This window comes from Arachis hypogaea, chromosome 15 (assembly GCF_003086295.3).
Source record: "Arachis hypogaea cultivar Tifrunner chromosome 15, arahy.Tifrunner.gnm2.J5K5, whole genome shotgun sequence".
Lineage (NCBI taxonomy): Eukaryota > Viridiplantae > Streptophyta > Magnoliopsida > Fabales > Fabaceae > Arachis > Arachis hypogaea.
In genome coordinates this window covers 6,106,394-6,220,944 of record NC_092050.1, presented here as the reverse complement: position 1 = coordinate 6,220,944, position 114,551 = coordinate 6,106,394, and the positions used below count along the sequence as shown (strand labels likewise).

Sequence of the window (114,551 nt, the reverse complement as noted above, 5' to 3'; positions counted from 1 at the left end):
ATAATGCTACAGAGTCCATTTCCTTTTATAATTAATATCAATTAACCTTTTAAAAATTAAATTATTTATGTTATATTAGAAATTCTAAATAAAAAACATTTAACTCTAAATTCTAAATTATAAATCTATAATAAAATCTAACTAAAAATTAATTCCTATACTTCCTCTAAATAAAGGAATAAAAATAATGAGTATACCTTTATCAACTACTAAATATATATAAAACGTCAAATAACTCAAAATTTATAATCCATCTAATTTTCCGGTGAAATGATGTTACTTAATTACCACCCATTAATTGTTTCTACCCCTCAGGCCATTATAATACAACAAGAGTAAGGATATTTATTATTTTATGTGGAATTTGCATAAACTTTTTCTTTTTGTTTCATGTTAAAAGAAATTGTTTTGAAATTAGCAAAAATTGAACTATATTTTTTTTTGTTATAAAAATTTTAATATTTAGTTGTAAAATTACTTTTTTTAAAAACTTGAACTAACAGAAAAAGAATATAGATTTCAAAAGAGAAAGTGAATATAAGTCATGAAAAGAGTGAGAATCAAGGACAACAATTGACAACTATAAATGAATAAAATGAGAGAAATGAGTATATTGGCTTTTTATGCAGGATAGATGATGAAAGAGTACAACCAAAAAAAAAAAAAAAAAATCGAACTAACGTATTATATTTGATGATTGATTTGATTATATGTATATTGTATAGTTACTTTTTGTTTTCATTTTTGTGGCTTGTTTCTTTATTTGTGGTTGAATTTGGTCCTCGACTGCAATCTTGAAGGAAATTAAATTTAATCATTTGATATGTACTTCTTAAAAGCGTCGAACTTTTCACTACTGATGTAATCAGTAAAAAAATTAGAAAACGACACATAAATTGTTTATCTCTAATAATTGTTGTAGGACTTTTTAGACTTTAACATAATATGAACGCGAGCTGGCTAGATCGTTGATTATTAGTCTGTCCTCTAGCCTCCCCATTAATTAGAAGAACTTCAACATTTTAGTACTAGTGAAATGAAATTTTTAATTTACCAGCCCTCGGGCTCAATTTGATTTAATAAATGTGACCATTCAAATGTTTGCTGAAAGCTACTATACAAGAGGAGTAAAGTAATACTAGTACATATTCATAATTACATCTACTTTCATTTGCATCTTTAAACTTTATGTCACATGTATTTTTGGATAAACTTTTATATATTTTTCAACTATATTTAATACATGATTTAAAAACGTTTATAAGTATTTAGTCTTGGACCACTATTATACATTTTTCTAATATTATATAAAATAAAATAGTTATGATTATTGGCTAACAAACTATAATTCAAATAGTATAATCTCCCTATTTTCACTTTAGAGGGTTTGGATTCGAATTTTTTAATTTATTGACAAATTTATAGTTTTTTATTAGTTTTTTTGAGTGGACTTATTTTATGAAACGTATTAAATGTATTAGAAAACACGTATAATTTTTTGCCATGTTTTTTTTAGTTCTTTAAGCGGTTAGAATTTTAGATCATATTAATATGAATTCCATTAATTTGTTGACTTTTTTCTTTCATATATACCTAGATTCCAACCAAAACTTCTGATTAATGGCCAAGTTACTATGTAGTAGAGTATTAGCACTTTTAAAACATATAAATCAACACTAAACTTTTTTTGTAAATATGGAAATTGATAATATTGAATAATAATGCATATTAACCTTTGATGGGAAAAAAGTGGATGACTTTAAGTAGTGGTGGGGGCATACATGTTGAACACCCCTACTCTACCACACTGGAACATCATAATACAGTACAGTTGGTAATGTGTATAGGCATGAAATTGAAATGCACGGGACGATGCTTTATGGAACTAAAATCATCAATTATCATCTCTGAAGTGAATTTTGAAGCAATTTCCTTTTCAATATATACAATCATACAATCTGCTAAAAATTCATCTTCCATCTTGTTTCGAAGCCTTGTTTTAATAATCTTCATAGCTGAAAAGGCCCGTTCAGTTGTTGCTGTTGTCACAGGAAGAGTCAAAACAAGACGAATTAATCTATCAATTAAAGGATATATATTTGATTTTCCTATCTCTGTCAATTTTTGACACAATTCAGCAAGAGTAGACAAATTCTGAAAATCTGGAGCTTTAACCACATCAAGTTCATAATGTTGTAACTCATAATCCAATTGAATCTTTTCTTGCTCAGAAAAATCTAAAGAATAGAAATTCTTTACAAGATTGCATATGTTGCAAACACTGAATAACTTGAAAGCATCTTTAGGATCTAGAGATGTACTCAGTATGAGGAGCTCGGTTGCTTGCTCACTAAATCTACTATTTAGCTCTTTCAATTGAAAATCTATCACGCTAGTAAAAATGTCAACACGATAGTGGTGTTCAACAGTGACAACATCCTTTTTACGACGAGACCGAATTATGTCACTAAAAGAAGCACCCATATCAGGTATCTGAATAGCATGATCATTGCAGAAAGAACTAACTTTCTCCAAAAGTGCTCCCCAACAACTATCTCTTAACTGTTGAATCAATGACTTTGTACTAGAAACCAGATGCATAGCATTCAAAATGTCTTGAGATTTTTGTTGCAATGCTTGACAAAGTTTATCAGTGATTCCCATGATTTCTTTCATCATATGCAAAATGAAAACAAAATCAAATGATAATAAAGATTTAAGAGCATAAGTAGCATCACCACGTTGAGAATATGTAGATCCATTAGTAGCCAAATCTTCCAGAACTGAAGTTGTTGCTCCAAACATACGTAAAAGGCTACAAATTGAGTTGAAGTGAGAGCTCCACCTGGTATCTCCTGATCTTTTTAATGTGCCAATTTGATTTGCTCCTCTTCCTGTTTCAATTTGATTAGTTGCAACTAAATGGGAAATTTCAGTTGCATAAGCAGATCGTAATTCATCATTGCGTTTGCAAGAAGAGCACACAACATTGATAATATTACTCAAACTTTGGAAAAAAGCATGAACATCAACAACTTCTTTAGCCGCAGCAACAAGAGCTAGCTGTAATTGATGAGCAAAGCAATGAACATAATATGCATAAGGACATTCTTGAATAATTAAAGCTTGTAACCCTTTCCACTCTCCACGCATATTACTAGCTCCGTCATACCCTTGACCTCGAACATTTTGAATGTTGAGATTGTGATGAGATAATGCAGAACAAATCTCTTGTTTTAGAGTAGCAGAAGTAGTATCTTTGACATGAACAACATCTATTAGCCTTTCTTTGACAAATCCATGCTTATCAACAAATCTAACAACAAGTGCCATTTGTTCTCTTCTAGATTCATCTCTAGCTTCATCAACAATCAAACAAAACTTTGCATTACCAATCTCATTGCGAATTTCATTTTGTACCTTTCTAGCAAAAACATGTAGAATTTCCTTTTGAATAGAAGGTGATGTGTATATTGCATTTTGAGGAGCATTATCCAAAACAACTGCATCCACTTCTTTATTGTAAGAAGCTAATAATTTTAACATTTCAAGAAAATTTCCTCGATTCTGAGACTCATGACTCTCGTCATGTCCCCTAAAAGCACAAGCTTGAAACGTTAACCATTTGACAGTATCAATAGAGGCTTTAAGACGCAATCTATTGCTTAAAACTTGTTGTGAGCTTTGCTTAGCCAATACTTTGTCAATGTGACATAATTGATTAAGCAAATCTTTACAAGACTTAACAGCAATATTATGAGGAGAATTAAGAGATTTACCCACATGAGATAAAAATGCACAATCATTTCCATTATTCACTTTTTTCCAATTGCGAAATCCTCCTGATGTGAATGGACTTGATTTTCTAGAAAATAAATAGCATGGAAGACAAAATGCAGCATCCACTTCTGGCGAATATTCTAGCCAATAAAAACTCTTAAACCAATGAGCTTTGAAACGACGATGATGACTTTCTAGACCAGAAAGAGGGTACTCATCCATAATAAATTGATATGGTCCAAACTTTATGTATGCTCTACGGAATTCATCTTGTTGATTGATAGGATAATTCCAAATTTGCGGACGCTTTCCGGGATCACGCATCAATGTATCAATATTAACTTGATTTATTTCAGTCCTTGCTATTTTGGAAGCAGGGGGTTGAATATCTTGCTCAACAAGTTGTGTCACAGGTTGTTCAATAATATTTTGAACATTACTCAAAGAATCTGAAGCTGAATTTTGTTCATCATATATTCTCTCTTTTCTCTTGAAAAATGAGTGAATTGTTTTCATCTTTGACATTTTTAACTTAACTTGAACTATCTAACAAAAAAAAAACAAAAATAATTGCATATATATTATTTTCTTAAAAAAAAATATTAAACCTATTGAGCAATAACAAATAATTTTAGAAACACAAATATATAATAACCAAAAATAAAGTTATTGATTTACCTGATTATTTTTTGTTCCAAGTCTCACAAAAAAATAATTCTATTGAGTTTTGTCCTCACTTCAATCTTTGAACACTGTCCATTATAAAAAAAAATAAATTAATTATTTTAAATAAATAATGTAAATAATACTTGACATTGTCATTAACTTAAAAAAAATTGAAATATACCTCTTTGAATCTTTGTTGTGCATTCAATGGTTAATATTTTGTTGTTCACTTCTCTTCAATGGTTTTTCTTCATATGTCTTGTTTTGGTATGGAAAGAAAATTAGAATGAGAAGAGTAGAAGACCAAAAGTTTGGGAATCACTAAAAGAGAGAGAAAAGTGGCGCTATGCCTATGATAGTTTGAAACAAATATTTGAAAAATGTACTAGGGTTACTTTAATTAATAGTATGGGCTTGGGCTAGTATAATAGAACCATTTTTATTAATTATTAGAATGGGCTATTTGTTAACAAGAGCAACAATAATTCAAATATCTAATACATAATGCAGTTTTTAGTTTTTTTAATTTATAAAATTTTGTAAGTTATATTTTTTTTAATATTATATATAAAAAAATTTAATATTATTAATTATTACTATTTACTATTTTTTTTAAAAAAATTTGGGGGGACCATGGCCACCTTAGGTCCCCCGTGGATCCGCCACTGCCTAGATTCCAACCAAAACTTCTGATTAATGGCCAAGTTACTATGTAGTAGAGTATTAGCACTTTTAAAACATATAAATCAACACTAAACTTTTTTTGTAAATATGGAAATTGATAATATTGAATAATAATGCATATTAACCTTTGATGGAAAAAAAGTGGATGACTTTAAGTAGTGGTGGGGGCATACATGTAGAACACCCCTACTCTACCACACTGGAACATCATAATACAGTACAGTTGGTAATGTGTATAGGCATGAAATTGAAATGCACGGTTCACTTTCAGAATAGTTTCAGTAGAGCCTGTGTTTGCCAGAACCATTCATGCAATTTCAAACTCATTATTGGGATTTCCCTCTTTTCCTTTTCTCAACGTGCAATAATGCATGCATCAAACTAATACTTATCACGTTTAGACCCCATTGAAATAAATTATGAGCAGTGCTATAGAGGGTTATTAGCAGGTTTTATGATTTATAGTCATTAATTAATTATTATTAATATTTTTAATAGTGTGAGATTATATTTAGTGGTATAAAATTATTTATTTTTTTAATTAATTAAAAATTCTGACCAAATTTTAATAAAAATATAACCTCTTAAACTTTTTCATAAATTATTTGACTCAAGGGCCTCAAAACTACCATTGTTTTTCTCATCATTTATCCACCATGCATAAGTAACCAAACAATTATTTTTTTCTCTTCATGGTCTCTCTTTTAAGCGCCACATCACTCACCAAAGGCAAACCCTATATTGATTACGAGATTTAGAACTCCACTAATTTTTTTCATCTTCATATATTGCCAAAAGTAAAATATCATACCTCCACTTAAACATTTTTCGGGTAAGCAGAACAATAGAAAAAATGTCTTCTTATTCAACTAACTATTTAATATTTATATCCTACTCTATCTGTTTTTGAGCCAAAATGAGAATTCCAAATTCTAATACAATTCAAATAATAATGTTTGAAAGATAATAAAAAATTAGTTTAAACAACTTAAAATACTTTTATTTAATATTCATTAATTATTATTATAATAATTATATAATTTTAAATATTATATATATATATATAAATATTATGTTATATAAGATAATTTTAGATATTATCTCTTTGACATTTGACATTATGACAATTCAAATTGAGAGTTTTTCTATTCAAACACCGACTAGTGCAACAATATGCAAATATGTTTGGTATCAAAGGAGACTTCCCAGCTGCCATCAACAACATGACCTTATATTTTTGCTGAAACTAGTAATTTGATGTTTTGAATTGAACCAACCCGACTTTGATCATATTGGATTGGTTCTAGCTTGTGAATAAAAAATGTAAATTTAGATTAATACAAACTAATTAGATTTAACTGCTTCTAATAAAAAGTTTTTTTAAACGAACTAAACCACCTATTTATCCTCTAACAACTTGTTTGCTACTTCATATGAAGACTACAAAAATGTAACTTGTGGGTTGTCATATGTTAAAATTATTATTGATAAAATTTTTAAAATTTTTACTTTAATAAATATATAATAAATATATTAAAAATTTATATGTCTATTATAAAGACTTTTTGAATCGATAACTAATTTTAACATATGCCTTGGTTGATTATTACTGTACTTACATTAATTGCTGGCTTCACAAAAGTTAGTGGGTGAGAAAGGTTATGATCAACATTGATTAATGGAACATGGTTCCTTATAATTTGATGTGCATGCCACAACCACCTTATGTCTAATTGGTTGCCAGGACCCTAATGTGTCGCTTCATGTGTTCCATCATATTCATGTATATTATTGAAAAAAATTTCATGTCTTAAAGTTGTTTAAGTTATAATATTAAAGATTTAAGATTTATGAACTAAAGGAGTAAGAGAAGGAGAAAAATAAGTTATTCTTATTCTAAAGGTTTTGAAAAAATAATTTTTTTTTAAAATATTTGTTTTAATTATTACATTTTATATATTATGTACTCTTTATGTACTTTTATTAAATAAAATTATAACATATAAATCTACATCTATTATTGATAAAAAAATAATATAAGCATAGTTGTGCAATTCATTCAAAAGCCACTCAGGTGGTGGCAGAAGTGGTGTCGACGGAAGTGGTGGTATGAAATAAGCAGGAAAGAGTCTTTTTAAAGCAGGAAAATTAATATGGAAGATATTTACAATATTTTTTGTAGTTTCAATCAATATTTATTTTAAAAAATTATCTTTAAATCCTAAACCATGTAATTCAAAGATCATTGTATTTATATTTTCTTAAATTTCAAAACGTGCTGTGGCCGTTGATGAAGTTACTACTACATATAGTTTTGTAATTAAAAGTTGAATTAAGAGAAAGAAAAAAAATAAGTTTTTTTTTTATTTAAAAAAAATATTTGTAAAATTATTACATTTTATATACTATGTACTCTTTATGTACTTTTACAAAACAATTATAATAAATAAATTTACATTTATTATTAATAAAAAAAATCTGAATAACAATTATTTTCAAAAATTCCGGATAATAACTTAGCTAATATTTATCTATTTGCTTATGAGAAAATATTATTGGTACCACAACGCTATATAAAATTTAATTTATCGAATTTAGTGAACAGTAATTTCAATTTAAAAAATTATAACTCTAAAATGTTTGAAAAATATAAAAAAAATGAAAATACTTGTTGGGACAAAAGGAAAGTGAATCTATATAAATAATGAGTGTGTGTTTAGAGGCGACAGTTAGTGCACTCTAGGTAAAGTAGGGAGTGCAACACTCTTTAAAAGTTAACATATTATCAAAAGTTATCAGGTAAATTAAATTTATTTATTTATTATTATTTTTTTTGTCATGGGTTGAACAAATAAACCGGCACTAACAAAAATATTAATTCCCTCATTTAACACACGGATGACCTTTACACCACAAAAATACTCAGGAAAATTTGATTGAATTCCTCCATTACTCTGTTATTATTAATGTGATGTCTTCAAGCATTTTCACTGTTTTATTTGTTGGGCAGATGCTTCCATTATCGTTCTGACTAGTCACAGATTTTAATGCTCTTGAACCCACCACATTCTACCTCTACCATAAATGACCTTCAAAGTTCGAAAAATTGCTACCATAGAAAAGGAAGATGCATGTCTGTCGTTGCTGTTGGTTGGCTAATTCCAAACGCAAAATCGATTCTGTAGAAGAACCCCGGTCTCCATAAAGACGCCATGATTCTTAGATGACGACATAGTCAAAGCACAAAATAGATGACAGTTACAATAAGTTCATTATCTTTTATTTCAAATTATCCTCACGTAATAAAATGAAAAATTAAAATACAATTATATTTAAATAATTATTTATATTATTTTTTTATTAATTTATTCAAAAAATAATTAAATTTTAAAGTTAACTGGTATAAAATATTACAGATATAAAATTAAAAAAAAATTATTTGTATAAGAATGAGCTTAATAAATAATTATTCTATTTAATATATAATTAAGAATATTTATTTTTTATCAACGAGTTATAGTTCAAATGACATAGTTTTCATCCAAGAGTTGGTAAAAAAAAAGAATACTTTTTTCTTTTATTAACTTTTTTTAAACATTAATTATTTATTTTACATGCAATATAGAAATAAATGAATATAATATTTATTGAGTAGACGCACTTACGTAAAAAAATTTTATTGTCATAGTATTTGAACCAAATAAAAAAATATTATTTTAAAAAAAACTAATAATATATTTTTAATAATATTCTTAATACAAAATAATAAATTTTAAATGTTTTTTTAAATAATATATATTAACTAAAATAATATAATTATCCAAAATAATATATTATAAATATAATAAAATAACATATTTCAATAAAAAATTGTTAATAAAAAATTATATAAATATTTTTTATATAAATTTTTGTTTTGCACAAAATAAAATTATTATATGTTTGTTTGCTTTTTATGTTGTATATATGTTCTTTTTAATTAAATTTATATAATACAAAAATTTTTATCATTTTATTCATATTTAATGTTTTAATTTTGTTTCACACAAAATAAAATTATATATATATATATATTTTTTTTTTTGTGTTATATATATATATATATATATATATATATATATATATATAACACAAAATTTTTTATCATTGTGTTTATATTTAATATTATAGTTTTATTTCACACAAAACAAAATTTATTTAAATTTTAATATTAGATACATAATATATTTTTAATATTATTTTTTTTAAGATTCTAATATATCTTTTTTTTTTTGGATTTAGTAAATGAATTTTCAACTTATTTTTTATGTATTATTTATTTTAATTCTAAAGTCCAAGAACTTTTTTTTTGTACAGACATGTTGTTTTTAATATTTATATACTATTTTTTTATTTTGAATTTCAGCCCAATATTTGAAATTTACAAAAAAAATCTAAAACTTGTAAAAAAATGATTAACCTGATTAACAGGTTGCCTTTTTAAATCTAAACCATTCAAATAAAATATAATAAACAAAGAGTTCAAATTTAATGAATTTACAAAGTGTACAGCACTCCATACTTAATAAGGAGCGTTTAAAGATGAGCCGTGTTTGGATTGTAGTTTGACAAACTGAAATTTGAATAAAAGTAATTTTATAGAATTGATTTTGAAGAGAAGTAAGTTTGTGCAAATATAATTTATATTTGGCAATTCTATACTAAAATTGATTTTGATAAAATAAATATTGTTTGGGTAATATTAGTTAAAATCACTTTTAGATAGAAAATACTAAAAAAAGATGACATTAAATTATAATGTTATTTTTTATGCATGTTTATTTTTTTGGATATTTTTTCTAATATATTTTTTATATAATATATACTCTTAATACTTTTTTTTAGTGTCACCGAAAAAAATAATACTTTTTTTAGTATGTTATAATTTTTTACTATTATTATTATTTATGATTAATTTTTTTGTTTAATTTACTTTACTTAATGAGATCGGTAACACCCTACCACACAGAGCTTTACGCTTAAGCCTTAAAACAGAGGTGATGTGGTATTACCACCTCTAAATTAAAATATATACATAATAATATTGAAAAGAATACAGTATACAAGGAGCCTTGAAAAACAGGTACAGTAAAATCTCAAAATAAAAAGTGCAACGCTCCGGAATCGAGATTACTTGCGTGCTAAGAAAACCAAGGTTCATAATTGTAAATAAACAGAAAGTGGGAATAGAGGGCCAAAAGTACAAAATAACAAGCTCCTAACTCAGCCTGCGAAGCTAAGGCTGGTCGAGAATATTTACATACGTATATACATAGCCCGAAGCCCCAAAAAACTACATACATATAAGCCTGTTCTCCATAAACCTCTAAGAGGTACAAAGTAAAGCAGTAATATATACAAGAGGAGAGTCTAATACATATACATATCAAAATATCAGAAATAAGCCCCAAAATGAAACCACTTCGCGGTAGAACTCCAGACGCCTAGCGAAGTGCCTCTCGACCTGCATCTGAAAAATACAACATTGTATGGAATGAGAACCGGGTGTTCTCATCATGGTAACGATGCCAACATACATAATATATAAGGTCCCGAGAAAGTCAGAGGCAATTCTAGAACTCCAATACCTAGATCAAAAGCTTAAAGATTAAACTAGAAACTATAAACAGAATAATTGTCTAAAGCTCTTAGTTCTAACTCACTCGCTGACTTAATTCCAATTTACTCTATTAATCTCTCAATTTCTCCCAATCCTCCAGAACTCGCCCTTGTCACTCCTCCACCAGACGAGGGCATCTCTGTTGCACAGACAACAAAGTAGACAAAGAAAACACAAGTAGGGTACAATTATAACAGGTAGCAAGTATAACAAGTAACATAATAATCACAAAGGCAAATCCAAGTAAAGCATAGCAAACAAAATAAACATATGCAGATGATGTATGTTTATCCTATGGCTGATGAGTCTCATCTTTCGGTTATAAAGCCAACTCGACATGTCCGGTAGCTAACCCTGGATAGAACACCACAACATGGAACAAGTATTACTCGTTTTCCCATACCGGTGTTTCACCTAACCCGGAATAGGTATTACTCGTCTACTCAGGTAGGTGCCTCAACCATAACCCGGGTAGGAATTACTCGTCTATCCACAGGCCATGACTCGGATAGGAATTACTCGTCCATCCACAAAGTCATATCTTGGATAGGGATTACTCGTCTATCCTCAAAATTATAACTCATCATTTCAACATTCATAAATATATATTCATGCATAATTCCCATCAAACTTATAATATCAATCAACATCGCATTGTTCTCAATCCTACCTTTTTCATCACTTTCAGCATGTTCCTTCAGCACCAAGTTACTCTCCTTTCATAGCTTAATCTCTTCACTATACTTAAAACTAATATTTATGGTATAAAAGAGTAAAAATAGAGGTTTAAAATTTTTAAATCATGTTTAAAATACAAAAATTGAACTTGCTGAAAAAACAGGACTCCGCGTACGCGCCACCTTCATTTTTCTTAAAAGCTGATAAAGTGCAGATTTCATAATTCACATTACCAAATTCCGGCGCCCATAACTTTCTCTAATAAATTCTACTTTTCACAAAATTTATACCGTTTTAAAACTGTTGAAATTATCTTTAATTTGAAATAGATTTCATTTAAATCCAAAATCTGAGGCTCAAGTTATGGATCGCCGAAATTCATTAAAGATAAACTCTTCCAAAGATCACCAAACCCCTATTTTTACCAAAATTAAACTTCATTTCATACCCAAACATTTCACAACCAAAGCATCACCAAAACTCAACTCCACACCTCCCATTCATTTTACAACACACCACACTCAATACTCTCAACTATTCATCTTCACAATTCCTCAACCTAAATCAATAACAAATATACTCATCCCACTATCATAAATGGCTCAAATTTACATCAAGAGTTGCTAATCTATATTAAGTACACTAATTCAACTTCCATCAAACTCAATCAAATTCATCATCAAATACCAACATCACACTTTCAACAAAATCATCAATCACTACTCATTCTCAATATCATTTAATAATTTCATCAAAGTTACTAAACATTAACATAACTACACATTTTAATTTATTCTATAGTCATCTAACCTATGTTTTCATAAGACATTATATATTACATACGAGAAACAAAAATCATACCTTGGGCCGATTTTTGCACAATCCAAAACTCTTCAAAATAACAAATCCCTCTTTCTTGCTCCATTCCTCCAGTTACCAACAATTCAAGCATCCCATTAACACATTATAACTCTACTTTCACAAAATTACCAAAGTTACTAAATTGAACATCATAATTATAATGAACCATCAGGGTTAGAAGAGCTTTCACCTTCACCCACTGATCCTTGAGCAATACCCACAAGGAGTCAAAGCTAGTAAACCCCTAGAACATGAAAATTATTAAGGAATTGAATTCTTCAAACCCAAACTGAATTTAACACACCAGCAGAAATGGAGTAAGGTAAACGTGAGTTACTTTCAGTTTTGTTCCAATAAAATTAAAGAGGTCGACGAACCTGACACGTGACCACAAGCAGCATGCAATTTCGATCACTAGAACAAAAGTTATCCCACTTTAAAGGTTAGTTTTTTTATAAAACCGTCTTCCCCTCTCTCACTCTTACATTTTAACGTGACTATTGCAGAAATGGGAAGAAGGAGATGCTGAAATGGATTTTATATAAGTGAGTATGGGGTTTGGTTCCTTCGGTTGAACCGATTTTTGCTCGATTCGCTCATTTGACTTATTTTTGGGCCAATATCTTTAAAATTAGTGTTCGTTTTCTGCATTAATTATTTTTCTACTCATTTCTGTTATAAAATAACTAAATAAATAAATAAATAAGAGGTAACAAATATAAAATAAAGAAATATAAAAAGAGAGGAATAAGTATTACAACATAAAAAGAGAGAGAATTATTTTATTGCTTTTGTGTGTGTATTGCATGAGGATTAGCCTCTTATTTATAGGCATACAAAAGGTAACATTTTCAACCTTCATTAAATTCAATCTCTCTTGAGAAACTCTATCTTATGGAAAATGGGCATCCACATAAGATGGATAACCCATTCTTATCACAACACTCCCCCTTGGATGACCATTTAAGATTATTGCCTCGTTAAAACCTTACTAAAGAAAAATCCTGTGGGAAAAAACCTTAGTGAAGGAAAAAGAGTACAATATCCTTTGTGATGGGGAATGCCTCATTAAAAACCTTGTCAAGAAAAACCCAATGGGAAAAAAAATCTACCAAGGAAAAAAGAGTACAGTCTCCCCCTCTTGCCGACATTATTTTATGTCTCAAAATCAGCGCATCCCAATCTGATGTACCAATCTTTCAAAAGAAGATTTTGGGAGTGACTTTGTGAATAAATCTGCCAGAATATCACTTGAGCGGATCTGTTGGACATCAATTGTCCCTTGATTTTGAAGATCATGAGTGAAGAAGAATTTGGGAGAAATATGCTTTGTTCTATCACCTTTTGATATATCCGCCTTTAAGTTGAGCAATACATGCTGTATTATCTTCAAACAGGACAGTTGGAGCTATCTTCTGATCAATCAGTCCACATGATGACATGATATATTGGATCAAACTCCTTAGCCAAAAACACTCGCGACTTGCTTCATGTATCGCTAGTATTTCAGCATGATTAGAGGAGGTTGCTGCTATCGTCTGTTTCGTGGACCTCCATGATATAGCTGTTCCACCATATGTAAATAGGTATCCTGTTTGAGGTCTCCCTTTATGTGGATCAGACAAGTATCCAGCATCTGCATAGCCAACTAGTTGTGACTTGGATCCATAGGGATAAAACAATCCCATATCAACCGTTCCATGAAGATATCGAAAGATCTGCTTGATTCCACTCCAATGTCTTCTAGTTGGAGAGGAACTATACCTTGCTAGTAAGTTCACAGCAAATGATATATCGGGTCGTGTATTATTAGCAAGATACATTAGCGCTCCAATGGCACTAAGATATGGTACTTCAGAACCAAGGATATCCTCATTCTCTTCTTTAGGACAGAATTGATCCTTCTCCACATCCAAAGATCTTACGATCATTGGGGTACTTAATGGATGTGATTTATCCATATAAAATTTCTTCAAGATCTTCTCTGTGTATGTTGTTTGATGAATAAAGATCCCATTTTTATATGCTCGATCTGCAGACCGAGACAAAATTTAGTTCTTCCAAGATCTTTCATCTCAAACTCTTCTTTTAGAGTTTTTATAATTGTTGGAATCTCTTCAGGAGTTCCAATGATATTTAAATCATCAACGTACACAGCAATTATAATAAATCCAGATGCGGATTTCTTTATGAAAACACATGGACAAATATCATCATTTTTGAATCCATTTTTGGCCAGATACTCAGTAAGACGATTATACCACATTCGTCCAGATTGCTTTAGACCATATAAAGATCTTTGCAATTTGACTGAGTATAACCCTTGCGAATATTCATTGGATGGTTTAGATATCTTTAGTCTTTCAGGGACTTTCATATAGATATCCCGATCTAATGAGCCGTATAAATAGGTTGTTACCACATCCATTAAATGCATATGCAGTTTATGATATGCAGATAAACTGACCAAATAACGCAATGTTATCGCATCCACTACATGGGAATACGTTTCTTCATAATCTATACCGGGCCTTTGTGAAAAATCTTGTGCCACAAGTCGGGCTTTATAGCGCACAACTTCATTTTTCTCATTTCGTTTTCTCACAAATACCCACCGGTATCCAACAGGTTTTACATCTTCTGGTGTACGGACTACAGGTCCAAAGACTTCACGTTTTATAAGTGAGTCTAATTCAGCCTTCATGGCTTCTTTCCATTTTGGCCAATCATTCCTTTGTCGACATTCTTCGACTGATCTTGGCTCAAGATCCTTACTTTCATGCATGATATTCAATGCCACATTATATGCAAATATTTCATTGACAATTGTCTTATTTCGGTCCCATTTCTCTCCTGTAAAGACATAATTTATCGAGATCTCGTCATTTTCACAATTTTCAGGTACCTAAACGTCTTCTGGCATTATATCAGAATTTTGGACAACTGCAGGTGTCTCTACTATGTCTTTTTCAACAGGAATATTATTTACCTCTTTTCTCTTTCGAGGATTTTTATCTTTGGAACCGACAGGCCTGCCACGCTTCTGGCGTGTATTTGCTTCCGTGGCAATTTGTCCTACTGGGACATCAATTCGAATTGGGGCATTTTTCGCCCTGCCACGCTTCTGGCGTGAATTTGCTTCAGTGGCTATTTGTCCTACTGGGACATCAATTCGAATTGAGGCATTTTCCGCTGGTATATAAGATTTGGTTATCCTCTTTGTATCGGAAAATGCATCAGGCAATTCATTTGCTATTCTTTGCAAATGTATAATTGTTCTGAGGGTTACCTGAAACTGTAGGTCGATCTCGGATGAGATCTTCTGTACTGGTCGAAGCTGTTGTGTCCGACTTGTTTAGACTTGGTGGTGGTGCTGATTCCTTCGTTCTCGGAGGGTGGGGGGTACCTGCAAGGGACTCCGATGCTTAAGTTAGCAAGGGTATTAAGCAGGTATTGAGTAGAATCAGAGTATGAGTTATACCTGGGTGCTCCAGTGTATTTATAATGGTGAGATGTGGCCTTCTGTGGATAAGATAAGTTAGTTATCTTATCTTATCTTATCTTTAAGTGAGGTCATCTTTATCTTTAAGGGAACCGCCCTTCTCTCTGTAGGCTTGGGCCGCCTTAGGATTTGGGGAGTGTTCCTCTATTTGGCCCCTTTGTTTGGGCTTTCCTGTGACCTGGCCGAGCTCTTTGAGAAGAGTTCGGGTTGTCCTGACCCGAAGAGGTCGGTCGCTTTGCCTGTAGAACATCCTGGGTCGGACAGCTCGACCCAGGGTATGAACAATAATCTTTTGAACTTCTAGTTCACATTGCCCTGATCGAGGATCTAAATGCATCAACGGTGATGCATTCCAGTTAAGTTCCTTTTCAGGAGGCTTATTCTCTCCCCCTAGTGTTGGAAATTTTGATTCATCAAAATAACAATCCGCAAACCGGGCTTTAAATACATCTCCAATTTGTATCTCAAGATACCTCACTATAGAGGGAGAATCATATCCAACATATATTTCCAATTTTCTTTGGGGTCCCATTTTGGTGCGATTAGGTGGTGCAATGGGAACATATATCGCACACCCAAATATTCTTAAATGGGAGACATTTGGCTGCTGGCCAAAAGTTAACTGCATAGGAGAGAACCGATGGTAACTCGGCCTCAAACGAATAAGTGCTGTGGCATGTAAAATAGCATGCCCCAAACCGAGGTTGGGAGATTTATTCTCATAAGCAAGGGTCTAGCAATCAATTGGAGGCGTTTAATAAGTGATTCTGCTAACCCATTTTGTGTGTGAACATAAGCTACTGGATGTTCAACACTTATTCCATTAGCCATACAATAAGCATCAAAAGCTTGGGAAGTAAATTCACCAGCATTATCAAGACGAATTGCTTTGATTGGATTATCTGGAAATTGTGCTAATCGAATAATTTGAGCCAGTAATCTCGCAAACGCCAGGTTGCGAGAAGATAATAAGCACAGATGTGACCATCTTGAAGATGCGTCTATTAGGACCATAAAATATCTAAAAGATCCACATGGTGGATGAATAGATCCACATATATCACCTTGAATCCTTTCTAAGAATTCAGGGGACTCAAATCCAATATTTACTGGTGATGGCCTTAAAATTAACTTCCCTTGAGAACATGCAGCACAACAAAATTCACCAGATTTAAGAATTTTCTGGTTCTTTAGTGAATGTCCATGAGAGTTTTTAATAATTCTCCTCATCATGGTTGTTCCTGGATGACCCAATCTATCATGCCAAGTTATGAATTCATTTGGGCTAGTAAACTTCTGGTTTACAATGGCATGTGATTCAATTGCACTAATCTTGGTATAATACAATCCAGATGAAAATGAGGGTAACTTTTCTAATATAACCTTTTTATTTAAATCATGAGTTGTGATACACAAATACTCATGATTTTCCTCATTCATAGTCTCAATATGATATCCATTTCGGCGAATATCTTTGAAACTTAACAAGTTCCTCAGAGACTTGGTAGATAATAGTGCATTATTTATTATAAATTTTGTTCCTCCGGGAAACAAAATTATAGCTCTTCCAGAGCCTTCTATCACATTGCCCGAGCCAATAATAGTATTAACATATTCTTCTTTTGGCACAAGATGGGTAAAATATATATCACTTTTGAGAATAGTGTGCGAACTTGCACTATCCGCAAGGCAAATATCTTCAGGATATGTCCTTGTCATTTTTCTTCAAAAACAAATGATAATAATAAAATGAGCAAAAGTACATGCACAGTAAAAATTATTCACCTGAATACTTAACAAACACATATTAAATTATTCCATCATTGATCAAATAGCCAATATCTCCTTCAGAATCCTAAAAAAAATCAGATACATCATAATAAGTGGTGAGATTTTCATTATTTGAAACAAAATTTGTTTCTTTTTTTTTTGTCATCCTTTTTCAAGGATTCTTAATAAAGATCAACAATGTGTCTTGGGGTACGACAGGTACGTGACCAATGGCCATTTCCACCACAACGGAAACATTTATCCTCAATTGATTTTCTTTGCTCAGTGTTTCTTTCTTTATCCCACTTCTGGTGAGATCTTTTCTTATGAACATAATTTCTTTTCCTTCCATAATTTTTCTTGTTATCAAAATCTTGCCATTTGCCTCTTCTAGGGTTATAATTTGCCGCATTTGCTTCAGGAAATGGGGCGGCGCCATCTGGGCGCGCTTCATGATTTCTTAAGAGCAACTCATTGTTGCGTTCAGTAACAAGAAAGTAAGAAATTAGTTCAAAATATTTTTAAATCATTTTTCTCGATACTGCTGTTGCAGGAGCACATTCGAGACATGGAAGGTCGAGAAAAATTTCTCTAACATATCGGGCTTGAGGAAGTATCACATGATTATACCTTTCTTCAAGGTCTTTCCACAGATCTGCAGGATCTTTTAATATGGGATATTCATTTTTCAATCATACGTCAAGATGACGACGAAAGAAATAATGGCTTTGGCTTTATCCTTTTGGGATGCATTATTTTCAGCGTTAATGGTATTTTCAAGATCCATTGAATCAAGATGGATTTTAACATCTAGTATCCATGATAAATAATTATTTTCAGATATATCAAGAGCATTATATTCAAGATGAAAAAACTTTGACATAATAAAAATTTGTTACCTGAAGTCTTCCTAAAACTTCGTTAGAGCTTCGTGCTGATAACGTGTTATAAAATAACTAAATAAATAAATAAAGAAGAGGTAACAAATATAAAATAAAGAAATATAAAAAGAGAGGAATAAGTATTGCAACATAAAAAGAGAGAGAATTATTTTATTGCTTTTGTGTGTGTATTGCATGAGGATTAGCCTCTTATTTATAGGCATACAGAAGGTAACATTTTCAACCTTCATTAAATTCAATCTCTCTTGAGAAACTCTATCTTATGAAAAATGGGCATCCACATAAGATGTGATAACCCATTTTTATCACAACAATTTCCATATTCTAAATTATTTGTCACAGATCCAAATCGCCCTGGGTTGTCGTTTGTCGGTTTTGATGATGGTTTGCGGTTTTTCGTAAAATTGCTATAATTTCGCGCTCCGAATGAATTTTCGAGCATTGTTTTTTCTACTAGTTCTCTAAATTAATATTCTAAATATTTTTAGCCTACTCCCGAAAATTTGAAATATTTTTATTTATGTTAATTATTTTTTATCATATTAAAATGCCGGATGTTACAAGATTAATAAATCATATTATAAAAAATAATAATAAATATAATACACAAAAATTATAATTATAAAAATATATAATATTAAAAAAATTCATATAAAAAAATAATAAAAATTTCATAAATAATACAATAACATATATAAAGAATAAAGTTAGTAAAAAAATAAATAGTGAGTATCAATTGCTAAAAGTCCATTAGTAAAACGCAAAAACTAAGAATGGTTATTTTTTGTAAAGAGAAAGATTAACTAAACAAAAAATTAAAACTTTTAAAAAATTGAATCATTTTCTTTTTCAACGAATTTGCCAAGTACACCCTTAATTTCACAAGAAACTTGCACTAAAAACATACATAAATAATTAGTATTATAAAAAAGAGGTGAATTCATGATTTGTGTGTTTTTTGTTGTTTGATATATTAACAATAAGTATAAAAATAATTTAGATAATGTTAAATTGTTAACAATAGACAGTGTGCAAAGGAGACTCCTACCTGTTCTGGATATTTCAGTTTTCATGTGCCCAAAAAAAAAAAGGGTATCCATCTCAGTTGTTGGAATTATTTTACACAAGTAACTAATGAATCTGATTACAATGGATCACAACAAAGGGGTAGATCATCATCATCGTGTTGTTGATTTTTTTTTATATTTTGGTGTACTCATAATGGATTAATTGGTATTATACCCTTTCGGCCTTTTGTTTTTCCTTTCATAAAAATGTTTACGCGTTTATCATATATGATCCGTTTAGACTACATTATGGGCTTACAATACTTGTAATACATATTGGGCCATTTAATCTTTAAAATTATTTCAAAAACTTCTCATAAGGCCCAAATGACATTAAACATAAGGGAACATAACTTTAGAAACTTATTATAAGGCCCATACAGAAAAAATTAAATATTATAAGGCCCAAATGGTATTAAAAATAATAGAAACCCTATATTTCATCATTTATATTTCAAGAAATTTTTAGCCGCGCCAATAAACCTTACCTCACATAATATATCTCTCCCTCCCCACTTCAAAGGTCTAGGATTCAAATCTTAGAGATTGTAATTGAGAAAAAAATATGGTAAATGTGGTAAAACCTTAAGAAGACCGAAGTATCTATAAATAAAAAATTAAATAATAAAATTTTTAGTTATTATTTTTATATGAAAAATTTAATTTTTTATTAATAATTAATTTTAACATTTGTTATCTAAAATTTAAAATAATTTAACGTGTATACTTTTATATTTAATAAGGTATTAACTGTTAAATCTATTGCACAAATAGAAATAATTAATTTTTATACTTGCTATTTAAAAATAATATTTTTTCTCTTTGTATATAAAAATATAATTAGATATTAGCATAAAAAATTATACTGATAGTTATAAAATTAACCCAAAATTAATTTTTTAAAAACAGTTGAATCTTGATTCTAACTTTTAATTATAATATTAGTATTCTCTCCAAATTATATGTAATAAATACTTGAAAGAAGAGAAATGAAAATATAGATTAGAAAGATAAGCGGTAAAAATTTAAAACAAAATAAAAACTATGTATATAATAACAATAATAATAATAATATTTTTTATTTAAATTATATTATTTTGTTAATTTTGTTTTCTGTAGAAGAGAAAGATAGAAAAAATAGAGCATGCGAGAAAAGAGAGAGAAAGATAAAGATGAAGTATGAGAGTGAGAGTTTGTTAATTTTGGAAGAAAAAATTTTTATTTTAATTGTAAAAAAATATCTGATGACATATTTTGATTTGTCAAATTACTAATATAAAATATAAATTATATATAGAGTAAAAATAGTAGAGAAAAATAAAAAAATAGAGAGAGGTAGATGAAAGAATTTAGGAATGGAGTTTATTAAGTTTAAAAAAAAAGAGTATTTTCTCTCAATTTTAATAAGAGAGTGTCATGTGACACATTTGATTATTAAATTAGATAGTAATATATGATATATAATATAGGTATAATTCGATTTCAATTTTAATATTTTAATGCAATTAAAGAATGTCATGTTATACATTTTGATTGTCAACTTAGTAATTAGTCATTCATATTGATAATAATATATAAAATAGATAGAGTAGTTGAAGGAATGAGAGAAATAGAGAAAGGATGAGGGAGGAGAGGATAACTCTTTAATTTTGGAGGGAAAGATTTTATTTCAATTGCAATGAGAGAGTGACATGTGGCATATTTTGGTTGTAAAATTAGTAAGGAGGAGAGAATAATTCCTTAATTTTGGAGGAAAAGATTTGATTCCAATTGCAATGAGAAAATGACATGTGACACATTTTGATTGTAAAATTAAAGATATATAATGGATGAGTCACATATCCACAATTGAAACTCTCACTCATATTTATAGTCATTCACATTTTTAATGAACGGTTAGAATTAAATCTAATCAACTGTCCAAAATTTTTATTACAAGGATCTAATTTATCATATATTTCTAAATACTTCTAGATTATTCTATACGTTCTTCATACTTTTTACATATATTCACACTCTTTTGGAACATTTTAGGACGTTTCGAGACATTTTAAAACGTTCCGAAATCATCTAAAACAATTTCAAACACTCTTGAATATTATACAAATATCGTTAAATGTAACATCTTAAAATATATCGTGACAATATGATCATATATAGGGGTGGCAACACTACCCGAACCCGTGGGTACCCACCCTGCCCCTACCCGTTCGGGCGGGTAATTACCCGCCCCCGCACCGGGGCGGATTCTTGGGTGGGGCGGGGGTGGGGTCGGGTTTAGGTTAAACCCGCTCCGGTATATATAATATATATATATATATATAATATGTAATATATATAAAATAATTAGTAAAATGATTAATAATATTATATCATATTTAAATTTTTATTTTAATTTATGTTATATATGTAAATAATGGTTATATAATTTTTAAAATTTTATTTTATTTATTAGATTTAATAATTATAGAGACGGATAGGGGCGAGGCGGGTACTCGCAGGGGCGGGTTAGGGTTTAACATTTTACTACCCGTGGGTAGAGCTGGAACGGGTTCGATGCGGGTTTTTGTTTGGCGGGGTGGGGGTGGGGTCGGGTAGAGCAAAAACCCGCCCCTACCCGCCCCGTTGCCACCCCTAATCATATACAAAGGTTATGAGGAGTGTTAAGGGCCAGAATTTGTGATGTTTAGCTATCAATTAGCCATCATCAATATTTTCAATGATGTGAGATGACATCTAATGATATAAGATTAATCATTTTTTTTTAATGATTAATTATTGGCCAAATTTCAACAAAAATACTGGTCTAAACTCTCTCCAAAGGTTAATTTATGAGGGTCTGAAATAAGTGAAAAGATATTAAAAATGGCATGGTTTGGAGTTTGAAACTTTGAATTATAGCGGTGCACCAAAAATGGAGAAAATGACAAAGAAATAGAAATGATAGGAGTGTGAAGGTGAAAATGTGCATGTAATGTAAGCATCAATGTGTAATATGTACGTGACTGGCCCTAGCAGTATATATATGACTATGAAACACCAACAGAACGGATATGCATTGTTCTGAAATCTGAACAATGATCATGCCATCAGATTTTTCATTTTACCAAACCCCACCCCCTAACCAGAATAAATTAAAGGGAATGCTAGGGGGACAATGATTTTGTTGAACAATGTGAACAACCACCAATCAAATAAAAACACACTACACTTTTAAATTAAACTTCTAAATTTTAATATTAAAATAACCATCCATACACTAGTAAAATGAACATCCGATATATCTATTGTTTACATTGTTTAATATTTTCATTGTTTACCTATACTTTTCCATAAATTAATAAATAAAAAGTGATAGGCTTTGGCAGGTTTTCATGTGATTGCACAATCATAGAGTGTGAAAAGATCGTACCATATTGTTGAGCAAGAGAGATTCATTATGTTCTTTCTCTTTCGCAGACACAGGGACAGATAGGAATGTGCCATTGTATGGTGGGACTCCTCTGATCACAATACAACAAGAACCCAAAAAAAGAAGCTTACCCTTCATTCTCACTTTCCTCACTCACTCTCTTCGTTAAAACCAAAAACAATATATTTATTCAACCACCAAATTACTATATGCTAACTTAACTAGAGATCTTGAGTTTAAAATTTATGATTATGCAACTATGTTTAAAACTTGAAATGAAAATTTGCCACCCAAAATAGCCTCATCCAACTGGAATAAGATTGATTGGCTCTAATAGCAAAAATAGTAGTTTCAACAAAAATTATCGGTAAAAAAATATTATGTACACATAAAAATTAGTTATTATATTAATTATATATATTATTTAATTTATTTTAATATATAATTTATACAAAAAATTAATTTAGTAGCTGACTTTTTATATGCGCAATTTATTCATAAAAGAAATGAAAAAACCCAAAATCCACAGCTGTAAATGCATGTCCTGTAGTGATGATAGCTAGTGTCTAGTGACTAACATTCTGATGAAATTATTGGGTTTTTGGTGTTTCAAGGTTCTACTTGTCTTATACATTATCCTACTAGAGGTTGTGAGGGTTATTCTAAAATTCTAAAGCTTAGCATGCAGCAATTATTATATAATGTTAGCTTGTTGTTGGGGTAAGGGGGCTCGTCACCCAAAGGGAGAGTGTGTTTCCCTTTTCGGCCTTCCTCCTTTTTCTTGCTTATTATCTGCATTTTCTCATTTGTCTTTCTATGTTCCATCACTTCAAAACTTGCAAAACATTAATATAAATAAAATATATTTTGCTTCCTCTACTTTCTCCTCATCCTTCTTCTCTTTTATTCTCTGAAATCATACCCAACTAACACTCTAGCTTTCTCCACTCCCTCTCATCAAAGCCAAATGGGGTGTGATCATTGTGGTCAAAGACTAAGCTTTCTTAGGTTCTCTCTTCTCTTTCTCATAGTTTCAAGCTGGAGCCACCATGGATTTGTTGCTGAAGGTACATACATACATACATACATACATGCATGCATGCATACATTCACATCACATGAGTATAGTTTTGGAAGCTTGTAATAGAAACCATCTAACCAGCAATTACCTTGTGTTTTTGTTCTTAAAAGGAAGAAAGAGTCTAAAACAGAAGGGTTCTCAACAGGTAGTGAGTGAAGATGATAAGACGATGATGAGAGCACAGATAGGGTCAAGGCCACCAAGGTGTGAGAAAAGGTGCAGGTCATGTGAACACTGTGAGGCTATTCAGGTTCCTACAAATCCACAAGCTAAGAATAATTCAAAGCTTAAAACAATTGCTTATGCAAGTGGTGAAGACAATTCCAACTACAAGCCCATGAGTTGGAAGTGCAAATGTGGCAACCTCATTTTCAACCCCTGATGCTGCCTCATTTTACAATTTAGTAATCAATTTGTCAACTCTGTATATGAATTACACACTGCCAAGTGATTCTTTCTTCTCTTTTTGGAGCCTTTATTTTTGTTTCTATTAGTGTCTTTTTCTCTCTGAGGAAAATCTGTTTTTTTTTTTTTTTTTTTTTTTTGTATGCTAACATCATAATTAAGCCCAGGAAATAATCCTTCATTTCTTTCATGGCAAATATTTAGTTTGTAATCACCTGAGGATGCTAATGCTGATCATTCTCCGACATGCACTGTTCTAGTTGGCTTAATGTAATGATTCTGTTGGTTGCTCTAAATTAAGTGAACCTTTTTGTCATAAGAATCTCAACCTGTTAAGTGTTAAGAGCAAAATGGTCGCTGTGTTCTGTCCATCATTTCTAACATTTTGGGGTGCTTGTAATTACACATTTTCTTCTTATTTTTACTTCACCTACTCCATTCTTTGCTAAAATATATAAAATATTCGATATATGCATGCCACACAATAATAAAAAAAAATATCTCTTTGTGTGAAGATGATATTTTGAATTATCAGAATATTTGATATATTTATCTGAATATATTTAAATAAATCTCCTAACGATTTATAGTACTATCTTTATATGAAGATAAAGATGTATTTATGAAAATAACCTTGTCAAAAAGAATGGCTAAGGCTAACACATGAATAAATATCCATGCCCCTCTTCAGTCTTCACTAATAACATTTTAGTGAGGATGGGGAGAAGACTTAGATACAAGATTTGGGTACAAGTTGAAAAGGATTTCACCAAACATGGCCCAGGCCCTGTTTGGTTTGCCTCAAGGATCCTACACGTAAGCATGAGAATCGATCTTTTATTTTGTTTTATTTTATTTAAAATGTCATGCTGTAATATCTTATCATAACTTTGGTGCTTTTGATTGTGACATGCTTTGGTCAGTACCTTGTGCTAGAGCCAAAACTTGCAACAAACAAATTGCAATCGATGGAAGCAAACAAGATATAAATTGACATGATAACTTTTGATTGTCCTCTTAAATTTGGTTCGCAATATCCCTACCAAAGTGAAAGAGATTGATTACTTATTACTTATTAGAGTTGTCTTGAGCCATTATTAGGTTGCTTCCATTTAGATTTTTCTTCTCCTCTGTCCCTTGCTCCTTAATTGGAGTGAACAATCTAGAATTCTAGATGGCTACCTCCAACATCCACAACATTTTTTTAACCAAACTTTACTTTTACATTCTCTATATATATATTTCCACTGTTATTAAAGTCAAATTGGACTAATGAATTTAAGTAACAGAGTTGTAACTTTTGTGAATGCTTGGAGAAGTGTAATTTTTCTAAATGGATACGTTGCATTTGAGTCTCCATTCTTTGTGCTGCACAACTGGAGCATCACTTTAGATAATGTGTGGTCAAATGGCAATAGGCACTGATAACTAGTCACTGAAGGGATGCAGTGAAACTCCTCGAAGCAACCTAAGACTAGTGATATACATACACGGCCAAATATTTTTTCCAATGTCACAAGAAAAATGCAAATGCCTGCTGTTTATTTTCCAATAACGTGCCGTTGAACTCTCGTGTCCGTGAATACAGGGGAAATGGTTAGTTGGAAGGAAACTATAGTTTTTATTTATTTATTTCTATTTCAATGTGACAACACAATAAACTAGTCACATGATGTAACTCAATTCCCATATTGAACCTGTTGATTGGTATATCAAATAGTGAGGAATGCAGGGTCTCAGCTTCTGTTTTGAGTAAAGTAAGAATATGTGTAGCGTTCACTACTTCCACACATTTCCATTTCTCATTTTTGGTGCTGAAAAGATGGAACACAACGGAAATCTTATACTAAGATGTTTAATAACTTCAAACTTGTGATTTCTATAATTTATTTCTCTCTCCTATGCAAAATATAACTCTTAGTTTTGGAACAAAAGAAATAATTTAATAATATACTTCAGAATAACAGGTTTCATGATGTCAATTGAAGTCGGGATTGATTGATTTGCACAGCCAAGCTTTGCATAAATAAGCTGCAAACAGTGTTGTCTTTAAAAAATCCATTTGTCCTGAAGCAAATTTTTAACGCCTCATATTACATGCATAGCTTCTGTACTATGAGCATATAACTCGATGAAAAAGCAGATTGTGAATCTAAATGGTTATACATTACAGCCGTGAGTTATTATGTAGCTATAAATCTGCACATATTTTGAAATCTTAATCTTGGGTTTAGCATACTAAAAGTGACTAGCAGTGATGAAGAGACTTTAAGAAAATGACTAGAGGAAGAAGAGAACCTTTGCGATAAAAGTGGATGGAGATAGAACCAAAACAAGTTATAGTGTGATTTTTTAGACTAAGCGATAAGCAAGAATGGAAACAGAATATATGGATCAGTGAGATTAGATGAAACAACACAATGGATGTCACGTGAGGGAGGAGGGAGAGCCTCCCATGCACATGAATATGAAGTATGAACATGAACATCCTAAACTCAAAAAGAAAAGAAAAGAGAAGAGAAGAGAGATGATACTATAATATAAAGAAAGAAAGAAAGAAAGAAGAGAATGTTTTGTGCAAAGGTGAAGACAGAAACAAAGTGAAAAAGCTTAAAGGGGACCACTGGAAGAAAAGAAAAAAGGGGGTTCAGGATTCTGATTCCAATCCGTCTCCACGTCCATGGGGATGACCCTTCGTCAAGTTTTTTTGTGCTGTAAATATCAGGAACACGGTTGTGAAGTTGCCCCATCCCTGTGGCATGGACAAAATGTACTGCTCTCAACTACACAGCAGTCATACTCTAGTTGCCATCTGATGTTGATGGCCATGGCCATGGGGGCCAGTACCTCACACCACACGATCCTATAACGCCTTTTTGTCAGGGCATTTTCATTTTTTATTCTCATGCATTTTCATTTTTGAATAATACCAACATGGGGCCTGTGATCCTTGCCTGCCAGTGTGACAAGACCCCTTTACTCAATAATTAAGGCCCCCCGCCCGAGATCATCCAAACAACTACTGTCCTAGAAAACTTGCACCTCGTTTTCTATCTCCAATATATATTATGGAGAGAGTTGCTAGCCCACTTCAACATAATTAATTCAGGTGAACGCAATATGTGATACATAAACTACACAGGTTTCAATGACATGGAACCAGAAATATTCACAAGGGGCTTGCTTCGGATAGCAAAGAGCACGCATACATTGGAATGAACTACTAAACTAAGCTGATATAGTTTGGGGCATGTAAAGCACAACAAGTATCCACTAGAAAACATCAAGTATCACATTCAGAAGGCCCAATACAAACCTACTCGGCACAGCAAGATTAATTTATTTTCATAGGGTTGACCCAACAGTCCAAAGTCATGATTCCAACAAGGCAACCTAAGTTTTAAACTAAGTGATTGAAGCACTTGGTAGTCACTGATATCTCAAGCTTGGAGAGAGTAATCTGAATCTGTTAGGAAGATACAGGGTAGATGTGTTAGGAAGGGGTAGATGAAATTGTAAATGTTTCCATTGGTGGTGTTATTGCTTCTCAGTTGTATATGGCTCTCGCTGCATTGGGCTGGGCCTTCCCAGTTCCCAGCCTAACTTCGACCAAAAAAGTTTTAAACAAAGTGATGTCGCAGTCCAACAAAAAAAAAAGTGAAGTCTCAGCCACGAAAACAAGTGAAGGAATTTGGGATGAGGCTCCAAGCTCCTAAAATCAACCATAAAATCAGGGATAAAGCCATAACAGAGTTCAAGAGAAGATTCAAACCCTGACCAAAAAGAAAAACTTCAAACCAATATTCTAGGCACATGAAGATTTGGTTTAGTGGTGGACATGTTGGCCTCTGATGATGTTCACCTGGGTTCCAATTCTTGGAGCTGGTAGACAAGAAGATCCATACATTAAAGCAAGTCAAAGTAGATACTACTGAGTAGTGACAGGCACTGATTAATACACCACACCAACGGGTGCTAGCAATTGCTTCACCAGATCATCTATATATAAACTCCACAAGATGATTGCAGTAGCAGCCTAGCAGGTTCCAGACTGCAGACTCCAATCAAACCACTGTTTAACAAGCTCGCAAAATTCTACTAGCCAAAGTGACTAACTGCAGTAACCTGGTGAGTGTGGCAAATCATGTAATGGCTTGCAGTTTTGAAATGTGGAATTGTAAACCAAGGATAAAACTAACTTGAAACAGCATAACATCCTACTCCTCATCATTATTCCTTCTTGACTGGATTTTGACTTTGGAAAACCTGAATTTGTTTTGGTGTAAAAAGATGCATGCTATGAGCAAAGGTCCTGGAGTCCTCGTTAGAACTGGTATCAATGGTAGAGAGAAGAATATATGATTGCCTATAAAAATTGGGTATTTCTTCTAAAAGTACCAAGAACCCTAAATTGAATTATGAGAGTTCAGAGAATCCCCGAGCCCTCAATCTCTCCCCAAAAGACTAACCAAATGGCAAGACCCTACCCTCTTTAAATTATTCCCTCATACTATTTCGTGACTAATTAACTGTAACTATTCCCCTTACTAATGGTATCCTAACAATACTCATTATCATTAAGGACTTCACTCGGGCATAGTTAGTAATAGTTATGTGATATACAACCATAGAAGCCACAACAAAACGGTTAGTTGAACAGAGTAAGAAGTTACCTTCAAAACGAGACATAGCAGACCAAGTTTACTTACTGGAAGCCACAATAAATGGTTTTTATTTTTATTTTTGTTAAACACTTATGGAAGCCACAAGAAACAATTTAGCAGGCCTAATACATTTCTTGTCACATTTGCACTGATTTATTGGTGAATTTGATATAAAACCATGTCTAATCCGACTAGTTAAATTGGTAATGTATTTTTCAATTGAACATATGAATGTAAGGTAAGACTTCAGGCTGATTCTTCTCACTTATGATACATAAATAAAGTAAAAACGGTAGATAAAAGCTGGCATATCACCATATTCAACAACTCAAACAAGAAACAACCAAGCAAATTGAAGGTTGTCGATAGCATACAAACCATATGCTTTATTCAACTATCATTGTCTAGTTCAGTATTCTGAGAGCAAAATGCATTCAATACAAGAAACACAATATGTAGTTGGCATACGTGTTAAGATTAACAATGAACAAAAACAATAAAACAAAACTAGAAAATGGGTATGAGCATAAGTGTTCATTCCAATATGACAAAGTAATATAGGTACGTGCCAAGAAATGTAAGCAATCCTAGAAAGGTATTATTATACATAACCATTTAAGAGCATGTTTCATCCTAAATTACCTATTGTGATTCTCGAAACGAGTCTGGAAGGGCGCCAAAAACCTGGGTGATCAACGATTATTTATATGGTTGAGCAGCACACATATTTAGCTATCTCCGAAGGGATGTTATCCAGGTCCAATTCATTCAGCTCGCTATATATGAATCCAATTAAGTCATGAACTTCCCTGATAATCAGTGCTGTGCCCATTGAATCTCTTTGATGTTGATACCTTCCTTCACCATTTCATAAAGTGGACTCATCTCCCTCAACTTCTCCACCTGCTTAACCGTGAGTTCAACCGCCCTATCAATTTCCTTCTCTGTGGTGAACCTACCAATCCCAAACCTAATGGAAGTGTGAGCCATGTCCTCATCCACACCCAATGCTCTCAACACATAAGAAGGCTCCAAGCTTGCACTGGTACAGGCACTGCCACTAGATACAGCAACCTCCTTCAACCCCATAAGAAGACTCTCCCCTTCAACATAAGCGAAGGACAAGTTCAAATTCCCAGCATAGCGCCTCTCCATGCTTCCATTCACCACAACCCCATCAATCCTGTCTCTAATCCCATTAAGCAACCGCTCCTGCAACATGGAAATCCTCTTCTCATCATACTGCATCTCCTTCATTGCCAACTCACAAGCTGCACCCATCCCCACGGCCAAAGGGGTAGGCACAGTCCCACTCCTAATCCCTCTCTCTTGTCCACCACCGTTCATCTGAGGCTCGACACGAATCCTCGGCCGCCTCCTAAGATACAAAGCCCCAACACCTTTAGGTCCATAAATCTTATGTCCACTCAGAGACATCAAACTCACATTCCACTTTTCAACATCAATAGGAATCTTCCCCAAAGCCTGAGCTGCATCAGTGTGAAAAGGAACATTGAATTCCTTGCAAATCTTCCCAATTTCCTCAACAGGTTGAACCACCCCAATCTCGTTATTGACAGCCATCACAGAAACAAGACCGGTATCAGGCCTAATAGCAGCCCTAAGCTTCTCCAAATCAACCAAACCATCAGACTCAACGGGAAGATAAGTGACATCAAAACCCTCCTGCTGAAGGTGGCGGCAAGAATCAAGAACACACTTGTGCTCCGTCTGGGTGGTAATCACATGCTTCTTCTTCTCCCTGTAGAAATGCATCACACCCTTAATGGAGATGTTGTTGGATTCAGTTGCCCCTGAGGTAAACACTATTTCTTTGGGGGAAGCGCCTATAAGGGCCGCAACCTGAGAACGTGCTCGCTCAACAGCCTCATCGGATTCCCAACCGTAGAAGTGTGTTCGAGAGTGAGGGTTTCCGTAGCGAGAAAGGAAGAAGGGGAGCATGGCGTCCAGCACGCGAGGGTCCACCGGTGAGGTCGCTTGCACGTCCAGGTAAAGCGGTCTACCGGAGATTTTCACCCCTTTCATCGTGATTCCCGCGGCGTCTTCATAGGGTTGGGGCGAGTCCGGCGCCGCTGCTGTCGCAGTTGAAAGCGGTTGGCGGCGGAAGAGGATGCGGGCGGATCTTGTGAGGTGGTGACGGAGATTAGAAGCAAGTAGCTTCGAGGTCATTGGATCGGTGAGTCTGAACGTACCTTGCTTACTGGTTTGGTAAAGAAAGAGAGAGAATTTGAAAGGGAAATAGATAGAAACTGAGCAGCGATAAACCTAATTCAGGATTTTGCTTTCCAGGAGGAACAAATGCCATCATCTCTATCAAACAGTACCTTGCACCGCTCACAGGCGCGTTGCACATACAACTCCCAAGCCGCGTATTTATTGATAATTGTTGAATATTCTATGTTTATTGTTATTTAAACTATAATATTATATTTTTCTAAACACATTTAACTATTTAAGTTCACTTAAATATAATTACTTGTCCACATATTTAATTTTATTGTATGTATTTTTATTTATTAATATAATAATTATTTAAAATATTGTATATAATTAAAATATTAAAAATAATAAAAATATTTTAATATAAATAAAATATCAAATTTATATTATAATTTATTTTAAAAAAATATAACGTTACTACATTATTATCCTAGCGTTATCCTTAGAACTTTTTAATTTTAATATGGAAAGAGGGTTGGTATATAGAGTTATGAAGATATATAATATTTCACCATATGAGAATTACGTAAGATAAATCAGACCTTCTGATTAGAAGTACTGAAAATTTTGGATCTTATTTGTATACAGATAAAAAATCTTAAGTCCAATTTATATACTGACAGAAAATCCTAAATCCAATTTGTACTGCTCTACACAAATCGAAATCAAACCGTCCCATTTATGTCATTTTCTCTTTCTAATAAAATCAGATGGTCCAATTTCTTTCTACTAAAACAAAAAATTAAATACTATCATAATTATATATATCTTTCCAATACTCCATAACTCAACATAATTCACATAACTATATATATCTTCCTAGTAGTTGATGGGGCGAGAGCAAAATTGAAGAAAAGGTGTGAGCGTATGACTTGAACTCTCAGATATGAAGTCTGAGATACACGCGCACATTCCTAACTTTGGGGAATCTGACGGTGGTAGGGTTTTATGGTAAGGTTTATGAGAAGCCACGTGTTTGGTTTTATTCCACCATGGGTTTTGTTCACGTAGTGCTTAAATTAAATTAAATGGCGGTGCTCCTAGTCACCAAAAAAAAAATGGCGGTGCTCCTAACATTTTCAAAAGACGGCGTCGTTTTACCTTTTTCATTTTCTCTCTCTTTTTGAGTTTTGATGGACTACTTTTGAAGTTAGTGGGGAAAAACAGTTAAAAATAAACTAAACTAGTTTCAACTTGCAAGGCTATAAATAAATAAATGAGTGTGAGGCCTTGTTGCCATTGCCATTACCATCTCTGCAAATAGATCTTGTCCACACTACATCGGTATCAGATCCAAAAGCATTCAATTCATCTGAGGGAAACTCCAAAAGCCTCTTTCTTATAGGTAAGTATGTGTCTCTGTCCTTCTGTGATTTATTATGGTTTCTGTTGTTATTGTGAAGCTTCTTCAGTTTGCCATTTCTTTTCCATAAACAAGTTTAGATCTCTGTGAATGTCTTAATTCAATGTTCATATATACTGCTGTATTATGATTTCTCGAACTGAGTTGGCTCCTCAATACGCATATGCTGCTCTTTCCATTGTTCTCTGCTACTGATTTCAGATTTGAACTTTAAATCATGAACTGATATATCCAATTGTTACACTGGTAAATGTTCTAACCTCGCGTATGTGATCTTGATTTTGGTAATAAAATATCTTTTTTACATGTAAGCTTAAGGTATTTGTAGTTGTAGATCGGCCAGCATACTATATTCTAAATGTGAATCTTTTAATTTGTTGTTACTCTTGGTTCGTTCTAATCAGTTATTTATCTTCAACTCTGATCAGGCTTCCGAGAAAATATTAAAGAAGGTGAAATTTGGAGGCTCATCATTCAGGACTATTCGGCATGTTCAGGTCATCTCAGAGGAGCCCGAGATCCAAGGGCTTCAAGGTGAAGCATGCTGTACAAATATGTGTTGTGCTAGCCCTTTGCATCTGGCTGGTTTATCAATTCGGACCCAGCCGCCACAAGGAAGCATCTATTAGCACTGAGGTTGTCAAGTTAGGGAGGAAGGACCTCACCCCTAATGTGGAGCAACCTTCTGTTGTAGATGCAAGGCATAGAGAGGAAGAGGATGAAGAAATCAAGCATGAAGAGCAAAAAAAACCAGAAGATGTTAATGGTGTGGAAGATGAAAGCATGAAGCAGAATAACAATGAAGACAATTTTGAGCACGCACAGGATTCAGCAGATCAAGGGACTGAAGAGAGATCCGAAAATGCTATGATGGAAAAGGAAAATGAGGATCATGACGATAAGGTAAACAAGGAGAGTGATACTGAAACGAAGGAGAGTGAGGGTAACAAAACTGAGGGGGAGGACAAAGAAAATAGAGAGAACAATGAGCAAGAGAAAGAAGAGAACAAAACTGAAGGAGAGGACAAAGAAAGTGGAGAGAAGAGTGAGGAAAAGAATCAACAAGAGAATGAAGATAATAAAACTGAGGCGGAGGACAAAGAAAATGGAGGGAAAAGTGAGGAAAAGAATCAGCAAGGGAATGAAGATAGCAAAACTGAGGCGGAGGACAAAGTAAATGTAGAGAAAAGTGAGGAAAAGAATCAGCAAGAGAGCAACGATAACAAAACTGAGGGAGAGGGCAAAGAAAGTGGAGAGAAGAATGAGGAACAGAATCAACAAGGAAATGAAGAGACAAAGACAGACAATAAGGAGAATGAAGATACCAACCAAGACAGAAGTGAAGCTAAAGAACAGGGGGAGCAAAATGGAGAGAAAGATAGCAAAGAAGAAGACAAGCAGGAAAGCAAAGCAACAGAAAATGAAAAAGAGAATGAAAAGATTGAGGAGGTGGCTTCATCTGAAGGTAGGCTGCAAGATGGGGATATTGCCTCCACTGCTGAAAACAAAGAAAACAATGAGTCAGTCCCAAATGTAACAGAATCAGTGAATGACTCTACTGTTACAACAACCAACCAAGAAAACAGTAGCGAGAATCAGGCTGAGACAGAAAATGATTCACAGAAGAGTTCCAATACTGCTGGGTCAGATGAGCAGCAGCAGAATAATCCCTCAGGAGACAATGCAAACACCGAGGTGGAGGAAACCAGCCAGACGAAAACCGAAGATTCTAAGTCAGATGCGTCAAGGCAACAAGCTGATTCCGCTTCAACAGATTCATCAGGAACTCATGAGACCAATGCGGCTAACGGCGAATACAAGGACACCTCCGGAAGTTCTGCTGAGGGTGAAAACCACGGCAACAATTCCAGCCAAGAAGGGGTAACTGTGAACAAAGATGCTGGCCAAAACCAAGAGGTTCAGCTCACTTCCACTGATGCTTCATCCGAAGAGAAAAAGGATGAATCCTCCAGGTCAGAGAATGGCGCAGAGTCCGGGGAGAATGACAACACCAGTTCTGCTCAGACCAACACGAACGGTGATGACGGAAGTGCTAATGACAACACAAATACTAACCAAACTAACTACTCCGAACAAAACACAGAAGGATCAACAAATTCCGAAAGTAGTAACAATGCTGGGCAGAATAACTCAGATGGCAATGAAAACGGAGGTGATAGTCATGATGTGCCAGTAAATACTTCTGATTCTTCCAGTTCTGAGAAGAAAGACGCATCCTCTGAGAATAATAGTGCTGACGGAATCAAGGTTGAGAATGAAAACAATGTTGAGAAGAAGAGTGAAAATGAAGAAGGAACTCAACAGGAATCAGGGGAATCACAAAAAGAGAAAGATGAGTCAGCAAACACAGATGATCATGGCAACTCTCAGCAGAATGGTCAAGGCAACTCTGATTCTTCAAACTCTCAGAGCGCGGCATAGATATGGGAACCATTCCAGGAACAAATACAGAAAATAAGGGAGGTATGATGTCACTGCTGCAAAATGGTAATTTAAATAAATGAATTGTATCCTCTGCTTTCTTCTTGTAATCCTAGTAATTCTTTTGATTTCCTTACGTGACCAATATGTATCAAATTTTTGTTTTCTATATTTGATCATTGCTAATTGCAATTTGCATTGGCAAGATTGTCCACAGAAGATATCAATTTGCTTTATTTCTGCTGCTTTAAAATATGTAGTCTATGAGTATGAACTCATTCAGCCCTTTTCACCTTACAAAAAGGAAACACTAAACAACATTCTTATCTCACGAGGCATTGGTATTTCTATTACTAGACAGCGATCTTAAACCCGAAGTAACAACAACCAGTGACTTTATGAATGGGTCCGAGCCTAATTGGTATTGAAGACTAGCACATAGCAACTAGCAAGATATTATCTCTAAGTAGAACAAAAAAGATGTGACAGGATTTTTCTTTCAACTTAATCTTTTTCACTTGAAAATTAAACCAAACATACCCGAATTTGATTGTAAAGACCACTTAATAGCTTAGACAGTTGGCCTTTCACTACCTTGATGGCTACTTGGCAGCTAACATAACATAAAACGACAATTTAGCTATAATAGCTAATGCAGGCTAAAACGGCAAGTCGCTTTCTCAACATCTTATACTTTCACGAAGAAAATTCATTTGTGCATTGTTCCGGTCAGATTTTTTTATAAACTTTTTTTGTTATATCATTTACATTATACTTTAAGTACTTCCAAAATATTAACAGATTCATTGAAGAAGCTAAAATTGAGGCAGAATGAATTGACCAAGTATTGAGAGAAAAAGTACAAAGCATGGTACCCGTTTTATTATGTTTCAATTTCAGCAAATTAAACCAAACAAATTGAATTAAATAAGAAAGACCATATAGTCAAGTGCTAGTTGTAGATAACAGTTCCATAAAATAATACGAAACTACCATCATCAGTGTTTTCCTTGAAACGTTGACAAAGGAAATAGGCTATTGCCTGCTGCCTCCAAATACCTCACTCAGTTATCAAAATCCAATAATCGAATGCTCCTCCTAGTGGTGGTCCTTAACCTCGAAAAGCCCATTTGGACCTGTTTATCACAGAAGAATCACTTCTACAATAAGAAACTATAGATAATTGAATGATCCTATTCTATTGTTCAAAACATCACATGCACACAACTGGCTAAACTTCAATCAACGGTAACAAAAGCATAAAAGTGTACCGAAAGGCATTGAAACATGATGATCTCTCAAAGTTCCATATGTCAATCACATCTAAATCTAAGTGAATAATAATATGATAACTTCGACTTATATTCAATTTGAAGACTCAAATTGACCCTTAAAATTACAATTGACTCAATTTAGTCTCCAAAATTTACAATAGTAACTCACGTTAGTCCCTGAGCTAATTCCTGTAAATGGCGTGTTGATTTTGCATGTTAACTTGTTAAGATTTGGACTCCTCACTTAGATTCTATGTGACTAAGACTTACTAGACCTCCTAAAAGTTTGATTGGCTCCACAACATCCTCGTGAAGACAAAAATAACAAGTTCAATTTAAAAATTTTGCGGCTTTGGATGCAACAATCAAGGTTTTGAAACTCTGATAAATCTTGATCACATAGAACCTGGGTGAGAAATCCAAATCACAACAAATTAATGTACCAAATCAACACCATTAACGGAGATTAGCTCAAGGCTTAATGTGAGTTACGATTATAACTTTCGAGGTCCAATTTGAGTCCATTGAAATTTTAAGAGTCAAATTAAATCCGATTTCAAATTTCAGTGGTCAAATTGAGTATTAACTCGATAACTTCACATTATTATATGCAGCTTTCTTCTTTGCTCTACATCTGATTGAGAAGGCTGCTTTTACGTTTCATGAATATTAAATTTCTTAAAAGAAGAGCTACAATTTTATGATAAAAAGGAAAGACTTTTTGCAGAAGTTGCTGAACAAAGTCCAATTGCCAAAATTAAACAATTCCAAATTCCAATAAATGATTTTGGCGGAAGTTGCTTAGAGAACATATATACATAGACACACGGATTAAAGCATTCTATGAGAGAGATATACCCCATGGAAATTCCTTGTTGCGGATATGCAAATATGGGTATGGCTGCATAAGAAAAGAGAATAAAGAAATTAGAGATAGAAAGAAATGGATATTCTTATGATGAATGTGTTAAAACAAATTTGAGATGTAACTAACAAGCTAATAAAAACAAATAATAGAATGCAGTAAACGTAAATTTTCAGACAAACCATACACAGACTTTGACCTAAAATTGAGATTTATTATAATCATCATAGATAAGAAAACGTCTTTATCCTTCAAAAACTTAAACTCCTAGACCATAAGCCGTCTTGATTTTCAATCTTATGGTCAATTTCTTAATAGAAAGTAGAACTCAATAAGAAACACAAATATCACCCTTTTGGATTTTAGTACAATGAAACAATATGATCATGGTATGTCGTATAATTTCAGAGGGTGACTAAACTCATGCCAAATTGAACTTAACACTCATAAAAAAACAGGTAATAACATGTGATGAGTGGAAAGCAAAAACTTACAGGAGGTTCTTCATGGTGCGGGTGGCCTTTTGAAAGAATATAAAAAGCTAAACCTGAGCATGTAGCCATGCCTAGATACGTAATCTTCTCCCACTTGGCCGTCTCATCTGAAACAAATCACAGCAGAAAAATAATAACCAAAGCAAATCATTTTAACGAAAAAAGAAAATATAATTCATAGAAATTATTCATGAGAGCTAAATTGGATTTGGACTGAAAACTATATAATATTGTGCCTATTTTGTAAGGTGAACGTTACATTGATTCTGCAGTCTAAAATGTTATTATATAAAAGCACGTTGAAGTTAGGTTAGCTTCAGTATCGAATTCAGCAACAGAATAAATACAATGTAATTTCCACAAGGAGAGTAAATAAAATGTTCTGGCGATCCAGATTTGAGAGAAAAAGGAGATGCATGCAGAAACTAAAACCGGACGCACGAGAAGATTACAGGAACGTATAAACAATCCAATCTTATTGTTGAGAGAAAGAGAGAGAGAACAAACATGCATCATCGTGATGAGGAGAAGATGCGAAGTTTCGCTTGGGAGGGGGTGTGGCACGAGGGCTTCCTCGTAAGGCAGTTCTAAGAGTGGACCGCGCGAGGGTGCTTGCCATTGCTCAATCAATGCCAATGTTACCGAAACAGAAATCTTGTTATGCGTTTTAAACTTGTCAGTAATGGAGGCCGTAGGAACAGGGAAAGCCCTGTAAATATGGACAAAGTTTCAGAGCAGAATACGTCAAATAAGGATTGCATTTTTATCTTATCGTTATAAACATTTTCGATTTTTTTTTTTAATTTTTAAGTTAAATTTTAGTTTATTAAAAATAATTGAACACGCATCCAGCATATTATTTCCTAATTCCTGTATCTACTTACATCATTTCCTAATCTCAATGCCTTCTTTGAGAGAGGGAAAAAAAGTAAAATTTAAATTTTGAGAAAAATTTTAATATACAGTATATCTAATATTCTAATGACAGTGAAAATAATTATTTTTTATATTAATTGTTTAAATAATTATCTAAAAAATATGATTACTTAATTGTGTAAAATATTTTATAATGTTAATACATTAAAATTAAACACCATATATATATATATATATATATATATATAAAATCTAAAAGTTTTATTAGAAAGTAACATAGGTGCATCTTGATTCTTGGGAAGGGAGGTAAAACACTTGAACTTCTAACACATAATCGAAGCTGCTTCATCGCAGGATCAACACACTGTGCAACGCATGATTTAGCAATCACAAAATAGACAACAATTTTAGCTAAGAGCCACATTCAAATCATTAGAGTTTAGTACTGGAACAGACCAAGCCCAATAGATTGGACAACTAAGTAAACAAGAGCATACAAAGATTAAAAGACAAAGGTAACAAAACAAGACTCCATTGAGAAAAGAAATTAACTGAACTTCAAATTCCAAATCAATAGTCCTCTCCATCTTCTCCTTCATCGTCTTCTGCAGCCTCTGCACCAACCTCCTCATAGTCCTTCTCAAGAGCAGCAAGATCTTCACGAGCCTCAGAGAACTCACCCTCCTCCATCCCCTCACCAACGTACCAGTGAACAAAGGCCCTCTTCGCATACATAAGATCAAATTTGTGGTCAATGCGGGAGAAAACCTCAGCAACACTGGTGGAGTTTGAGATCATGCAAACAGCCCTCTGCACCTTGGCAAGATCACCTCCTGGAACAACAGTTGGAGGTTGATAGTTGATTCCGCACTTGAATCCAGTGGGACACCAGTCAACAAATTGAATAGTGCGCTTGGTCTTAATAGTTGCCACAGCTGCATTGACATCTTTAGGCACCACATCACCTCTGTACATGAGACAGCAAGCCATATATTTTCCATGGCGTGGATCACATTTTGCCATCATAGAAGATGGCTCGAATGCACTATTGGTGATTTCTGCAACTGATAGCTGCTCATGGTATGCCTTCTCGGCTGAAATCACAGGTGCATATGATGAAAGCATAAAGTGGATCCTGGGGTATGGAACCAAATTAGTCTGGAATTCAGTAACATCAACATTCAAGGCACCATCAAACCTCAAAGAAGCAGTCAGTGATGATATCACCTGAAAATATTATTAATATAAAGAGAAAGTCAGAGTATGATCTCATTTAAATAACCAATTAAGCGGAATTTCTTCAAATGTGTTAACAACATCATACTTGAGAAACTAGGCGATTAAGGTTTGTGTAGGTTGGTCGTTCAATGTCAAGAGAACGCCTGCAAATATCATAGATTGCTTCATTGTCAAGCAGCACAGCAACATCAGTATGCTCCAAAAGGGAATGGGTTGAAAGGACACTGTTGTAGGGCTCAACAACAGATGTCGAAACCTGTGGGGAGGGATACACAGTGAAACCAAGCTTGGACTTCTTGCCATAGTCCACTGAAAGCCTCTCTAGAAGAAGGGATCCAAGACCTGAACCTGTACCCCCACCCACAGCATTCATCACAAGGAAACCTTGGAGACCAGTGCAGTTGTCTGCAAGCTTTCTGATACGGTCCAAGCACAGATCAACAATCTCTTTCCCAACTGAATTTACAAACACAATGGTATTAGCATGAAACTAGATTTAAATACAGAAAAAATGCACAGGTTGTTGAGGCATTACTGGTATAGTGGCCACGAGCAAAGTTGTTTGCTGCATCCTCCTTTCCGCTAATGAGCTGCTCAGGATGGAACAGTTGGCGGTATGTGCCAGTCCTCACTTCATCAATGACAGTGGGCTCAAGATCTACAAAAACTGCACGAGGTACATGCTTTCCAGCTCCAGTTTCGCTGAAGAAGGTGTTGAAAGCATCATCACCTCCCCCAACAGTCTTATCACTCGGCATCTGGCCATCAGGCTAAAAGACCACAAAAGAAAAATGATCAAGATCCAATTAATTTAAAAGAAAACATGAGGATAGAAATTAATTGTTCCCAGTATTCAAAGAAAAACAATACTGATAGAATCTTCGTGTTAGCACGGCACGACTAGACCAAGTGACTAACTATACAACCACTCATATTCTAATTGAAGAATGTTAACAAGCTATGAATGTCTTATTTATTTAGATCAAAGTGGATCCAGATCCACTACATTTTTGTCAATAACCAATACATAATTCATTGATATAGTAAAGGCAATACTCTTGTACTCCTAAGTAAAGCAATATTTCAAAAAATTGTGGCAAACGTAGCAGAAATCTAGGCCTCGTTAAATTTACATTCCAGATCTATCTACTAAAAACAGCACTACTAAACGCATTATTTGAGAAACAAATTATATACTCTATATCTACACTGTAAAATTAGTTATACTCGGCAAGATTAAAGAAGATTCAAATGTCTTAAATCTTGACTTGAAGTTTGAAAGATCTGGATGGAAGAAAGAAACAAATGACAGCAAATGTTGAAGATCCAGCGATCCACGCAAAATACAGTGAAAGTAAACCCATAGCGATCTATGAACTATGAAGTAAGGAAGCAAAAGACAAAAACAGTGAAGGAAAATGGTGGTATGGTTATGGAGGAAAATACCTGAATGCCGTGTTCGAGGCAGTAGAGCTCCCAGCAAGCATTTCCGACCTGGATACCGGCCTGACCAATGTGGATCGAAATGCACTCTCTCATTTTCACAGTTGAATCACACAACGAATAAGGAGATCTAAATCTAAATCTAAGTCGAATGGAGAAGAAGAGCGGCGTGTATTAAGACGCCTCTCTGTTGCCGAAAGTGTGCTTGAGGCTCTTGGGGTTCTCTCTTTTTATATAGCGGTTGGGGAAGAGTGCCGTCCCTGTGACTGTGAGGGATATTTTCATTTTAAAATAATTTAACCGCGGTTAACGTTTTTTGAATTTCTTCTCATTACACCGGGGTTACCTATGTGCCGCTAGCACTGACCCAAGTTTATATTGGGCTGCTTTTGCTGCTTTGCCATCTGACCATTACATTACACTTTACAGGTTGTTCTACACACTGAATATTTTCTTTTCTTTTTCTTCTTTTGTTGTTTTTTTTTAACTTCATTAATTAAAAAAAATTTTCAAGACACAATAAGTTTAGTAATAGTGTAATACAATTCAATATAAAGTATACATACAGACTAAGAATGTGTACAGAGATATTACTATCTAGACAAATATTTAAATACAGATAATATTTTATCTTGGTAAATAGATTTAAAAGTTGTCTAACATATTAAACAACAAATGCACTGTGAAAATAAAAATTATCATATTCTTGTTTGTAAACTTTGCCAAAATTCGGATGAAACTTTAAAATTAGTCTCAATAATCTGTGTGTGTTTGTATATCATTAAGTGGTAAAAAAAATTTAATCAAAATTCTTTTCCAGAATTTTAGTATGTTTGACAATTTTTGTTCAAATAAAAATAAAAATATTGAAAATAAAAAAACATATTTTTAAAAAATTTATAATTACCATTTTTTAAAATTTTTTATTCTAGAAAAAATTATTTTAATATAATAAACAAATAAATATTTTATATTATTATGTCTAAATATAATTGATAAATACAAAAATATTTTTATATAAGATATCAAAATATCAAATTATTTTTATTTTCTAGAAAATATTTTAAAAATTCACTGGAAAAAATATTTGGTTAGAAGTTCCTTTACCAAAAAATATCACATGGTAACGATTATTAATAAAAAAAGAGAAAAACCCAAATCAGCCCCTGACAATTACCTCGAAAGACAATGAGGCCCCTGACAAAAAAAAAAACCTCAACCCGGCCCCTAACCAAAAAAAAATCCAACCCAACCCCTGACAATTATCTCAAAAGGACAACGAGGCTCCTGTACCAAAAAAAATCAATGTTTTTTTTTGACACAGGGGCTAATCAGTCCCAAAAAAATTTATCAGGGGCCGGATTGGGTGTTTTTTTTTTTCTTGGGAGCCTCGTTGTCCTTTCGAGATAATTGTCAGGGGTCGGATGGGATATTCACTCATAAAAAAATCAACATAACATGATCACATCTTCAATTTTTTTATTATTTAAAAAATAAAATGTGCAACCAATAAGAAATCAATAACAAAAATGTAAACATGACGAGATATGATACTAATTTTTAACATAAAACAGTTCTTTATCTTCTTTTTTATTATTTAACGTAAGAATATCGCAAATTTTTTTTGTGGTAGTGGAAAAGGTGTTTTTCCACAAAATAGTGTGTTTTTGTGGCTCATTAATTTAGATATGTTATGCGCGCGTTTGTTATGCATTGATAAAGAAGATGGGGTTATGTGGGACAGCTTTTGGCTGAAATATAGTGCAAGAAATCAGACTATCCGAATTCTGTGAAAGAAAAAATTAGGATACTAAATCGGATGGTTCGAGTTATGAGGAAGGAAAAATTTAAAATTCACGGTTAACTAATCGGACCGTCCGATTAGTTTTTTTTTATTAAAGGAAAACGGACCCTCTGATTATATTTTTTATTTTTTATTTTTTATAAAAGGAAAACGGACTCTCCGAGTTGGTATAAAAAAATATTTTTTTGAATATGTGAAGCGTAATTGTTGGGTCCGAGTTGAGTATAATATGTTTTTTAACGATTATATAAGTGTGGGTAGCTCATATTGTAATGATAAGAGTGTTTCTTCTTCAGTTCATCATCTTCTTCCTTCTGGAACTCCGTTTATCTTTCTCTCTTCTTTCAGACGAAGGAAACTAACGAGAGTTTAAAGTTTATTCATATGAGTGAGAAAAATGGATGATAGAGTCTTACTGAAAGTATATTATTTCGGTCATATTTTCTTAGAAACAATTGAAGGAGTAAAATTTATTTGTGAAAATCCGTTAGATATTGTTATTCCATTCACAATCTCATTCAAGGAACTAAAAGGTGTGATTTGTGAGAAGATAGAATCTGGGTTGTTTAGAAGAATATCATGTATTGTATACATGTATCCCATACCTGTATTTGGTGGATTCGTTCAATTTCAGATGAAATATGTAACAGATGAAGCGAGCATGCAAAAGATGTTTTCAATGTACATTGAAAGTCGCAGTCAGATATCGTTCATTGAGGTGTATGTTGAATTCGAACCGTCTGAAGCCGATCGAAATATTGAACGGGAAGATTACAACAGTGATAGTGAGGAAGAGTTTGAAAGCAATTACGAAGTTGTTGGTCCTGATGGAGACGAAGACCAAGGTGACAACACTATGGCACCAAATGTAGCTGACGTGTCAATGCACTCGAAAACGAACATCCGTTTGAGGAGCCGTCTTTCATGCGAGTTTTGGACTTGGAAGCCATACATGCTCCGGAATTTCCGGAGTATATGAATGCATGTACGTAATTGCCTATAGATATAAACGATGGATTAGAATTTTATAATAATTTATATTGATCGATGTGAACAAATAATTACGTGACAAGAGATAATATACGCAGTTAGCATTTGTTTGTGTGTTTGTTTAGTTAATAACATTATTTGTAGTTAGTTATTGATGAAGTTAAATAATAATTAGTGTTACTATTTAGTATTTATTTATGTGCTTATGCTTTTAATTAGTGTTTATTAATTATACTAAGATTGACGTATTGTGGATTGATTTAGTTTTAATTGCACTTATTAAATATTTGTGTATTAAATATTTATGCTACGGCTGTTGTCGTGGCAGAAATTCTTGTTGTCGCAGATGGTGAATTTGTCGTGGGTATGGAATTCAGTTCTAGTGAAGCTGTTATTAGAGAGATAAAAGATTATACTATCTGAAGAGGTGTAGACTACCGGGTGTATGAGTCGGAGTCGCTGACATTTTATGCTAAGTGTACGCAGTATGGGTCAGGTTGTGATTGGCTTATTAGGGTTAGCATGATCAGCAAAAAGTACTGTTGGGTTATAAGGAGGTATAATGGTAGTCACACTTGCACCAGAGCAACCATTTCTCAGGATCATTCGAAGCTGGAGAAGCAATAAAGCCGTTGGTTGAGGTTGATCCCTCGATAAAGGTGAAATCAGTTATTGCGGAAGTGCAGTCGAAGTTCAATTACACCGTCAGCTATCGGAAAGCATGGTTGGCTAAGCAAAAGTCAGTGGAAAAAATATTTGGAAGTTGGGAAGCATCGTACGAAGCTTTGCCTATATGTTTTGAGGCCATGTGTCATAAGGAGCCATCAGAAATTGTCCACTTTGAGACTATGCCTGCATATCAAGGCGATGACTTGGTTACGGATATCCGGGTGTTGCATCGAGTCTTCTGGAGTTATTACCCCTGTATTAGAGCATTCAGACATTGTAAATCAGTTGTCCAAGTAGATGAGACTCACTTGTATGGAAAGTACAAGGGTTGTCTGTTGGTTGCAGTTTCACATGATGGAAACAACAATATCGTCCCAATTGTATTTGCTATTGTGGAAGGAGAGACTACTGATGCGTGGCACTTTTTCCTGAGTAACCTGCGACAGCATGTAGTGACTCGGGATGGTGTGGAACTGATCTCTGACCGACACGAATCCATCAATGCAGTTGTGGCCCGTAGTAACGGAGTTTGGTCACCTCCCAGAGCTTTCCACATGTTTTGCATCAGGCATATAGAGTCGAATTTTTTGAGGAAGTTCAAGGCACCGTACCTACAGAAACTTGTCGTCAATATAGGTAACCTTGTTGTAATTTGAGGTTCATTATTAACAGGGTACTGTTAATAATTTGTTTTGTAATTTGTCCTTTATTATTGCGCAAGATATTCGAGGACGGTCCGCGAGTATGAATTGCGTTACCAATGTTTACGAGAATAGGGCGAGGCTTACACAACCTGGCTAAACCGAATCCCCCGCGAACAGTATACATTGGCATTTGATGGTGGTTACCAATGGGGTCACATGACTACGAACCTCGTGGAATGCATTAACTCAGTCTTGAAGGGTGCACGCAATCTACCTATCACTGCACTTGTGAAAGCAATTTTCTACAGACTCAACAAGTTGTTCACTCGAAAAAGAGCCGAGGCGGAGGCTCGGATTACTACCGGCCATGTTTTTTCTGAGCTTGTGACCTCCAAGTTGCATGCAAATCAACTTGCTTCAGGAAAAATCCAGGTGAATTGCTTCGACAGGCAGAATGAGGTCTTTGAAGTGCGTGAGATGCCATGTGGAGTGGAGTATGCCGTCGACCTCCGTCGACAACGATGTGACTGCGGTGAGTTCCACGTGGATCAAATTTCTTGTAGACATGTGTTTGCATGTTGTGCAAATCAACGACTAGATTGGCATGTTTATGTTCATGAGGTGTATAAGATGGACCAAGTTCGACAGGTTTACCGATCCAGGTTTAGGCCATTGGGGAACCCTACTACATGGCATGCTTACAACGGGCCTCGATTTGTACCGAATCCGTACCTGAGACGAGTAACCAAAGGTCGTCTAAGGATGACGCGCTTCTTGAACGAGATGGACACGCGGATGTTATGTTGTCCTAGGATATGTAGGCAATGTGGGGTTGAGGGACACAGCCGTAATAGATGCCGTCAGGCAGGTGGTGCAAGTGCCGGCAATAATGCTCAGTAGATTTATGTATTTCGTGTTAATTCAAAGTACTCTATTTTATTTGAAATATTGTAACTGATATCAAACTACTATAAAGTATGTTCTTTGCTACATTGTAACTGATATCAAACCACTATATGCCATGTTCGATAGAAAACTACTCTATGATATGCATTGTAACAATACATAGAACATTTAAACGATACATGGAAACGTCTTTGATGAACTACACAGTAATAATACTAACTACACAAAAGTTATTTTCTCCTTGCCCACTTCATGTCGTCCACAAGATCCTTGCATTTCTTGGAGATCCTTTTGAATACGGATGGAGTGCATTGATTAGCGCTACGACGTAGCAGATCCACCCTGAGATTGTAGCCTTTCCATGTTTCAGCTAGAGTTCATGCTTCACCTGTGTACAACTTAATTAGTTGACTAAACCAGTTTCTAATATAATCAAATCAACACAAATGAATTGACCCAGCAAGTATATAATAGAAGCAAATCAACCATATATGAATATAATATAATCAATTGTCCAAACAAGTTCAAAATATAAGAAAATCAACCATACATGAATACATCATAATCAAATGAACCAGCAAGTATATAATATAAGCAAATCAACCAAATATGAATATAATATAACCAAATGACCCAGCAAGTATATAATATAAGCAAATAAACCATATATGAATATAATATAATCAATTGGCTAGAGATTAAAGCAATAATAGGACATGCACCATCACCATCACCAGCAGCATCATTATTAGATTCTTCATCTTCCTCCATGTCTTCATCTTCATCCTTATCCTCATCGTCATCATCATCATCTGGGATATCAACTAGAATCTCATCCGTCTCTAGCTCATCTGTCCTAGCATTTTCTTCAATTAGACCCATTGAAACATGACGAGGATTTTAACTATTAAGAATTCCTCTACCACCGTCACTCTTATTAGAATCCCCAGGTACCAACCCTCCAGTGCTAACCGAGGAAGTGCGGTATGGATGCATCGCGTCCAAGAAATACCTACCAGCCATGATATCACGCTGATGGCCATACTGTGATTGGCCTGCTTCTGCAACTATGAATCCAAGTAACTGGCTAAAAAAATACTCTATCTCCAGAGTCAAGTTGTGGAGTACCCCAATACTGCTGATGTATTGGATATGATGTGGTAAACTGTGTTTGAGGTACATATGGGTTTGAGAATTACGGTTGTTCTTGTGGAGGTGGAGGTGGAGGTGACTGTGGCTCCTGTTCTTCATTGTCATCATCCATGACTTGATTACCCTCATCATTCTCTTGACCCACACGATCCGACATGTTCAAGTGGTTGCCATATCTTGCATGGTACCAGTACATGTAAATATCCAAGGGATGCTGTGGAGGCATGGGAAGCTCAATAAGAATGTGGTTATACCTGTTTGTCCACTGCATCACCCAAAACGAATGCGTCATGGCCGTGGCCCAGTCAAGATTCTTAGGACCAGTCAGGACCATTCCGTGTGCCTTGTCAAGATTCCATTCCTGATGAGGGACTCCCTGAACGAAACCAAACTGTCTCCTAAACCTATCGGTTGCATGCCACTCAATGATTTCAAAAGACACTAATGGCACCGTAGCGCTCCACACAACCGAGTGCATGTAGATATCTGCAGGAATTATATCCGGATCGATGTGATCAACAGTATAAGCAAGCCACACAAACTGCGAAAAATAACGGAAACAGATTATTACAACTCAGATAACATTAACACTAAATCAACCATCAAATACTTCTTTAATAACTACACACCTGGCCTTCCTGGAGATCATCTAAGGCTTTCCTAAAATGCTCAAGTGTAAGATACCTAAAGCGTCGGTCTCCACGCTCCCAATTACGCCACCTAATATGACTTAATTCATTAACACAATTCCTTTCTACAATTGAATATAGGATTTTAACTGTAAGATAATGACACCTGTTTGCAAGGGAAAAACTGCAGGGTTCCCGAGGAACCGGAGCTATATATGGGAGACGGATCCAAGCCCAGGTTAACAGAAGTGTTAGCGGACCATCGATTTCCTTGCAGTCGAAATGAGATGCCCTGCATAATGACCTGTACAGGTGTTCCAGGCATGCAGATCCCCAACTGTACTGTCCGATACTGCCAAAATCACGAACAAAGGCAAGAACTTCCAATGCACATATGCCCATACTTGTCACCAAACAAGACTGTACCAAATAATAACATAATGTGGCACTTCACATACCTCTGCATGCTGGTTTCATCAACCAATTGTAATCTTTCTTTTAGATCTCGATCGAAGCCAGGTCAGTTTTATGCAGCTTGCTCTACAGTCTGACTTCCTTGGTGCAATCCCAAATTACTACAAACACTCCGTCTCTAAGGCTTCAAAACTACTCATAGTCATCCCTATGACTGGAAGACCGTTTATTGGAAGACAAAGGATAACAGCAACATCTTCCAGTGTCACAGCATATTCACCAACAAGAAGGTGAAAGGTATGTGTGTTTGGGTGCCACCTTTCAACTAGTTCATTTACCAGTACTTTTTGACATCGAACTACTCCAATTTCGAAAACATGCAAGAAACCAGTAAACCGTAAAAGCTCCTCAACCCTATCATTGTACCAATCTGGAGGGAGAGGGTGATCACATGTCAGATATCGTAAACTCTACAAAAACATATCAGATTATTAGTCAAATCATTAACAATGACTAATTTACTACTAAAAGATAATAACCATCTATGATATATAATTTAAATAATTTCCACAATTAACTAAACAAGACATAATAATTCAAATCGCAATTCTATGATATATAATTTTACTAAATCCCATTCAAACAAAAAATATTTTTAAAAAAATAATATTCACAGACACTATATAATTATAAAAAAATAAGTGAGTCTATAATTATTGTTAACTAAAAACATAATTAATTTAAGAATGAATGGGCTTATTATTAAAATTAAACTAAATTAAATAGAAGTAAGTTATTTGCTAAAAGAGATATATATATATTAATTTGCATATATATTAACAACAAGTTTAAGTGGTTGTGAGTATCATTTTTCTTCTTGAAGAGGGGGTTCGAACCCCATCTTCCACTTTTTGAGGAATTTTGAAACTCAAGCGGTTTGATCGAACTGGTCTAACCCTGTTTGACCAGCTTTGACCAATTCATTCCGGATTTGACCGGTTCGTTAACTTATGCAGTGACATCATCAGACCGGACCGATTTTCAATCCGACTCACCAGTTTCTTGATCGAACCGGCCAATCCAGTCCGGTCCGATTTTAATAACAATGCCCTCTGCTACACTAACATATTTATTTCAATTAAAAATCTAACAACAAACAAAAATTTATTACAAAAAATTCTGCCTAATTTACTCTAAATTTTCCAAACCATTTTCAAAAGTTATTCAACTTAAACGTAATAATTAATTATAATTTTTAAAATTATTACAAAAAATTCTAAACATATATTATTTTTACTAATCTATGAGATTACATCAATTTAAATATTATTATTAATAAAAAAGTTCACTAATCAACTACAACTATACATATACACATATATATAGACTGAACAACAAATTCCTAAGTTCTAACGATAATCACAATCTTAACCTATATGTTCCTAAATTCACTTCCTAACAAAAATAATATTAACTCTATAACATATAATATTTACTTTATTTAAATATATATTCCTAAACTTTTAACAATAATAATAATAAATCTGAAATATAAAAAATAAAAATTAAACTTACATAATTAGAATGGCTGAGATAATGTATAATATGAAGTTCAGGACGATCAACATCTTTATATTTTTGTTTCTTAGGCATTGTGAATTTTTCCTTCAAGCTTGCATGAAGAAAAATGGAGTTATGGAAGCTGAAGAAGAAGAAGAAGAATAAAGGAAAGAGATTGCTCGTGGGGTTGTATGAAAGAGACTCAGAGGGAGTGAGTTAGGCGTGAGGAAGCATGTTGGTATAAGGGGCACCGTCCTGGAGAGCAACGAGCGCGCGTCACGTGGCTGGGCCATCACAAAGCGGACGGTCCGAGTTGCTCCCTCTAATTGGACCGTCCGTGTTCCTGTTTCCAACTCCCTCGGTCCGAGTTGTGCTCCCCTGACACCACGTGCAGGTAAAGCATCTGTGTTCTCCATAACGTTGCAACACACTAAACTCTCCTCCATATTAAAAATAAAAAGCTTGTTTTTGTTGTTTTAAGAGTATATGGTGTGTTACAAAAATTACTACGAAGGATTTTATTTTTAAAAAATAAAAATCATTTTTCACGATTTCATGACTTAATTTTTAAAGTGGTCTATCAGATTTATATCTGTTCATACCCTGGCCCAACTCTAAGGCCCAGGTCCAAACTACAAGATCCAACCACAAGGTTGGGCTCCTCAGAACACCGACCTTCTCTTTAGAAGTCGGTTCTCCCCACGACTTGCTCTAAAGAAGTTGGGAGCAAAGATTAACTGGCAGATAATAACTGCCCCTAAAATCTCTCAACCCACTTCCAGGAGTCATATCGTAACCTTCCTAAGATAAAGGGATGGTTATCCACCCTAAAAGGTGGAACCACTCCAACGGTAGTTATTGGTTCACCACTATAAATACACTAACATCCCTCAGGTATCTCTAAGTCCCAATACTCTCTAGACCTGCTCACATTCTCGCTAACTTAGGCATCAGAGTGTCTTTGCAAGTATCACCCCCCATTCACTCACGCTCACAAGTCGGAAGGAGTCTCCAAAGGCGCAAACCCGCTCAAAGGATTCCTCCCTCATACGATTGGGCCAACCTAATGAGTCCAGCCCATTAACCTCCGGTTACCCAACGTAACATTGGCGCTGTTGCCGGGGACCCGAGGGATCAGCCCATAATGGCGGACAACTCACCAGAAGATGGTCATACAGCGTCTAATTCTGAGCAAGAAAATCCAAATATAGGAAACAATGACGCAGACCTGACCCTTCATCAAGGAACCAGTGACCAACATAGAGAAGGCACATCTGGACTCAAAAACCCAAAGATAAACTCCTCGGAAGGACGAGAATCCGGAAAGGAAGGGCCACCCAATGCGACCGAACTAATGGGGCTGGTCCACGGCCACCAAGGTTGTTTAGAGCAACTGGAACAAGAACTAGAACGACAGCGAGAGGCGGAACGAAACCTCCGGGAGGAAATAGAACGACGAAAAGACTTGGAAGAAAAACTCTTAAAACTTGAATCCTCCCTCAATAGCCGGAACTCCCGCAGCGACCGAGAACAGTTGCCCCTGGGAGGAGAGGACCCGCTCAGTGAGGACATAATGAGGGCGAAAGTTCCAAGAAACTTCAAAAGTCCTGCTATGAATCTCTATGACGGAACCACAGACCTGAAGCATCACTTAAGCAATTTCAAAAGTCGGATGTATCTGGCCGATGCTTCTGATGCAACTCGCTGCAAGGCTTTTCCGACCACCCTGTCGAAAGCGGCGATGAAGTGGTTTGATAGCTTCCCTCCAAGGCCGGTTACCAGCTTTGAGGACCTCTCAAGAAAATTTCTAATGCGATTCTCCATCCAGAAGGATAAAGTAAAACATGCGCCGAGCCTCCTGGGAGTTAAACAGGAGGTCGAGGAACCTCTGCGCGATTACATGGAAAGGTTCAACAAAGCGTGTTTGGAAATTCAAGATCTGCCCACAGAGGCAGTCATCATGGGATTAGTAAATGGACTTAGAGAAGGCCCCTTCTCTCAGTCCATATCAAAAAGGCACCCGACCTCTTTGAGTGATGTACAGGAGAGAGCAGAAAAGTACATCAACATGGAAGAAAATGCCAAGCTACGGGAGCCCAGCTGGCGATTGGGGCCCCCCCACTCAGCAAAAGAAAAAGAAAGGGAGCCTAAGAAAAAAGAGGAGGTCGGCCCCGACAGGCCTAGGAGATATCACTCCTACACTCCTCTAAAAGTCTCGCTAGTAGACGTACACAGAGAAATCTGCAACACTGAAAGATTGCCGCCCCCCAGACCCATCAAAAATAAAAAGGGGGGAGTCGCAGCGACTACTGTGAATACCATAAGATATATGGCCACTCAACAAATGATTGCTATGACCTTAAAAATGTGATAGAAAGGTTGGCCATGGAAGGCCGACTTGATAGATATCTCACGGATAGGTCGGACAATCATGGAGAAAGAAAGCGAGAAGATGAAGACAGAAGAGACCCGCTGCCACAAACCTCCGAGAGACACATGCATACAATCTCGGGAGGATTCGCAGGAGAGGGCTCACTAAATCATCTCGCAAAAGACACCTGAAGCGAGTTTATCAAGTTGGAAACGAATCTCCCGATCTCCCAACCATCTCGTTCACTAAAGAGGATGAACAGGGGATCGTCCCCGGGCATGACGACCCGGTGGTAATAACCATGATCTTGGCAAATGCCAACCTCCACAGGACCTTGGTGGATCAAGGGAGTTCGGCAGATATACTTTTTAAATCTGCATTCAATAAGTTAGGGTTAGATGAAAGGAAGCTAAAAGCTTACCCGGACAGCCTATATGGATTAGGAGACATGCCAATTAAGCCATTGGGATACATCCCCCTTCACACAACCTTCGAAAAGGGGGAAAATTCCAAAACTCTGAGCATTGACTTCATCGTCATTGATGTCGGATCGGCGTATAATGCCTTAATCGGCAGGACTACGTTAAATCGGCTCGGAGCGGTGGTGTCAACCCCTCACCTTTGCATGAAATTCCCAACACTTAAGGGAATAGCGACGGTACGAAGAGACCAAAAATTGGCAACAAAATGCTACAATGAAAGCGTAAACCTCCGAGGAAAGAACAAGGAAATCCACACCATAGAACTCGGGGGAATAAAAGCAAGGGAAGAGCTGCGACCACAATCGGGTGGAAGAACTGAAGAGGTTCAAATCGGAAAAGAGGAAGAAAAAAGAACCAACATAGGGGCCAGCCTAGGCGAAGATCTGAAACAAAGGCTAATAAAGCTCCTACAACAAAATTCTGACCTCTTCGCCTGGAAAGCTTCCGACATGCCAGGGATAGACCCTCGGCTCATGTCCCACAAGCTTTCGGTACACCCCGGATCACGACCCGTACAGCAGCGTAGGCGTAAGCTCGGCGCAAAACGAGCTCAGGTGGTGAAAGAGCAAGTGCAAGCCCTCTTGGAAGCCAACTTCATCCGATAGGTCAAATACCCGGCATGGCTAGCAAATGTAGTGCTAGTTAAAAAGCAAAACGGCAAGTGGAGGATGTGCGTCGACTATACCGACCTGAATAAAGCATGCCCCAAAGACACGTATCCACTTCCCAGTATTGACACCCTAGTAGATGCAAGCTCAGGGTATCAATACTTGTCGTTTATGGATGCTTACTTGGGATACAACCAAATCCCGATGTACAAGCTGGATGAGGAAAAAACTTCATTCATCACACCTAGAGCGAATTACTGCTATGTGGTGATGCTATTTGGGTTAAAAAATGCCGAGGCCACATATCAAAGATTGATGAATAAAGTGTTCGCCCCCCACCTTGGGGACTTAATGGAGGTCTATGTAGATGACATGCTGATAAAACTAAGGAGGAAACCGACCTTCTGACAGACCTTTTGCAAGTTTTAGACACCGTAAGGTCGCATGGGATGAGGCTAAATCCCACAAAATGCACCTTCGCGGTGGAGGCGGGAAAGTTTCTAGGGTTTATGCTTACACAAAGGGGAATCGAAACAAACCCCGATAAGTGTAAAGCCATCTTGGAAATGAAAAGCCCGACCTGCCTGAAGGAGGTTCAATAATTAAATGGAAGGCTTGCCGCCCTTTCCAGGTTCCTGGCGGGATCGGCACTAAGATCCCTTCCACTATTTTCCCTACTAAGAAAAGGATGCCAGTTTGAATGAACTCTAGAATGCGAAGAAGCTTTTCGGGAGTTCAAAAAGTTCTTAAGCCAGCCTCCAATCCTGACCCGACCCCTAGTCGGGGAAGAGCTCGTCCTATACCTGTCAGTAGCAGACAAAGCTATAGCATCAGCTCTAATACGGGAAGATGAAGTCGGGCAGCATCCTGTGTACTTCACTAGCAGAGTTCTACAGGGCCCAGAACTAAAGTATTAAAAACTTGAAAAGTTTGCATACTCCCTAGTAGTGGCCTGATGATTGGATTTTTGACGGTTTAGAATTTCACTAAGGAAATCTCGTTGCAAGTATAGTTTCTAAACCAATCAATAATCCTTTCATACAAAAAGTTGTTTGTCACTAGTACAAACCCCTAAAATTTATAAACCGAAGTATTGGACCTCGGGTCGTTCTCCCTAGGAATTACAATAAAGTGTCTTGTTATTGGTTGTGAATTATTTTGGGGTTTTGATAAGAAACATGAAAGATAAATGGCAAGAAAGTAAACTAATGGCTAAAAAGGTCTTGGCAAGGGTTGGTGGTCAAGGATCTCTATCCTAATCACTAACCACAATATGAGAATTGGCAAGGATTAATCTCATTAAATCATCCTCTAACTAGTAGTAAAGGAAAGTCAAATGAGCTATATCAATCCTAGTCCATAAGTCCTAACTCTCCACTAATTCAATTAGTGAGAACTAGAGTCAATGGCTCCCAATCATCAATCACTTGGTCATTAGTAACTCAAGAGGTCCTAAGTGACCTTTCCAAGCCAAGAGTATAGAATCCTACTCTAAAATCCAACCAAGCATTTCATCAAACACTTGAAAGGCATAAAAGGAAAACATAGTAAATCAACAACAAGAACAAAATCTAACAACAATTATTGAAAGGAATTAACAACACAAATCAAAAGGAACACAATTATTATGATTTACCTTGAATTGAATTGAAAGAGGAAGGAAGAAACAAAAGTAGATCTACAACAAAACACAAAAAAACAACATAAAGGAAATTACAACAAAAGAATAGAGGAAGATGAATGTAGCAACAAAGAATTGAAAGGTAGAAGTAGAAGAAAGCAAAGACTAAAACCTAGATCTAAGAATTAAACCTAATCCTAATCCTAATCCTAGAGAGAAGTGAGAGCTTCTCTCTCTAGAAACTACTTCTAAAACTAAACTATGACTAATGGTAACTAACATATGGTAAAGTATGAAAAGTATGTTCATTTCCCCTTCAATCCTTGGCTTAAATAGCATCAGAAATGAGTTGGATTGGGCCCACAAGGCTTTAGAATTTGCTGGCCACGTTTTGCTTTAAGTGAACCAGGTGGCAGCAACGGTGCGTGCGTGTACTTTGCGCGTGCGCGCCACCATACGTGTAGCAAATATGACAAATCTTATATCGTTTCGAAGCCCCGGATGTTAGCTTTCTAACCCAACTGGAACCGCATCATTTGGACCTCTGTAACTCAAGTTATGGTCGTTTAAGTGCGAAGAGGTCGGCTTGACAGCTTTCCGGTTCTTTCATTTCTTCATGAGTTCTCCAACTTTTCATGCTTCTTTCTTCATTCCCTTGATCCAATCTTTGCCTCCTAAACCTTAAATCACTTAACAAACATATCAAGGCATCTAATGGAATCAAGGAGAATTAGATTTAGCTATTTTAAGACCTAAAAAGCATGTTTTCACTCTTAAGCACAATTAAAGGAGAAGTTATAAAACCATGCTAATTCATAGGCTAAATGTGACAAAAGGTTATCAAAATACTCTAAATTCAATACAAAATAAACCGTCAAATTGGGGTTCGTCATGGCTTCACGCCGATTACGGCCAAATTTCCAAGCACACACGATAAAAGTCCGAACGAACCAGCCCATAAAGCAAGTACTTTAGAAGACAGACATTGCGGGAAGAATGGTCCAATGGACAATAGAACTCTCCGAGTTCGACTTGAAATACGAAGCCCGAACGGCAATAAAAGCTCAATGCCTCACCGACTTCCTAGCGGAATACGCGGGAGATCAAGAGGAGAAATTCACTGCATGGGAGTTATATGTAGATGGGTCCTCCAATAAAGCTGGAAGCGGGGCATGCATAATATTGGTCAGCGAAAGGGGAATGCAAATTGAAGTTTCCCTCAATTTCGAGTTCCCAGCTTCCAACAACCAGGTAGAATATGAAGCCTTGATCGCAGGGTTAAAGCTGGCAGAAGAAGTCGGTGCGACCAAAGTAATAATATACAGCGACTCTCAGGTGGTGACCTCCCAAATAAACGGAGAGTATCATGCCAAAGATCCCAACATGAAAAAATACTTAGACAAAACCTTGGAGCACCTTAGGCACTTTGAAGAGACCGAGGTAAAGCATATAACTCGGGACCTCAACAGCAGGGCAGATGCCCTCTCCAAGCTAACAAGTACCAAACCAGGAGGGAACAATAGAAGTCTGATCCAAGAAACTCTCCCTGAACCCTCCGTGGACAAAACGGAGGTTGCTCAAGATGTCTTTGAAATCACCGGGTTAGACCTCGGATAGATGAAGCCCTTTGTCGAAAACGTGAAATTAGACATCCTCCCCAAAGAGGAAAAAGAGGCCAAGAAAATCTGGAGGGAAGCACAAAGCTACACGATGGTGAAAAATATCCTCTATAAAAGGGGGATATCAACACTACTACTAAAGTGCGTTCCGACCTCAAAAACAACTGAGGTGCTAGAAGAGGTGCACAATGGAATCTGCGGGAACCATCTTGGAGCAAGGTCGTTAGCTAGAAAAGTAATCCGAGCTGGATTCTACTGGCCGACCTTACAAAAAGACTCCACGGAATTTGTGAAAAGGTGCCAGCCATGCCAAATGCATGCAAACTTCCATGTAGCCCCTCCCGAGGAACTCATTAGTATAACTTCCCCATGGCCTTTCGCAAAATGGGGATTGGACTTGCTAGGACCATTCCTACAAGCGCCGGGGCAAGTAAAATATCTAATAATGGGAGTGGATTACTTCACAAAGTGGATAGAAGCAGAACCATTGGCCACCATCACCGCTCAGAGAAGTCGAAAGTTCCTCTACAAGAACATTATCACCAGGTATGGGATACCCCACTCCATCACCACTGATAATGGCACTCAATTCACCGACTCGACCTTCGAAAACCTGGTAGCCAGTATGAAAATCAAACATCAATTCACATCAGTGGAACACCACAAGCAAATGGACAAGTCGAGACTGCAAACAAAGTCATATTGGCAGGGTTGAAGAAAAGATTGCAGGACGCAAAAGGAGCATGGGCCGAGGAACTACCACAAGTGCTTTGGGCTTATCGGACCACACCTCAGTCTGCCACAGGAGAAACACCCTTCCGACTTGCTTACAGCATAGAAGCCATGATACCGGTTGAAATCAACGAGCAAAGCCCAAGGGTGAACTTCCACGACGAGGTTGGAAACATAAATGGGCACAAAGAAGAACTTGAACTTCTTCCTGAAGTCCGCGAACGAGCCCATATTAGAGAAGTAGCATTGAAGCAAAGGATGACGAACAGATACAACCAGAAAGTCATTCGAAGGAGATTCACCTCAGACGACTTGGTCTTAATTAGAAATGACATAGGAGTCAACAAATCTGGGGAAGGAAAGCTCGCCGCTAATTGGAAGGGACCATACAAGATTAGTGAGGTCCTAGAAAAAGGTTATTATAAGGTGACCGACTTAAACGGCACCGAGTTACCCAAGTCGTGGCATGCTTGTAATATGAAAAGGTTCTACAGTTAAAAGCGAACTCTACTCCCTGATGTACTCTTTTCCCAACTTCATGATTTTTTCCCAAAGTAAAAGAGTTTTTTCTAAAGAAGGGTTTTTAACGAGGCATCACAGTAGAGACTAAGAGGTCATAGATACCCCGAAACCCTTAGTAGCGATAAAGTACATTTGCAAATAAATAAAGATCTTTCTCAAATATTTCTTATAAATTCCTTCTCGCTTTCTACGAAACGCACCGACTTAAGTTCGACAAAACGTGAAAATCCCATGAACCGACCTAAATGGTCGTCAGGATAAAACGACGAGGTACAAGTCGGTGTAAAGAGGTTATAAAAGACGATCGTGAATAAACTCGGAAATTAACCGATTAACAAATCGAAAATTCCGAAAAACAAAGAGATGCATCGCAAAAATAACCTAAGTTATGAAAAATCAATATATCAAAAATTGAGCACAAGGAATACTGAAAAGAGGTCAGAAAACTCATGGAAAGCAATAAAAGACTGTCTCAAACCTTCAAAACTCAAAAAGCTTAAAAAAGACAGCCGACCAAGAAAAGGTTTTCAAAACAAAAGATCAAAAAAGGGGTTTTTTCTTCAAAACCTAAAGAAGAAAAAGCATGCACACAACTAATAAAAAATAACCTAAACCCTTGTCTAAAAAAGGGTATTTTTAATTGTTCTTGCCTGGTAATCCCGAGGTATAGCTCGTCCTCTGGTTATCGCTTGGAATTACTTCCATGCAACCGCTCAGATCGGGTTTTTCATAGGAGAGAGGATTTTGAGAGTTTTTATATGTATAGTTGCGTGTTAGAGGAATTGAGGGTTCGACTCCCTTTTAGCCAGCTCGAATGTGATATTCTGAAACAATTGAACTGTGCTCCTTCACAAGTTCATCCTAACGGTTGGGCTTTCATAAGGTGTTTTCAGATTTTAATGGAATTTCTGGAGATTGAACCAGATTTGGAACTTTTCTTTTCTTTATTTCAGGCAAAGGGGGTATGGAAGGGGTTGTGGGTAAACTTGAACAACACACCTGGTTTTTCTATTTTCAAACTGTACAAATCTTCCTTTAAAAATTTTAAAGAAATGTTTCTGAAAGTCAAGTCTGTGGATGAGGATTTTCCTTTTTATGTGGACGAAAATCTTGGGGAAAAGTTTCCCTTGTACTGGTGTTGTCAACCTCAACAAATTTTGGGTCCTGAAATGATATCTGAAAGAAATGAGTGTATCATATCCTTTTTGATTGAAATGGTATCCAAGGGGGGATTGGTATCTGTGTCGGAGTTGCTTCCCTGGGAGGTTGATAGGTCGGCTGTTGTCGATTACCTTGGTGAGGTTATCAGGGTATGTTTTTGTTTTGATTTTTACTTAGATGAGGATTTTATTATGCTGATGATGTTGGTTCTGTTTCTGTGGCAGGTGGGAAGTTCCCTGGAGTTACCGCTTCGACTCTTAGGGCTCGATTTAAGACGAAGAACTTCGAAGGTTCCTCTTCGAATGCGGAAAAGGTGGATGTTGGGGGAGAGGTCGATCAGCCTCTCCCAAGAAAGAAGGGGATTGTCTTTAAGAAAAGAAAGACAGAAGGTACTGCTACCTCTGGAGATCAGGGCAAGGAAGCCGTTATTCAACTTGATGACTTATCGAGTTTTAGTGCGAAGCAGGAGAAGCTTCACGTTTTTGACAACAATGGAGATAGTTCATCTCTTTGGGACCAAGGCTTTCCGTTTAATGTTATTGCAGACGAGGTTGTGCAGGGCGTTGCTGACATAGCTCAGGTGGAAGAGGTCGGGGATGTTGGAGTTGATCAGTTTCTGCAGGTAAATTCATTCTAACTATTGGTTCTGTTTAACTACTTATATTTGTAAGGTTTTTAATAGTTGGATATTTAAATCTCAGGTGTTGGGCTTTCAATTGGCTTGTGTTGGCCGTAGCCAGGAAAAAAGGCATAAGAAAATGGCTACCGAGGCTGAACAGGTCGGCTCCCTAAAGGAACAATTATCGGCTAAAGAATTAGCCTTAACAGAACTGCAGAAAAAGTTTTCTGATTTGGAGAAGGAACTAAAGGTTGAAAAAGAGAATCGTGAAAATGATGCTGAACTGTTAAAAAAGAAGAATAGTGATGTTGAAAATATGAACAAGCGAGTTGTTGATCTTACCACTCAGATGAAGGAATTCAAGCAAGTAGAGAAGGTGACATTCTTGATGCTTTTGCCGAAGGATTTTACCGTGCTGTGACGCAGGCGAAGTTTCTGATGCCTGATGCCGATTTTGGGGAGATGGATCCGGGCAAAGTGATTCGGGACGGTCAGCTTGTAGATGACGAGGAAGTGATTGAGGAAGGTGGTGATAACTTAGTTAAGTAGTAGTTGTAGTATTTTAGCAGTTTCTCTGTTGTTTTGTAGAACGAATATTCATGACTGTTTATTGTTAACGATCTGCGTAATTAGGTTTTGGATAGTCCTAATTACTTTGTCTGATACCCGTAAATGGGGCTGGAATGATATTTTGATGACTTGTTTGTCTGTAACGGGAGTTATTTGGTAACAAACGCCTCGTGATATTGATTGATCATATAAACTCGGTTAGACAGAACTTGTTAAAAGTATATAAATGCATGTAAACTTTTTCAAAGCAGTACCTTACAATTTTATCTCGGGCAGGCTGGCCTCGTTAAAACCTCCTTGAGCAAAACCCTTTTTGGGAAAAATCTCAAGTGAGGAAAAAGAGTACCAGCACTCTGCTTTGCGTTAACTGAAATATTGCTTTAAAGAGCTAACATTCCATGAACTCGGAATCTTAGTGCCATCCAAATGTTCTAGTTTGTAAGCTCCTCTGCCGAGGACTTCGAATATACGGTAGGGTCCGTCCCATGTTGCTGCAAGTTTTCCATGGGAGGGTGGTCGGCGAGCCGCTTCAGTTTTCCTCAGTACCAGATCTCCGACATTGAAGGACCTTGGTTGAACTCGTTTGGCATGTCTTCGACTTAGTTGTTGCTGTAGAGCTTGGTGGCGAATGGCTGCCGTATTCCTAATTTCCTCTATTAAGTTAAGTGCTGCTTGGCGAGCTTGATCATGATTTTCAGCTAGGGCTCTTAAGGATTGTTGTGAAACTTCTAAGGGAATCATAGCCTCGGAACCATAGACCAACCTAAAAGGGGTTTCTTTGGTTGATGTATGCACCGTAGTATTGTATGACCATAATACCTCTGGGAGCAGTTCGGCCCAGAGCCCATTGGCGTTGTCGAGCTTTTTCCTTAAAGCGTGCAGGACGACCTTATTGGCGGCTTCAGCTAAGCCATTAGATTGTGGGTGTTCCACCGATGAAAAGTGGTGATTTATCTTCAGTTTTTGTAAAAAGTCTTTAAAATTATGATCGGTAAATTGCCGACCATTGTCGGTGATAACATGCCGGGGAATTCCGAATCTGCATATAATGTATTTCCAAACAAAAGATATCATCTGGGAGGATGTGATTCTTGCCAGGGGTTGTGCTTCAATCCATTTGCTGAAGTAATCAATAGCCACGACCAAATATTTCAACTGCCCGGGTGCGGTAGGGAATGGACCGAGGATGTCAATCCCCCACTGGTTAAATGGCTAGCTTACTACGGACTGGTGAAGCTGCTCGGCTAGGATGTTGATGATCGGTGCGTGCTTTTGACACTGGTCACAAGTTCTGACTTTCTTTCTGCTATCCTCCCACAGACTTGGCCAATAAAAACCGGCTCGAAGTATTTTCTGTGCCAGGCTTCTTGCCCTCGAGTGTATGCCACATATTCCTTCATGAGCCTCGGCTAGTGCAAGATCGGCCTCATTCCTGTCCAAACATTTCAAAAGTGGTCGGGAGTATCCCCGCCTATACAGAGTGTTATTCATTAGCGTGAAGAAAGAAGCTTGTCGTCGAAACCTTTTCTTATCTGAGATCTCTTTCGGAAGAGAACCCTCTTTTAAATACTGTATGTAAGGTAGTTGCCAACTTGTTTCATTGAAAGCGTTTAAAGTGCTCATGACATATATGCTCGGCTTGTCTAAAGTTGACTGTAATAATGTTGCTGTGTGTGACTGTGTAGTAGCTAGTTTTGATAAAATGTCAGCCCTATGATTTTTTTCTCTAGGAATGTGGTAAATTTTGAATTTTTGAAAGGCATTTATCAATTGCTGTACAAGCTCTAAGTATTTCAATAAAAGCTGATCTTTTGTTTGAAAGACCTGATTAACCTGTTGGACTATTAATAGAGAATCGCAATAAACCTTTAAGGTTGTAATGTGTAAATCAATTGCTAACCTGAGCCCGGCGACGAGGGCTTCGTACTCGGCTTGGTTATTACTGGCTTTAAAGGAGAATCGAAGAGAATGTTCGAGGATGATACCTTCAGGACTTTCGAGTAATATTCCTGCTCCTGACCCTTGGGGGTTTGAGGCTCCATCCACAAACAGGCTCCAGTCCGAGTTCTGTTCATCCATACTTGGTTGGGTAAGCTCTGCAACGAAATCGGCTAAGTGTTGGGATTTAATGGATCCTCTTGGTTGGTATTGGATATCAAATTCAGAAAGTTCAATTGCCCATTTGATAAGTCTGCCTGCTAATTCCGGCTTTGAAAGGACGTGCCGAAGGGGTTGTTCGGTCCTGACGATGATAGTGTGTCCCTGGAAATATGGTCGGAGTCGTCTTGAGGAGAAGACTAAGGCCAACGTCAGCTTTTCCAACCTTGGGTAACGAAGCTCGGCACCCTGCAGTGATTTACTTACAAAATAGATCGGTTGTTGACCTTTCTCCGTTTCTGTTACAAGGACAGAACTAATTGCTGTATCAGTAATAGACAGGTATATACATAATGGCTCATTAGGTCTTGGCTTTTGTAAAACAGGTGGTTTTGAAAGGAATTGTTTTAAATTTTGAAATGCTGATTCACAGTCTTCAGTCCATTCAAAATGTTTTGTTTTCTTTTTTAAACATTGGAAAAAGGTAAAAGATTTTGCTGCCAAACAGGGTAGAAATCTGGATAAGGCGGCGAGGCGTCCTGTGAGCCGTTGCACCTCCTTTACCGTTTTTGGGCTTTGCATATCAAGGATCGCCTGACACTTTTCAGGATTTGCTTCAATTCCTCGGCTGGTAAGAATAAATCCGAGGAATTTTCCTCCGCGTACTCTGAATGCACACTTTTCAGGATTCAGTCTCATGTTATATCGTCGGATCTGCCCGAAAATCTCGGCTAGGTCAAGTATGAGAGAGTTGCCGACTATGGTCTTTGCCACCATGTCGTCCACATAGACTTCGATATTCCGACCTATCTGGTTCTCGAAGACCTTATTCATTAATCGCTGATATGTTGCACCTGCATTCTTTAGACCAAAAGGCATAACATTATAGCAGTAATTGCCATATTCAGTTATAAAGGCAGTTTTGTCTTTGTCTGATGGATGCATGAGGATCTGGTTATAACCAGAGTATGCGTCCATAAAACTTAACGAACCATAACCGCAAGAATTGTCAACTAAAGTGTCAATGCAAGGTAAAGGATAAGCATCTTTGGGACATGCCCTATTTAGGTCAGTAAAATCGACGCACATGCGCCACTTACCGTTACTCTTTTTTACCATAACAACATTGGCGAGCCATGTTGTGAACCTGATTTCTTTGATGAAATTTGCCGCAATGAGCTTTTTGACCTCGGCAAGGGACGCAAGGCGTTTTTCTGCTCCGAGGTTTCTTTTCTTTTGAGAAACTGGGCGAGCTTCTGGATTAATTGCTAATTTGTGGGTGATAACAGATGGGTCTATTCCGGGCATATCGGCAGATGTCCAGGCAAACAAGTCGGCATTTTGTCGCAAAAACTTTATGAGTGATTCCTTCTCCTCCTTGCTGATTGACGTCCCCATAAAGGTGTATTTGGTGGGGTCTTCGGTCAAGGCTACCTTTGTTAAATCCTCGTTTGGCATGGGCCGATCTTCAAAGTCGGCTCTTGGATCGATTTCTGTTAAACTCGGCTGGTCGGGTTGGATGGAGTTGACCTGAACCATGTGGTTCCTTTTGATGGGCTTCAGGCTTGTATTATAGCATTGCCGAGCTTCATGGAGGTCGCCATGTATCGTTGCCACTAAATTGTCCTGCACAGGGAACTTAACACAAAGGTGAACTGTAGACACAATTGCCGTGAACTTATTCAAAAATGGTCTACCTAATATGAGATTGTAAGGACTAAAACAGTCGACAACAAGATATTGAATGTCTTGTGTCTTAAATAATGGTTGCTCACCGAGTGTGGTTTGTAACCACACGGAACCCAAAACAGGGACTCGCTCCCCGGAAAATCCGACCAAGTCTCCATGGTATGGTTGCAAAATTTTGTTACTTAGTTTCATCTTTTCGAAGGTGGTAAAGAATAAGACGTCTGCACTACTTCCGGGGTCGAGAAGTACTTTGCGGACTATTAGATCCCCCAACTGGATAGAAATCACCACAGGATCGTCATAATTAGCATCGGTATGATTAAAGTCGGTTGATCCGAAAGTCATTTCTGGGAAATCTTGGGCCGGCTGAGGAACTTTGGGGGCATCTGTGACGGCCAACATGGCCCGATAAGTTCTCTTGCGGGCTGAGCGAGTATGTCCACCTCCTGCATATCCTCCTGAAATACAGTTAATGATTCCTCTGGGTTGGGCTGGTGCCTTATCTTTTTCTTTTGATGAGGGACTTGCTGTCCCAAGGTCGGAAGCCGAGGTTGCATTCTTCTGCATACGCCCGACAATGAACTTGTCGAGATGTCCTTGTCTTGCGAGGCGCTCTAGGAGATCTTTAGCGATCACACATTCATCCGTTGTGTGACCGTGTTTCTGATGAAAGGTGCAATATTTGGATTTATCAACGGTCTTGGACTCCGGATAAGTGCCGGCTTTACGAGGAGGCTTGATTAATTTGGAGTTGAGTATTTCTTTAATAATATCATCTCTCTTTGTGTTGAATTGAGTGTATGACTCATAACGGGGAACTGGCATGAATGCTTTCTTACTGTCGCGGGGCTTATCTTCATCCTTAGCCGCGGTTGACTTTTCTGTTTTGCGGGCTTGCCAAAGTTCTTCCACATCTATCTGTCCCTTGGCTTTTTCACGGAATTCGGCCAAGGTTTTCGGTTTACTCACAGCTATTGTCTCCTGAAACTTGCCCGGACGGAGGCCGCTCTTAAATGCATGGAGATGGACTTCTGGATGAAGGTCGGGGATCCTCATGGCGACTTTTGTAAAGCGTGTGATATAGTCCTTCAGGCTCTCTTGCGGCCCTTGTTTGATGGTCGTCAGGTAGTCAGAATCGTGCAGGTATATTGCAGATGCTGCGAAGTGGTCTTCGAACTGCTTTGCCAATTCTTGAAAACGTGATATTGAATCTGCAGGCAAAGAACAAAACCAGTCAAGTGCAGGACCGTCTAAAAAAGATGGGAAACAACGGCATAAAATAGGATCAGATGCACCATTAACGATCATGATAGATCGGAATTTCTTAATATGCTGCTTGGGATCTCCCAACCCATCATAAGGGGTCAGAGTGGTCGGCAGGGTGAACTGTCGGGGAAGCTGAAAATTCATAATGTCGGCCGTGAATGGTCCGGCAGAATTGTCGCGCTCATCTTCCTCACCCTCTGGTCGGGACCTTTCTGTTTGGTGGGCTTCTTCTTCTTCCTGTTGTGGTGTTTCAGAAACATGGGTCGGGATTGACCGACGTTCATGATTTTCCTCTCGGTTATGAAGATCATCATTGTGTTCCAGCCGATTAGTGACCAATTGTGCAATTTGTTCCTGCATTCTTCGGTTTTCCTCCGCCATTTGTTGATTTGCTTGTTGAAGCTCGGTCACCATCCGAAGGAGCTCGGATGGGGTCGGGGGAGGAGCGTCAGCCATGGTAGTATTTTAAGGGTGTCTTGGGACCTTTGCGAATGGGTTTTCAAGTTGCTCGGCCCCACGGTGGGCGCCAAATGTTCTTGCCTGGTAATCCCGAGGTATAGCTCGTCCTCTGGTAAGATCGGCGGACTCCTAGAATGGACCGAGGTATACGTCGGCGATGGATGAACGGCGAGGGCGGGTACCTGCAAAGGCACTCCGACGCTCAAGTAAGTATTTGAAGGGATAATAGTTCTTAATTTAGAAAAGTGACGTACCTTCTTTTGGTCTTTTGCCTGCTTTATATTAGCAGGAGAAGTCGGCCGTTATCCTTTTGATGTAACGTCTAGGGAGAGGATAAATTGTAGATCCGACGTTATTGATTTGGGGCCATTTATGGCCATGATGAAATCGTCGGTTATGATTGGGCCTGAAGTGTAACCGAGCTATAATGTGTAACCGATGTTTACTGGTCATATCATTAATTTTTTGTTTACAGCCATAAAAGGCCAAGAAAATGTCAACCACCTACCACGAGAACATAAAGATAAATAGTTTAAAAAAGTGGGGACCCACAGGCCAGGCCCCCATATAGCCAAAGATAATTTTTCAAAGAGCATCACCATCACCACCTGGAAGAGTAATCAAAGCACCACCAGAGTCAGGGAGAGAGACATCTATAGGAGTTGGAGGGAAAGTTTCAGGAACCTTGGAGGAACTCGGAGCATCATCTGGTTTGGGAGGAGACTCTATAATTCTCTGGCCCCAAGTCTTCAGTTCGGATTCAGAAACAGGTCGAGGAGGAGACACGATCGCCCTATCAATTATAACCTTGTCCAGGTCCAAGGGTGAGAGGTCCAAGTCGGGAGCAATAACCCCGACATGTTCCCTAAAAACCCTCCAAGCTTCCTCGGATCCCTCGGCAATAGAATCCTCCAGCTCCGCATAAGCATCCCGAGCCTTCATTAGATCTTTTTTGACCTCCACAAGGTCCTGGAACAAACTCGAGTAGCTCAGTTCCGCCTTCTCCCATAGGCCCTCCGCCATAGAGCATCGGCTCATCAACTTTTCCCCCTCCGTTCGGAGATTATCCCTCTCTTCCCTCAACTTGGTGACCTCCTCCCTCAGGCTCCTCTCAGACTCTTGATACAAAAGAATCCTCCCCTCTAGCTCCTCAACCCTCTGGGATGAGCCCAAAGAACTAAGGGGAGTCTTCCCAAAGATGTCAAGAAACTTAGTGCACACCCCCACCGCCCTAATATTCTCCTAGGCCAGAATAGTAAGGTTGTTTCGAAGAGAAGCATCATCCATACTTATACGAGTATAAGGATAAATATGCTCCTGGATGAATTGACGAGCATCCACCTTGACCTCACCTTCAAAAGGAGAGCCAGACTCTAGAGCCTTGCGTTTTTTCTTTTCTGGCTCAGGAGAAGGTCGGGAAGAAGGGGGCAGCAGAGAAGAAGCCAAGGAAGAAATAACGATAGGTCGGGCAGGGGTCCCCAAGCCGTGAAAAGAAGGGGGAGGAGAAGGACCGGTCGCCCTGGCACCACCAACCCTGGCGCGGGATCTAGCCTTGGCCTCCTGAACCCTCTGGTAAGACTCCCTCGAATTCCTCTTCGCCATCTCTGCAAAAACCATTAGGTAAAAAGCCAACAAAGCATATCGAAAAATCAAGAAAAATAACTCGGAAAGTCGAAAAACCCAACAAACCAATACGACACTACCTAATTGGGCCTGCACAAAGGTCGGAGAGCCCTGAAGGAACTTATTGGTATCCAAATAACGGGCTCTCCCCCAAACTTCTCGGAGGAACCCAACGATGGCGGCCTCCACCTCGTCCAAATTTATCTAAACTATATTTCTCGCAAGGAGAAGCCTTTAACCAGTACAGAGGAAAGCGATGGGAAGAATTTTCATCTAGGAAAAAAGGGTGGTGACCCTCTACAGCTTGCACTTTGAAAAAGAAGTTCTTAAAGTCATGAAAGGATTCATCAAAAAGGGTAAAGACTCTCCGGCCTTGTATAGCCCGGAAAGAAACTCATTGTTGTTTGTTATTTTGCCCACTGAAGGGCTTAGTCATGTGAAAAAAAAATAAAATCCTCAAAGAAGTCAGAAAATCTAGGGCATGGCTAATGAATTGATAAATTTTTAAAAAACCCCAAGAGCTGGGGTGGAGTTGTGTAGGAGCAACACGGCAGTGGCCTAAAACATCCATTTCAAAGTCGGAAAAAGGGAGAAAAACGTCCAGGCGGGTAATCATACTCTCATACATATAGAAAAAATGAGGGGCTGCCTCAGAGGCCCTCCCAAAGCAAACCCGGTCTTCGGGACTCGGGACAACCAGTTCATATTTCGGCTCGTCCTCATCAGAAGTACAAAGCCTATGATGAGTGCGGAGGTTGGTGATGAAGTCCGTGTCAACAAGGGGTTCTTCCCCCAAAACCGTGACATCCACCCACTGAGCGAGAATTTCAACAGAAGACATTTTTTATTTTTCTAGAAAAAACCTACAAAGAAAAAGAAAATGGGATAAAAAATAGGGTCTCTAAGGGGGCCTGAAGTCAGATCCCTGACAAAACAAAGTCTACGACCGACTCTCATCTCAAATAAAAAAAAACATGCAACTCTACAAAGAAAGGATAAGAAGCTGACCTTTTTTTTTCTTGCAAGAAAATGGAAGCAACAGCACTCGAAAAGGAAGGAGCTTTCTTCTTTCAATCAAAGGGTGCAGATGGAAAAGTTTTCAAAAACGAAACAAGCAAGAAGAAGGGAAAGTATTTATACACACGTTAGGGGCATAAAAGCAAAACGACACAGGCCATTCAAAAGTTGCACCGTTACCAATGTGACCGCCCCCGCGCATAAATGGTCAAACCCCTAAGTGACGCGATGTTTGATTTGACGAGACTGTTGAAAACTTTTGAAACACGTCAGTTCCGAAAAATCACGTCGGATCCTCATCAAGTTGGCTACGGTCCCGAGTTATAATACTCGACCCCAATCCTTAAAAGGAATTGGGCTCGAGTAGGGGCACTGTTCATACCCTGGCCCAACTCTAAGACTCAGGTCCAAACTACAAGATCCAACCACAAGGTTGGGCTCCTCAGAACACCGACCTTCTCTTTAGAAGTCGGTTCTCCCCACGACTTGCTCTAAAGAAGTCGCGAGTAAAGATTAGCTGGCAGATAATAACTGTCCCTAAAATCTCTCAACCCACTTCCAGGAGTCATATCGTAACCTCCCTAAGATAAAGGGGCGGTTATCCACCCTAAAAGGTGGAACCACTCTAACGGTGGTTATTGGTTCACCACTATAAATACACTGACATCCCTCAGGTATCTCTAAGTCCCAATACTCTTTAGACCTGCTCACACTCTCGCTAACTTAGGCATCAGAGTGTCTTTGCAGGTACCACCCCCCATTCACTCACACTCACAAGTCGAAAGGAGTCTCCAAAGGCGCAAACCCGCTCAAAGGCTTCCTCCCTCATACGATTGGGCCAACCTAATGAGTCCAGCCCATTAACTTTCGGTTACCCAACGTAACAATATCTTACATTGATTTGGTCTTTAAATTTTTAACTTTATTATTATAGTATTTAAGAGTGAATTTTAAACATCATAATAATTCATTAATCTCTTTTTAACAGTAACTCAGTAAATAAAGTGATGAGCTAATATTTTCTTACCACGTTAGACACTACAACAATCATATAAGATAACAAAATTTATATTATGACCCAATTTGATTTTTCTCCCTTTATAACCCTAAATCCCTACAATTTCAAACAATATAAAAAATAACAAAAAACAGCATAATCTATTTTTTTGAGATATTGTACACATCATAATTAATCAAACTCTCAAACCAAAATCTATCATCATATACTTCTACTCACAAACAAAATTCAAGGCCATTGACCACAATTTTGAACAAAAAGAATTATAAAAAATATATAATTTTTTTTTTTTTTTGGTTTCCCACGGTATCCCCCAGCCCGGCTGACCAAGGACTAATCCGCCGCGGTATATAATTTATTGACTCTGGCATCTCCTCACACAATACACATGTCCCTTCACCCTTATTAGTTTGTTTTTTCTATTCGGCCCATTTATTATTACAAATCACATTAGCATTTCAATTTAAGGTGATACCAATCCTCTTTATAGATTATCAAAATATGTTTCCTAATTGGCTCTCATATATCTTCTTTTCGACTACGTTCGTGAATGATTTCACATTGTATCTTCCTTACTAGAGACTCCATATTCATGATGAACCAATCTATACCTCATAATCTATCATATATAGTGATATTCTTTTAATTTGAAAAAACAAATAATCTTAAAAATTTCTCTCGTAATAACACATTCTCAACCTATATATCTTTTCAAAACCTCATTACTTCACCATTTTCAACACATTTTTTTCATCTCTCATTACATATACATCTCTTTTTTCGTGATCTCCTTCCAAAAACCCATTAGATCTTTTAAATTATTATGCTCTTCCACTGGCATGTTTTTATCCACATCATAATACAATTCGATCATTTTTTTTTATAGTAGTTCATTTTTATTTGAATATTTCTACTACCATTTAAACAACATGATTGTATTTTTTTATTTTTATATATCCAACTCCAAGACTTCCTTGCTTTTTAGCTAGGCTTTTGAACAGTGTTTTATTTGGTTGTTGGCATCAATTTCTTTTATATTTTTTTTTCAAAAGAATCTCTTTTGTTCTTGTATAATTTTTTTTTAACTTTTTTTAGCATCTTGAAGAGATTAAGAAAAGTACATAGATAAGCTATTTATAATTGATTTTATAATTATTAGTATCTCCGCCTTTATTAACAAATTTGACTTCCAACTACTTAGTGATATATTGCATGTTTGAGAACAATGTATTTGGTTAATGAACTTTTTTATGTGACATGTATGTTATGAAGTTATGAATGGTGAAACAACATTATTATTTGTATAATTTCGATTGTTTATGTTAGTCTAATAATATAATATAATTAATTTTTTATGTTAAGTACTTTTTTCGTCCCTTACGTCTTGGGTTAAAATTAAAATCATTTCTGACATTTTTTCGTTATTAATATCATTCTCCATGTTTAAAAATACTTTAAAATCATTCTTTTCCTAATTCTTGAACCAAAATATCCTTCATCATCATAATCCTCCTCTTCACCTTCCTCACCCCACCACTTTCATTGCCACCAACATTGCCGGTGAGAAGAAGAAGAGGAAAAAGAAAGCTTCGCCGGCGAAAAAACGACGTAGCGACAGCATTGGCAACCCGCAACCCCTCCCTCATTAGCATCGCTTCTCTCTTTCTTTTCCGATGAACTAGCGGCGGCAGCACCTCCTTCGCATCGCTTCTCTCTCTCTCTCTCTCTCTCTCTCTCTCTCTCTCTCTCCTCCGACGAAACAGCGACCCCGCGACAGCAGCAACCCGTCCCTCCCTCTCTTCGCATCGCTTCTCTCTCTTCCCTGATGAGCCAGCGGCGACAGCGCCTCCTTCGCATCGCTTCTCTCTCTCTCTCTCTCTCTCTCTCTCTCTCTCTCTTCTCCGATGAACCAGCGGCAGCAGCGACCCAGCGGTAGCAACGACGACCCTGCAGCAGCAACGGCGCCCTACAACAGCAACTCATCTCTCCTTTCTTCGCATTGCTTTTCTCTCTTTCTATTCTCCGATGAACCAGCAGCGACAGCGGTGATCTAAATGATGACCTTGTAGCGGCAATGGCAACCCAGTGGCAGCGGCAATCCAATGGCAGCCCCTCGCTTTGTTATGGTGGCAGTGGATATGGTGGAGGTGGTGGAAGTGAGGAAGGTGAGGAGAAGGATGATGGTGATTAAGGGTATTTTAGTCCAAAAATTTGAAAAAGGATTATTTTAAAGCGTTTTTAAATGTTGAGGATGATTTTAATAACAAAAAAAAGTTGGGAACGATTTTGATTTTAACCCAAAATGTTAGAGACGAAAAAAGTACTTAACCCTTAATTTTCCTATAATTAACATATTATATATGCAAATATTGTAATTGTTGATACAAAAAAATTAGATTTTTTCCGATAAGAGGGTGCGTCGACTGCCAACGATATTGACTACTAAAAGATAAGTTGAAGTCGAAAAATGATGATGCAAAGAGTATCGAAGTCAAAAGGTAGTTATTGCCTTTTCTTGAGTAGCAAGACTTACTACTCGACCTTCCAGTTGAGTGGAGAACATGTGTGCGAAATTTGAGGAGCGTGCTAAAGAAAACGTGAGACTTGAAAACCAAGAAAGACATGGTTGTCAAAACTTAGGGGTCAAGATTCTTCATGGTCAATAGGTCATGGCTGAGAAAAATGAGAAAGTAAGATCGTAGACGGCATGCTCCATGGCAAGTCTATCTTCATGGTTTATAAATAGTAGAAACTAAGAGTTCTAGGACATCTTCAAAAACACTATATCATCACACATAAGCTTCCATTGAAATTCTCAGTCCCAGCAATGCAACGGAAGATCATGGAGCACAAATGCATGTGAGTGTTGGAAGTTCACTTTTATTTGTTTTTCTTTTATTTTTTCTTTTCATTATTTGCTTTACGCATTTTATTTTTTATTTTTTTTCTTTAAGTATTTTGCTTTCTTTCAATTGTAATTTTAAAGTTTCATCTATTATATTACAATTTTTTATTATTTACTATAATTTAAACATCTCATACATTTTGATACTAACACTAAATAATTTTTTAGTCAAATTCACTCTTTTTTAAAGAAATTATATCTATTTTTTAAATACTTAAAATTTTAATACAAATTTAATTTAACATTTTATTAAAAAATTATATTAAAATTTACTAAAAATCAAGTGAAACAATAATAAAAAGTTAAACCATTTAGAACTGAGTTATATTTAAGTAATTGTTAAAGTTGTGACAAAAATGATGCAAACAAACATCATGAATTAAAAGAGCCAATGTGCCAACAAAAGAGTCACAATCATAGGGGTGCTAGAAAAAAGCTACATAAATAAAATAAATAAAGGGTAAAATATATCTTTTATTTTTAAAATTTTGTTAAAAGTTTTTAAAATATCTTTAGATTTTATTTTGTTTTAAAAAAATTTTATTTGTATTAAATGTATTTTTGGCGATTAATTTTTAAAAAAATTTAGGATCAATTCAATAACAATTTCACAATAACAACTTTTAACACAAGTAAATTAGACATAGTTGTCATTAGGGATGGAAATGAATTAAGCCAGCTCGAACTCAACTCGTTAATAGCTCGATAAGTTGAACTCGTAAGCTGATGAGCCGAGCTTAACCTTGGAATTGAGCTCATAAATTAAATAAGTCGAACTTGAGTTTGAATAAGCTCAATTTATTAACTCGTGAACTGGCTCAATTATATATAATATTAAAAGTATAAATTAAATACATATAAGATATTCGTATTAATAATTTAATATATATATATATATATATATATAATTTTACATATATATTACTGTTCTTAATTATTTAAAATTTTATAATAATTTTTATATATAATTTTGACGTAGGATATAAATAAAAAATTTATAATTGATAGATAGATAATATATAAAATTAATTTTTTTTAATATTTTTTAATATATATAAGTTATAATTTTTAATATAGAATTATAGATTATGTTCCTATTTGAGTCAACTTGTGAGCTTTCGTTGAGTCGAGCTTGAGTTTACGAAATAGGTTCGATTGTTAATGAATCGAGTCATGAGCCAAGCTTAATTTTCGTGAGCCAAATTTGAGCTTGGTTTAGCTCGATTCAACTCGATTTATTTCTAACTCTAGTTGTCATGCATTATTATTGGATTCGTTATAAAATTTTCGAAATGTTAACTATCAGAAATATATTTGATGCAAATTAAAAATATTAAGAATAAAATTTAAACATAATAAAATCTAAGAATGTTTTAAATTTTTTAAATAATATTTAAGAACAAAAAATATACTTTACCCGTGAATCAACTATCATATTTTTTAAAGTTTTACCAAATACATGTAAAACAAAAATTTTTTGTTCTTCTTTTTTGATATTGTTCCCGAGCTAGTCTTTGCATGGAATTTATCCGAGTAGAAGTTGATAATGGAAAAAATCTTTTTTATTGTGGACAATTTTCAGACTTTGTTAAAGAAAAAGGGATTAAATTGAGCATAATATAAAGGTGAATGTTATGGTATTCTTAAGAATGTATCTAATTTATCAAAAAAGGTAAATAGATAATATTTAATAAATTTTAAATATTTAACTTTTTTAAATATTTTATTTTTTTATCTTTAAAAATAAGTTAGATAATTTAGACACCATAGCACCATTAAAATCTTATGAACCAAATTGATATACAAATTACAACATAAATACGAGAATCACTATAAAAATCTAGTCTAATTTTACCTTTTTTTTTTTAATTAGAAATTATTTACAATTTCATTACTTTTTTTAATTTGAAGAATAGAACTTGCTACCAACCATTTCGCTCTGCTAGTATACTCCATATTTCAGTAAAATCCGAAAACAACTACCCTTTGGTATTTTGTGTCTCCCCAAGCATGAATTTAAATATCCCCCCCCCCCCCCCCCCCCCCCTTTTCTCTCTTCTCTCGTCTTCCTTTTTTTTTGGTCTATTTGAAACGGTGATATTAATCGCCTGCTAATCCCCGCTTGGCGTGGCACAATGTTGGCATGAGCTCATTCTAGAAAGAAGACAAATGAGATTTTCTTTGATATCACAAGGTTGAAACACATGTTATGTGGCCAAATGTACAAAAACAGTTCATCCATTCACCAACCCCGTCACTTCATCCTCCTTAATCCTTTATTATTTCTCTCTAAATTCTTATAGCCACCAAACCCGCAAGAAAATAATAAGAACCCAACGTTATGGCGGCACACATACATATATCTGCCACCCCCTCTATGTGGTCCAGGAGCCAGGAGGTTCTAAAGAGAAAGCACATCCACCATATCACATAATGCGATTTATGCTTAGTACACCACCACACATAGACATTTGTCATGTTCCATGCAAAACAAATTCTTATGATTCGGTTCACTCTTGTTCAACAACAATTGAATTCATTCGCCTTTTATCTCTGTCCATAAAAACTAACAACAAATTAATTGCTATTCACTCAAAAAATGATAATCAGCCTAGGCTATTGTGAGGATAACAATGAAGAAAATAGCTGCTAAGGTTGACTAATTGAACGGTAGTAATTAAGTTGAAAGAATGTTGTTTAAGGCATTGTTATTGTGACTTGTGAGTTGTGAGTGATGCTTTCTTGTATCTGTTGATAGAATTGGAACCACGACTTCCATCCCTTTATCGCCGACCAAACCAAGAGAGTCCACCACATCTTCCCTGCTCCAACCCGCACGCAGAAGCACCAAAGACAGCACCCTCGCCTGCCACGTCATCCCCTCCATGTCCTTCACCCTCACATTCACCTTCTTCTCTTCTTCCTCTCCATGATCACCACCGTCGTCCATGACCATCATCATGTCGCGAATCTCCTCCTCCCTCCACCCTCCGTCTCTCAGCTTCCACACCGCCCCTTCCATGCACCCTCCAATCTCCCCTTCAAACCTTCTCCACCACCACTTGTTTGCCAATTCCCCCTCCACCACCTCTTCCGCCATCTCCGACCAAAACCTTATTCTCCTCGCACTCTTGGCCGCCCAAACCGGCTCATCCTGTTCCCCTTCCCACTCCGACATGAACTCCGCCTTCTCGAAGAATCCCGCCACGTCGAAACTCAACAACCTAAGATCGCCGCCGTGATCGACGTAAAAGACGGGATTCCCGGCTACGTTCGGCGACGCAGGGATGTAGCAATGCCGGTAAATAGGTATGAGCTGCGGAGCCTGGTTCAAGATGCGCCACGCGGAGCTGGTGGCCCGGGTCGGGTCACTGGGCTCGGGGCCCCAGGAAGGATGCCAGAATCCGGTTTTTGAGACCTGACGGAGGATGGAGGAGGTTGGGAGGTTGAGGAGAATCTGGAGCTGCTGATCGGAGGAGGAGCGCCAGTTTGGGAAGCCCGGCGAGATCGGGAGGCCGTGGTGGAGGATGGCGCGGAGGTCCGGCGGAAAGGTGATGTTGAATTTTGATTCGAGTTGCGAGAATTCAGCATCGGAGAGGCCATCGGAGACGATGATGTTGGAGGATTTGAGGCGGTCCATGAGAGCGGCGGCGTACGCGGCGAAGGAGAAGCATATCCGGTTGGGCCTTGGTGGCTTCTTTGAATAATTGGTGGTGAGGTTGGGCATGGTGGAAAAAAAGCGAAACGCAGTTATGAGTGTGAAGTTTGAAGAGATGACAAGAAAAGTGAAATGGTTACGTAAATGATGTTGTTGTTGTCATCAGTCATCACTGTTCCGTTTTGAACGCAGTGATGCACCGAATAAGGCGTAGCGCTTAATTGAGTTAGAGATCGTCGATTCTTCTTTTATACCATATGTAGTGTGGAAGACATTAAGATAAAGACACTTTAAACTTTTTTCTTAATGATATTTTTTAACTATTAAAATTAAATTAAATAAATTAATTTGGTTGAAAAATTAGTGAATTGAATTTTGAATTGATTTAACTATTAAAATTAAATTAAATAAATTAGTGTGTGTTTGGATTTTAGTTTGAAAATGAGAATTTGTATAAAATTATTTTGTAAACATGATTTTGATTAAAAGTAAGTTTGTATTAAAGTGATTTATGTTTGATAATCTTTATATCAAAATAGATTATAGTAGAGTAAATATGATTTTGATTACACTACTCAAAATTATTTTTAAATAAAAAATTATTAAAATAGACATCAATTTAAATAAATTTTTTATATTATTCTATCATTTTAATTTAGATATTTAAATAGATATTATTAATTAATTTTATAATAAAATTAATATTTACTTACTAAAATAAAAATAATATATAAAAATTGGTAAAAAATATTTTTATATCAAAAGCAAAAATAATATATAAAAAATATATTAAAATATATTTTATTATATTATATTACTTATAATTTTTTAGTACTTTTGGTAATTTTTTATTTAATATTATTTTAAACTATAAATTTTAATTATTTATGATTTTATTGTTAGTTATAATTAGATTTTTATTTATTTTATTTTTTTAATGGAATTAATAATTTATATTATAACAAAATTATAATAATAAATTATTGTACAAAAATTACATTTACAAATTTTAATAGAGTCAAACAAAAAATAAATTTTTTTATACAAAATCAACAGTAAAAATTTAATAAAAAAATATAATTATATATTTAAAATACTTAAATACTAAAGAGACTACAAGCAAAGAAATAAAATGTAAAATTGATAAGAAAAAATAAATTTAATACTAACGTGATTTTCTAAAAGCATTAGCTACAAATTCTAACTTTTTAAGATCGTAAAATTACGTTGACGTTTAGAGAAAAAAATGGATTTGAATTCTCTAAAGTTTGAATTTCACTTTAAAGAGTAAAGTATGATTTTTCACCATTTATTTCATAGGTGGGACCAAAAATAAATATAAAAGAGAAACTATTCAAGGGTAGAAGATCACACTCTACTCTTTAAAATAAAATTCAAACTTTAAAGGATCCAAATCTAAAAAAAAAATACCCAAACATAAAAATGAAGCGTTGAATGCATTCAAATGTGTTTCTCTTCTTTCTAAACCAAACACAGCCTAAGGCTTAGCGCTTAATTGAGTTAGAGATTGTCTATTCTTCTTTTATACCGTATGTAGTATGGAAGACATTAAGATAAAGACACTTTAAACTTTTTTTAAATGATATTTTTTAACTATTAAAATTAAATTAAATAAATCAATTTAGTTAAAAAATTAGTGAATTAAATTTTGAATTGATTTAAATTAATTTTTTTAATAAAAAATAATTACAATTATCTTTATTATAAAAAGTAATTTAAAATATTTTTTATGATATATATACATATTAATTTTAAAAATTCAAAATTATAATTCTATGATTACAGAAAGAAAAAAAGATTAAAATTTAAAATTTTTAAAATTAATATATATATATAATAATAATAATAAGAATATTTTAATTACTTTATATAATAGAGATATTGTAATCATTTTCTATTAAAAGGATATTAATTTAGACTCATTTAAAATTTGGTTAATCGATTTTTTTGTTAAATCGATTTATCCAGTATAATTTTGATAATATAACATAATTTAATCAATTATATGTATTAAATTTTAATAGCTAAAAAATATTTTTTAAAAAAAGACATTTTAAACTTCTTTATCAAAATAATTTTCATATAGTATTGTCTTTTTCTTATTTTCTACTTTTTTAAAAATATTTTTAAAAGTATATTGTTTGTTGTTGTTACATTGGGAAGATGCATAATTTATTGAGATAATATCCTAATCTACATATTAGTCTCAATTTAATCTTTAAAATTTTAATTATTTTTATTTAATTTTTAAAATTTAAGAACATGATTTATATTAATTTCGAAATAATTTTTGACACACAAATTTAACAGATCATTAACGTAAACATTTTGTTACTATATTGGATTTTATAAAATCACCACGTTTTAATTTTAGTATTTAAATAACTCAAAAATAATTTTATAAGTAGCTTGAAATTTTTCTTCTCAAAGCAACTAATATGGTGTTATTTTTAAATTATTTGTCAAAATTAAAATGATATCATTTTACGTTTTTTAGTGTCACATATATTTATTATTTATGTCAATACTCTATTAATGTTTTGTATGCCAAAAATTATCCAAAAACTACTGTGAATCACATTGTGTACAAATTTAAGAACCAAAATAAATATTAACTCCAATTTATTTTACTTTTTAAATAAATGTGTAGAATAGATAGAAAGTCCTTTCTCTTTGATCACTTTCTTTTTATTTGAAGATTTTATGTTTTTTTTTTTTTTTAAGTTAGGAGCGAGACTCGAACTCGCGACCTCTAAGTAAGTATGAAAAAACTATGTCATTTTTTTTCTCAAAGATAGATATTATTTTATAATTGTTTCCATAAGGAAGTATAAAAGAAGTTGGGTATTCCCAATTATCACCAAATGTGATCCGAAGACAAATAGCTTAAAAAATAGTAAAGTAAGAATAAAGAAAATTTTTTAGCATTTATCAGGTATGACTATTAAGTTCACGCATTAGACTGCTGGCTTCTTATACTATCTCCGGTGTTGGACTCATTAGCTTCTCAAAGACACACCTATTCCTCGCTTTTCAAGTGTTCCAACAGAACGCTGCGATAAAGGAGATTTTTTTCTACCTTCGATTTGAATTATACCTTCGATTTGAATTATAGTTGATTGACAATTTTATGTTATTTTTGTTAAAATATAATAATTTTTCCTTTTTCTTTAAAATAATTTTGTTTGAATAAAGTAAAGTTAGATATCATTGAATTTTGATAATTAAATAAATAAATATTAATTATACATGCTTATTTATTTTAAATAAATCCATCTATTAATATTATATTATTTTATACAATACCGAATTTCATTCTTATTTTTTGACTGCAAGAGTAGTGCTAGATTGAAAGGTTGAAAATTTATTTATTTTGGTAGGTTAAGGTAGAGAATTAATTCCAAGCATAATAAGTGTATATTATTCTGAACCTTAATTATTTTAATATTTAATATTTAATGTTTAAATTAAAAATTAACTAAAAGAATATCTTAAACATATTATTAAAAGAATTAAATAAAAGTTCTCTTAAAATTATTTAAAAAGAATGTTTATGCATAAATGATCAAATTGGAAATGTTTAAATTTATTAAAAATAACTTAATTCCTCAAATCATTATAGATAGGGTCATAGAGACAAACGTAATTGACATTGATAAATTTAAGAAATTAATTTGAGTCATAAATAAAATTTGAGAAACTCATTATTTATTGAATATTTTTTGATTAAAAAATCCTATATGTATATAATATTCTTGACAAATATCTACAAAAGAAGCTCTTAACTTAAATCATATTAAGACTATTAGATATCCATCTTTATCTGTCCCAAGATTGATGACTTTGAGAGAGTGTTTGCGGCCATATGCAAATTGGCACTGGCGCACGTGGTAATCCTCCATTGGCAATTTATTTGCTTTATTATTTGTCATATAATTGGATTTCCTTTTTGTTCTTTGTATGAATGGCGGTGCCGGCGGTGAAATGGTGTTCTTAGGTTGCACTCTACACTCTATAGAGTCTAGGCTTATTTCATCCTATAATAATTGGTTACGACATCTCTCTTCTAAATCGGGCACATCCAACTTTAGGTAAAAAATACATGTCAAATGACATAAAATACATGTATTAATATTGATATAATATAGTGTCCATTCATAGCTTTTTGACATTAAATAAAAATGATTCTCTTCTATATTGATTTGTAGTGGCATTAATGTAAATTTCCATAGCTGGACCAATGACGATTCGGGTGTATTGTATATTTGTATTCATGGATTCTTAAAGAAGAAATGAATACTACGACATTTAAATACAAGTCCCATGTGACATTATTTATTTATTTATTTATTTTTGTTTATCCAAACGGTATCTTCCAACCCGACAAATTAAGAATTAATCTGTCGCGAATTTGAGCTCTATTTAAGGATTTACCGTTGGCCAATAAGTTGCTACATATACAAGACGGAGTTTGAATTCCCGACACTTACTTAAGCAGACAAGTGAACTGACCACTCGACCAACACAAGTTAGTTACCTTATTATTTATTTTGTTAATCACTTGGACTCCCCATTATTGCGGTCACTGTTTCGAAATTTCCACATCTAAATTCCCACTATGGATTAGTCACCTTAATACACGGATCACAAATGTTATACACCATTTTTTGAAACCATTTTTTGAAAATGACAATGCTAACCAATTTTTTGCACTTTTTAAAATCCGGTGCGTTTTCCACATCTAAATTCCCATTATGGATTGGTCATCTTAATGCACGGATCACAAATGTTATACACCATTGTTTGAAAATGACAATGCTAACCAAATAACCAATTATTTGTACCTTTTAAAATCGGTGCGTTCCTTTCCATACTCACTTTGCCATGGGGCCTTGAAATACTCATATCATAGTTCGTAGTTATTCATATTTACTATTTATGAACCAAAAAAAAAGTACTCGTATTTTTGTATTCTCCTTTCCCGTGTACTTAAGAGTTATGAAAACTGATTTTCTTCTTATAATATAGGTTATTTGCATTTTTCTTTTAACGTTTCTAAGCAGATTATGTTTACGCAATTGACTTTATATCAGTTAACACTTAACAGTTAACAGCTAGGGGAAGACTTTTCTTCCTTTCTCCTATTATTTATTTATTTTATTTTTTTAAAGAAAAACCAATTAAACAATTTTTTTTTGGTGTCTAAACAAAAGAGAAGACCAAAACAAATATCTATCTTAAATAAAAACTGATGGTTTTTCGAAAAATATCACTAGGCTCTGACTTAAACAATGCCTTATGAAATACATTTTTTCAAGTATAATAAAATACAAGAGTTGAATTTAGGCATTTTTTGGGTCTTAACAAAAAGGAAGACCTATAAGGTTTGATGTTTTAAAACAATGAATAAAATCCCATCCTGACCTTTAATCATTTTGCGAACTTCTATTTCGTCCACATTAATTGAAAAATAACATTGCGGTCCTTAATAATTGTCTCCGTCAGACCTTTTGTCCCCTTTGTTAATGTCTCCGCCTATAATTAACGATGTTACTTACGTGTACTATTAGCTCATGTGTCAAACAAATATTTAAAGAGACAAATCACCTCTTGATAACTCAGCAAAACACTGCATTTTAGAGAGGTCAAGAACACTTTACTTCTTCCTTTCGTTGATCAACTTCATTGTTCCATTTTTGCTTCTTGCAGAGAAAAACAAACATCTCAAGACGTCAATCAAATCTATCATTATCTAGCAGAAAATCATCCAAGTCATTTGAGTCAAAGGCTACAAAGAAGCTTATAACCTATCATTATCTGTCATTATCCTCACCCTCAGAATGCTTAAAATCAGACAACCTCCCTCCTCAACCTTCTCTTTCTCTCTTTTCTCCTTGTGTTCCAACCTCAATTGCACACCAAAATTATCAAATTGATTCAATCCCCCACCCTCACCACACAAACACAATCCACCCTCCAATTTTACATCACTATTACTTACTATGCGCATTGAATCTTCTCCCTCCAAATCCGATAACCCATCACCCTCTACTCTCTCCACATCATCCAATTGATCTATTCCACTTTCCGATTTCACATCACCATCACCAACCCCACAATTCTCACTAACCTCAACCATAGCATTACCATTATTATCATAATTCCCAATCCTAACAACTCCGACGAATCAAGCACAATCATAGCAAGCTCATCACTGCAATCTCTGTACAATTTCAATCTGCTAGAACCATACCGGAAGCTTTGCCTTCAATCACCGTCGTGATTTGTTTCTTCCCTTCCTCCTCTGCCAAGAGTGAAATGATCTAAACCGATAGCGAAATCAGCTTTGGAGAAATCATTGAAGAGGGGGCAACAAAATGCAGCGTTTTCATTGAGTCATAGGGGGCCAATTAGTCCCTTCAAATGGTTGCTTGACACGTGTTGAGTTAACGGTACACGTTAACAACATTCTTTAACTATAATGGGGCAATATCATTCTTTAACTAAAAAGGTTTGGCAAAGACACTGATTAAGGGCTGCAATATCATTTTTCAATTGATAAGGGGTGGAATGGGAGTTCGCAAAATGATTAAGGCCCAAAGTGGGGTTTTACTCTAAAACAATTTCAGAAAATAGAAAAAGGGTTCTATGAAAATCTACAGCTTCGTCGTCTACAAGTAAAAATTCATCAGGGACATAAGAAGACTCAATGTATCTAACTGTTCCGTATTAGACACGTATTATGTTGTATGATGCACAATAAAAATAGAATATCTCAAATTCTTTTACAACCATCGAATAGGATTCATTATTTTCTGAAACAAAATGCGGATCTATAGACTATAGCATCTAACAAATGCAGTTTCAGATAAAAATAAAGAAAGAATAATATTTTTTCAACTTCTAATGATTAATACATGCATTTCCTTTTCGTGCAGTATTTATTTATACTAAAAATTAGTTCCAAGTAGTGTTAATAATAAAATAATCAAAGTAATCTTCTTGGTCATGGCATATATAAAATTATTCGAAATGCATGGAGCGCCTCGATTAATATGGTGAAATATTATGGTAATCTACATACTGATACTGGTCCCTAGTTCCTACCAAAACTCTGGGAAACCATTAAAAAAGTTAGTAAGAAAATGGTCCCATTGCTCAGTTTACTATAGTCAGTGATTTGGAATGCAAAAAGACTTGAAATAATACTGTCAACTATTATTCATGGTGCACTCACCCTCATCTTTAGGCACATCAGTTTCTTCAGCACTGGAGCCAGTGTCATCTTCCATTTCATCCTCATTTTCATCTTCGGCTGATCCTGAATTAGTATCTTCCGCCTCCTCTGTTTCATTAGCAGAACTCTGTCCAGGTGATACCTTTGCTCCTTCTTCTTGTTCTTGTTTGATAACAATGCCATTATGGAAATGACCTTTACTTGCTGCATTTAACAGTTCCTTAGCAGAGTTTTGAATGGGTATGCAATGAGTTCCCCCATGACTCCCTTTATCAGTATCTCCTCGGTATCTAGCCGAAACAATCCCGTTACTCCATCGTACTTCTTTTGGATTTGGAAGTACACAATAGGCTGTTACCATGTCTAAATTTTTAAAACTAACCCATGCTCCCGAAGCATAAGCGCTGCCACTAGCATATGATTGGGGTCCCTGATATTCCTGATAAACTTCGCTTCCGTGTGTAGGCAACAATGATTTGCCTTGATTGTTTTGGATGTTGCCACTCACTTCTGGTGTTACGGCATCTAAGATCTTTTCATTGGTTTGCTGCTTTGCCATTGTAGAGTGATTTGGCACACCTTGATCATGTGGCTTAAGGATAACTTTCTCAAAGAGAGATGGTTTAATTTCAAAGTGAGGCTTAATTAGTGGCGCTGGCTTTCTACACTGAGTTTGTGGTTGAGATTCTTGATGGATTGGATACGGATACAGTATATCCAGTGGCCGCTTACGTGGCCTCCCTCTCTTTCGTGGCTGTCCTGTTCCAAAAGGGATATTTCCATTAACTTCCCCTAAAGGGATATTACCTTTAACTTCATTACGGGGAGGCACTGCCGCTTTAGGGATATTACCCTTAACTTCATTATGGGGAGGCGCTGCTGCTTTTTGTTTGAGTGATGAAACTTCTTCTTCAAGCCTTGTGAGACGAACCTTGTAATCAGAAACTTCAGCCTGCAATTTATCTATTATGCTCCAGAGCTGGACATTCTCTGCTGACTGCAAGAATAAGCTTGTTGATATTATTAATACAATGAAGTAACAATAAATTATTAGTGCAATGCAGGAGTGAGAATTTGGGAAGAAAATCATCCACCTGAGCTTCCCAGAGTTGCTGGTGCTTCTGAGAAAGATTTGCAGGTGGTCTGATAGTTCCTTTATGGGAAGATTGCTCTCCAGAAGCTGAGAAGCCAGGCGCAGTAGGAGCTGCCGAAGAATAGCCATGCGCACCAGGAAAATTGTAAGCATAGAGATGCTGTAATTGCTGCATTTGACTCAACCAAGATGATGGATCACAAGGACCTGTAGAGTGTAGGCAACACCTTAACCTTAATAATACATTATACGAACACCCTGAAATGCATCCGAACATTGACAAGTATAACATGGAAAATGAAGCATTACCTCATGAAAATTACTATGTCCAAATACTTATTTACCCAAATAGATATACACTCTAATTAAAATCCAAAACAAAATCCTTTTGTTTTGTTGGGGGGATTATACCTCTGTCTCCCATATACTTGGTAATGAAAATATTAAAAAGAACTACAAGATTGCTTAATTACCTGGAAATCCAGGATACGGGTAGGGAATAGGGTAATGCATATCCGGAACTAGAGGCCGGGTAGTTGAGGAAGTTCCAACACCTTGGCAGCTAGGATCAGTGGTGCCATTAGGAGGGAATGGCTGATAAATTGGGGGAAAATTTGATCCCATAAATGGAGCAACACCAGAAGGCCACTGAGGTTGCCAATAGGTTGGTGGTGGCGGTGTTGTTAACTGTGCAAACATCTGAGCTTGTTGCCACTGATTGGTGGGCATGGTCATTGCCAGGAACTGTTCTGTAGCACTTTGAGGAGTGTAGGGTTTAGGGGCAATGGATAGCTGCTGCTGTTGTTTTGAGTTAGGCAAAACTGTCACATTTGCTTGGCCTTTCTGTTTGTTGCCCTGTTATTCAGATATACACTCTCATCTCAGCAAAATCAACAGGATAAACAACACTACAAATGATGCATGTTACCAACACATAGGTGTTATAAATTACTCCCTAAAATATGATTCTAATTATGATTACCGACACACTCCATCCATACAGTGGTTGTTACGAAATTCTGGCTTCTCTAACAACCAAACTAAAATATGCAATGTTTAGCGACTCGAACAATAGTAGGCCATAGGATCGCCGTTGAAAGAAAACAGGGGCGAGACGGTTAAAAAGCTTTTTTTTTTTAACGAAAAAACAATTTTTGGACAAAAGATTGAACTTTTCATAATAAGAAGACAAATTAGAGTGTGGTACCTGCGGTTCATTTGTCGGAGGTTGTTGACCAGAAGCGGAACCCAGAATCTGATACTTGTTCTTTTCCATCGGTTGAAAAAATAAAATAATTAAAAAAAAAACTAGAAAGTAATATAAGAGTTGCAGCCAAAATGCAGGTCAGTACTAACTAATCAGTAGGTGGGAACGATGTAATGCCATGCCATGCCATAACCATAGAAAACCCTTCCGTTTCTCCTTTTTACTGCAGTCTCTTGTTTTTCTCCTTTGATGGGTCCAAGCCACATTAAAAAGAAAGAGAGATAAAAGGGGGCCGAATTAGGACTACAACGCCGCACCTCCTTTCAGAGAAGCACCTCACGCGAAAATCACATTCAATTCATTCGCTGTTTAGGGTGGGGTACTGGGTATCTTTTTCAATAAAATTAATTATGAAACTTGGATATTTTATTGTTTCCAGAAATTACTCATTTTAATAGTCACCCAAAAAAAAAGTACTCATTTTAATCGGAAAAAATATTTATTTATACCTAAACTTTTTTTAATTCTTTATATGAAATTAGTGATTTTTTCTGATTTTAAAAAAGAATTTTACCTCTGAAATATGAAATATCTGAAACATTTTATAGATGTTCCAACTTCCAAGAGTATGCAACTTATGCATCTAATGACTAGATTACAGCGTATTTTCCCCGGGTTTTTTGAGATTCAATATTTGCAACAATAACATTTACATTAAGAGGCACATTAATAGGCCTGTTGGGGGAAGCGATGGGATTAAATATTGAATCATGTACGGAAAAGATATTTGCAGGGATGAGTTGGTAAGTGATGTTGTTTCTTGGCGAAGTGCTTTAACTTTGTTCTTATCCATGTTAGCATTTAGGAGAGACTTTAGAAAAAGGAATTATGCATGGAATACTAGCACCACCACAGTGTCGTGGTCAAAGTCAATAACTTAATTCTACTAGGCCAGTTCCTAGAAGATATAACACCTTCTCTAAGTTTGTACTTGTACAAGGCGCCAGGACTTTCTTATATAAATAAATGTGAAAAAATTTTTATTATTAAAATGTGTATCAGGTAAAATAATTTCAAGAATACACGTGACCATTTTAAGAATGACGTTCGTAAAGTGAGTTTGTATTCTATTTAGCTTTAGTGACTACAAAATGGAGCAGAGCAGAAACCATTTCAGGTATAGCGTCTACGAAATTGGGAGCTATCTGGCGTCAGAATTGAGCTTATCAGAACAGCATCCACGAAATTGTAGCCAATCTAGTGATACTGGTGTCATTTGAACTTCAACAGCTTTCATTACCAATTATGTGTTTAAATTAGAATTTACAAACGAAAATTTATATAAGATTGATTTTACAAACTCAATTTTGATAAAAATTGAATTGGTATTAATGTGATTTATATTTGATAATTTTGTATCAAAATTGATTATAATAAGATGAATGTTGTTTGGTTAAATCATTCAAAATTAGGTTTAAACAAAAATTACTAAAATAGACATAAATTTATATAATTCAAAATTATATTATTTTAACTTTTAAAAAGAATTTAAATTTATGTGTTTAAATTTAGTACTTTTTATTATAATTTGTTAGTACTTTTCTTTAGTACTCTTTTTATATTTAATTATATCATTTTAATAAAATTTATATTATAAAATTAACAATAATAAATAAAATATATACTAATTTAAGAATATATAGTAAAAAATATACAAAGTCCAATAAGAAAACAAAATTCTATAAAAAAAATACGTATTAATAAAAATGACTAAAAAATTTTATATGAATAATAAATACTAAAAATTCTATTAAAAAAATATAATAATATGCATAAGTAAAGATAAAAAAAATTCTAAAAAAAATATTCATACTATCAACAAGAAAAATAAATAAAAAATTGATAAAAATTAAAAGTTAACAAAGAGTACTAACAATAATATTAAAAAATATTTATTTTTAAAGCATAGCTAATGCACCACTATTTCGTGGTACATCTTGTGCTTAATTTAGTAGATTTTATTCACTATTCTCACACTTATTCATTTAAATCGCATGTTTTATATTTTCCTTCCTAATTTTGTGCTATGATTGAAAACATGCTTCTTTAGTCTTAATTTTGCTATGTTTAATCCTCTCTTATTACCATTCGATGCCTTGATATGTGTGTTAAGTGTTTTCAGAAATCACAGGACACGAATGGCTTAGAAGATAGAAAGGAAGCATGCAAAAGTGGAAAGAATACAAGAAGTTGAAGGAACTGCAAAGCTGTTAGCCCTGATCTCTTCACACTCAATCGATCATAACTTGAGCTACAGAAGTCTAAATGAGGCGGTTTCAGTTGCGTTGGAAAGCTAACATTCGCGGCTTCGCAACAATATATAATTTGTCATAGTTGCCTTGCTGTTAGGTGATGCGCACGCGTGAATTGTGCCGCAGACGAGTGACGCGTACACGTGGGCGACGCGTACGCGTAACATAGTCATGTGCTGGACGTATTAGAAATCACTGGGGTGATATCTGGACTATTTATGACCCAGTTTTCGACCCAGAAAACACATATTAGAGGCTGCAGAGTGGGAGAATCATTCATACACTTTTTATTCACAATTTTAGGTCTTAGATGTAGTTTCTAGAGAGAGTCTCCTCTCTCTTAGTTTTATGTTTATTTCTTCATCAAATTCAGGTTCAATATTCCTTTACTTTACTTTCTCTTCTACTTTTATTTATTCTATTACTTTTATTTATGAATTCTCATGTTAGATTTGATTTCTTTTATTAATGTAATTTGAGGTATTTCATGTTTATTGCTTGCTTCTCCATTTGTTGTTATTGAATCTTTTGACTTTGGTTGAATAATTAGAGACTCTTGAATTATTAAACTCCTTTGTTGATTGATAATTGTGAGTTGCTAATTGATTTGCTTTTCAATAACTCTAGTCTTTCCTTAGGAGTTGACTAGGACATGAGAAAATCAAATTGATTTATCCACTTAACATACCTTCATTGTTAGATGTTGACAAAGCGGGAGTAATGAACAGTTCTCATCACAATTGATAAAGATAACTAGGATAGGACGTCTATTTCTCATACTTTGCCAAGGGTTTTCATGATCATTAGTTTACTTTCTTGTCATTTACATTCTTTGTTTAAACCTTTCAAAAACCTAAAAAGATACTTTTCTCATCACCAACAATAAACACACCTCCCTGCAATTCCTTGAGAGACGACCCGAGATTTAAATACTTCAATTTATTTTTATTGGCTTTACTTTAGTGAATAACAAGTTTTTATACAAAATAATTATTGTTGGTTTAGAAGCTATACTTTCAACGAGAACTTAAATTCTAGACCACGCGAGAATCCGTTCGTCAATAGCCATGAAAAAAATTTAAGATTATTATTTTTTTGTATCTTTTATTTGTTGTAAATGAGATTGAATGGCAAAATTGGTAGAATGGTAATTAACTTTTTAATTTATCAAGTGAACGTAAAAACTACAATTTATTAATTCTGGTGAACGACAGTTCAAATCCAGAATCAAACAAAACTTACAGCATTTAAGAAGATTAGACCGCCACTGATTTGGGTAGACCAAGTCTTTGATCCATTTCGTGCGTGCCAGGTGCGAAGAGGGCGAACTGTAATTTTACTGATGTTGTCTGCTTCATTTCGTGGTCGCTAAAGTTAAAATGGAGTATAAATCCACCTCGGTGCCATTCTTAAAATGGGCATGCGTATTCTTGGAATTATTTTGTTTGGTGCGTATTTTGATAAATAAGTTTTTTCATATTTATTTATTATAAAAAAGCCAGGCGCCAGCAGCGTGTTGTGTGATTTCTTATCTGTTTAATTAAAAACATAAGAGTACAGTTCCCAATCATTTTAGCTAAGAGCCACGACATACATTGAAACTGAGTACTGGAACAAAGCAATCTCCACGATGGGAACACCAAACAAACAAGAGCAACGATAACTTATTCACGAAACATAATAGAATAAAGCAAAGCTACACACTGCACGAGCAAACTTACAAATCAATACTCCTCTCCTTCTTCACCTTCATCACCTTCTGTAGCCTCTGCACCAACCTCCTCATAGTCCTTCTCAAGGGCAGCAAGATCTTCACGAGCCTCAGAGAACTCACCCTCTTCCATCCCCTCACCAACGTACCAGTGAACGAAGGCCCTCTTTGCATACATAAGGTCGAATTTGTGGTCAATGCGGGAGAAAACCTCAGCAACACTGGTGGAGTTTGAGATCATGCAAACAGCCCTCTGCACCTTGGCAAGATCACCTCCTGGAACAACAGTTGGAGGTTGATAATTGATTCCGCACTTGAATCCAGTGGGGCACCAGTCAACAAACTGAATAGTGCGCTTGGTCTTAATAGTTGCCACAGCTGCATTGACATCTTTAGGCACCACATCACCTCTGTACATGAGACAGCAAGCCATATATTTTCCATGGCGTGGATCACATTTTGCCATCATAGAAGATGGCTCAAATGCGCTGTTGGTGATTTCATTCACTGATAGTTGTTCATGGTATGCCTTCTCTGCTGAGATCACAGGTGCATAGGATGAAAGCATGAAGTGGATCCTGGGGTATGGTACCAAGTTAGTTTGGAACTCGGTGACATCAACGTTCAGCGCACCATCAAACCGCAGAGAGGCTGTCAGCGATGAAATCACCTGAAGATATTATGATGAACATGATATCATGCAATAAATTGATAAATCAGAATTGTATTTAAACATATGTAACAATAAGAGGTGAAGAAAGTACTTGAGAGACAAGGCGATTGAGGTTAGTGTAGGTTGGTCGGTCAATGTCAAGGGAGCGCCTGCAAATATCATATATGGCTTCATTGTCGAGCAACACAGCAACATCAGTGTGCTCAAGAAGGGAATGGGTAGAGAGGACACTGTTGTAAGGCTCAACAACAGAAGTTGAAACCTGTGGTGAAGGATAGACAGTGAAACCAAGCTTGGACTTCTTGCCATAATCCACTGAAAGCCTCTCCAGCAAAAGGGATCCGAGGCCAGAACCAGTGCCACCACCCACGGCATTGAACACCAGAAAACCTTGCAGACCAGTACAGTTATCTGCAAGCTTTCTGATACGGTCCAAGCAAAGATCAACTATCTCCTTCCCAACTGAATTTAAACAAGACAATCATCGAATTAGTAAAAAACAATTTAAAGAACAAAATGCAGAGGCTGTTGAGGCATTACTGGTATAGTGGCCACGGGCAAAGTTGTTTGCCGCGTCCTCCTTTCCGCTAATGAGTTGCTCAGGATGGAATAGTTGACGATATGTGCCAGTCCTCACTTCATCAATGACAGTGGGCTCAAGATCTACAAAAACTGCACGGGGTACATGCTTTCCAGCTCCAGTTTCACTGAAGAAGGTGTTGAAAGCATCATCACCTCCCCCAACGGTCTTATCACCTGGCATCTGGCCATCAGGCTAAGCGATCCACAAGAAAAATAAATAAATAAAAGCCTAGTTAGCGGAAGCTTCAAACAGGAATTACCAATACCAATAATAGATCCAGATTTGGAAGAGACACAACACAATAGATAGTAATCTTCAAGATCCAGGCAATATCGTGAAAGTAAAGCCACTAGAAAATGCTGTTAACATTATGATCTATGATCTATATCAAATGACGCAAAACGGAAAGATACGAGAAACGTTCGCTAAAATGTGGCGTAGAAAAATGTAGATCTATTGAGATGGGAAGTACCTGAATGCCGTGTTCGAGGCAGTAGAGCTCCCAGCAAGCATTTCCGACCTGAATACCGGCCTGACCAATGTGGATCGAAATGCACTCTCTCATTTTCTCAGGTTAATCGCAGAAAGAGTATCGAAATCTAAGGAGGAGAAGGAAGATTGAAGAAGAAGGAGCAGAGCACCTAGGAGAGGTTAGCGTTTATTAAGACGCTTCTCTGAAACTGTGTTTGGAAACTACCCGCTAATGGCGTTCCTTCATTTTATATCGCGGGATCGGAAGTGTGTCACTCAAAACACGAGAGTTTGGGGTCCAGATTTAATCATTATTATTATTATTTTAATCTCTTTAAAAGGATTTAAAACAAAATTTGTTTTTTCTTTATTTATATTGGGCTACTTTTGCCGTCAAAATTTAGTTGGATCGCTGTAGATTTTCACGGGCAGCGTCTCACTCTCACCAAGAGCAAGATGCCTTCACGTTTACATGCGGATTCTCCAATTCGAAAGAATCACACTGATTATTATTATTGTTACGTACTTGATTTGATGGACATGACTAAGTAAATTCTAAATGTAAGTAGGTGACTTTATGAATTAATCTCTTGTTTAATTTATACCGGGGCTCGCGATGTCTCCTGCATGTAGATGAAATTATTAAATTTTCATCCTATGCTAATACGTGGAGCTTTGAGGCTGAGTCCAAGCAAATGCCAAAATATTGCTTTTTATTTGTTGCGGGGGATAATTTAGGCAGATTCCGTTTATCTTTCCTAACTTAGTTGGGTAGAATTTTTATTTAAAAATTATAATATTTATATTTAATATTCATTTAAAAAATACAGCAGAATTTTTTTAATTTTTGAATTATAAAAATTTATAATAGGCATGTTTGATACTGTTTAAAAAAAAAAGTTTTTTTCAATTGACAGTATTTTAAAGAAATAAAAATATATGACTCATTTTATTATCTCTGTAAAAATATTTCTATTTTTGTTAAAAATACTAGTCTCCGCAAAGTTCTATCCGTTATAAGTACGGGCCTTTTATCATCATTTTCACCATCATTTTTACACAATATTTCATCTCTTTAAATTATTGGTCCTTCACCATCATTTTTATGTAATGATTCATCTGCTTAAATGACTCTCCACCACTATTTTAAAATAATGTTCCATCTGAATCACTTACTGCATATATTTCTTCTAATTTTTTTTAATTTATTTTTTTCACGTGTGATTTTATTTTTATATAACTTGCTATTATTTTTATAATTAGTTATAACAAGTATTGACCTCAATAAAAGAGAAGGCTAATAGGAGTAAAAATAAAAAATAAAAAACAGCAACTTAATATACATTGACACACATCTTATATTTGTTTTTTATTTTCACCTACTATAATATCATACACAATAAAACAGTAAACACTAACTGCACAATAATTTCTTTGGCATTGCCATTAAAATTTATTATGAATTAAAATTTTATTACTATTCACCACATATAAGAAGGCTCATTTTTATGGTTATGGAGGGCATGTGTGTGCTATGCTTGGATATGGAGTTAGGGGGGACTACACGTATATGTGGGACAGATTTTTATCAGTTTGAGATGAAGGAACTCGGACCGTGCGTGTTGTTTGGGTTGATATTTTTTATTAACAAATCGCACGATCCGAATTGTTTGGTAATGAGATAGAAATTCGAGTAGAAGAATTCGGACCGAATGAATTCACAACTAAGGAATGCGAACGCAAATCGCATGGTCCGAGTTCTTAGCTGAGAGTCTGAATTGGAGATCATTCAACTCGAACCCTCCGTTTTGTGGAACGGTTTGGAAGAAATCGGATGGTCTGAATTCAAGCTTTTAATTTTTTTTTCTTTTGGTTGAAGTTAACCTAGTCGTAGGGTTCGAGTTCCTTAAAGTTGGTGATATAAAAGGGTGAAGTGAAGTGGTGGGACATTAGCTCCGTTTTCCTTCTTCTTCTTGAACGGCTGCGTCTTCCTTCTTCTTAAAAAACTCTCTCTTTTTTTCAGTTTTGATTTTGATAAGGTAGTATCTAAGACTAAGGTTATGCTTCTTTTGTGAAAAAAATGAGTGATAGAGTATTGCTAAAAATATTTTATTTTGGTCAGATTTTGTTAGAAACGGCTGAAGGAGTAAAATTTATTTGTGAAAACGCAGTAGATGTTGTTATTCCTTTTATTATCTCATTTGAGGAGCTCAAAGGAGTAATCTGTGAAAAAATTGGTTCTGAGAGGGCAAGAAAGATATCATGTATTCTATACAGATAACCCCTTCCGGTGTTTGGTGGATTCGTACAGTATCAAACCAAATATGTGACGAACGAAGTGAGCATGCAGGAGATGTTTTCAATGTATATTAAAAACCGGTCTCAGATTTCGTTCATCGAGTTGTATGTTGAGTTTGAACAATCTGAGGCTGACCGGAATATTCTACAGGAAGATTATTATAGTGACAGTGAAGAAGAGTTCGAAAGCAACTATGAATTTGTTGTTCTAGATGGTGATGAAGATCAAGGTGACAGAACCATGAAGCCAGATGTGACAGAAGTGGCAAATGCACTCGCAAACGAAGTGCCGTTTGAGGAGCCATCATTCATGAGAGTTTTAGACTTGGAAGCCATGCATGTTCCGGAATTTCCGGAATATATGACTGCAGGTACGTAATCGTGGTAGAAGTGTTTTTTTAGTTAGACATTGATTGAGTTATTACTAATTTACCCTTTTTTAGCATTATTTAATCATGTGTTATGTGTCGTAGTTGTCAAGATCTAATCGGTCCTCGACCCGTTAAGGAGTTTTTATTTTCTTTTATATGCTTCAAGTGTTTATTAGGAAATAATATTTAAGTTGTCTACGATATGGTTGTAGCAAGTTGCATGAGTTTGTAATTATTATGTGCACATGTTCGATCTATTGTACGGTTCAAATGCCATGAACCGGACAGGACCGGTGCGGTTCGGTTGGTTTCTCGGTCGATCCGGTCGGTCCGGTCTGGTTTTTTACATTTGCTGCTGATGTGCTTATTTTGTTTAGCGTGACATCATAACATGTTGAAGGTTTTGATTTATAGCATACTAGATGCAGTAAAATTTGATTTACCTTTAGAATCGGTTTTGAAATATCTACGTATTAATGAAATTTATCTTATGGCGTTTGTCCCAGCAAAAATTCCTATCGTCGCAGATGGTGAATTTGCCGTTGGGATGGAGTTCAGTTCTAGAGAAGCTGTTATTAAGGCGGTAAAAGAGTATACCATACGACGAAGCGTAGACTACCGGGTATATGAGTCTGAGCCGTTGACATTTTATGCCAAGTGTACACAGTATGGGTCTGGGTGTGATTGGCTTATCAGGGTTAGCTTGATCAGCAGGAAGTACTGTTGGGTTATAAGGAGGTATAATGGTAGCCACACCTGTACCACAGCCACCATTTCACAGGATCATTTGAAGCTGGACTCTATCACAATTGCAGAAGCAATAAAGCCACTTGTTGAAGCTGACCCCTCCTTAAAGGTAAAATCGGTTATAGCAAAAGAGCAATCGAAATTCAACTACACCGTCAGTTATCGGAAAGCATGGTTGGCTAAGCAGAGGGCAGTAGAAAAAATATTTGGAGGTTGGGAAGCATCGTATGAAGCGTTGCCTATATGGTTTGAGGCCATGTATCACAAGGAGCCATCAGCTGTTGTCCATTTTGAGACTATGCCTGCATATCAAGGCGATGACTTGGTGGGTGATATTCGGGTACTGCATCGTATTTTGGAGTTATTACCCTTGTATTAGGGCATTCAGACATTGTAAGCCAATTGTCCAGGTGGATGGGACTCACTTGTACGGAAAGTATAAGGGTTGTCTGCTTGTGGCAGTTTCACAGGATGGCAACAACAATATCGTTTCGATTGCGTTTGCTATTGTTGAGGGAGAGACTTCTGAGGCATGACATTTTTTCCTGAGTAACCTCTATCAACATGTTGTTACTCGGGATGGAGTGGGTCTAATATCTGATAGGCACGAGTCCATCAATGCAGCTGTGGAACGTAGTAACGGAGCTTGGTCACCTCCTAGAGCTTTTCATATGTTTTGCATCAGGCATATAGAGTCGAATTTTCTGAGAAAGTTCAAGGCACCGCACCTCCAAAAATTGGTCGTTAACATCGGTAAACATTTACTAAATTTAATCAAATTATTTATAGATTTGCCTTAAATAAATCTATTGAACTCAATTACTTTGCTTTCTATATGCTTTGATCTGCTAGGATATTCCAGGACGGTGCGGGAGTACGAAGTGCGTTACCAGCGGTTAAGGAACCGCGGCGAGGCATATATAAACTAGTTAAACCGAATTCCTTGCGAACAGTACGCATTGGCCTTTGATGGCGGGTACCGATGGGGTCACATGACGACGAATCTTGTGGAGTGCATCAACTCAGTTTTGAAGGGTGCACGCAATCTTCCCATTACTGCTCTTGTGAAGGCAACATTTTACAGGCTAAATGAGTTGTTCACCCGTAAAAGAGCGGAGGCGGAAGCCCGGATCAATGCTGGCCATGCGTTTTCTGAGATAGTGACATCGAAGTTGCATGCAAACCAACTTGCATCAGGAAACATCCAAGTTAGTTGTTTTGACCGCCAGAATGAGGTCTTTGAGGTTCGTGAGATGCCAAGTGGACTGGAGTTTGCAGTTGATCTACGTAGCCTTCGATGTGACTGTGGTGAGTTCCAGGTGGACCGGATTCCCTGCAGACATGTGTTCGCATGTTGTGCCAACCAGCGACTGGATTGGCGATCGTACGTAGCCTTCGATTGTATCTTCATTGTTCTCATCCATATCCTGACTACCCTCATCGGTATCTTGATTACCCTCATCCATATCCTCATTGCCCACATCCAGAACCTAGTTACCTTCATCATTCTCTTCACCCACAAGATTCGACAAGGCTAAGCGGTCCCCATATTTTGATCGGTACCAGTTCATGTAAGTATCCAACGGATGCTGTGAAGGCATGTGAAGCTCAGAAAGAACGTAGTGATACCTGTTTGTCCAATGCATCACCCAAATTGAATGAGTCGGTGTCGTTACCCAGTTAAGATTTTTAGGTCCAGTCAGAATCTCTCCATGCGCCTTATCCAAACTCTGTTCCTGAGTAGGTACTCCCTGAACGAGACCGAACTGTCGCTTGACCCTATCGGTGGCATGCCACTCGATACATTCAAACGACACCAATGAAACTGTAGCACTCCAGACAACCGATTGCAAGTAGATTTCAGCAGGAATTATGTTCGGATCCATACGATCCACAACATAGGCAACCCAGACAAACTGGAAAAATAAAGGAAACTCATGATTACAACCCACAATTCAAATAACAATAACAATGACTGATAGTTTTGTCAAAGCCCAATATTCCCAAAACTAATACTTCTTTAATTAAAACACACCTGGCCTTCCTGAAGTTCATCAAAGCCTTCCTGAAGTGAGCTAGCTTTAGATATCTATATCGTCGGTCACCTCGCTCCCAGTTACGCCACCTAATACGATGTCCTCAATTAGCTCAACTGAATCTTAAATATCAAGAAACGGATGCATTGTAACATAATATTACCTGTTTGCTAGTGGAAAACTGCGGGGTTCTCTAGGAAGCGGCGATAGATAGGGCAATCGGATCCAAGCCCAGCCGAGCAGAAGTGTTAGTGGACCATCTATTTTCTTACAGTTATAACGAGATGCCCTGCATAACGCCCTGTAAAGGTGTGCTAGGCAGGCCGAACCCCAACTAAACTGTCCAATATTGACAAAATCACGAAGCAAGGGTAGAAAATTTGATCTACAGTCCTCCTTACAAGGTGCAACCCCAAATTGAAGCAAACACTCCACCTCCATGGCTTCAAAACTACTCATTATCATCCTTGTCACTGGAAGACCATCTGTGGGAAGACCAAATATTAGAGCCACGTCTTCAAGAGTCATGGAACATTCACCAATGGGAAAGTGAAACGTATGTGTGTCTGGGTGCCAACATTCGATTAGAACATTTACCAATGCTTTCTGACACTGAACTATCCCAATCTGAGACACATGATAGAACCCGGTAATTCGTAAATGCTCCTCCACCCTATCGTTGTACCGATTCGGAGGAACTGGGTGGTTACATGTCAACATTCTTAATTTCTACAAAAAAACATAACAAATTACTAGTCATATAATTATCAATTACTAACTTACCATCATCAATCATTTCACTAATTCATTATATAACTAATTCTTTTAACTTCTAAAATTATTTAATTAATCCTTAAAATTATTCATAATTACAAATAAAATTCATTACCAATACATTTATTCTTAATGAAAATTCTCAACAATATTACAACATCTTAAATAGTATCTAATACTACTTACACATTTGTTAAACATTTTCTCCTCAATAATAAAAAATATTAACAATCATTGTATGCCATCATTCATATTCTACAAAATATTAACATTCATATTCTAAAAACTACAAACATTATCATAATAAAAAATCTAGCATGGCTTAATTAAAATGATTCTATTAATCATTCAACATTAACACTTTCTCACTCACAATAACAATAACAATAACATTAACATTTAAATTCTTCGATAATAGTTATAGTTTCTTTTTTAAATAAACATTTAAATATGATTAACTAACAAATAATTATACTCAAAATTTATAAAAAATTAAAAAAATAACATTCTCTACTGAATAAGAGATCTATTTACTTCTTTTTTTATTACTACCGAAAGCTCTCCATCAATAATAATGATAATGTTTTCTTATTAATAATAATATTTTTTATTAAAAATCTGTAAAAAAAAATCTAGAAAAATTTAACAAATATTGAAAAATTAGTCATAATCCATCTATTTTTATATTTTTCAACTGCATTTCTAACAACAACCATAATAATTAAATTCTTAATATTAATAATTATAAATATAAAAAAAATTTTAAAATTTAAAAATAATTAAAAAAAACTTACATAATCAGGATCACTGAAATAATGAATAATATAAAACTCAGATCGATCAACATCTTTAACTTTATATTTTTTGGGCATTATTTCTTCTCCTCTACCATGCAAAGCTCAGCTTCAGAAAGGAAGAAGAAGGTGTGAGAGTGAAGTGTGAGTGATGGCTTTGGTTTTTGGATGATGAGAGAGGGTTAAAGTTGTTTGTTTCTTCAAAAAAGGGCACCGTTCGGGGATAAACCAGAGAGCGACGCGTGTTCAGTGCATGAGTGAACTCGGACCGTGCGATTGGTTTGAGTAGAAATCGGACGGTCCGTAACGTTATGCAACTCGGAGGGTCCGAGTTGGGCACTTGCCTCAACGGATTACACGCTACTCGGACCGTGCGTCTTGTGACTCGCACTCGGAGGGTCCGAGTTGTTCCCCCTGACACCACCATTCTGTATAGCACTCCTCTCCCCCATATTAGCGCACTACACCTTCGATGGTTCCATATGTAAATTAAAAAGCGATATAAGAACACCATTATGGGTGAAGGTGAAATAGAAGAATCAATTTCTATTGATATTATGTGACAAGAACTAATTGTTTAAAAAATAGAACTAATAAGAGAGCAAATAAAAAATCAATTGCCTAAACAATTGTAATCTTAGTGATTAGGTTATGTAAAATCAACATTTAATATTGAAAAATATTGGTTATCATCGTTATTTTAATTTTCAATTTTTTTGTATAAAAAAATATTATATTTTTTGAGTTATTTATCCAAACACTACAACTTTAAAATAAGTATTTCTATAACAAAAAATTTAAATACAAAATAACTTATTTATAAGCTGCTATTAATAAAAGTCCTTATACTTTAAGCTCTTTTTCCAAAAGAACTTATTTAAGTTGTTTATTCAAATTGGGTCTTAGTTAATAAACACAAGCAACATCAATTGCGTTTGATAAAATAGCCTTTAAAATTTAAAAATACTATAATAGACATGAATGTAAGCATTAAATTTAAAAATTAGTTAACATATGAGGTTATATTAAACTTTTAAATTTTGAAAAGTACAAGCTAAATTTGAACAACTCTATCTTAGGTGCTTTCAAAAGCAACTCGATCTTTTAAAACTACAAACACAAGTACATGGTCTTTGTGATTTACCAAATATAAAATAAGGAGCTTGAGCTTTCAAAAAATACAAGTACCTCTTCAAAAAACTTTACCAAACCAAGCAAAGTTGATATGGGTAGTTATGGTCATTAGGGATGGCAACATGCACCCTACCCGCAGGTAACCAATTCGATCCAATCCGATCGGGTAAGATTGTCAATCCGATCCATAGTGGGTAGGGTAGGGTCCGAGTAAGGTTTTCGTGCGGATTGGGTAGGGTGCGGGTTGAGCCTCAACCCTACCCGACCAATCCATATCCTATATATGTATATATACTTATATAAAAATATATTTTAAGTGGATGTTGAATCAAAAATCTTTCGCTAAATGCAAAAGATCCTTAGTCACTGAGAGAAGATCATTAATTGATAATTTAATACATTTTTTTTACATAAAAGTGAGTTCTATTTTAAATTATTATCAAATTATATAATAATGTTGCATCTTTGGTAGGGTCGGGTAACTGCCAATTAAGAATTAATAGAGTTAGGATTGGGATATTCTCAACCTGCGATAAAGTAGAGTTGAATTTATATAAAAATCTCAACCGCAGGTAAAATTAGGGTTGGATTCAAATCCTATCCTATCTTACCTATTGTCACACCTAATAGCTACAGTGGTATATATTTTAGTAAATTGTACTCCTCTAAAAAATATTTAAGCTGCATTTGTTTACAGAGACAGGACATTGAGACAGGGACAAAGAGACACAAAATCGTGTTTGACAAAAGAGACATGGACAGAGATAATGTGTCCAGTGATATTAAATTAGTGTATTTTGTGTCTATCCTGACAGAAAGAACACCGAGACACTAATAAGAGACACAACTTATTTTTTATATTTTTTTTCATTATTCTTGTTAATTTTTTATTATTATATTTTTCATTTCAAAATTTTTGAATAAAAAAAATATTTTCATAATTTGTTCTAGTTTAACAGCAAATATTATACAAGAACACAAAATTTTGTGTATCTGTTCTTTATATCTTGTTTTCAGTATCTTGTCCTGTTTTTAGAAACAAACGCAGTCTTAGGTACTATTGAATTTTAAATATGAAAAGATAAATGAGAAATTATTTTAATGACGTCTATAAAAACTTAAATTTTCTGACAAATAATTATCTAATATCTACAAAGAGGAAAAATAATTACAAGACAGGCAGAAAATTTTGTTTTTCCTACTAGGGTGGAGTGTTGTTTAAAGCCGAAAAGGAAACATGCCAGGGCAAGTTGTTAACATTTAAGGTTTGACCTATGAAGAGAATGCAAGTATGTCATACATGAACTAGACTGCTGCAGAAAGTATATATACCTTAATCCCTGAACTAGATTTCTACACAAAATTCTTGAAAACCAAGCAAGAGTAAAGGTAAAAGAACAGAATTCCACTGTACCTCGGTAACTTTAGCCTAAGTTTTCATATAAGGAAGAACAACGATTCCTGCTACTATCCAATCTCTAGTATTAATCTTGAATACAACACTTTTAACAGCTAGGGATATAAAATGTACATGTGGCACCGTGCAGGACAGTGTTTCTTACTGCCTGTAGCTTTGCCTATATCAGACAAAAATCACTAAAGAGAATAAAATATACGATGGAGATTAACCAGCAATTAAGTCCCAATAATCACTCATAATAACTATTCAATTACTCAATAATTAATAATTAGTATGTCAGAGTTTACTGTATGTAATTTCACCTGCAAAAAAGAGCCAACAATCGCTTTGATTTGGTGTCTAGTACATAGTGCCTGCTGCCTACTGCCTCCCACTTGTGCACTTCAAATTTTGTGTCCTTTTGGAAACTTGAGAGTGTATTATCATAACTTGGGACAAGGCAGCTTATGGTCCTTGAGCAATTCAACCACCCTTCTCATTGAGGGTCTGTTAATGGGAAACACTGAGGTGCAAAGTAGGGCCACATTTAGAACTTTCTCAAACTCTTCATAATCACAAGTTGCTGGGTTCAATCTTGGGTCCACAATCTTAGCGATAATATCAATATGATCGTGACCACCCTCAAAACTGCCATTTTCTCCTTCAACAGATGATAGCAAAGAAGTCTCAGTGACCCATCTCACTATGTCCTTGTTCTCACCAAAAGAAGGGTCATTTGGCCTCTTGCCCGTGATCAGTTCCATCAAAACCACACCAAAACTGTAGACATCACTCTTTTCAGTTACTTTGAGTGTATAAGCATACTCTGCAAGTGGATCAATTAGGTAGATATTAGCAATAAATCTTCCCAAAACAAATAACTTGAACCTTAACTCAAATTGACACATCCCAATAGTCTAAACTAAGCTGCTAGCAACTTATCATGATTCATGGTGGTCATTACTTTCCCTTGAATGGTGATCTCATTTATTGGTTCTCTTGAATCAATGTCCCCAATATACACTACACTGAAAACTTATGCACCAAATAATAAAGCCTCTTTTTTTGGTTATTATCTGAATTCTAAATGCAAATGCTACTACAAAATTCTAAGTTCTAACACCTAGACAATGACAGGTTTTAGCTTGTAACTAGCTTTTGTGTTTATCAATTAAGAGTATGGACTATGAAAACAAAAAAGTCTACATATGTGGTGATCAATTTGAATAATACCCCAAAATCTTCCAAAGAACTTACCCGGGGCAATGTAACCATATGATCCAGCAACCCTGGACATGGCACCGGCACCAGCACCTCCCTCACCAGCCTCACGCTGCAAGGTCTTAGCAAGCCCAAAATCCGCTACACGAGGCCTAAACTCATGATCAAGCAATATGTTATTGCTCTTCACATCCCTATGAACTATAGCAGGCACACAATCATGGTGCAAATAAGCCAACCCCATAGCCGCACCCACAGCAATTTCAAACCTCTTGTTCCAATCCAACAACTCACCACACTTTTCCCCATGCAAAACATCACCCAAACTTCCATTCTCCATGTATTCATACGCCAATATCCTGAAATCATCACCACTGCAACTGAACAACAGCTTCACAATGTTAGCATGCCGGATCATCCCCAAGGTCTCAATCTCCGATCTGAACACCAATTCAGTCTCCGTGTCTGGCTCTTGTCTTCCTCCTCCCCAAAGCTTCTTCACCGCCACTTTCTGACCCGTCTTGGCAAGGTTCACTCTGTAGACCCGACCGGAACTTCCAGAAGCAATCACATTCTCATCAGTTAACAAGGGAAATATATCTTCTTCGTTGAAAGCAACCCGTTGGAAAGTTGTTGTCTTGAATGAACGCTTGGACTTGGCACCAAAATGAATTGACTTTGTTTTCTTCAAGAAACAGAACAAAGACAGCAGAAGGAGCACTACACTTGCAGATAAAGCAAGTATAGCAATGATGGAAAAGGGTCTGCGTTTGGAACAAGGAGAAAGCTCTTTAATAACTGAGCTACAGAGACCAGGGTTTCCCATTAGACCTGACAAGTAAACTTGGTGGTTGAAACCTGAAGGAACTTCTCCGTACAATTTGTTGTCAGATATATTGAATTGATTGAGTGTGAGTTTCGTCAGCTCCACCGGAATCTCACCTGTCAGCAAGTTTCCGGCGAGATCAAGGTAAGTCAACTGCGGCAAGTCACCGAGTTTTGGCGGGATCGAACCGGAGAACTGGTTATGAGACAAGTTCAACTCAGTCAACTCGGTCCATGAGCTCACATTACCGGGAATATCACCGGAGAACGCGTTATTCTGCATCCTAAGCTTCTGCAACCTTTTCAACCCTGTTATGCAACCGGGAACTTCGCCGGAAAACCTGTTCTTGCTGATGTCAATCTTCACAAGCTGATCGAGTTCGCAAAATTCCCTCGGAATATTCCCTGAGAAGCTGTTACCGGATAAAAGAAGAACAGTGATTCCCCTGGCGCTGGATACAGAAGAAGAGACAGAACCTTCAAACCTGTTGTTATCCATTTGAAGAAGCTGAAGCTTCGGGAGGCTCCAGAACTTCGGTGGTACTTGACCGGAGAACTGGTTGTTCTCGATTCTGACATATTCAAGAGAATCACAGTCTCCGTATTGATCAGGAATAGTTCCGGAAAACCGATTCGTGAAAGTGAGGAAACGCTGAAGCTTGTTCCCTTGGCAAAGGTACTTGGGCAATTCACCGGCGAAATCATTGGTTGAGACATCGAATTCCTCTAACTCAGAGTATCTTCCGAGATCTTCCGGTAGTTTCCCGGTGAAACTGTTGTTGAAGAGCTTCAATTGCTGCAACTTAGGGTTCGAAGATAGACTAATAGGGATTTCTCCACTGAGAAGGTTGTCGTTCAAGTTAAGAGAATTAAGGCGCAATGCAGCAACTGAATCTGGCAGTGTTCCCGTGAGAGCGTTCTGAGAGAGGTCCAAACGAACCAAACTTGTGAGGTTTCCTACGCCACGTGGAACTTCGCCAGAAAGCTGGTTATAGAATAGCTCTATTTGCTTCACACTCTTCAATCTTGAAATGCTGCTTGGGATCTTACCTGACAATGAGTTCTGAGACAAATCCAAGTTCTTGAGCTTCATGAGGTTTCCAATGGAGTCTGGTATTTCACCTATGAGGTTATTTTGTGCGAGGAACAGAATTTCCAGGTTAGAGAGGTTTCCTATTTGTGAAGGTAATGATCCTGGTTTCAATGGGTTATACGCGAGTTCAAGATGAACTAGCGCACTGAGGTTCCCCAAGAATGGAGGAATGGTTCCATTGAGAAGGTTCCCTGATAGAACGAGCACGTTCACGTTCGGGAACCGGCCGAAACTGGCCGGAATTTCGCCGCTGAAGTTGTTCTTTGAGAGGTCGAGTTCTGTTAGTTGAGAAAATTCCAGCGAGAATTCCGGCAGAGGTCCGACGAAGAGGTTGTCAGAGAGGTTCAAAAGGCGGAGGTGGGAACACAGAGAGAGTGATTCAGAGGAGATGGCGCCGCCTAGAAAGTTGGAAGCGAGGTTGAGGGTTTGGAGAGTCTGAATGCGGCAAAAACCGGATGGGAAAGAGCCGGAGACGCCGGTTTCGGAGAGGTCGATGGAGAGAACCGATTGGTTCCGTGCGTCACAGGTAATGCCGGTCCAGTTACAAGGACTAGTGCTGTGTGCGTCGAGTGACCAGTTTTTGAGGCTGTCGTTTTGGTCTTGAAGCTCAGTGTTCTTCACTTGCTGCAAAATCTGGGTGCCTCTTGTGAGAGAAAGTGAAAACGACATCCCTTGAGTCAAACGACTTGAGCATAGTAAAACCAGTAGCAAGAATCGCACAGGGTTGAAAATGTGTTGCGGCATGTTGAGAAGTGAGAACAGAATGATCAAATTCTGAGTTGAATAGAGTCAATGATTATTATCGGTCTTATTTTACTAGTTAATGCATGTAGATGATGGCGGTGAACGGTGAGGGGTTGTCTTTTGGGAGCACGCAGTGTGTTCAATGATCACTTTTCAAAGTTCTTTTTGAAGCAGGAGGCATATTTCTAGAAGAAGAATCGTTTTCTAGCTAGTGCATTGCACTTAGCAACCAGCTATGATACGCCCCCTGCCATCACCAATTAGGGGCTGTAAAAAATGAGAATAATGGACAAACATCGTCAACCATGTTTGGTTAAATCAACTCCAACAGAGAACAAATTCTTCTTTTTACTGTAGGAGGAGATATGACCACCAAATGAGAACAGTGACAAAGCATAAGAACATTTAAGGCCTTAATTTTCAAAATTGGACTTATTCCGCTTAGCCAATATAGTAGTAACCAATATCATTATTTTAGAAGACTTCAAGTAAATGATCCACTACTTACTAAAGAATGATTCGAAAACTAATCTAACCACCCATGTATTAACGTTCTACAAGCATTGCAATTTCCCACGTGCACCAACCATATAATGCTCAAAGCCAGAGGAAAATGAGAATTAACAATAGCATCAAGTAGGCTAATTCAGTTCCCTTTCCTTACGTTTTTTTACTATTAAAAAAGACAACAAGTAGTTAATGCTTGGCGAAGAATCAGTGGCTATGGCTCTGCGTCGTCGTGAAGAATCAGCTGTTTGATAGAGGACAATATAGCTGTCGCCAACCCCTCTTTTCTAGATAAACAAATACTTATTAATTGTATGTATGTTAAACATGAATTACTACTGTATTAAACTCAATAGACCAATGATACATAATGATGCAGTGGAGGCTCATTTATGTTAAGATTGCTGTTTTTTCTTGTAGTGATGATGGTGCAGTGGAGCCTCGTTCATTCAATATGATGAGAAAGACAATTGCTAAATGGGACAAGGTTTAATAACTCGTTGAAAATGCCATGACAAAACTATTGCTTGTGGGTTGGGGACACAGGACATCATATCATATCATTTGGTCACTGAAATCAAGGAGAGAAAATAAAACATGACTCCTCTGTCATTAAGCAATGGTTCCATGGCACTTATCATAGTGTCATGGACTGCTACTACTACTAATACTTAATGGTTTTGTGCGTCACCTTGCAATTTCAAGTGCATATATTGCGTATAGTATGATGTTGCATTACTTATAGCATGAGCTAAGAAGATAACTCTTAACTCTCTTAAGTATGCTAAGCATATAATAACTTTGAATCAAACCTAAAGGGATAATTAGTTGAACTAATTAATGAGTTAGCCCATTTGGTTTATAATAATAATATGAATCATATGGTAGTAGGTCAAAAGGCTGTTGTTGCCACACTCAACATGAAACCATATTAAAAAGCGACAAAAGAAGGCTCACTAACCTTCTATGCTTGGGGTATCACTTTTTTGACTTGGTAAAGAAAAATTGGGAGCCTTCATTGTCAGTCAAATAATTAATCATATAGCTAGGCCAGGATTCAAATTCGAAAAGAAAATGCTTGAAAATTATAGGCAATAAAACCAGCAGCACCTCATCCCTCGTCCCATGTCATGTATGTTTCAGTGTCCAAACAAAATGCTTCATATTATGTTGACTTCTTGTCAACTATGTATATACAGTCTTAAATATTATTTTCAAACATTTAATATTTAGACAATGGGTTTGTTGTGTATTAAGATTATTACTTATGAAATAATAATGAATTCTATTTGGTAGCTAATAACTCGAGTGCAACATCTCTGAGTGAGGGACTGGTTCGATCACATTATAACCTAAAGTTTCATAAGAATTTATTCCTATGCTTTCATTTTATTTTTTTTTTCTTTGATAAATAAAGCACTTATCTCGAAAACCATCATACAGTATTCAAAGAGAGAGTTGCCGTAATGGTTGACTATTATGTTATACATACATATTATTCGTATATCAAAATTATTTATTATTTAAGTATAAATATATGTATAATTTAATTTATTTTTAATATATATTTATATTTTAATATATATTTTATATTAATAATGATTGAAATTCAAGTGTAGTTAATTTTACGTGAAGTTAATATTTAAAAATTATTAAATAATTTGACTGATTTAATTAAATTTTTATCTAACATTTTTATATATCAACTTCACTTAAAATTAACTTCACTTAAATTTCTACCATTATAAATTAATTTTGATGGTTAATTTTAGCCTACCATATACATAGGCGTATATTATAAAACCAAATCCTATATATACATTATTTTAGTCGTTGGGAGAAAGAGAAAAGGTGTATACGTACAGATCAGATAAATTTTGGATATAGAACTCCAGCAGGAAGAAAATTATTTTTGGTAATATCAAATAGGTGTTTCATTTTAATTTTTAAATTCTACTTATTATTCAATTGATGCTTTAATTTTTAGTGAATACCAAATTTTTATTATCTTATAAGATTTTTAAATAAATTAGTCTTATAATAATAATTTTTAGAATTTAGGTAGACAATAATTTTTATAAATAACACTATAAGAAAATAGAGTTATTTTAACACTTTATTTTTTAACACTATAATTAAATGTCAAAATTAATATATATTTTTGACAAATATCACAAATGTCAAATTTTCTATATTTTCTTGACGAAAAAATTTGACCGTAAAAAATTACTCCTCAATTTTGACACTCATTTGTTTTCAATTTACTCTACTATTTTTTTTTCTTTGGGCTCTGTTAATTTTGACATCACACTGCTCTCAATTTAGGATTATACTACTCATTCTTTATCTTCAAAATCTCAATTTATTCTTTAGTTTCAAGAACACATCTCATTCTTTGTTAAAATTTTTTGTTGAGAATATTTTATAGTCAATAAGTGTCAAAATAAATAGTATTTTTGACAATTAATAAATATCACAGAAAATATATTCTCAAAATTTTCTAACAAATTATTTTTGACAGCTAATATTTATCAAAATAAGATTTAATTTTTTTTCACAATCGCTTATATGTTAAAACTACTATTTTTGACAAAACTTTTATTAACATATTTTCATAGTTAAAATAGTGTCAAAATTTATTTTTTTGACAAATTTTAATTTTCTTTTACACATTATAACCCTAAAAAATAATCTATATTGTTGTAGTGAATATAAATAATAGGCTTTAAAATTGACCTAATAAAATAAAAATACACTGCACATCAAATTATCCACCTAAATCTTAATATTAGGATAATTATTCGCACACCTAGTGAATTAAACATTCGATGTATCCATTGTTCACATTATTTAGTATTTTTATTGTCTATCTATATTTTTTATAATTTTTATACTCATTTTATATTTAAATTTGTTATAAATTTATTTAATTTGTCTAATACACATATTAAAATTTTTTAACGAATAATCTATCCAATAGGATATTTCTAATATAATAAAAATATATTAAAAAGTAAAATATCCAATTTAGATTTTTAAAAATTAAAGATTAATTTAAGTATGTATTATTTATTAATTTTACATTCATCATTATTTATGTACCCGCCGAGAGGTTTTGTGATAGAGTATTCTATTATTCTGCGGTATGAGAATAGGCCAAGCTCAAGTCATAATATAAGGGATCAGATTTCACACTGCCCATGAAATCTCTTATAAATATAAGCATATTCAACATAAATCTTGGCAAATGTACCACTATTTGTACAACATCAGGATTCAGGAAGCCTAACCAGGAATTTATTTATTCAGAAAAAGATTCTTTCACTATTTTTTTTTATATACACATCGTTTTTATACCTTTTTTTTTATGACAAAAAAAATCTTTTCTCACTTTTTATCATTATTTACCTTTAATATTAAAAAATAGATGATGTATACAAAAATTATATATATAACATGTTGTTTGGGTGAATTTTTAAGAAAATATTTTTTTTTGAATTATTTTTTTTAAAGATTTTATAAAAAAATAAAAGTAATTTTATATTTGGATATCTTATGCAAAAAGTTCTTTTTTATTTATCAATTATGTTTGGATTTAACAATATAAAAATACTTTTTTGTTTATTTACTACATAAAAAAATCTTTTTAAAAAAAAACTTTTAAAAAAATATAAATTGCAGTTTTTTTAAAAAAAATTAATTTTTTTAGTACTTTTACTATTACTATTAGAAATTTGTCAAACACACTAAAATATAAAAAAAAAATCTTTTTTCATTAAATTTTTTGTTTATAAAGATAATAACCCCAAACAAACACTTAATGAAGTCCTTTCAGTTCCAATACAAATTGTAAAATCAACTTCTGTACGTTTTACCTACATTATTAGGATTAGAAACTAACAAACAGTTTATTGTTATTGTTAATTAAGGGAAAAGTATTGAAATATTAGCAGGTAACAAACATGACAATAGTATTTGTGAAGGTTAATCATGAACTATATATTGTTGTAGTAAAAAATGAAGGAAACCTTAGGGAACAGTGAGATGCTCCGTGTTTGATGGTATAAGAATGGTATTGTAATGTCTTCATTAATATTACTTTCAAAACCATGACCTACACATTACTACGGAATTGAATTTCACAATGTTGTTTCATTTCAGTGGACCCTCATCATCACCAAAAGTTTGCTGCCACAATCTATCAAACACTACTAACATCCAACTAATCACAAATTAGACATAACTTAACCTACCTTCAATTATTCATCTAGATTAAATTAAACTCACTAGCTAGCCAGTTAGGCATTTTGGGTTCTTAATAATTAAAACAATACAATGAATGAAAAAGCTAAGGGATCAAGAAAATTTATGCTCAGGCCGGCGAAACAAACATTAGAATTGAAGACTGATTATCCATTTATCATTATTGCCACAATAATATATATAATACACGTATAAATTAGGATAAGCTAATATCTACCTATCATCAATTAAAGTGAAAACTCAGTTAAAGTCGACTTCACGTGAAGTTAATATATGAGAAAATTTAGTTAACTTAGTCAAATTATCTAACGAATCTCAGGTATCAACTTCACACGAAGTCACTGTACCTGAGTTTCCACCATCAATTAAACCCTTCATCAATTCTTCATGAAGAGTTAGATAGAAGCTCCTTATCTGAAAAGGGAAAAGAAGTAAGAAAAATAAAAAGGAACCACATAAATCTATAAAACTACTTGCCTGGCTCCATCCTGTCTGCCTGTATTTTTTTTCTTTGTTTTCTTTTTATAAATAAAAAGAAAAAAGAAGGGTGAAGAGATCCAAGTTACATTGCAATAATGCTTCCGTGTGATCCTTCATCAAGTGAGAGTGTGTATAGAAGGCATGGAAACAAGTGTTTCCTTTTCTTCATTATTAATCTTCAGAACAAGAGATGGATTTATAAGAAGAGAAGAGGAGCATATTTGTCGTGGATTTGGCTTGTTTGGGCCGGTGAGCCCCCCTTTTCGACTTAAGCTTTGTCTCCATTTTCTACTAACACACAAAACTCTCCTTTTCTCTTCTTTTTCCCATATATTATATTCTATATTCATTAATCTTCTTTATAATGCTTCACTTATATTACCACTATATATTTCTCTAAATCATCATGTCCCACTAGCTCCCATTCACAAACCACAACCTCATGCTGACGAATTCTTTTATAGATGCAGTTTTTGGCCGGTCTTGTGTGACAAAAATCGCGTCAAAATAAACCCACCATTATTCTTCGTTATTGCTCTTGCTTCTCTTATTTAATATTTTTGTCATATTTCACTCAACTTAGAAGCAAATAATCTAATATGACCGACAAGTTAAGCATGGAAAGAGAAAAAAAAAACTTTATACATATAAATTTTATTTTCATACACTTTATAAAGATAATTAATTATATATTATTGCATAAAAAATTATTTAAACAAATAAATTTGTTATTGAATGATTATTATATAAAATATTTTTTACCGTGCATGAAATTAAACTCATATTAAATTAAGGATTTTTTTAGGTAGACAATGACTTTTGTGAACAATATGAACAATAAGTTTTAGAATTGATCCAATAAAGTAAAAAAAATACTCCACCCTCAAATTACCTTTTAAACCCTAATATTAGGATAACAATCCGCAGAACTGGTAAATTGAACATTCTGTCATTTTTAATTGTGCATGAGTAAATCAAATCAAAATGAATAACGATCATAATTATCTACATATCTATTAAATTGAACATTCGACATATCCATTATTCATTTTGTTTAGTATTCTCATCGTGCTCCTATATTTCTTCTTAAATTAATTATATATATATAAAGTTTCAAGCAAATGAGTTGTTTATCCAAATGTTCACCACCACTTTGGAAACGTGCTGAATGGTCCTACTAATTGAGTGATAATATTGCATTTGCACGTACGTTCCGTGTGAATGAGACTAAATAAATTAAATAAGAGACTAGTACTATTTTTTCATTTAGTAAGTTTTTAAAGGGAGGCAACTTCTGATCGCAGCTCACCATTTTTACCGGAGATTCCAGTGACAGGAAACACATATAGGCATAAATAGTCATCGATGGGAGCAATTAACCAACAAAGCTGTAATAGTATATTAATTATTATTATTATTATTATACTCATTCATCTACTTCTCATTAGATTAGTGATGCATGTTTTAATATTGGCACGTGCAATCTCGAGTAAATGCAATAATGTGGCTAGCTGGCTCGAAATGTAATAACCATTTTCTTTGACTATGATGTTATGATATGATGAAGTGACGGTGTTCTACTTTAATTTCAATCTTTCATTGACGTTGTTATTAGGCAATCCAGCAGTTGAAACTTGAATGTTGAACCAACACATGCACTATTCTATAAAATGGAGGAGACACTGATAAAAACTAGATATTTTTAACTATTATTTATGGTGGAAACTCATGTGAAGTCAACTTGAAGTTGATATCTGACTGATTTGACTAAATTTTTATCTAACAGTTTTTAAGTATTAACTTCACGTCACCATTATTTATCTATCTATTTTAGGTGAATAATGGTGATTTGGTGTATGAATAATATAAAAATAAAGTAAAATTGATTTTTTAGTTTTTTATATCTTTAAGATAGAGGACATAATAATAATGAAGAGCGGAACATAATTTTTTAACCTATTCACTCCCATTTTGGAAGAAGGTAAAATATGGTTTAGGATGGATGATAAGAAGGTAACACAAAAATGATTTTCTTTTTAATTTTTATGTATTTGTATTTTTATTGAACAAATTACAAAGTACATCTCTTATGCATAATGTCCATACTGAACCGAGAAGAGCTGCTAAAATGGTAGGAAAAAAAATGCGAGGAGTTAGTTCTAGAACCAGAAGTGAGAAACCATTTGTGAATAGGACTAACTTTATCGAAGAGTGGATAATATTACATTCAAACCCTTTTTTTATTTACATTGCGGAAATGAAAATAATATGTAGGATAGTTTATGAAAAGGAAAAATATAGGTAATCAACAAAATTTTTGAACAATGTATAAATAATGTGAATTAATAAGATTAAAAGAATAAATTTAATTAATAGCATTAAATTAGAATGTAGTGTATTTTCATTTTATTGGTAATTGTTCATGTTGTTCAAAATTTTTATTGTTTTCCTAGCACTCTCCGAAATTGTCTTTTGATTTCGGAATAAATTCATGATAGTTAAAATTTTATGATATATATATATATATATATATATATATATATATATATATATATATATATATATATATATATATATATATATATTACGTTTTACCATCTAATTATTTTAGATGCAAATATGTTTTTTTTTCCTGAAAATACCATGCTTTCTTAAAAAATAAAAAACTATTGAGCTTTTTGGCTCGGTAGTTAATGGATTCCTAGAACTAAAATATGGGAGATTTTATAAATAAACAAAATAAATAAATTATTTACTTGTTTTTAGAAAAAAATGTTTTTGCATTATATTATATATATATTTTTTATTTATTGTGCAAGTGAAAAAAATACAAACAAAAAAATTTTACTCTATATTATTTGTCCACGTCAATTTTTAATTTATCACATACATGTTCGTTAAATATCACATCACGTGATCAATTTTCATACAGATATACAGATATTTTTTCTAATTGTATCTCCTTTTTACACGTATTTTGGCAGAATGGAGCTGAGTCTCAACAGAGTGTGGTCGCTCATGAGAAGGGTTCACTGAACCGAGCTAGTGGGTTGAATAAAAAACGGGATTTTATTGTAGTGGGTTCTGTGAGTCCAGCTTCACCGGTTGAACATTATTGCTCATTGAGAATGGTTTTCAAAAAATAAAAATGATTGAAACAGGTTGAATTGAGTCTTCAGTTCTTTCTTCTTTTCTCACCATGTCCAGTTACTCAGAAAAAAACGAACATCTCCCTGAAAAGAAACCCTAGCTTCCTCCACCGTGACCACATGCATCGGCCACGAGGGTTTGGTAGGTAGACTTCTGTTATAGGAAGCAAAAAGGAAATCTGATCGAAAAAGGGTGGAGACGTCGCGTTCTTCAGAGGGATGCCAACAGCGGTAGAACGAAGCTTTCGGTTGTGGTTTGGCAATGATGGTGTCGCCAATGATAGGTGACGGCGATTCTTCTGGTTGCCCGTTGTGGAGCCTCTTGGTCACCTGCTTCTTTTGGTCGGCAATAAGCTTCGGGCCTCTCCTCCCCCGGATGGAGCAACAACTTCACTCCCTTTAATGTTTTTTTTTATACTAAATATACAGATTTTCAGGAATTTCAAAAACTAAAAGATATTTTCAAAACTCAATCTACATGCCCACAAAAATCATATTTTATGAATATATCATTTGGCCCATGAACCCTAAACCATAGGACACCAAAAAAACAGAGTCCAACACTAATATCCCTAACACTAGGGGTGTGCATAGTCCGGTCCAGTTTGAAGACCTGGCCCGACCCCGAACACTTTAGAGGCTAATTTAGTATGATTTTATCGGGTCTAGGGTCGGGTACGGATCTCAAAAATAGACCCGGTCATTATTTTGGGTCGGGTCCGGGCCATAATTCGGGTCACCCGAAATCGGTCCGGTGACCCGGTCATCATACACAATTAATATTTTGTATTATTAGTAATGAATGATGGCTATTATTATGTGGAATTTAAGTATTGTAAACCTTAATATTTTGTGTTATTAGTCATTATATATAAGACTATAAGTTAATGTTTTATGTTTAAAATGCATAAAACTTTAGACTAATGCATAATATTATGTTATTTGTATTGATTTAAATATTTGGTGTTATTAAGCAATATTAATATTAATTTTGGTTATGCTTTAATTTTAGAGAAGAGTTGGTTCTTGTTATATTTTTCTAAGTGAATTTTACCATGTCAAATAATGGTTGGAGTCTTAGAAATTTGGATATTTTTACATGCTAACTTATAAGAAGGTATCAAGGTAATATAATGTTAACGGTCCGGTTTTCACCCGATTTTTACCCGGTATAATCGTAGCCCGAAAGTGTACAGGTTTCATCGGGTTTAAGGCCGGATTCGGGTCTAACAAAT

General features: G+C 35.3%; 13 protein-coding genes and 1 long non-coding RNA gene across 20 annotated transcripts; 3 read left to right on the top strand and 11 right to left on the bottom strand.

The window, feature by feature from the left end:
- Window positions 1–1,759: 1,759 nt before the first annotated feature.
- LOC112747779 (uncharacterized) lies at window positions 1,760–4,104 on the bottom strand. The gene is made up of 2 exons (XM_025795966.1): window positions 2,260–4,104; window positions 1,760–1,807 (listed from the first exon to the last, which is right to left on the bottom strand). Exons 1-2 carry the CDS (start codon window positions 4,102–4,104, stop codon window positions 1,760–1,762), a joined length of 1,893 nt encoding a protein of 630 aa, XP_025651751.1.
- Window positions 4,105–10,311: 6,207 nt separating this feature from the next.
- On the bottom strand, window positions 10,312–12,821 carry LOC140179462 (uncharacterized). The gene is made up of 4 exons (XR_011872933.1): window positions 12,706–12,821; window positions 12,519–12,572; window positions 12,329–12,439; window positions 10,312–10,639 (listed from the first exon to the last, which is right to left on the bottom strand). It is a non-coding gene; the product is annotated as an uncharacterized lncRNA (long non-coding RNA).
- A 10,841-nt stretch (window positions 12,822–23,662) lies between these two features.
- Window positions 23,663–24,783, top strand: LOC112746860 (EPIDERMAL PATTERNING FACTOR-like protein 2). Its single transcript, XM_025794987.3, has 2 exons — window positions 23,663–24,048; window positions 24,173–24,783. The coding sequence occupies exons 1-2, from the start codon at window positions 23,949–23,951 to the stop codon at window positions 24,442–24,444; spliced, it is 372 nt and encodes a 123-aa protein (XP_025650772.1). The 5' UTR covers window positions 23,663–23,948; the 3' UTR covers window positions 24,445–24,783.
- A 4,676-nt stretch (window positions 24,784–29,459) lies between these two features.
- Window positions 29,460–32,358, bottom strand: LOC112748116 (cysteine desulfurase, mitochondrial-like). The gene has a single exon (XM_025796326.3). It carries the CDS (start codon window positions 31,319–31,321, stop codon window positions 29,948–29,950), a length of 1,374 nt encoding a protein of 457 aa, XP_025652111.1. The 5' UTR covers window positions 31,322–32,358; the 3' UTR covers window positions 29,460–29,947.
- Window positions 32,209–35,396, top strand: LOC112748114 (uncharacterized). 2 transcript variants are annotated; one of them, XM_025796322.3, is made up of 2 exons: window positions 32,209–32,717; window positions 33,164–35,396. In XM_025796322.3, the coding sequence occupies exon 2, from the start codon at window positions 33,225–33,227 to the stop codon at window positions 35,175–35,177; it is 1,953 nt and encodes a 650-aa protein (XP_025652107.1). In that variant the 5' UTR covers window positions 32,209–32,717; window positions 33,164–33,224; the 3' UTR covers window positions 35,178–35,396. The 2 variants fall into 2 exon arrangements, with proteins under 2 accessions (XP_025652107.1, XP_029148666.1); XM_029292833.2 differs by having other exon boundaries at window positions 32,592–32,981.
- Window positions 35,397–36,024: 628 nt separating this feature from the next.
- LOC112748115 (cytochrome c oxidase subunit 6a, mitochondrial-like) lies at window positions 36,025–38,562 on the bottom strand. The gene is made up of 4 exons (XM_025796323.3): window positions 38,318–38,562; window positions 37,811–37,917; window positions 37,310–37,352; window positions 36,025–36,313 (listed from the first exon to the last, which is right to left on the bottom strand). Exons 1-4 carry the CDS (start codon window positions 38,427–38,429, stop codon window positions 36,276–36,278), a joined length of 300 nt encoding a protein of 99 aa, XP_025652108.1. The 5' UTR covers window positions 38,430–38,562; the 3' UTR covers window positions 36,025–36,275.
- A 503-nt stretch (window positions 38,563–39,065) lies between these two features.
- LOC112748112 (tubulin alpha-2 chain-like) lies at window positions 39,066–41,809 on the bottom strand. 2 transcript variants are annotated; one of them, XM_072217570.1, is made up of 5 exons: window positions 41,372–41,809; window positions 40,461–40,695; window positions 40,011–40,381; window positions 39,456–39,913; window positions 39,066–39,370 (listed from the first exon to the last, which is right to left on the bottom strand). In XM_072217570.1, exons 1-5 carry the CDS (start codon window positions 41,462–41,464, stop codon window positions 39,094–39,096), a joined length of 1,434 nt encoding a protein of 477 aa, XP_072073671.1. In that variant the 5' UTR covers window positions 41,465–41,809; the 3' UTR covers window positions 39,066–39,093. The 2 variants fall into 2 exon arrangements, with proteins under 2 accessions (XP_072073671.1, XP_025652105.1); XM_025796320.3 differs by having other exon boundaries at window positions 39,066–39,913.
- Window positions 41,810–43,764: 1,955 nt separating this feature from the next.
- On the top strand, window positions 43,765–46,375 carry LOC112747778 (uncharacterized). The gene is made up of 3 exons (XM_025795965.1): window positions 43,765–44,143; window positions 44,763–45,478; window positions 45,608–46,375. Exons 1-3 carry the CDS (start codon window positions 43,765–43,767, stop codon window positions 46,373–46,375), a joined length of 1,863 nt encoding a protein of 620 aa, XP_025651750.1.
- Window positions 46,376–60,804: 14,429 nt separating this feature from the next.
- On the bottom strand, window positions 60,805–65,949 carry LOC140179072 (uncharacterized). The gene is made up of 3 exons (XM_072217668.1): window positions 63,393–65,949; window positions 62,342–63,344; window positions 60,805–61,480 (listed from the first exon to the last, which is right to left on the bottom strand). The coding sequence occupies exons 1-3, from the start codon at window positions 65,947–65,949 to the stop codon at window positions 60,805–60,807; spliced, it is 4,236 nt and encodes a 1,411-aa protein (XP_072073769.1).
- Window positions 65,950–75,192: 9,243 nt separating this feature from the next.
- LOC112747775 (uncharacterized) lies at window positions 75,193–76,242 on the bottom strand. The gene has a single exon (XM_025795962.1). It carries the CDS (start codon window positions 76,240–76,242, stop codon window positions 75,193–75,195), a length of 1,050 nt encoding a protein of 349 aa, XP_025651747.1.
- A 6,975-nt stretch (window positions 76,243–83,217) lies between these two features.
- LOC112748111 (uncharacterized) lies at window positions 83,218–86,670 on the bottom strand. Of its 4 annotated transcripts, none has more exons than XM_025796319.3 (5): window positions 85,881–86,159; window positions 85,732–85,791; window positions 84,998–85,379; window positions 84,526–84,782; window positions 83,218–84,428 (listed from the first exon to the last, which is right to left on the bottom strand). In XM_025796319.3, the coding sequence occupies exons 3-5, from the start codon at window positions 85,257–85,259 to the stop codon at window positions 83,406–83,408; spliced, it is 1,542 nt and encodes a 513-aa protein (XP_025652104.1). In that variant the 5' UTR covers window positions 85,260–85,379; window positions 85,732–85,791; window positions 85,881–86,159; the 3' UTR covers window positions 83,218–83,405. The 4 variants fall into 4 exon arrangements, with proteins under 4 accessions (XP_025652104.1, XP_072074608.1, XP_025652103.1 ...); XM_072218507.1 differs by having other exon boundaries at window positions 84,526–84,731; window positions 85,881–86,154; XM_025796318.3 differs by having other exon boundaries at window positions 84,526–84,731; window positions 85,732–86,670.
- A 2,887-nt stretch (window positions 86,671–89,557) lies between these two features.
- On the bottom strand, window positions 89,558–91,985 carry LOC112748110 (tubulin alpha-3 chain). 2 transcript variants are annotated; one of them, XM_072217568.1, is made up of 5 exons: window positions 91,483–91,985; window positions 90,968–91,202; window positions 90,519–90,889; window positions 89,966–90,424; window positions 89,558–89,880 (listed from the first exon to the last, which is right to left on the bottom strand). In XM_072217568.1, exons 1-5 carry the CDS (start codon window positions 91,573–91,575, stop codon window positions 89,761–89,763), a joined length of 1,278 nt encoding a protein of 425 aa, XP_072073669.1. In that variant the 5' UTR covers window positions 91,576–91,985; the 3' UTR covers window positions 89,558–89,760. The 2 variants fall into 2 exon arrangements, with proteins under 2 accessions (XP_072073669.1, XP_025652100.1); XM_025796315.2 differs by having other exon boundaries at window positions 89,558–90,424.
- A 3,675-nt stretch (window positions 91,986–95,660) lies between these two features.
- LOC112747773 (serine/threonine-protein phosphatase 7 long form homolog) lies at window positions 95,661–97,656 on the bottom strand. The gene is made up of 3 exons (XM_072217569.1): window positions 97,097–97,656; window positions 96,933–97,022; window positions 95,661–96,813 (listed from the first exon to the last, which is right to left on the bottom strand). The coding sequence occupies exons 1-3, from the start codon at window positions 97,651–97,653 to the stop codon at window positions 96,768–96,770; spliced, it is 693 nt and encodes a 230-aa protein (XP_072073670.1). The 5' UTR covers window positions 97,654–97,656; the 3' UTR covers window positions 95,661–96,767.
- Window positions 97,657–101,044: 3,388 nt separating this feature from the next.
- Window positions 101,045–105,677, bottom strand: LOC112748104 (LRR receptor-like serine/threonine-protein kinase HSL2). Its single transcript, XM_025796310.3, has 2 exons — window positions 102,292–105,677; window positions 101,045–101,860 (listed from the first exon to the last, which is right to left on the bottom strand). Exons 1-2 carry the CDS (start codon window positions 104,915–104,917, stop codon window positions 101,478–101,480), a joined length of 3,009 nt encoding a protein of 1,002 aa, XP_025652095.1. The 5' UTR covers window positions 104,918–105,677; the 3' UTR covers window positions 101,045–101,477.
- Between the last annotated feature and the right edge of the window lie 8,874 nt (window positions 105,678–114,551).

Excerpts from the sequence above, each read along its gene's own strand:
- LOC112748116 (XM_025796326.3), bottom strand. The coding sequence starts at position 31,321 with ATGACCTCGAAGCTACTTGCTTCTAATCTCCGTCACCACCTCACAAGA.
- LOC112747773 (XM_072217569.1), bottom strand. The coding sequence starts at position 97,653 with ATGTTGACATGTAACCACCCAGTTCCTCCGAATCGGTACAACGATAGG. Across the intron at positions 97,023-97,096 it reads AGTTTTCCACTAGCAAACAG|GTGGCGTAACTGGGAGCGAG; the intron begins GTAATATTATGT and ends ACATCGTATTAG. Across the intron at positions 96,814-96,932 it reads ATGAACTTCAGGAAGGCCAG|TTTGTCTGGGTTGCCTATGT; the intron begins GTGTGTTTTAAT and ends TTATTTTTCCAG.
- LOC112748110 (XM_025796315.2), bottom strand. The coding sequence starts at position 91,575 with ATGAGAGAGTGCATTTCGATCCACATTGGTCAGGCCGGTATTCAGGTC. Across the intron at positions 90,890-90,967 it reads TGCCCGTGGCCACTATACCA|TTGGGAAGGAGATAGTTGAT; the intron begins GTAATGCCTCAA and ends GTTTAAATTCAG. Across the intron at positions 90,425-90,518 it reads TCAATCGCCTTGTCTCTCAA|GTGATTTCATCGCTGACAGC; the intron begins GTACTTTCTTCA and ends TAATATCTTCAG.
- LOC112747775 (XM_025795962.1), bottom strand. The coding sequence starts at position 76,242 with ATGCCCAACCTCACCACCAATTATTCAAAGAAGCCACCAAGGCCCAAC.
- LOC112748111 (XM_025796317.3), bottom strand. The coding sequence starts at position 85,800 with ATGGAAAAGAACAAGTATCAGATTCTGGGTTCCGCTTCTGGTCAACAA. Across the intron at positions 84,783-84,997 it reads CCCGTATCCTGGATTTCCAG|GGTGTTCGTATAATGTATTA; the intron begins GTAATTAAGCAA and ends GATGCATTTCAG. Across the intron at positions 84,429-84,525 it reads AGCAACTCTGGGAAGCTCAG|TCAGCAGAGAATGTCCAGCT; the intron begins GTGGATGATTTT and ends TTATTCTTGCAG.
- LOC112747779 (XM_025795966.1), bottom strand. The coding sequence starts at position 4,104 with ATGCGTGATCCCGGAAAGCGTCCGCAAATTTGGAATTATCCTATCAAT. Across the intron at positions 1,808-2,259 it reads TTTGCAACATATGCAATCTT|TGTGGTAGAGTAGGGGTGTT; the intron begins GTAAAGAATTTC and ends ATGATGTTCCAG.
- LOC112748115 (XM_025796323.3), bottom strand. The coding sequence starts at position 38,429 with ATGGCAAGCACCCTCGCGCGGTCCACTCTTAGAACTGCCTTACGAGGA. Across the intron at positions 37,918-38,317 it reads TCCTCATCACGATGATGCAT|ATGAGACGGCCAAGTGGGAG; the intron begins GTTTGTTCTCTC and ends GATTTGTTTCAG. Across the intron at positions 36,314-37,309 it reads CAACAAGGAATTTCCATGGG|GTCCAAATGGGCTTTTCGAG; the intron begins GTATATCTCTCT and ends TGTGATAAACAG.
- LOC112748112 (XM_072217570.1), bottom strand. The coding sequence starts at position 41,464 with ATGAGAGAGTGCATTTCGATCCACATTGGTCAGGCCGGTATCCAGGTC. Across the intron at positions 40,696-41,371 it reads GCCTCGAACACGGCATTCAG|CCTGATGGCCAGATGCCGAG; the intron begins GTATTTTCCTCC and ends GTGGTCTTTTAG. Across the intron at positions 39,371-39,455 it reads AACTCCACCAGTGTTGCTGA|GAGGGTGAGTTCTCTGAGGC; the intron begins GGTTTTCTCCCG and ends GAGGGGATGGAG.
- LOC112746860 (XM_025794987.3), top strand. The coding sequence starts at position 23,949 with ATGGGGTGTGATCATTGTGGTCAAAGACTAAGCTTTCTTAGGTTCTCT. Across the intron at positions 24,049-24,172 it reads CCATGGATTTGTTGCTGAAG|GAAGAAAGAGTCTAAAACAG; the intron begins GTACATACATAC and ends TGTTCTTAAAAG.
- LOC112747778 (XM_025795965.1), top strand. The coding sequence starts at position 43,765 with ATGTATCCCATACCTGTATTTGGTGGATTCGTTCAATTTCAGATGAAA. Across the intron at positions 44,144-44,762 it reads CATGCTCCGGAATTTCCGGA|GATCATTCGAAGCTGGAGAA; the intron begins GTATATGAATGC and ends ACCATTTCTCAG. Across the intron at positions 45,479-45,607 it reads TCAATATAGGTAACCTTGTT|GGCGAGGCTTACACAACCTG; the intron begins GTAATTTGAGGT and ends TTACGAGAATAG.
- LOC112748104 (XM_025796310.3), bottom strand. The coding sequence starts at position 104,917 with ATGCCGCAACACATTTTCAACCCTGTGCGATTCTTGCTACTGGTTTTA. Across the intron at positions 101,861-102,291 it reads ATATGGTTACATTGCCCCGG|AGTATGCTTATACACTCAAA; the intron begins GTAAGTTCTTTG and ends ATCCACTTGCAG.
- LOC140179072 (XM_072217668.1), bottom strand. The coding sequence starts at position 65,949 with ATGGCTGACGCTCCTCCCCCGACCCCATCCGAGCTCCTTCGGATGGTG. Across the intron at positions 63,345-63,392 it reads TTTTGGTCTAAAGAATGCAG|GTCGGAATATCGAAGTCTAT; the intron begins GTGCAACATATC and ends AGAACCAGATAG. Across the intron at positions 61,481-62,341 it reads GCCCTCGTCGCCGGGCTCAG|ATTCGGAATTCCCCGGCATG; the intron begins GTTAGCAATTGA and ends CATTATATGCAG.
- LOC112748114 (XM_025796322.3), top strand. The coding sequence starts at position 33,225 with ATGTTCAGGTCATCTCAGAGGAGCCCGAGATCCAAGGGCTTCAAGGTG.